Source organism: Lissotriton vulgaris, chromosome 5 (genome assembly GCF_964263255.1).
Source record: "Lissotriton vulgaris chromosome 5, aLisVul1.2, whole genome shotgun sequence".
NCBI lineage: Eukaryota > Metazoa > Chordata > Amphibia > Caudata > Salamandridae > Lissotriton > Lissotriton vulgaris.
Genome location: NC_141693.1, coordinates 1,208,711,343 through 1,208,830,269, shown reverse-complemented (window position 1 = coordinate 1,208,830,269; position 118,927 = coordinate 1,208,711,343). Strand labels below are relative to the sequence as shown.

Sequence of the window (118,927 nt, the reverse complement as noted above, 5' to 3'; positions counted from 1 at the left end):
AAGTCGCTTGATAAATTTCACTTTTAATCTCATTTTCTGCTTTTTCAGCTTCATTCTGAATGAGTGGATCATGGCACCATAACTTCTGCTCACACAAGGAATCTCTATCGCAGTTTAGGCAGCTATCTATTCTACATGGCATACTTATACTGCCAGTATTTTCAGGAATGTTTGAAACTTTGGACTCTGAACACCATTGTGCACTGCCACAAATGTTTCTTGATCTTTGAGAAGCTCTTTTTTTCTGTACACAAAGTTTCAAACAACTGCCGCAGGGCAACATAGTAATACTCCATCTTTTATTCTGTCTGGTATGGCAGTTAAAAATTACTAATTTCACTAAACAACCTTCAGATTCTCTTATTGAGAAGCGACCCGATTCTTCATCTGCAGCAACATCTTTATGGACCTGGAGAACATTTGACTTGCTGGACTTAACATTGGATACAAATTTGTCTAACATGTTAACCTGTTCAATCTCTGTACTGCTGAATTACTGTATGTTATGTTTCTACATGCCTTGGCAGTCTTTTTATATGAAGCATATCTTGGGTATAGCTGAATAAAATTCTCAGATCTTCATAAAATAGACATTGACAATGTTATAGCATTTTGGTTCCCAAACTGTAGTTTTCCAGACTATTTCTTTTTATGAAAAGATTTCTTCCTAGAAATCCTTCAGTTTGCTACTTTAACTTTCTCAAGTTAGCTATTGCATAGCGAGCAACAAAAGTTGAGCTGCTTACTACAAATCATCCATCTTATTGTTTAGAACTTTGCTAGATGTTGTTCTTCCTCTAGTTCAACACAAAGACTGCATGTACCTCACAATTCCACATGGTCATCCGACATCCACAGATTGGCCAATAGAGCAGCTAAGATTGATGATCCGTAGGAGTACATAAACAAACTAAAACACAAAGGAAAAAATAACATAGACAAAGGTAAGGCTACTACCTCTTAAGGCTCTGTTACAACTTTATCAAGAATACCTCATTTTGTTTCTGCTCCCAAAATAACTGATCCTGAGGACATCACAATCTTATGATGACAAAATAGTGCCGTATTCCGAGTTGTCTCCTGCTGGTGCCTAGAGAAATCAGGAACAAAGTGGGCTTTGGTTTGCCACACCTTGAACCCGTTGTGCTATTCCCAGTCACAAACCAGTCATAGGTTATTTGCACAGTAACTGGTTTGCAAATGGGAATACAGTTTCCGATGCATCCTATGTACTAATAGGTTACATTATCAATTGTACATTTGCAGGCGGTTTGAAAACGTCCTGCCTAATCAAAATTGGGCATCTTTGCAATTTGTGACACCATTGTGACTGGCTCCAACTGCAGAGAGGAAGGCCTGCAAAGACTGCAGACTTCAGTCGCTGCATTCCCTACATTTATATTCCAGGGCAGAAAACAATTTTTAAGCAACTTTTGCTATTAATGGGATCGTTACTGCTTTAAAAAAAAGTGTTTTCCATTTGGGAAGACACCTAGGGGAGCAGGCAGTGGTCCCGAGCTGCCTTCCCCCTCCGAGGGAATTGACGTGTTTCCCAAAGAGTAAGCTTCCCCTTTGCGAATCAGATACCCTCCCTATTGAGATGTCGGAATTTAATGAATGGTTTGCAACTTCAGTTTTTTGTGACAAACTATTGACACATCCCTTTCCAAGTCACAAAGAGGAGGGTATAACCCTTTCATGCCCCTTCTATTTGCAATTTGAGCAGGGTTGTAAAAGCCCTTTTACTTGTTGGAAAGTCTGTTCCAACTCATAAAAGTCCTTCTGTAAATAGTACAAAGGTATTTTGCAATCACACATTCTTTGATTTTGGTACTTCAGGCCCCCGAATCCGATGGAAATTATCCGTTTTGGAGTAATTTCCCACCTTGAAATTTTACCAGCTTTGAGCTGGGTCTGGTGTGGGGAGTGCAACGGCACAATTGTATTCCAGCATCTCCTGTGATTTCTAATAAAGGCTAAATCAGGAATTGCAGTACACTTGTTCATTCTTCTCTCTTTCACCAGCCAAACAGTAGTGAATTCAGTCTTGTTAGGTGATCCACATCGTAGCATATAAGCAGATCAGAAGTTAGGCTATGTGTCAAGAAACTACTTTAAAACAAAAGAAAACACTGTGAACCCACCATGTACAAAGCTCCAGTTTAGAGAGGCTGGCATTCTACCATACATACCTGCAACTGTAGTAAACGACCTCTTGATCATCATGCTTGCACAAAAGGAAACTTCCCATCGGTACAGCACACAAAAAAAGCTTACATGGTGCATTTGTGAGTCACTAACACTTCTTTCAGTGTAGCATTGTAGTGCATCACATATACCATTCCCTTGATCAGAACGTAGGAAATATCAACATGCAAGTCTTACATAGCAGGTGCACTTATGTGTTCTGCAGTGGCGCCTCTGATTTCGGTATCCTCCTCACATGTGGGCTGTCCTTAAATTCTCAGTCCAAAGCAGTGTGTACATTGCAAGGTGGGGTTTAATATCTGACTGTGTCCCAAGATCGCTGATGAGACTCTGGTATGTTGCTGAATCAAGCATATTCTTGTAAGAATAAGACTAAAGGTTGGAGTTGATGCTGCATTCCGGGTACGTGTTTCCACCAGCAGTACACAGCATCTAATGACGCAAAATAAGTGTTCTGCATGAATGGTGTAGTGCTCCTACTCTACTCCTATTTCTCCTGGCTCAATTATTTGAAATTGGTACTGTTTTTGTACTTTCATCATCAGTTGTTTTTCTTCGTTGACATGTATAGTACTCGTTATGAAGTTTTAAGGCTGAAGAGATTTATGGAAATTAACATGTTCCTGCCAGATTGTCATAACTTTTATGGTATATCATTCACAGATAGTACTAGCACCTTTTTGAAATACACTGGGTAACCCAAAATTTACTTTCAAATCTAAAGGCAGATGGAAAACCTTTTTTGACAGCCCTTGCAATTGCTCTGTTGAAGAATGCGTTTTATTCCTACAATTGTTTTGATAGATGTACTGGTTGATTATACTGATGTACATATTCAGTTGCTGCAGTTCTTTGGAACCAAAATGTATATCTCAGTTGTTGCAGAGACATAAAAACCATTGTACAATTCTCCAGTTTGTACACACGTTAAATGGAAAAAAATATTGTTCCATCGTATGACACCGATCCTCTTGCGCCAAGCATAATACCAAGCTGAGCTATTTTTTTGTTCTTTGCTACATTGTTTGTCAGCAGTTAACAGATTTTGTTAGGAGTCTATATTGAACTACTACAAATAAGACAGACTCTTTTGGTACTTATTCTGAAGATAATCAGGTGTCCGCAATTTCCTAATCTCTTCCATGAGAAGAATATTTCCCTCATCAGATTTAATATCAGGACTGGAGGCTAAGGTTATGCCTTTCTTTATTTCGTTATTTTTCACTCTGCAGCTTTACAAACATTAAAGCTATCACAAATCTGTCAAAGACTACATAACCTGTGAGTCTCAAAGCACCAAATAATCCTCCAATTATAAAACAGCAATTCATATGGACCCATCCTCAAGAAACAACACATGTTTCTTATCTGCTTAACAAACGAGTAACTGCCTTATTTTTCTTGAAGACTCATATATGTCGATGTCATTTGTGACTGGGATTTTTGTTATATACATGTTAGTAATTATTGTCTGTTCTATGCTCAAGGGTTAACTGTTCTTTCAGTTGCTAGGTTCGCATTTGCTAACTCCGGCAGGGACATCTTGTCTACTCACGCCAGAGCGCATTTGAAAGTTTTGTGTAAGATTCTGAGAGTATACACGTCTTGCTGAATCTTGCTTGCCTGACCCTTGCCTGAAGAAGTGACTGGTCAAGACACAGGAGCACCCACTGTCCTTGAGATGGGTGGGACAGGTGAAACTCACTCTCTCTTTTTCAATGGTCCTGATTTTAGCAGCAGACCCTCGGATGGGATTAGTGCAGCAAGCTGCGTTTGCATTGGCCTGGCATTCTTCACAAGTTAAAACAACTTATTGAGCACAGAAGTAAGTGAATTGTCTCTCCCCAACCACACACTCAGGACTCCTGTTCAGTGATGTGAAAACACATTGCCATAATGAATTAATTATTTTAAATTACGCATGAGTTTCCCAGAGTATCCCAAGGCAACTGTTTCTAGGTGTTGGGCCTACACTCTGTTGTCTGCAAACTGAGCACTGGGCATGAAGATAAATGACTATCTAATCTTGATTTCCTGTCTAAATTAATATTCATTTATTAAGAGCCTTAATTCTGATTTTCTTGCAGAGATTATTGAGAAGCAACCATTTCTCCCTATTGTAAGATGATCGGTGAAGGCAGTAGGTTTATCATTTAAAGGGCAGTTTCTTTTGCAACAGAGCCTCAAGGCAAGCCAATTGTTTTACTACTCCACTAAAGTAACGGGCAAGTTGATTTCACCAGCGATACCATGTGGGTGGAACGTAAAAGACAATTTCTTCTTTGGGAATGCTAACTGTGCTCTGTAACCCGAGATACACCGCTCTTTCCTGATAATTTATCACAAATTAGTGACTGCAGAGCTGGGCATTATCACCTTGTGTGGTCTCTTCACATATCTCTCTATTGAGGGGCTCAGTAAATGGATCACCACCTTTTCGGCCTTGGACAAAGTTCAACAATCTATGAAAAAGTTTTGGACAGAAGATTTTTGACAGGTCCAGTAGAGTCAGGCGATGCTCAGATGACTGCACCTTTTTCCAGTCTTACAAAGGAAAGCGAGGCAATGGCAGTATCAAAATACATTTGGAAGATTCTTCCCCACAAGTGGAACTGACCGAGGTGGCAGAGGAGTATTCCATGGTGCTACCAACACTCCAGGTAGTCTCCAGTAAGGATTACTTGTTTTCCCAACCATTAGCGGGAGAGAGGCTAAACTTGTTTCTCCAAAGGGGAAGCATTTAAATTGGGTGTTGGTGGAGCTCCTGCCACCAACACCCCCCCCCCCCCTGACCCCCCGCCCGACCCACCCACACCAGGGCCGGACTGACCGTAGCGGGCACCGGGCATTTCCCCGGTAGGCTGCCAGGGTTGGGGGCCGATTTTGTTACAGGGACGTTTTTGCAGCATAACTGCAATATTGGGCACTCTAACGAAATCGTACGAAACCGGCTGTGGCAAACAGCTTGGCCGCATCCCCAACCTCCCGGGGGGGGGGGTCGCCAGCCGAGCATTTTGCCAGGGCCGGCTATGGTTCTCAGTCCGGCCCTGCCGCCACAGTGCCCCAGGGAACACCACCTCCCCGGGGCACACTTTATCTGGAACTTCTATAGAACTCAAGTACAGGTAGAAATACTAGACTATTTTCTTTTTAAGAAATAAAGGCTGTCTTCACAGATCAGGAGGTGGAATCATTACTTCGCAGATGAGCAGCGTTTTTCACATCCCTGCACCCAATAAGCTTTGTAAGCAACCTTTTTCTACTTGAGAAAAAAAGACAAGGACCACTGTCCAGTGATCACCTCCAAGAATTCAGCAAATAGCTGATGTACCACAATTTGACGATGAAGGGGAATCGCCAATTCAGGAACATTCTTCTACCAAATGACTGGCTTGCAAGACTAGATTTGGCAGATGCCTGCAATTTAAATCTGTGCAACCCACTGAAGGTTCCTTCAGTTCACTTGAAGGGAACACACATATAAATTCATAGCCTTGCTATTTGGCCTATTCACAACGTCTGGGTGCTTCACCAGCTTTGAGAAACCAGCCATAGAATTGCTCTGTTCCAGAGGAATTCATCTGATAGCAAATCTTATTAACCAGAGTTTATTTTGACTAAATGAAAGGCCTGCAGATAATATTAGTCCTTTTGGAGGTATTAGGCTTCATCTCCAATGTGGAAAAGTCAGAGATCATTCCAGCCCAGAAGATTATCTTCCTCTTATTTGTAACAGACTCAGTCCAGCATACTTTCAAAGTTCCTCAGAAGAAAATGGGCAACATCAATAAGGACATGAGTGATACTATCATCCAGCTGGCCAAGTTGGTGAGATTATACAGAGCATTTCAGGGATTGAAAGTCTCTTCTCTCCAGAAAGAATTTGGTTATGTGGAGGAAACTGACCTCTCAAAAAAAGAGAAGACCTGTATCCAGTAGTTGTTAGATCACAGTGAGGACTGAAATAGTAGGGCTGGATTTGGGACTGCTCCAGACCTAGTAACAGAATTTGGATACAAGTTGCTCAGGATAGGGAGCTGACTGGAGATATTACCAGAGGAGGACAGTAGTCTGATCAAGGACTGTGAATGCACTTCAGTTGTCTGGTGGTGCTGGGGTGTGTCCTTTTTGTTGAAGTGGATGATAAAGGGCAAGGTATACTGATCTGTGCCCCTAAAAATGGGCAACGTATCAGCAGTCCAATACATCACCATAGTAGGGGCCACCAAGTCCAAAACACTGGTGGATGTGGCCAATAATGTGTGACCTCTGATTGCACAAGACACTTTCAGTCTTTGCTGACTATCTGGCAAGGTAACAATACTTGATAAAGAAATGGATTCCAGATGTAGGAAAATCTGTGTGGTTAACCCCATTTTATCTGGATTGGTGCTGATTGTTTTGTGACTGTACTCTCTCCACTCTTGTTGCCCATCATCCAAACATCCATAAGGATCAAGGCAAATCGCTCACGCTAATGCTGGAAGGATCTCTCCACCTGAGGCGTGAAAGGTCAGTGGATACACTAGAATTTCCCAGGACTTTAGGATCAGGCAATGTGATTCATCAAGAAATCTTGAGCAGAGACAGCAGTCAAACAGTACAGTTTGGCGTGGAGAAGGAAGCCCCGTTGGTATTTGGGATTGAATCTGGATCCCTTGGGGGCTAATGTAGTCAATTTATTGAACTTCCTCTCAAAAATGGCTGATGGACTTATATGTAGTAAGCCATATGGCACCATCGCTGCTTATACACTGGATTTGGGGGCAGGCCATATGCCACTCTATGAGGTTCCTGTGAGAGAACACCCATTAGTGTGGAAACTACTTCAAGGCATCAGATTACCTTTCCCCCAAAATCAAAGTACTGTCAACTCTAAGAGATGCATTTAATTTTGAACCTTATAGAGTAATGGCAAGATAACTAATATCTGTCATGGAGGCTGTTACTTAGTCTGATATCAGGTCTGTGGATGGTTCAGTTAGGATGGTTACTCTGGAAGGGGTGACCTTTACAGTTTCTTGGAGAACTAAATCCAATATTAGAGCTATCTCTTATTGCACTTTTCCAGGATAATCCTAATTTATCTTCGGTCACATGCATAAGAATATGTGTAGAAATGTATGCGGAGTAGTAGATTTCAACATTCTCTTCATTTCCTGAGGGTATTGGAACAAAAACAAAACTTTCAGATAAGAAAAAAAGGAGAGCCTATGAATGATGATCCAGGGAAGAAGAATGGCAATTTTCTTCAGGACTATTATTAAGGAATTGCTGTGTGATGATTAAAAGTTTATTGTACTTCTCTGACTCATGCCTGGAATATGCAGTTCTTAATTGATATGTGATACTTTTAATGTTCATGGGACTTCTTAATGAAAAAGAAATGCATAATCTTTGTACCCGTGATAGAATTTGTACTTTCTTTCACAATAGCTAAGATGAGAATAAAGTTATCTTTTTATGAAAAGTATGCTTTCTGATGACTACCTTATGAATACGTATATAAACAAAAAAGATAGTAAGGGATTTTATTCACATAGGTGAATGGAGAATACTCCCAGTCCCCTGGACGAAGTATCACAAAAACACAAGAGGAGTACCACCACGAAGAACTAAGCAAGAGTTTTGAGTGGGATGTCTATGAAAAAAGAAAAATATTCTTTTTATAAAAAAAGAAAAATATTCTTTTTATAAAAAAAGAAAAATATTCTTTTTATAAAAAACCCTCACTCACCAACCTAGTTGGTGACATGCTTCATCATTGGGGTCCACCCTGACAGCCGAGTGCCATCAGGGTGTGCTTCGACACCTGGACTACAGTGGAGCTGGTATTTGTGCAAGTGATGCGAAAAAGTGATGTTAAAAATTGTCCTGGTATGACTTGTGTGAAAATGATTTATTCAGAAGTTACTGGACAATATTAAAAAGATGTGTCGATACATAGAGATACACACGGTCATAAAAACCTCCTATGTGATTGGTCTACATTTTTCAACCTGTGGGTGGCAAATTCCAGGTTTTCGTCAGGACCAGAGGAAAGTGGGTGGTCTGCACACTCTAACGCGCAGCCAGTCCTAAATTCCTAGCACCTACTGTCAAAAATCTGTAGTAGGTAAAACCTCAAACCTGCACTGGGTGAGGAAAAAAGCAAAAGACCTGTGGGAGGAAGAGAAGAAAGCAGTCACTGATAAACCATTTACGTGCCTGTAACGTAGTGTAGTGCTGGCTCTCACGTGTCAGATCGCTCCGTGTCCATCCCATTCTGAACATATGCATACTAGCAATGTGCTAGAACAAAATCCATGCAAATGTACCGATTTTTAGTGGGCTAACATATACTAGGACATAGCCCTTCATGGCTCACTCAGGCACACAGATCAATCATCGGTAACAGTGCGCTTTACAAGTGTTAAAATCATGGTGTGCTCTGTGATGAATAATCGCATTTAGATCGGGCACTCACAATCCAACAGTATTGGTGCGTGACTAAATTTTTCTCACAGACAGCGTGAGTTGAAACCATGTGCAAAAATATTTCAACATTTAAAACACACAAAACAAACGCACATAAAAAGACCACAAAAAACTGAGCTTACTCCTATTCTGGGTCTTAAGGCTTCACATTGGCAGAGGGAAGGCTAGTCTCAGCCAGGGTACATAATCTAATGAAAAATAAAGAGTGAATCAGACTCGCGGTGTAACGAGCACGAAGGGGCTCGAATACGACTGCTAGCCGTTAGGGCGGAGGCCGCGTGTCTTGAGCAAAGCTCAAATGCTTACTAAGCTCCTTACTTACAGTTTGACTGAGTCTTGTGGGCCGTTCACCTACACGCCTCTCAATGCCGTCCCCGCTATGAGAAGGTCGTAACCGGCGAGCTGATAAAACAACGGCTGGCTTCCGGGGTGGGCAGGGTCATGTGCACGCGTGATGACGCGTTGCTGGGCAACCGTCTAGGACACCGCTACGGTGTTCAAAGGCGGACAAAAATCGGGTCCGTTTACGTGTAATTGCGCGTTGCTGGGCTACAAGCTAGGACACAGATAGGTGTTCTAAAATCGGACACAACACGAGTCCGTGTGGGAAAAAAGCCTCAGAGGCAGACCCGAGCAGAGATGAAGGGGCTGAACATAAATAGTATAACAGAGGCATTACATTCTGGGAAAAAAAACTAATAAGTCGGGTAATATTACGCTCGGCAAGAGGGTGTTAGACTTTAAACAGGACAGTGTCATTGATATAAAAAAAAACTTAATTGGGTTTAGCAGGGCAGACTATAAGCTACAGGACGCTAGCCCAAGGTATATTATCATTAAGTCCTGTTAAGTGCGTGGACAATCTATAGACCCATCTCTGTTCTTTCTCATACAGTCGCTTTTGTAGATTGGGTCCTGTTTTGATCTGTTCAATTACTGTCCACACCATATCATTCGGAGTATGGTGTACTTCAAGGAAATGGTCAGTAAGTCTTGTCGCACTTTTTTTTTGCAGCGAATGGTGCTGCGGTGTTCGCAAATGTGTTGCTTTACCTTTCTGGTTCTCATACCAACGTACAGTTTTTTACAGGTGCATTCAATTAAGTAGACCACATTGCAACTGTTGCAATTTGTATGGGATTGTTATCTCCAAACCTTGCCTGCTTCTAGGTCTAATGTTTTTGTGTTCCTTGTTAGATGGCAGACACTACAATTACCACAACGGTAGTGCCCAGTGATTTCTGGTAGTCCCCACGCTCTTGTGATTGATAGATCATCATTCTGAGTTATCATTTTTGGCCTGGTATTGACCAGTGTGTCTTTGAGGCTGTGAGATTTTTTAGAAGAGAATAAAGGTTTTTCCCAATGGAGGTTACCTGTATTCAAGATCGCCCAATGTTTATTCACACTCCTGGTCACTTGGTTGGGGATGTCATTAAATGTTGTCACACATGTCAGTGGTATAGTATTTCCCGTGGGAGTTTTGTTTTCCAGAAGGACTTCCCTTGGCTGGTTCCTGGCTCTCTTTTGGCATTTGTTGACAATTTTTGTTGGGTAGCCTCTAGCCACCAGTTTCTCAGTTAAGTCGGCAGCTTGTTTCCGGTAATCAGTGACCTTACTACAGTTATGCCGTAGTCTCAAAAATTGTCCATAAGGGAGATTCTCCCTGAGGGGGCGTGGGTGGAAGCTCTAGAATTTAAGCAAATTGTTTTTTGCAGTTGGCTTATAGTGTGTTTTAGTTTCCTGGTGGTTATTCTCTTTGGTGATGACGATGTCGAGGAATACTATCCTTTCTTTTTCAAAACAGTTGGTGAATTTGAGATTACGATCACATGTATTGATCCAGGTGATGAAATCCATTAGCATGTTAGTGGGTCCTTGCCAGATTGCAAGGACGTTGTCGATGTAACGTTTCCAGAACTTTATGTTCTCCAGGAAAGGGTTTTGGTCGCTCAAGATGAATTTCTGTTCAAAGTCAAACGCATATAAACCAGCCACGCTTGGAGCAAAAATGCTCCCCATTGAAGTACCGTTTGCAGGTAGAGAGAGCCTTCAAATTTGAAGTAGTTCCGTTTGAGTGCCAATTTTGCACACTCTAGTATGAATGCTCTGGGTGTATTGAAAGTCCAGTTAGTATTATTCACTGTATGTTCAAGTACTGTTATTGTGTCATCTTGCGGTATGCTGGTGTATAGGCTTTCTATGTCAAAGCTAAGCAGAAGGGCTATGTCCTAGTATATGTTAGCCCACTAAAAATCGGCACATTCGCATGGATTTTGTTCTAGCACATTGCTAGTACGCATATGTTCAAAATGGGATGGACACGGAGCGATCTGACACGTGAGAGCCAGCACTACACTACGTTACAGGCACGTAACTGGTTTATCTGTGACTGCTTTCTTCTCTTCCTCCCACAGGTCTTTTGCTTTTTTCCTCACCCAGTGCAGGTTTGAGGTTTTACCTACTACAGATTTATGACAGTAGGTGCTAGGAATTTAGGACTGGCTGCGCGTTAGAGTGTACAGACCACCCACTTTCCTCTGGTCCTGACAAAAACCTGGAATTTGCCACCCACAGGTTGAAACATGTAGACCAAGGGAGGCTAAGTCTAATTTAATCTGTGCTATCAAAACCCGAGATCCAACTGAGGTTCGCTTAGCTCGTGCCATGTATAGGCGCGCACTATTAGTGGCAAAGAGGGCTTGGGATGATTCCCACTAGGAGGAGTTAAAATTGGCTAGCCAGAATAGGAATGGGGAACGATGCTGGGCTCTAGTGAGAAATAACGATGATGGAACAGACCAATTACCCAACCACATTACGGATGGGGAATGGTACGACCATTTCAGGAAACTATGCAGGGGTAGGGGCCCCCGAGAATTTCGAAGCAACAGCTGAATACTCACCACTTCACCATGATATACCCCCATTCATGAACCGAATAGGGCAGAGGGAGGTAGAATCTGCAATCAGTAAAATCGTCCAAGGCAAGGCACCGGGCCAGGTTGGCATTCCTGCCGATCTGTTCCGTGCCAGCCCTAAGCAATGGTCCAAATTCTTCTCCTTTTTGACCAATGCCCTCCTCCTAGGGTCTCCAGTCCCAAACTCCTGGAAGGGAGCAGAAGTGATCCCTATATATAAGAAGGGGCCAAGGGGGTGACCCTGTCAACTATCGGCCGATTAGCTTGATCGACGCTGGTCAGAAGGTGGTTCGCAGAGTCCTCCTTGAAAGGATCCTATCCTGGGCAGAGGAGAATAACATTATCTCCCCCTTCCAGGCGGGGTTTAGGGCCTGTACAAGTACTGTTGACCAGGCTTTTAGACTGTTACTACTGCATTGGAAGACAGTCTCGATTAGCAAGGGTGGTCTGTACCTGGCCTTCATCGATTTAAAGACTGCGTTCGATCTGGTCCCCCGAGGGCGGCTATTGGCGGTCCTTCATGAGATGGGGTTCCCTCCGCCCATCCTGCACCTGCTGGCCCGCATGCACGATGGAACCTACGCACGCATTCGGTGGGGCACGAAGGAGCAGTTAAGAGAAAAAATTCCGGTGAACAGAGGTGTCCGCACAGGATGTGTTCTGGCGCCGACCCTCTTTTCCCTATTTGTTAATGGGGTGGTTTCTTTTTTAACTGACATCGATGCTGACGCCCCTAGTCTGGCTGGTGTGAAGGTCCCCGCCATTCTCTTTGCCGATGACACGTTATTAGTTTCCAAAACGCCCATGGGACTCCAAAAATTGCTAGACCGATTTTGTGACTTCTGTAAACTAAGGGGCTTGGTCATCAATACTTCCAAAACAAAGCTCCTTTATTTCAATCCCAGCAGAAAAGCTAATCGCACGCTCACTCTCAATGAAGAGCCGCTAGAGCGGGTCAAAACGTTCGATTGTCTTGGAATTAGGATATCTGACCAACTCAAGTGGAAACCCCACATTGAAAAAATGGCCTTAAACCACAAACGGGTGGTGGGCGCCATAAGCAGGGAGCATAGATCTTCAGTTTCTAGACCTATAGTCCCTGCCCTAGAGATCTATTCAGCAAAAGCAGTAGGCAGTGCACTGTACGGGGCAGAGCTCTGGGGTTTTAGTAATGTTGACCTGCTAGTAATGGCTGAAAAACAATTTTATGAAGAGCTGTTGTCCATCCCCAGGAAATCCTCTAGCAAGCCCATTCAATACGATCTTGGACGCAGATCTATCAAAGACCTTCTAATTCTGCGTCCGCTTCTTTATTGGGCTCGCCTGTGGCGTACACCAGAGCTAGAGAGCTACGCAGACAGCCTCAAAGAAATTATGAGCTTGCAGGGGTCACACAAAATAGCCTGGCTCTCCAAAATAAAAGAACTCCTGTTAGCCATCGGCCTTTGGGTGGCATGGGAGTCCGGTGCTTCATTGTCCAAACTAGAAGTTAAGCGGGCTTACTGGCGATGGGTCGATACACAGGAATCTAGAGCGGGTAACTTGGGCAGGCTCACCAATGAGTTCCGACTGCACAAAACTGTTCCCTTACTTGAACCCTTCTTGGACTTTATTAGAAAACCTAAAGATAGGGCACTGTATGTACAGTTTACGATATGAACCCTACCAGTCCGTGAACGCACCTCTAAATGGAAACCCCCTTACCGGACGCCTGCCACCTGCCCGCACTGCAGCACCGAACTGGAAACTATCCGACATGTTTTCTTTGTCTGCAGTGCCTACAATAAGCCCAGATCCAAGTGGTTAAAACCTGTTTGTCTCCTTCTTGAGACCAGATGTTATGCCCCAGCTTTAAGAATTTTGCAATCTTATCCTAACACAGTACTGGCGTGTGGGGTAGCCAAATTCCTTAGTTGGGCTTGGGTGATCAGATGTAAAGCTATGTGACGAACCCTCTTTCAGGCAATCCTTGGCTTCTTGTTTCTTTTAAACTCAAAGCTGTAAATTGTTTAATACTGTTTTAAACTGTTCTTTTAAATATTTGAGTGTTTTTTAATAATTTGAATTGTATTTTAACTGTCATGTGCTTTTAAGATATTATTATATCGAAATAAAGCTTTGTACCAATATAGACCTATCACATAGAGATACACACAGTCATAAAAACCTCCTATGTATCCACACATCTTTTTAATATTGTCCAGTAACTTCTGAATAAATCATTTTCACACAAGTCATACCAGGACAATTTTTAACATCACTTTTTCGCACCACTTGCACAAATAACAGCTCCACTGTAGTCCAGGTGTCGAAGCACACCCTGATGGCACTCGGCTGTCAGGGTGGACCCCAATGATGAAGCATGTCACTAACCAGGTTGGTGAGTAATGGATTTTTATAAAAAGAATATTTTTCTTTTTTATAAAAAGAATATTTTTCTTTTTTCATAGACATCCCACTCGGAACTCTTGCTTAGTTCTTAGTGGTGGTACTCCTCTTGTGTTTTTGTGATACCTTATGAATACGCCCAAGTGACTGAGATTGTTCTCAGCAATTCCCTCACACACTAGTAGGTGGCATTGTGTAGTTCCACGTCACACCTGTCTTGCCCTAGAAGTGACATCAGGGCCACAATATTACGCCCACCTCGGGCATCCGAAGAGGTGGCTTCTCTCAATCATGTCTGCAGCAAGAAGGGACCAGGGACAGTGTACTTCCTGTAAATAAAACAAAGCCCTCCAATCTCTTCGGCGACGCCAAAGGAGGGAAGGAAGCCAGGATTCAAAGAAGACGAGAAGAGAAATTAATATTACTTGCAAGTAATCGGGCATGACCATCTCATCCATCTTCTTTTTCCAAGACTTTACAAAATAAGGATGTTCCTAAGCAGACACCCCTGACCGCAAGCAAGCAGAAAAAATACTTAGGACAACCAACGCAATCTTCAGGGAATGATCAAATGAAACAGAATAAACCCCTACTGGATGTGAAGACCATCCCATGTGGGCTAACCCAAGTGAACTTGAAGCTATGGCAAAAAAAACTAAATGACTTATCAGGTTAGGTAGGCATGCACATGCCAAAGCGAGAGCAAGGAACTGGAATTGTGCTATCTCTATGCCTTCGAAAGGCAGCCATGTTTAGGGACCAGAGATATGTATTTTGCATTTTTGGAGGGGTTAGGGCAAGTAAAACGTGTCTGATGAATGAGGCAACCCTCCGTTTTAAAGACGGGGAGGACGAAGATCGACAAGGAAATAATGTTAATGTTGTATTTTCATGTCTATGCTGGCACAGGTGTTTCTTCAACTCTTCTTAGCTGCCATCTCTTTCTGTTAATACAAAATTATTACTAGCATAGCATAAAAATAGGTTTAAGGGGAATGTATAAGTATGTCAATAGTGATAATACATGTACTTGTTTACAGCTTTGGTTATAAGTACGCCTAGTTGTAAAGGTTGCTATATTCTTTAAGGTAGACTATGACTTACGTCACATAGGTGTATGTAGACATACAAAAACTGCATGTACGAGTTGGCAGCGGCATTTAGTAGAGGTTGGGGTTGGTATTGAAACAAATGAACAGACCGGTGTTCCTTGAACATCTACCCTTCATCTGCAGCATATCCGACTACAGCAATGCTCTCTGTGCCGGTGTCACCCAGAAACTCTTCAAAAATCTACAGAACGTTCAAAATGCAGCAGCCAGATTGGTCCTCAACCTCCCCCTCCACATCACATCACCAAACGCCTTCGAGAGCTCCACTGGCTTCCAGTCAACTAAAGAATCACTTTTATGCTCCTCACACTCCTACAAAGCCCTCTATGACGCAGGACCTGCATATCTGAACCACTGCTGTTCATTATGCGACCCACCAGACACCTCCGCTCTGCCCAACTGGCCCTGGCCACTGTCCCACAAATCCACAAGACCAGAACCGAAGGAAGAGCCTTCTACTACCTCGCCGCCAAGACCTTGAACAACCTGCCTCTCCACCTCAGGCAATCCCCGTCGCTGACCAAATACAGGAAGGATCTCATGACCTGGCTCTTCGACTGAACCCCAGCGCCCAGATGGATCAGCAAAACATCCCCCGCGCATTGAGACCCTCACAAGTGAGTAGCTGTGCTTTACAAACCCCCGATTGATTGACCCCAATACCATAGAAGGAAGGGTTCATAGTCTAGGGTCCAAGTGTATATATAGCTTTTAGATAACTATTAACATGGTACAGGTGAAGCTTGCTTTACAGGTATAAGCACACAACTATAGAATTTAGTTTAGAGGTTTACATAGATGAACAGATATGGACTGGCTGATTAATCGCACTTCTATAGCACACTAATACCTGCTGGCATCTCTAGGCATTGATGGTCTAACTAAAAATTAGGAGACTTGTCTTGAGTAGGCATTCAAAAGTGGTCAGGCTATTACTGACCGAAACTGGGTACTCTATTCCAAATCAGAGCATCTCGAATGGAAACTTGCCATTTACCTTGGCAGTAAGTCTAAATTTAGGAGTACAGATGTTCAAAAACTTTTATTCTAAATCACTCTCAGCTAAAGTATTCTATCATATTGACTTAGCCGTGTACCACAATTGAACTCCTGTAAGACATTTGTGGTCGAAATATGATGCCACTTGCTGCTTAAATAAATAAATACTGATAGATATGACCACTACGCCAATAACTGTGCACAGTGTATGATAAATGCAACAATAATACGAAAAACTAAATAACAAGAATCCAGGAGCCCTGCAAGATAATCTGCTGAGGGAAAGAGACCATTTAGCCCAAGCAAACGCTGAGACCCTTAGACGGCTTCTAGATGCTCAGAAGCAATACAGGGAACTAGTGACTGACGAAGCAAAGACCCAGTCCCTTGCTACCCTTCACAGGCTCTATGATGTGGGAGACAAGTCAGGGAAGCTCCTGGCGTGGCTCAGTAAGAAAGAACAGGCAGCGAGGTGGATCGACAGTGTTAAAACCAGCAAAGGGGATACTGTCAACACTGACACCGAAATTGCCGAGACTTTCGCCACGTATTTTGAGGCGTTCTATGCAGCTCGTGATCTCGCCACTCAAGAGGAGGCGCTACAGTATCTAGATACAACAGCCCTTCCGACTCTGGCACCCGAGTCCATGGCCACCCTGGAGGTGGACATTACGACCAATGAAATCAGAGGCCATTACAAGGTTAAGACCAGGCAAAACCCCGGGTCCTAACGGCTTCCCGGCGGAGTTTTTTAAGCGTACACCAGACCTACTGTCGCGTCACCTTAAGGGCCTCTTTGCGGGTGCCTTTAGGGAGGGAAGGCTACCCCCAGACCTGACCAGGGCCACGATCGTCCCAATATATAAGGAGGGCATACTGAATACGGAGGTGAAACTGTTAGCCACCATCCTGGCAGCCCGCCTGAGAACAGTTGTTACTGGTCTGGTTCATCTGGATCAGTCAGGCTTTCTACCTGACAGAGCCACTAAATTAAACCTCAGAAGGACCCATAACTGGCTGCAAGAAGTACGGGACTGCAGCGACCCCCATTGGTTCCTTTCCCTCGACGCCGAAAAGGCGTTCGACGCAGTGCACTGGCCCTTCCTCTTTGCAGTTTTATGCAAATTCGGTTTCGGACCAAAGTTCATCCAGTGGGTGCGGCTCCTCTATACTGACCCAAGAGCCAGGGTACGAGTGAACGGGACTCTGTCGCGTGAGTTCCAGATTCAGAGAGGCACTCGGCAGGGATGCCCGCTGTCCCCCCTCCTGTTCACGCTTACGATAGAGGTGCTCGCCACCAGGATCCGGCAAAACTATGACATTCGTGGATTCACGTGCAGCAACACCGATTCGATACCTGAAAAAATCTCGTTATATGCAGACGATGTTCTGCTCTATGTCACTGAGCCAGACACCTCGATTCCAGAGCTTCTCCGAGAAATAAAACGTTATGGCGAGATGGCGGGACATAAAATAAACTGGCACAAATCTGTACTCTACGACCCTGGGGGTGGCGACCGATGGGGGATTTTACCGGACGATCTATTGACAACCTCCGAGGGCTTTCAGTACCTCGGGATCTATATTACTGCGAGTGAGACTATCTCCTTCAGAAGAAACCTAGAACGGATCATACTTAACGCAGTGGCGGATATGAACCGATGGAGACAGCTCCCGCTGACACTCCTAGGAGGGGCGGCCATGTTTAAAATGGTCACATTACTGAAATTTCTATACGCGCTGCAAAATGAGTACTATCCGGTGCCGGCGTCGGTCTTTCGGAGGATCCATGCGGACCTACGGTCCTTCCTTTGGTTGGGCAAACATGCCAGGGTGGCTCTGTCTACGCTTCAGAGGCATCAATATAGTGGTGGGATCTCCCTCCCTAACTTGGAGGCCTATTACTGGGCAGAGCATTTAACGCCAATAAATGGCTGGCTCCACGCCCCAGCGGATCACCCAACATACGCTCTTGAACGAGCGAAAATGTCGCCCAGAAACTTACTATGCTTTCTTTATGGATCCTTTCGAAGGTCTTCCCTCCTACCGGCAACAATCGCAACACTATCCGCGTGGACGAAGGCCAACCGTCGCATGGGATGGGATAAGAAACCCACACGACAGACGCCACTGGCATTGCCAGTGGCTGACGGAACTCCACAAACTGCGAGGTTTCCAAAGGTGGGACGATATTGGCATCTCTACCATTGGGGATGTAATCGCCAAGGGGGTGCTCAAATCGTTCCAGGTCCTTCAGACAGACTTCGGGCTGCATGACACACAAAAGTTTAAATATATACAACTACGACACGCCTGGACGGCCCAAAACATCACACTTTTAGAAATCCCTGAATACGCACCTCTTGAGTGGAGGCTCCTTCAGGAGCAGATGTTGGGAAAGGCGGTCTCCCTGACGTACAAAACGCTAACTAACCACATGCTGGGGGACCTGGCGAAGCTCAGGGCTACCTGGGAGGCGGATGTAGGCGAGATGGAGGACCTGGACTGGGATATAGTACTGATGCATCCCCGGGATGTAGCAATCAAGTCCCGACTGCAACTAATACAGTTCAATGTACTTCATAGGACCTACTATGATAGACAGAGGCTATGTAGAATGGGAAAGGTGGAGGACCCAAGCTGCCTTAGATGCCATCAAGGGGTTGGGGATTTCTACCTAGGAGCCCCGCTACCACAAGATCCCAAGCTAGCACTATTGGGCATCACCAACGAGGTTGATCTAACAAGACCCCTGCTGATATTTTTGGTCCTAGCACTGGTAGTGGCAAAAAGGGACATTGCAAAGCACTGGGGGGCGCCGGAACCCCCAGTCCTGGAGGAATGGAGAACAGGGCTGGACCTCTACATGGCGGCCGAAAGGGTAACTTATAAGGCCAAGGGATGTCCCAAGAAATTCCGCAGAGTTTGGTCTAAATTGAGACGCTACCATGGGTTGGATGGGGGGCTGTGAGGGTGGGCTCCTCTTGATGGGCATGGTTTGGGCTGCCTGGTTGATTGGGACACTGACGTTGAGAGGATGTCGCTCATTACTGTATCAATGGACTATCATGGTATACCCGCGATCCGTGACTTAGAACTATGGTGTGTGTGTCCCTGGCATGGACGGGGGGAAGTGGTTGGGAAAGTGTGATCGCTGCAGTGGTTTTGTAAGTATTTTAATTGACGAAAATACCATATGTTTTACGGTTATGGAGGGGGGGTTCAACAAAAGAGAAAATGCAGGGACTTGGACTACCACCTGGACGCTCAGGACTGTATATTGGATATGCCTTATGCGCTCTACCAACACTTGCCGCCCAGCCTACGGGATGTGGGCTAAATGGCAGTGTATCCGTCTACTGATAGTGTGATGCGCCATTGGCGGCTCTTGTCTGAAGTATCTGAGTGTTTGTCACCGACCCGTTGTGAACCTGCAATAAAAATAATAAAAATAAAAAAAAAAAGAATCCAGGAGCCCTAAATTTAATGAAGCCAGCAATGTATTCCGTAACTAACATTGGTTTGAGATGGATCAGAGGAACATATTGTGTACCAACAGCCATTAGTGACGACCACCTGATGCCCCGTATGAAGATTAGTCAGTGGCTTTCATCCTAGGAGCACCTTTGCATACTACATATCCCTACTCCTGTCAGTGGTTAAATGAGGACAATGTCCTTCAGAACTAACTTGAGCATTTGTTTTTGTGAATGAAAAGATTTAAAAATAAATCTTCATTTGCCTGAATAACATTTAAACAGAAATTCTAACTGTGGGGTAGGGTCCATCAACACCCTTCTTTTTATGTTGCACTCTACACTGGTAGGGCACCATGCAGGAAATTAGAAAAGTGGGACTGCCACATGATACTGTGATGCCATTGAGACCTAATGTGCATTTGATGGTTCAAGGATCAACTTTCAACAATACGTGCTCAGAAGAGTTGTTCCATCTGCTTCAGCCGGCTAGGATACAGGTATGTTTGCCTTGGCTTGCACGCAATACTGGTGTGACACCAAGCTTACCTAGTATGGTCACAGCCAACCTCCTACAATACTGGCCCTGGTACTTGATCCACATCTGACCCAGATGTCGATATCTGGGACAGTGTGCTACCTCTTTGCTTGGCACTTACGGGCTCTGAGTGCCCATGTGTTTTTCATGGATCTGATGTCCACTATCTGTGACAAGATTCTACTATCCCTTGCCACAGAGTCTCAGATTTGTCTTAGTCCTGGCCTGCTGTAGCTTCTGCAATACTGATTCTGCAGACTGTACCATTGCTGACTGGCTTAAATGTCCTCCAAACACCTGGCACACCATGCCACATCTTGTCCACTGAATCGTTATCCAGGTTCAAATCTTTGCCAAAATAGACACTAACAAGCATTTGCAATGCAATAGGTCTCGCATTAGGAAAGTTTGAGCTATTGGTAATGTAAATGACAAATATTTTATTTATGTGTTGGTTTTGAAAATAGTGAAATTAATAACTTTGTCATTTAAAATGCCAATAGGTATAACTTTTGCAAATGTGACACCTATAGCATTTGTAATGCAAAATGTGTTGTATTTACGTGACTTAGATGTATTGATATTACAAATAACAATGACTTAATTTTTTAAATAATTAATACTTAAATAAAAGTTATTGTTATTTATAATTGCAATTTCTTAAATTTTTGTAAATGATTATGTTCAGTGTATTTTATTGAGACGAAAATCCAAGAACAGAAGTGAAATATTAACATCTTTTTGTGACATTTGTAATAAAGCTTGAAACATTGAGAAAACATATTTGAACGATTTGAATGGTTGCACAGATTGCTGTTGTGGTGGCGCTGAGTGATGTTGTGGCGACGAGTGATGCTGTGGCGTTCAGTGATGCTGTGGTAGCGCATAGTGATGTTGTGGTGCCCCTGAGTGATGCTGTGGTGATGCGATAGATAGAGTGAGTACAATAGATAGATAGAGGGAGGGCGATGGATAGATATAGGGAGGCCGATAGATAGATATAGGGAGGGGGATAGATAGAGTGAGGGTGATAGATAGAGGGAGTGTGATAGATAGAGTTAGGACGATAGATAGGTAGAGGGCGATACAGAGTGAGGGCGATAGAGTGAGGGCGATGGACAGATAGATAGGGGGTTGTGTGTGGGGTTGTGTGTGTGGGGGGTGTATGTGGGGTTGTGCGCAGGGGGGGTCTGGGTGTGTGTGGGATTGTGTGTGTGTGTGTAGGGTTGTGGGGGTCTGGGTGTGTGTGGCAATATTCCAAGTAAAACAAGTGTCCTTCCATCTTAAAGCTGTGTATTAACGATTAGCCCAACTTTTAAATTACGTAATTACTTTATTACCTAAAATCTATTTGATTTTATGTACCTTAATTTAAGGAGTAATTTGTGCCTAATGAAAACATTTTACGGGGTCTGCTCTGAAAAGTGAACATTGAGTCGGCGGGCAAAAAAATAATATGGTTCTTGCTTCAGACACGAGGCATCAGCCTTCTGAGCAGTAGATGTCTGGCGGTATCTGCCAAGCATTCAACTAAATGCAGATAGGTCTAGTTTCGTATCGAACACCTAGCTAGTAAATGGAGTAGTAGTAAAAAGTGTAATGCACAGCTTAGATATAAGAAGTGCTGTGGGAATATATACATTGCTTTGACCTTTACGTGCAAAATAAAGGCAAGCTTGGGGAGAAAGAAGAGCTGTCAACGGGCTATTGTAACAATATCATTTAAACAGAACGCCCCCCACCCTCATGTTCTAATTTTTGCGCTACATTAAATATTTGGTGTTCTTGTTGCTTAACTAACCTTTTTCATCGCTGGGCTTATTAATGGGGAGTCTTCTCTGGTTAAGATGGCAGGTATTAAGTCAATAAGTGCCCACAGATCTTGGTTGTAAACGCGCTATAGAACTTCAGTGTATTATTGCGACTGTTTTGCTCGCTGCTAGGTGTATTTTCTTAAGTCTTGCAATCGCATTGTAAACTCACAAGCCTACTTTTTTAGAACTGTGTCAACGATTTCAGAGCTTGATTAAGTGCTTAGGCACGCTAGTGGAGATTTGAGGTGAAACGCCAATATGTGTATAGACGATGGAGCTTTAATTCCATACGTATTCCAACTACATGGAAAAGATGCTTGCTTGTATCGTGGCAAGCAAGCAGTGTTGTAGGAGAGGGTTGCAAAGAGGGAGCAACGACCTTGGAGGAATGGGGGGGGGGACAGTCAAGCCGTGTTGTGGGAGGAGGTTGCGGAGATGGGTGGAAGAAAGAAACAATGAAAGGGTTTAAGTCAGGGAAAAAGGTCAACCCAGTGATGTAAATTTAGGCGGGGCAAACGGTACATGACATCCCTCGCTATCACCCGTGGTTTTTAGGTGAACCGGCACCCATGATTACGAATGAAAAAAAAGCACCCAGACGTTGGAGGATGTGAGGGATCTTTTAGAGATAATCACTGGTATGAAAGGACGGATGGTAGACAGCAACCACACTAACAGAGTGCTTAAAATAAAATTAAATGAGCAGCTGTGAGCAGCGCCGTACAAGCAGCGATGGGCAGGATGTGGTTCAAATAACAGAACAATGACTACAAATAAGCTGCAAGGGGCGGGAGATGTTGAACGGTATAGGGAGATTAGATTAAGTGGGAGCAGCACCGTGAGCCAGCAAGGAGGAAGCAGAAAGAACAAGCGATGCGCTCTGTTCTGGGGGAGGGGAGGGCCATTAGCCTGTGAGTACTTGCGGCGAGATCAAAGGAAGGGTGGGAGGGACATTGGCGAGCGAGGGGTGAGTGGGTGTGCAGCCTGGACAGGTGAAGTGGCAGCAGAGGCGGAGAGCAGTGCGCCCACACAAAGTGTCTGGTGGAAAATGGAAGCTGTGCACAATGCGTGCGCCCGGCACACATGCACTGTTCCCAATCCGCCTGCTTTGGGAGCATTTTTGAAAGCCCCACTAAATATCTCGCCAACAAGCATTGCTGAAGCAATGCCTTAGGCTCGACTTAAAAATGACAGGTGCACTGGATGCCATAATAAATGAGATCTCAGTTGGGTCAAATATCACCAAACTGGACTCTGCTGTTTCTTCAGAAGTGAAGTTAATACAGCAGGCAAGCATTTACCTGCTTCGGAAGCACAAATGCTAAACGTCCAGTACCTGGAGCTGCTTCCAGAGGGCCTATCGGATCAGGGCATGCATCTTTGAAGGCAGAGTGGCCTTAAAACCATCACTGTTTCTCTGCTAAGGCATCAACACACTAAAGCAATACTAAAGGTAAACAGCGAAAAATATGGGTATTCCTTCTTGATAAGGCATCTAGTTTGTATCTTAGCTGGTTACTCCTACATTATTTATGCAAAGAGAAAAAAGTTCCTCTTCATGCCCAAGCTGGCAATGTAAGATATTAAGTCACGCTCATTGGAATCTATGCCGATGAGCATCACGTTGGCTGAAAGCAAAAACTCTTACCAGACAATGGAGTACTCAGACCAGGAGACCTAGAAAACTTCCTGGACTCCGTGAACAATGCATCAGTTAGACTTTGGCTTAGACTCAGGCCTCCCCCAAGCACCAAGACACATTCATCACCAACCTCCAAAAGGCACTGCGACATAAATGTGAAAATATGTTGTAGACAGTCTGTCACAGGAGAGCTGCATTGAATTGTAGAAATGTGGGTAAAGGGCAAGTCCAGGGTGCCTTTCAAATGTGGCCCCAGGCAAAGTGACCCCTATGTGACACTATATCCTTTTCTCTCATGTTTGAGATACCGTAATAGGCAGCATTTAGTCTAATCTCCCTTGCAATCACCAGGTTCTTATGACTGCTGTGTTTATCTGCGGCTGCATGGTGAAATGTGGCAGGTTATTCATGAAAAATGTGATTTTTGCTCGCAACGCATTGCAGTCCTACTGTATATTGCTATTGTGAAGATAGTTCATTTCCCACCCTCATTACAAGTAACACCATCCCACGTTCTCCTACGCTTAGCCTGGGCAGAACTGCACATCCAGGAAACTCCAGGTCACCTCTCTGAATGTCAATGGCCTATCGCACTCAGTGAAGCGTAAAAAAATCCTTTCATAATTATATTCGAAACACATCAACATAATACTTTTACAAACCCCATGACTGCTATTTCAAACTGAAATTGGAAACAAAAGTGATTGAGATGGTAGGCAGCTCCTACATTGCAACAGGTCGTAAGACCCCAGCTAAGCATTTGGGGGACCGCATTTGCAGATTCCTGCCCCACACATTACTTTGGACCTGGACTGGCAGTGAAGACGTATATATGTTTGTGAAATTGAAAACCTATGACAACACATTAATGAAAGGTTCGATCTACAACCTTTCTCACTGCACAATCTAGATTGCTCCTTAAGAACACCCCAGTAGTGTTGATTGTCCTGGAATCTTGATCCTACCCCTATCCTAGCCATGATGGAGAACCCTGACCCTTGCAATAGGAACGATAAAGCTGTATTGCCTGACCTGATGGGTGACAATGGCCTGACCGTGATGTGGAGAATCAAACCCCACAGGCGTTGACACAGGTGTTGGTCCTCAACTACTGCAGTGTGTGTTCTGGAAGGCTCCAGGGACCAGAGCCTTGAGTCCAAAGCGAGGTTCTTAGAGATTGGTTAAAAGCTGGAGGGTCTCTGGGGTTTTGTGGAGGCCCTGCAGTGTTTCTGGAAGGGTAGCAGGTTCAGTTGACGTATCGGCTACAGATGGCGGGGGGGGGGTTCTTGCCGAGTTCAGTCTGCAGCGGTTCAGTTCCTAGTCCAGCAGTGTTTTTCTTCGTCTTTGGTCTGTCGAATCTGAGGAACAAGGTTCAGGGAGGCCCATAAATACTAAATTTAAGGGTGTACTGAAGTTGAGGGCAGTAGCCCTTGGCACTGTCTCGAAGGGTGACTACACCCTTTGGGTGCCCCCTCCCTTTGTGGAGAGGGGCACATCCCTTTTCCTATTGCCCTAAATCTCCAAAGCAAGATGGGACATTTTCAAGAGAGGGCTACACTTCAGCTCCTGGCGACCCTAGGGGTATCAATGTCAATTGTATCAAGTAGATATGTACCTGAATCCAGGTGCACACAGCAGAATGTATTTAACATACACTTCCAGTTTGAAATTCATGAACATTTAATCATTACATCTTGTGCCTTCATTTTTGCACAAAACATATGTTTTACCATTTAATCAGTATTGTGTTTTTCCAACATAAACCATACACAGATTATATTATTAGTATATTTCTTCTTGACATAAACTGTTATGCAGTCCTATAGTGATCCATTCATTCCATAATTTGAGGATGTTGCCCTGTGCATGTCAGGATATACACATCCCTTCTTCAAGGGCCTCTATAAGCAAAATAAACGAAAATATGTAAATAAATGTGATCGAAAACCAAAAACTTCTCCTCCAAAAATTGATTGATAGCATACTTTTAAAGTAACCTCTTTTCAGTACAAACCACTGAAATCTTTCCACCCATGTGAGAAAGCACCTGTCGTGTGATTTATCATTTCTATATTCATTAGTTTAGTGTTGAAATCTATCCACCTGTCATCTTACATGCATTTGTTACACACACTACTATCCGAATCCCTCTCACAGTAAATCGTGATCAAGTACGCAAAAATATTCACAAAAGAATGGAATATGTGATTATTTCTGTCAGGGAACACCTGCTCTGTCTATTTAAACAAATAAGCATAATCAATAGCAAGTATGTGCCAGAATACAAAAAATACGCCAAACGCTGAGTTTTTTTGTTGTTTTTTGTTGTTTTTTTTATGTATTTATTGCCATTTTAGAAAGTAGGACAAAAATAAAGTAACCATCAACAAATCAAGGCATAGGCATATACATATACATACAGATTATGAGATCAAGGGCAAGTAGCATAAAATGACACATCCATTAATACATTTAAGATGTAGTCCACCATTACATTGAGACAATGCTTTAAAATAATCTAATGTATGATGTTTCACCCTAGAGCCACCCGCTCCACGACAGATGGTGTGCCCAACCAGTGGGTATTCCCTCTATATCCCTGGTGTACTGTCTACCCTAAAGGTATGTGAGTCACAGGACCAAGTCCCGACAACAGAGTAATTGCATGTTAGTTGCTGTGTGTTCTACCCCCGGCGGCCGTGGCTACGTCCTCCTCGTCTGTTGTGTCCTGTGTAGGCCTCCTGCTCAGGGATAGGGAACAAAAGTTCTTAGGTCTGTTATGAGGGGGCATTAATTCACTATATAATTCTGTCTGTGTACTGCAGTATAACATTTCTCTAGTCCATTGTTCTAAAGTAGGCGTCTGGCCCCGCATCCAGGAAAGGGCAACACATCTCCTGGCCAGGAGGAACAACATGTCTACCATTCGTCTGAGGTCCTTAAGGAGGGGTTTAGAATATCCTAGGATAGCCAGAAACTGATCTGGAGTCAGTGTAAGATCAGTGACCTGATTCACCTCTGCGAACACATGGCACTAGAAGTGAGCAATCCCCGGGCAGGACCAAGCGACGTGCAGAAAATCGGCCACCATGACTCCGCACCTTTCGCATTGTGGGTTCTCACGCAGGCCATATCTATGAAGTCTTTTGGGGGTGTAGTACACCCTACTAAGAAATTTAAAATGGATCAGTCTACGGCGTCCATTAAGCGATATACGTTTGGTGCTCGAGCAGCAGTATAGCCACTTCTCTTTCGTTTCCACCTCGAGATCCCTCTGCCATTCCAGTTGCGACTTAGCGTAGCCAGCGTGTTTCTCAAAGAGGGCAATGCGATATAGCCGGGATACCAGTTTGGCGGGTGACTTCGCCTGAATAATGTAGGTTAGTGCCTTAACCTCCGGTGGTTCCATCATGTCCTCACCCAAGAGGTCCCTAATGGCATGCCGCACCCGATGGAACTGAAATCGCAACATTAGCGAAGTTGACTCTCCACCGCCACCTGATCCCATGAACGAGCAGTGCCATCAGCAAAGAGGTCCCCCATATTTTGTATTCCCAGCATTTTCAGCGCTGCTATTAACCCCTTGTCCCTGCATGGGGTGAGCCAGGAGCACCAATGGAAAGGAGCTAACCGAGCGTATAATAAGCTGCCGGCTAGAACGTCCAACATATGATGCCACACATGCGTGACTGTGTTCAGTGAGTCTATTATGCCTGTGCGACGATCACGGGGTGAAAATAGGAGTGCCGGTAGAGGAACTGGGTCAGCAACGATAGTTTCGATGCGGAGATGTGGAACCTCAGCAGGGCCGTGTATCCAGTGGTATACATGAGCGCACTGTGCCCCCCTATAATAGAGTTCCAGGTAAGGAGTGCCCAGGCCTCCCACCGCATACGGACGAGTAAGTATTTTCCAGGCCACCCTAGCTGCTTGCCCACCCAAGCTAATCGGATCATCAAGTGTAGCTGCTGAAAAAACGTTTTGGACAGTACCATGGGTATATTAGTAAATAGAAAGAGGAGACGTGGTAGTACAATCATTTTCATCAGGGAAACTCTCCCCATCTAGGACTGTGGTAGGGTTATCCCCCTTTTGATGTCGTCCTCCAGTTTGGAGACAGCAACCCCGTAGTTCTCCTTCAGCACTACTTCAGAATTCGTATGTAACCGGATCCCTAGGTATCGCACCAAGTCAGTGGTCCACTGCAATGGATACTCCGGGTCCACTTGTGACATAGCCGGCGTGAGTGGAAACATGATGGATTTATTCCAATTAACGTTAATGCCTGATAGAGAACTAAACAGCACCACTTCACTCAGTACTGGGTAGAGATGAATCTCGGGGTCCTGAACATATGGGAGGGTGTCGTCCGCATATGAGGCGATAGTTCGGGAACCGTATGCCCCTAAGTCCGTAGTATTCGTGCAAGGCAAAAGCAAGTGGCTCCGCTGCCAGCACATAAAGGTGGGGGGGGGGCCAGCCTTGTCTCGTGCCCCTACAGATTGTAATAGGGTCGGTGACCAAATTTCCAATCCGGATGCGAGCCGTGGGTGCGGAATATAACGTCGCCAGGAGTTGAAGGAAGAGCGTCCCAACCCCATTCTGCCAAGAACCTGGCGCAGAAAAGGTCACTCGACTGAGTCGAAGGCCTTCTCCATGTCAAGGAACGCGGCCACCGCAGGGACATCCGGGCGTGTGTGCTGCATGGCTGCAAACACCGTCCTAAGGTTGTAAGTGAGATTGCGACTAGGCACGAAGCCGGCCTGCTCCGGATTTACCAGCGTGGTTACGAAAGGGCTAAGACGGTTAGCTATAAGTTTCGCGAGTATCTTTGCATCAGAGATAAAGGCCTGTATGAGGCACATTCCCCTTGGGCCCTCCCAGGTTTAAGAATAGCTACCAATAATGCCTCGCGCATAGTAGGCGGCATCACCCCTGAGGGGAATGCCTTCAAACAATGTAAGTAGCTGCGGAATCAGCAGGTCAGAAAAGGACTGCTAAAAGGCGACAGTAAGGCCATCGCTACCCTGCGCGCTACTAGCCTTCATACCCGTCAGGGTCCAAACAATCTCCTCTCGCTCAATCAGTCGAGCAAAGAATTCCCGGTGCAGGTTCGTTAGCCATGGGTCAGATAGTCTAGGATGCATTCCTCCGGAGATGGACCTCGGGAGGCGTACAAAGCAGCATAGCACTCCCGGAACCTCTCCGCCACCTGAGCCGACGGCAAGCGGCGGATCCATCGACACAGCTCTCACATCCGGGATTATAGTTTTGTTCCACTGTTGTCTAACTAACTGAGCCATACCGTCCCCGACGTTCCCCCTCCCCAAAAGTTCTGGCAGTGGCATATTTCTCAAGATGTTTTATTTTCGCATCCGCCTCCTCGTGATATTCGCGCAGCATCTGTGCCAGCTCTTCTGTTAGCACTTCGCTCCAGTCGGTTAATCGCCGGGCCTCCAACTCTGTGAGCTTTGCCTCCAACCTCATTAACCGTGTTTCGAGAAGGTGATACCTCATGTACGCCTTAAAGGCTTCCCATACGGTTTGGAATGAGTCAACCAAACCCACGTTTGTTTAAAAAAACGACACTATGGACGTGGCCAATTCCTCCCTAAAGGCGCCATCCTTTAGGAAATAAGGATGAAAGCACCACATAAACGGAGGAATACGCTTCATGGGCGAATCTATAGTCAGTAGAAGCGGCGTGTGGTCAGATTAGGTACGTGGCAATATTGCGCAGGCATGAACATGCTGAAGCACATGGAGGCCAGCCAATAGTCAATTCTAGTATAGATATCATATGGAGTTGGGTAATGTGTACAGCCTCCCTGATTAGGGTGTCTGTGTCTCCACATGTCGCACAGATCCAGTCTCGCCATCGACGATTCAAGCACTCTAGCCGAGGCCGAGGGGCGTCAGGTCCATCCCATCTGTCAATCTCTGGACATCTGATCAATTTGAAATCCCCCGCTCCCCCCCAAACCCCCCCCCCTATCTAGAGGTGTCCGTGTCAATGAGGATTTCGGGTTCACCCACGTCAGTAACCCTCTAGCATGTGACGTAAGTCCTGCTGAGTCAGTTACCCAAGAGAGCCCTAGTGCGTAAGATTGGACCTTCTGGGCGGAGGTGGGTCTCTTGCAAAAGCGCAATGTCAACGTTATGTCTGGTGAGGTAGTGTAAGACCTTCCGGGCATTGCGGTGGTCGTTAAGACCCCGCACATTCCACGTTAACAAAACCAGCGAGTCTAGGGGTGCCCTATGTGGGTCCGTCGAGGGGTCAGCAGTAAGTACATGTGCCACTGTGTGTTAGCGCAAGTATAGTTGTCTAGTACATGCTTTGCCTTAGCAGTGCCATAATGCCAATAAAAACTGCAAGAATAAACAAAGAAACAATCCCCCCAATGTGACATGAATTCGCTTCCCCCCTTCCCTACCTTCCCAACACCAACTTTCCCCCGAACCCTCCCACACCTGCCCAGCCCCAATTTGGCCGCGGAAAACCTCCCCTCCCCAACAACGACCACCCCCGCCCCCCCACAACCCTCAGAAACAAAAAACAGTTCACCAGTGTAATTCACGCTGGAGTGGAGGTAGCTCGTTGTAAACAAAAACACTCTTCTTATCAATAAAGAGCATCCTCCCTGCCTCACCAAGCGTAGAAAATTTGAGCCGCGCTGCAGAGCTTAAGTGTTTCATCACCGGCATAAGTGTGAGAAAGGGCCATCTTTCTTGCATAGGTATGCCCCCACTTTTTTCTGAACTGCTGATGTGCTTTGACTGAGTGTGCCAACTAGGTACCCAGGGCCTGTGTTCCTTCCCTAAAACTAAGGTGCAACTAAAACTTAATTGCCATCTCTGGCCACCTGTCAGCCCCTAGTAAATGGTACCCAGGGCATGGTGACCAGAGAAGACCCCTGAGGGCTGCAGCACTTATTGTGCCACTCTCAGGGGCTCTGTACCCTGACGCCCACACACTGCCTTTGCAGGCTGAGTGTCTGAGTACAAAACCAAACAAAGAGTCGACATGGCACACATCCCTGTGTGCCATGCCCACAGAACCCACTGCCCTGGCATACCTCAGTCACCCCTCTAGCTGGGTGCCCTATGCCAGAGGTGTGGGCACAGGTGCATGAGCCCTGTGCCCCTACAGTACCCAGGGCCATTCCTGGGCACTGTAAGTGCAGTGATGCCATTAAGAGTATATGGTGCTGGGAGGTTGTCATTACGAACTCCACAGCACCATAATGGCTACACTGAAGACTGACAAGTTGTGTACCAAACTTCTCAGCACATTAAACTCGCACTGATGCCAGTGTGGGATTTAATGTAAAATACAGAAGAGGGCCTCTTATAGATGCCCCCTGAAAGCCTAACCTACAATCCACGTCTGGACTGAGTGTCTGCAGAGGCTGGCCCACAGCAGACATGTTGCTGGACCCCTGGGTAGGAGAACCCCCTCTCTCCTGGGCCTGCAACAATGCACATCCTGGGTGAGGTGCTAGATCTCCTCCCCCTGGATGGACAGGCATGCCGCCTCTGTGAGCTTCCCCAGACCATTTGCTATACCCAGCAACCATCCCCCACCAGTTGTAACCCCCACTCTGGCAGGAAAAAGTACGTCAGGAAGGGGGAGGGGCAACCTTTGCCAACTCCACCCCTCAGGTAGAGGAGGCGAGGTGAAGCACAACCCCGGGCTCCGGCCATCTTGTAGATGGGGAGCCCTGCCCAATCCCAGCTAGGCTCCTGCCCCCCTCTCACAGGAGAGAAGCAGGCTAGGGGGTGTACTCACCCCAGGACAGGGACCCATTGGCCCCTGACCTTGCCCTACCTGTAACGCCCCTAAATGTAGTATTTAGGGGCTCCCTGAACCTTCCTTCCTCAGATCCCGATACCAGAAAGAAGATATAGAAGAAGACCCGCTGTGCAGCTGCTAACAACAGGACAACAACAACTGACTTGGCCCCAGCCCTATTGGCCTGTTGATCCTGGAACCTTCTCCTGCCTAAACCCAGCGACCCCGCGGACAGCAACCTTGGGACACCCAGAGGACCTGCCTGCCTTGATGCTCTTGAAGATTGGGACTCCTATCAGCAGAGGCTCTGCTGCAACAACCCACCTGGTGCCCACCAGGAAGCTCAGGACCAGCCCACTCTGCACCAGCCGAGCCCGGGCCGGGCCAACCCGAACCAAGACCACGAGGACGCCCCCTGGCGACTGGTACTGAAGTCCGGTGCCCAAAGACCCTCCTCGACCAACCAGCCGACGCCTGCAGACTCAGAACCAGGGGCCACCCCAACCACGACCAGCAGAGGGTAAGCTTTTCCGACACCCAAAGACACCCCTGCACCCGAAGCCGTACAGCCCCCTGTGCCTCCCTTTGGGGTACCTACCTGTGCTCCAAGATCCTAACTTACCTCTTTAAGTGTTGTTTGCCCCTGGAGAGTCTCCGTCCCCGAGCCTGCAGCCTTTGTTTCCTCTTGAAGATCCTCATTGGATAACATTGAGCGCCCAATGGCTCAAAAGCACCCTGCATCCAGCCGCCCGAGTGCCGCTGGCTGTGACCCCTTTGTCCTATCCTACTTCCCCCCTTACCCTGAGCAAGTGACCAGGAGCCCAGCTCCCAGAGCTGCGTGGCCTGCTAGCCAGCAGCCACCAACCGAAGGTCCCCCTTTCCCTAATTGGATATCATTGGGCCTACCTACCTCTGCACCAGGCCGCCCCTGTGCCGCTGGGATTGAACTAACTGTACTTACCTGACCCTGGGGGACCCCTGAGTGTCTACCCAGAACAATAACTTCACCAACCAAGAACTCACCTGGAAACCGGTAATTCACTTACCTGCCATTGGATAACATTGACCCATTTTTGACTTGAAAATTTGAAGTGTGAAGTTTTGAAAACTGAAAACATTCCTATAAAATCAGCCAAAGTCCGAATTCCGAAGTACTCACCTGGGATCAGGGGAGAAACCAGTACTGTACCTTTCATCCCAGTACTGAACTGCAAAAGTAATCCATAGCGGGTTTACTAGTAATCTGTATTTTCTCTATGGGAACCCATTGTCTGCTGTTCTATGAAATTTCTTCTAAGTGTCTACTTTTGAAAACTGCAAATATTCTTTAAAAATCATACGAAATACTGAAACACAATTACCTACCTGTTTTGGGTTAAGCTCCCAGTGCTGGCCCTAGGAGACCAGTGCTGGGTTACAAAAGTAACACGATTGTACTTTACCTGCAACCTGAATTTCCTCCCATTGAATAACATTGTCAGATTTACATTGAAAAGTTTCTAAGTGTGAACTTTTAAAACAGCTTTATATTCATGAAAATTCACTACAGTAACTAAAACGCTTTTGTAAATCTGGTTTCAGCTTAGATCCCAGGACTGAATCTAAGATCTAGTCCTGGAACTACCAAAGTAATCCATAAAGTAATCAACTGTACTTATATGTATAAAAACCATTGAGCTCAATGCTAAAGTGTGTTGTAGGATTGTGTTGCTTACTTCCAATACTGTAATCATTGTGTGCACAAACTTTTTTGCTCCTTTGCAAAGTATTTACATCAGAGTACTCATAACCAGAAAAGTATATTTTTTATAACTGTTGGTTCTAAAAATAAAACAACTATATCTATGGATATAAAAACAATTGGCCTGGAGTTCAGTCATTGAGTGTGTGAAACCTTTTGTTGACTGAGTGTGTACAACAAATGCTTTACACTGTCCTCTGGTACTGCCTTACTGCTCAACCAAGCTACCACTTTGAAGAGTAAGGTCAGTTCTGAGTTTAACCTCGGTTAAACCTCTGGGGTTGGTGAACTCTATACACGCTGTACTTCATTCTAGTCTAGTATATATAGAGCCACTTTCTCACAATAAGTGATTCCCAATAGGTCGTCACATCCTGGAGGGCCCACCTCCCCGCTCCAGAGACCGCCCCTCCACCTCCCGGGCCCCAGCAGGGGGTTACATTTGCCCACCACTCCACTCCACTCCACTATGGGGCACACTTCCAAACATGATAGAAACAAATATATCAGCTGTATGTGCTGAGATAAACCATTTCCAATCCCTCACTCCAGCCCTACCAAGATCCCGCCCATATTCACATCAATCAAGTCACGAAGGAAAATGAAGATAGGCCCCAGGGGGGAAGAAACCCATCCTCCAGTAGCTATGCAATTGCACTCAGAATGACTGTCACAGTCGGTACTTAGCCATCAGGGGACAGGCAACAAGCCTAGTCCTGCTCATCTAGAGCACCTCCCGCTGCCTCATCCAGTAGCTCCTTTTCGGGGGATGACCGTTGTTCCTTCCGCTGTCCTTAAGGGCCTTCTGGAGTACCTTAGGGTCAGTAAAAATCAATGAACACCCCTGACGGTTGACACGCAGTTTCGCAGGATACAGCATCGCGTATTCAGCCCCCATGTCGCGTAGTTGCCGTCTCGCCTCCTGCACCCTGGCCGTGAAGTCCGGGAATAGAGAAATCGTCGATCCCTCGTATTGTAGCGGCTGTTTCTCTCTGGCGAGTCTGAGCGCTGTGTCCCGGTCCCTGTAGTTTAACAATTATTGGTCAGGGAGGCTCACCCAGTTTCGGTCTCGGGCCCAGGGAATGGTGACCCCTCTCAACCACGAACATTCCAGAGGAGGCGGTGTCCCCCAAAAAGGTCTTCAAAAGCTGTTCAATGAAGAGCTCCATATTCCCCGTTTGGGTAGTTTCCGGAAGGCCGGTGATACGGAGATTGCATTCCCTGAGAGCGGGCCTCCAAGTCCTCTATCTTGTCCTGGATGACCTGAAGGACCCTACCCAACTGCTTGTGTTCTGAGTCCAGGGTGGTATGGGACTCCTCAACCTCAGTCAACCTCCTTTCGGACATGTCAATGCGTTCCGCATGCTTGTCTAATCTCTCAGCCATGCGGTCCATCCGGTAGGTGAGCGCGTCCATCTTGGTTCCCAAGGAGGCTATTCCTCCCTGCAGACTCTTCTCCATAGCAATCAATAGCCCGCGGATGTCTTGTTGTTGATTCTCTCCAGCCTGGTCCAACACACTGGCCCCATCCCCCAGGGAAGTCTCAGTGGACTTAGACCTCTTCGGGTCAAATGATCGCTTCGATTGGCTCCTGTCCACACACCCATAGCGGTAGCGCAAGCAGCTTCCTGGCCAGAGACGTGGTCCGACAGATCAGGAGGGGGGGCCTCAAGCAGCAGCACTCCAGAATAAGGGGCTCACACACCCGAACCTCTACTGGATCAACGCCTCAGAGATGCCAAGATTGTAAACAGCACTCACCATTGGGAAGCCAGCCCTAAGACTCCTCCAGGCGCTAAACGCAGACATCAAGACCATCCCCCGTTATTTCTTAGGATAGCCAGAGCGGGGCAAAGTCTGGAATGCCAACTATCCCTCAGGGGTAGGTGTCTCACCTTTCATCCAGGTCAGCACGGGCCTAGCTCCTCCACTCCCCGCGCCTCTTGTCGCCACGCAGCTTGTCACTCCCAACCGGCAAGGATATTCACAAACAGGGCTGTATGTAGAAGGGAGGGCGCCCAGCGCCACTCCTCTGTAATCTGCCAGTCAGCAACAGTAGCACAGGCCTATTTAGATGATCGCGGGGGCCCACTACCACTCCTATGGCCCCCAGGACAGTCGCAGTCCTCAGACTTTATCTTATTGGGAGTCCCCCTTCTTTATAGTTGTTGCCTTTATCTTATTGGGGTCCCCCTTCTTTATAGTTATTCGGGTGTTAATGCATGTACTTTAGGATCCTCTCCTAGGGCCTCATTTAAATGTACCTGGCAGGTATTTCCTCCTTTCTGGCAGTCCTCAGCCGTGAAGTGGCACTCTCCGCCACACCAGATCGTCCAGCACCCCTCTGCTGTATTTTCGGCTGCTCGGCCACACTCCCGAGGGGCGCCGCTAAACACCGTTGGGAGGGGAGGGGGGCAAGGCCACCCCCTGCAGGACAGAAAGGCATTGGGCACTGGGCCGCCGCTTGACTCTCCCAGGCGCTCCGTGCAGCCGCTCCCGCAGCAGGCGGGTCAGTGCTCACAAGGCAGGCCGCAGTCGTCACTCGAGCCCGCCCCCGGGCCTTGTCTGGGCCGCGCGCCTCGCCTCCCGGCGCTCGTTCCGCTAGACGGCCGCTGCAGACTCCTTCACCACGGCGGGGCACCCAGCTAGACGCAGCTTAGAGGGCGACCCCCCCCGTCACACACCTCAGTGCACCGCGCCCTACTTCAAGCAGCCCCAGAGGCCCCACGAGGCAGCCAGAGTCCCGTCACCCTCGCCGCCTCGACCCGCACAGCCAGCAGAAGGCAGGTAGGCGATCCGTGTTTTGTAAGGTTAGGTTCCGCTATAGTCTGGCGACATAATCCGCGGGTGCAGGGCAGGATAGCAGTGCGCAACACACAGGATTAGTGTAGGATAGTGTGGGGAAGCTAGGGAGCCCTCGGCTCAAGCGGCCATCACGGTCGCAAGCTAGCTCCGCCCCCTCCCCAAACGCTGATTGTTAACCAAATCTCAACCTTCCATTTCCAATACCATGCAACTAGTGAACGGCATCAAGCTGTTTTCTCTATGTGATAAACCCAATCCTTTGAAAAACAAACGAAAGGATGTGAGAGCAACTATCTTTACAGCCAAACTTCGAAACAATTCTCAGCTTTAAAACAGTTTATTACCCGTCCGGATGGTGAAATGACGTCCTCCGAGTCTGAACGGTTCCCGCTCTGCCGCGTTCAATCCATTAACCGACACTAGTCTCAGAAGTATAAGAGCTACACGAAACGTGGCAACCCATCGGCATCTTCTGTGTTTCAACAAAAACGAAGGACCACAAACTCCCACCTCGTTAATAATGCAACAACATGGCGACCATATATGAAGGTCTACTTGATGCCAATTCCATAACTCACGGATACCTCTGCATTACGATAACTAGGAATATATTTCCCTGTTATTTAGTTCTACGTTCTTAATCTTCCACATATATTATCAGACCACTCTCACAGGTGTTTATGCAAATGTTAGTACTGCCATGCATTGTGATTGATAGTTAATCCCATGTACTTGACCGTTATTGTGCACTAGTAATGAGCACTGTTCATGTAATACATTTCTAAACTGATACATTCATAACCTGCAATCAACCTGATACACACTGGTACAGATATTGTTTGTTATCCAGACGTTCATACTTTTGCAGGCATGTCAAGGCCTATTTTTGCAGTTTGGAAATACTATTCGGCCATATGGTTTTGGCCAGAGACTGTTCTGTGAATGCTTATGACATTCCATCTCCTAGGACTTACGGCTTTCTGGACTTGCGATTACAACGCCAGACCTAGTATTTTTCAGGAGTTCCTATAGAGACGCATTCGCCGATATGGTCAGCTCAAGCGTATTATTACTGTTTTGGGCTGCTGTATTGAAACTGCCAACGAACACGGTTTTACATTGCTCTGACAAGACTATCTAACCTTGAAAAAGTCGAAAGGACGAAACACGTGTCAGTTGCTCCTGTTGTCTGTATGTATCAAGATTTGGAAATATCTCAAGGATAAAACTACGTACAAAAGAGAAATAAAGAAGCTTGAATACGTACTATACACCTTCATTTATGTTATAATACTAATATGTGTACAAATTGATCTCTACTTACGGACTACTATTGTGTGCTTTGGTACTAATTTGTTTGATAGTTTTGGCCTAGAGGTTTGCTCCTACTGGCTGTGCAACCTGGGTGGCAGGGTGGCTAGAACCATAATCGCACCACCAGCTCAGACTATTGTTTGGTAAGCCCTTACTATTCCCGTATTGTAATATACAGATGTGAAAATTTCTTGCTTGGCAGAGCCACCAAATGGGTTTTGGTGCCACGTTTTCTGGTATCAATCAGAATTGTTGCATTTGGATGCTATGTTTATATATGATGTAAACGTCAGTAGAGGGAAGGGCGCGAATGTTTTTTTTTTTATTACAAAGAGGGAACAAGTGGTAAAAAATGTGTAATGTTTGTGCATGGAGAACAGCCCTGCCAGTAGCAAATGGTTGATCAACATTAGAATTGGTGATGAAGGGGTTCACAAAGTCAGATCAAGAGTGGTTTTCTAAACAACGTAAGCTTAAGGTTTACTTGGCATTCTATGATGAGGAGTATTTAAATAATATGCATAATAACGAATCACACAGTAATTGTGAAATGTTTTATTTGTCACTTGTAGTGATAAGCCCAGTAATAATGAGTCACACGGTAACTGTTAAATGTTTTATTTATCATTTGTAGTGACCCCTGACGAAGGGCTCCTGTAGCCTGAAATGCATTGGGTTTTCAATAAACACTGCCTGCGACGAATTTTGCATCAGTTTGTGTTGTGGTTTATAGGCCCAGAGGGGCACATCTTGAGCATGGGAAACTTTTGGAAATAGCAGTACATTCCGCGTGTGGATTAAAAGAGGAATTTGAAGAAAAAACATAAAGAGTAAAGGGAATACACTAAGTAAAAAGGAGGAAAACACAAGCAGCGGTGCAATGTCGCATTTCAGCTGTGCGATTGGTTTGGGGCGAGATGACTCCCCACACTAAGTTGATTTCATTGAGGTAACTATGGGCTTGTTACCTAACCAGTGAGCACGCATTCTTGGAGGAGTTTCATTAAAGATGGTTAACATACGAACTAAAAAAGGTGTGCATCTCAGCACTATAACAGATGATCATGAATATTGCCCAAACTTGGGATAGCACCTGGCAAACAAAAAGGACGAAGAAGGAAAATCAGATAACAGAGCAATACTCCACACATTTGGTGAACATCACGGTTCGTCAAGCAAGTCGGTGTTGAAGTTGGTGTGAAATGGCCTTTTATAACATTTAAATCCGAAAGGTGAACATGATAATGAGTTCAGAGTGTTTATACTAGTTTTATACCATGTGATTAATTTCAGAAAAGTGGACACTGTGCATTTTGCTTAAGATGTTTTTTCAGGATGAGGTCGGATTAACATACTGCATTATGGGAAATGTAGTGTTTCTAGTTTGCAAGTAACTTCATGGTGGGAAAAGTCTGACTTACAGGCCAATTAGGTGGAAGGAATAAGGGAGGGACTTGTGTGGGTGGATTTGGTTTAAGTTTGGAGGGAGGAGGTTGTAATTAATCACCCTTTGGTTTGGAGACAGGAACGGATGGGTTTGAATTTTTGCAGAAGGTATGTGTAATGATGTGAAGGTGATTGCGGGTGTGGGTTGAATGTTGTGTTGGTGCGGTGACAGCATCAGTTAATGGTAGAATGGTTAAAGGGTATTGGGTAGTTAAGTGAGTGAGGATGAGTTAGAAGAAAGGTAATGTGAGTCGTATGGGATTCAGTATAAATGGGAGGTGGAGCAGAGAGTTTGAGGTAGATGACAAGTACACGGGTAGCAGGGAACAAGCATAGAGGGGGACAGTTGAATTTATGGGTTAAGAGAGGAGGTAGATTGTTATAGGTGAGAGAGCAGGTGAGGGGGGTATATAAGGACGAGGAATGATGTAAACGTCAGTAGAGGGAAGGGGGCAAATGTTTTTTTTTATTACAAAGAGGGAAGAAGTGGTAAAAAATGTGGAACGTTTGTGAATGGAGAACAGCCCTGCCAGGAGAGGATGGTTGATCAACATTAGAATTGGTGATGAAGGGGTTCACAAAGTCAGATCAAGAGTGGTTTTATAAACAACGTAAGCTTAAGGTTTACTTGGCATTCTAAGATGACCTCAGAGAACACAAAAACTCTCAACCCATGAGATCAGAAACCTGTTGGGTGGTGGCTGACTGGCAGGGACCAGCCAGCCAGTACACTATAAGTAGGTCGTTTGGCAGGGACCCAGGGCACACTCAACCCAAGTGCATCAGAAATTTGGCAAAAATTGGAGGGTTACTACATAGCCGCTCTGTCATATATAGCTTTTAAGATGGCCAAGACTTTCAGCATCCTGTGTCCCATTTCAAACAAAGCCATCATTTCCATACTTACCAAGGAGGAGAAGGATCCCCTTGTATGATTTAGTTATGATCTGCTATCCCTTATCAATGTTGTAGTTAAAATTCTCACATGGTGCTACCATACAGGTTGCAAAAGTTGATACTCCTAGTAATACACACTTCCCGGATGGTATACGTACTGGGGTGATTGTCCGTTGGAACACCTAAGCACACTCCCAACTTTCATGGCTGATGAGGAACAGTCCATTGGACACTTTGGCCTGCCTCTGGATGCCAGAAAGGCCTTAGACCAGGTAGAATGGAGATTACGTTTTCCACACACTCAAAAGGGCTAGACTTGGTGACCATTTCATATCCAAGGTAAGTTGACTATATCATAGCCCCATTGCCAATATCAAATGTTATGGTTTTATGTCAGGTCGATTACCATTGCATTTGTTACATACCAGGGAGGCCTACAGTCATCCCTCCTGCTCTGCCTACAACTGGAACCACTGTTCGCCGGAGCACAACAATCGGCTGATATACACAGGATCCAAACAATGGCTGCTCAAATAAATTTACCCTGATTTGTAGATGATATTCTGCTTACTCTTCTCATACCTGACTCATCGATCCTCGTGGCGAAGTCTTTAATTTATTCAGTCTGTGTTCTGTGGCCTCAAAATTAACTGGAGTAAATGTGGGTCATGCTTATGTCCCGAATCACCATGAATTCGTGCTTGTGGGACCTGCATATGCAAATCCAAGTGACCTGATGTACCTGGGGGATCTGTAGTAAGCGAGGGCTGGAGAAGATGGTTGAAGATCAACTGATGGACTCAGTTCAACCTGTTGATGTGAAGGAGAGTGCAAACTTTCCAGATGACTGTGGAACCCAGTTGCAGTTATATCTTTGGTATGTTACCATTACCGGGCTGCAGATCTTGGCTGGCCTGGATAAAAACAGACACTTAGCTATACATTTGCAGGGGAGTTGGGGGTTAAGCCTAGGTTGCAACCCTGGAAACTCTGGACTCATACAGTGTTTGGAGGCCTTAGATTGCCTAATATAGCATATGGCTTATCTAATAGTCACAAATATCCTACTTCCTGCCATGCACAAAAGAAAACCCACAGTGAACAACCATTGGGAGAGAGCTTCATGGCTCACAGCCATGCCACAGTGGTGTAACAATAGCACCCGCAGTGCAGGAGGCCTGAGCTCCAGGAGGCCTCCTCCGGCACTTGAACGACGGGCACCTGAGAGCTCTTGAATGGTTCCGGAGCATGTGGGGGCTCCCTCTATGTACTTTGCGGGGTGGGCCCCCTCAAGTTTCTTTATGCCACTGTCATGCTGTTACGGACACACCATGATGCAGATTCAACCTCTAAGGCAACCCGATCATACATTCCATCTTTAGTACCTGAAAACACAAACACAAACTGGCCTCCCACTGAACAATACTTGTAGATGTCATTAGTCTAAGGAATAATAGTTCTATCCCCAGGCATCACTACATCAAACAACAACTCGGAGATATAGGACTGAGTGTATGCTGGTCAAATAAATCTCTAATAAATAATAGTACTAAGGAGAAATACTGGGCCCCCTTACATAATGCATACACTTGACCTTGGAGCACCCCGTTTTCCCCCCCGTAGGCACGTAAAGGAGAAACAACCCCCCCCCTCCTCTGTAACTAACTTTAAACCACGGTAGCATCACCTTTCATAGCCATTCAAACACCTACGGTGCGGTGAAGGGAAAACTTAATCCTTGGATTTTTGTTTGACCTCAATTCTCACGGCACCTTCTGTACTTTCTTTCCTCTCCTATGAGGCTCCGGGGAGACCATCAGGGTCCTGAGGATAAGGAGAAGACAACACCACTTCCCGTTTCCCCATCCAGATCATCATCAGAGACATCAGAAGAAGAATCTACCGAGGGACCATCCGCCAAGCCCATCACCTCTTCCTTTGTTTTCAATAAACCACCTTCTTTTAAACCACTACTCCAGCCTCCACGCCTGTGTATAAAACCCGCCCTCCCACAGGTGGTGTCAGAAGTGGGATCCCAAGGCAAATTGGAGGCTGCACTAGCAAAGATGGCCGAAAATCAAGAACACCTTGGTAAAATATGGAACGGTTTCTGAATGTCGTAGAGGAAGATCGAGACAAAATGCAGAAAGTTCTCACGGGGCAAGGACAATCTCATGGAGCAGCCATGGACAAACTCGCTGAAGCCCTAGGACAACAAAGGGGCCCCACCACTTTGCCATCTGTAGTGTTGCAACAATATGTGGCGGGAGAGGACCCTGAATTTTTCTTTAACAATTTCGAGAGAATTGCAACAGCCGCATCATGGCCTGCAGAAAAATGGGGGCAATATCTGGCACCCCTGTTATCAGGTGTCCTACAAGCAGCCTACCAGGCAGCGACCCTTCAAGGAGCTGTCCCTTATGCGGATATAAAGAAATGTATCCTAGAAAGATTAGGGATAGACGACGAAACATACAGAGTAAAGTTAAGGCAAATGAAGGAAGGACCTCAAGAAACTCCACGTGCCTTATACTTTAGAGTAAAGGATATGGCAGATGAGTGGCTTAAACCTGCAACTACTGATAAGGACGGGATCATGGCCAAGATCTATCTAGAACAATATCTAACGTCTCTCCACCCTCCGATTCAACGCTGGGTCCGACAACAGGCAAACCTTACTTTGGAAACAGCTGTAGAGATAGCTAGTGCGTACAATAGAGCTCAGGATTTGCAAAAAGGAAAAGAAGAGTCAACAGGGAAGACAGGGGACACGCCATTCATCAACCTCCTCATCCTCCTTTAGTTAAGAAGCCTGAACCTCTTGCATTTCTACTCAACATACCATCCCCTACAGCTCTTCTTATTCGTTCACCACAGGAGGAGGAATCGCTATCGTCCATAAGAAATCCATCCGCATCTCAACCAGCTCTGACGCCAACCTCGCCAACTCCGAACACCTTCACTTCCAGATCCACATCGACCCCAAGACCACACTCAGAGGCACCCTCCTCTACAGACCACCAGGACCCCGCGCAAAATTCAGTGAAGACATCACGGACTTCATCACCCCACACGCGCTCCCCTCCAAAGAATACATCCTTCTGGGAGACCTCCACTTTCACCTTGAAAATATCTACGACCTCGTGGACAACCTCGCCAACCTCGGACTTAAACAACTAGTCACTTCCCCCACCCACATCGCAGGTCACACACTCGACCCCATCTTCACATCCAGCAATCATGTCTCCTTCGGCCACACCACGGACCTCCTCTGGACTGACCACAGCTGCGTTCACTTCACCTACAACAAACCAAAACCCAACATCCACCTCCAACCTACCCTGCAAAGAAACTGGAACAAAATCACCACGGACCAAATCTCCGCATCGCTCCTTCAAAACTCCCCAGCCCCCTCTTCTAACGCCAACGAAGCCGCCGCTAACCTCACCCTATGGTTATCCAACACCGCCGACACCTTAGCACCACTGAAAAAACGGCAAAGCAAACCTGGCAGCAAGAAGGCCTCATGGTTCAACGATGATCTCAAGAAGTCCAAGAAACTCTGCCGCTCCCTTGAAAAAGCCTGGAAAAAAGACCCAACCACCAGCACCAAGGTCGCCTTCAAAAACGCCACCCGCACTCACCACCAACTGATCCGAAAAGCCAAGAAAACAGCATTCAAGGATCGACTTGACAACAACGCCCACAATAGCAAGGAACTTTTCAACATCGTCAAGGAATTTTCCAATCCCTCGGCCAACTCCAACGACATCACCCCCTCTCAAACCCTCTGCGACTCCCTAGCATCATTTTTCCACAACAAGATTGCAGACATCCACAACAGCTTTGACAACCAACCCGGAAATCAACCCACCCTACCATTTGCTGATCATCTTCCCCCTGTGAACATTCTCAACGACTGGAACCCAATCTCCGCTGAGGACACCATCCGCCTGATGAATTCAATCCACTCAGGATCCCCCACAGACCCATGCCCTCACCACATCTTCAACAAAGCAGACTCCGTCATAGCTCCGCACCTCAGAGACGTCATCAACTGCTCCTTCAACTCCGCCACCTTCCCGGAAGACTGGAAACACGCTGAACTCACCGCCCTTCTGAAAAAACCAACAGCGGACCCCACCGAACTCAAAAATTACCGCCCCATCTCGCTTCTCCCATTCCCGGCCAAAGTCATCGAGAAAGCTGTCAACAACCAGCTCGCCACCTTCCTCGAAGCCAACAAATCCCTCGACCCCTCACAATCTGGCTTCCGAGCAAAACACAGCACTGAGACCGCCCTCATCGCAGCAACAGACGACATTCGAACGCTACTAGACAATGGAGACACAGTCGCCCTCATCCTCCTCGACCTCTCCGCAGCCTTTGACACAGTCTGCCACAGCACCCTCCTACAACGCCTCTATAACATCGGAATCCAAGGAAAAGCACTTGAATGGATCACCTCGTTCCTCACCGGAAGAACCCAGAGAGTCCGCCTCCCTCCATTCAAGTCCGAGGCCTCTGAAGTCATCTGCGGCGTACCACAAGGATCCTCACTCAGTCCCACCCTCTTCAACGTATACATGAGCCCCCTCGCGGCCATCGCACGCCAACACAACCTCAACATCATCTCTTACGCGGACGACACTCAACTGATCCTCTCTCTCACCAATGACCCCAGCACCGCCAAAACTAACCTACACGAAGGAATGAAAGAAGTTGCCGAAAGGATGAAACAAAGCCGTCTGAAACTGAACTCAGACAAAACAGAAGTCCTCATCTTAGGTACATCCCCCTCTGCATGGGACGACTCCTGGTGGCCGGAAGCCCTCGGAAAAGCACCCATCCCAACAGACCACGCACGGAACCTAGGCGTCATCCTGGATTCTTCACTCTCAATGAACAGACAAGTCAGCGCCGTATCCTCTTCCTGCTTCAACATTCTTCGCATGCTCAGAAAAACATTTCGCTGGATCCCCTCCGATACAAGGAAAACAGTCACCCACGCTCTGGTCACGAGCCGACTGGACTACGGAAACACCCTCTACGCGGGCACTACCGCAAAACTCCAGAAGAAACTCCAACGAATCCAAAACGCCTCAGCCAGGCTCATACTAGACCTCCCACGCAACGAACACATCTCTGGTCACCTTAAAGACCTCCACTGGCTACCCGTCAATAAGAGGATCACTTTCCGACTGCTTACCCACTCACACAAATCACTCTACGACATCGGACCAGACTGCCTCAACTCACGACTGTCCTTCTACACCCCCTCCCGCCAACTACGTTCTTCCAACCAAGCCCTCGCCATTGTACCTCGCATCAACAAGACCACCATGGGAGGCAGATCCTTTTCATACCTGGCTGCTAAAACATGGAACTCACTCCCCGCTTACCTTCGCCTTACCCAGAACCACCTAGCATTCAGAAAGCAACTTAAAACGTGGATATTTGACAAGTAATCATCCTCCCCTTCCTAAGCGCCTTGAAACCCTCTGGGTATGTAGTGCGCTATACAAAATCCTATGACTTGACTTGACTTGACAAAAAGAGGAACCAATGGAGATAGGGATGGCCCGCAATTATTACTGTTCAACAACAGAAAGAAGGCCACCCCCATATAGGTGCACTGTCGCTGTAAACGGCCAGCCCTTAACCGCCTTAGCTGACACCGGATGTTTACATAGCGTAGTCAGACCCCAAGACCTTGGTAATAACCTAGGACCCATAGACGGAGTGGTAGCCATTAGGTGTGTACATGGGGACACAAAGCCATACCCCACTGCTCAAGTTCAGATCCAACACCCTCAAGATACTGGAACATCCTTAACAGTAGGCCTCATTCCCCGATTGCCCGAACAAGTAATCTTAGGAAACGATTATCCCAAGCTAACACAGTTGTTACAGAAGGCACCTGTAGCTGATAACGAATGGCTAGCTACCGCTCCTTTTTCAATTGATACCGGAAAAGAATGGCCATCTTCCAAACCCCGGAAGAGTCGAAGGCAAAGAAGGGCGGAGAAAGGGAGAGAACCCTTGGTGATGCTCATTATACCCGAAGAGAACCCATGGGAAACAGACAGGAATTTCCATGTTGCTCAACGGGAGGACCCTCTCCTTCAAGAAGCATGGAACAAGGCACTTGAGGGCGAAGATCCACATCATGTAGGTCCTTATTTCTTTGTCAAACATGGTTTATTGTATAGAAAAGGTAGTCTTAATCAGAAAGCCCAGTTGCTAGTCCCCGAGCCGTTCAGAGAAAAGGTGTTATACCTAGCTCATAGCCATCTACTAGGGGGACATTTTGGGGCTGATAAAATAGAGAAAACCATACTGGAGAATTTCTACTGGCCAGGGATATACCATCAGGTGAAACAATACTGTAGGGAATGCCGAATCTGCCAGAGAGACAGCCGTTACCAACCCCCGAGGGTGCCCATGCTTCCCCTCCCTATAATTGATGTTCCATTTAGTTGAGTTGGTATGGACATTAGAGGACCCTTGCTACCATGACGAAGTGGGTGTCGTTATGTCCTTGTTATTGTAGATTATGCTACACGGTTCCCCGAAGTGATACCTCTCCGCCATCCAGACACTACTAATATTGCCAAAGCTATGATTGGTGTTTTCTCTAGGGTAGGGTTCCCGAAAGAAATATTGACAGATCAAGTAACACCTTTTGTTTCCAAAATGATGCGAGACATTTGTACTCAGTTAGGGGTGAAACAAATAAAGACGGCAGCCTATCACCCACAAACTGCCGGGCTGGTTGAAAGATATAATGCCACCATTAAGACCACCTTAAAAAAAACTACTGGCATTAGAAGCACGGAAATGGGAAGATATTCTCCTGTTGGCCCTATTTGCCATTAGATGTAAAGAGCAGAAAAGTACTGGGTATTCCCCGTTGGAATTGTTGTATGGTCATAAACCCCGCACTTTACTTGACATGGCCCAGGAGCTATGGGAAAGAGAACCAGACAATACGAAACCTCTCTTGGAATATGTATCAAACCTAAAGACACATTTGAGACAAATCCGGGATACTGTTCGCAATTACCTGGAAAATGCACAGATTGCCCAAAAAGGTCATTATGACAAAGGGACTAGGAAGAGATCTTTTCAAGTAGGAGACCTCGTCTTGCTTATGATGGCTTCCTCAGACCAAAATCTTTTGGGGCAATGGCAGGGACCATACAAAGTCATCGCTCAAGTGACCCCGGTAACATATCGCATTGAAACCGATTCCACCAAGCATATATCCCAGATTTACCACAATAATTTGCTTAAAAAATGGGAGGGCCCTTTACCTGTGACGGTGAACGTGGTAGAACCCCAAACCCCTCGGTTCCACCAGAGCATTGATATGGAGTTACCGTCTTCCCGGAGAACCGAATTGATCACAACTTTACATCCATGGTCCCATATCTTTTCCACCTCTCCCGGGAGGGTTACTGTCATTGAACATACCATTAAAACTCCACCGGGTAAACGGGTCAGATTAAGACCATACCGTATACCCGAATCTCGCCGTCTGGTAATAAGAGAGGAGATACAAAAGATGCTTCAAATGGATATCATCGAACCATCCAGGAGCGAATGGAATTCGCCCATTGTCCTTGTGCCAAAGCCGGATGGCTCAGTCAGATTTTGTATTGATTTTCGCGAGGTAAACAAAATATATGAATTTGACACCTACCACCTTCCACGGGTGGATGAAATGGTGGAGAGATAGGGAGAGCTAGGTATATAAGTACCCTTGATCTGTGTAAGGGGTACTGGCGATACCCCTCAAAAAGGAAGACAGAGAAAAAACAGCCTTCTCCACCCCTGATGGGTTATACCACTTTAAGATGATGCCATTCGGCCTACATGGGGCCCGGCAACCTTTCAGAGAGCCATGAACTTGATACTGAGAGCCCATGACGACTATGCCGGGGCTTATATTGATGATATTGTGATATAGCGATACATGGGACCAACATCTGTCACACCTTTCTCAAGTAATTCAGATGTTAGGATCATACGGGTTGAGAATAAATCCGGCCAAAAATCACTTGGCTGCTCAGACAGTCAAATACTTAGGTTATCTGTTAGGGGAAGGAGTTATAAGACCTCAATCGTCCAAATTGACAGCCATATCACAGATCCCAGAACCAAAAAAGACTTAAGAGCTTTTCTTGGGTTATTAGGTTACTACCGACGGTTCATACCTATGTTTTCCCAAGTAGCAGCTCCGCTAACCGACCTCCTTCAAAAGAATAGCAGAACAGAAGAGATCTTGAGATTCCCTCCGGCAGAGGTAATACACTCTTTTGAAGCCCTTAAAAACTGCCTGACTTCGGATACTGTTCTGATAAGCCCATATTATGACCGCCCCTTCATCTTACAAACAGATGCCTCTGATCAGGGTCTAAGAGCAGTTTTATCACAGGAAACCCCACAAGGTGAGAGACCTATACTCTACATTAGTCGCAAACTCTTTCCCCGAGAAAAAAACTATGTGACTATTGAAAAAGAGGCACTGGCAATCAAATGGGCCATTGACTCTTACAATATTATCTGGAAGGAAGGGAGTTCACCCTTTTTACTGACCATGCACCCCTAGAATGGCTAGCTAGAAATAAGGGACACACGAAAGGGTACTCAGATGGTTTCTATCTCTACAGCCCTATAGGTTCCATACTAGACACAGGAAAGGGAAAGAACAAGGCAATGCAGACTATCTGTCCAGATATCCCCAAAGTACAGACCCTAGAAGAAGGACAGCAAGGGAAAGGGGATGCGAGACGGACCCCGGAATACATGAGAGCTGTACCGATTTAACCTCGGGAGGGACTATACTCAGGCGGGTCACGCATCGCGGCCATCCTACCGGACTTCCGCAACCATCATCCTCTGCTGTTTTTCCCCAGGGCGCGATGACAGGAAGAACCCGGAAATGACCCGGACAGAACCCAGAAGCAATAGGAATGAACCAATGAAAGGCGACGTCATTCAAGGGTCAGGGAGAGAGAGAGTTGGCGCGCAAGACGAAGAGGAAAGCAGGAAAAAGGAAACTGATACAGCAGACGCGGGACCGAGTGAAGACGCGGGACCCGTGGAAGAAGACGCGGGACCCGTGGAAGAAGACGCGGGACCCGAGGAGACCAAGACGCCAGTGAACCAGGAGGTGGAAGAAGACAACTGGAGCGAGGACTGGTGGTGTCCGGAGGAGGCTGGAGAGCGGCCGTGACTCGGGAGAAGAGTTGCGGCGGGGCCGGTGAGTGACACTGCTCGAGGGAATTGGGAAGTGGGAGGGAGAGTAGGGTGGGACCCGTAATAACCTGGAGGGCTTTGCCGGACAGCACATTGTGTTTTGATTTCTCTAGTCACCTGCTGTAGAAAAGCACTCGCGATTTGATATTTGGCACTTGACCCTGGAGCACCCCGTTCCCCCCCCCCCTCTAGGCACGTAAAGGAGAAACAACCCCCCCCTCCTCCACTGTAACTAACTTTAAACCACGGTAGTGTCACCTTTCATGGCCATTCAAACACCTACGGTGCGGTGAAGGGAAAATTAATCCTTGGATTTTTTTTTACCTCAATTCTCACAGCACCTTCTGCACTTTCTTCCCTCTCCTATGAGCCTCCGGGGAGACCATCAGGGTCCTGAGGATAAGGAGAAGACAGCACCACTTCCCGTTTCCCCATCCAGCTCATCATCTGAGACATCAGAAGAAGAATCTACCGAGGGACCATCCGCCAAACCATCACCTCTTCCTTTGTTTTCAATAAACCACCTTCTTTTAAACCACTACTCCAGCCTCCACACCTGTTTATAAAACCCGCCCTCCCACAATGAGTTTAACATTCAAACGTATTCCATATAAGAGCCCTCATAAGGGTGCACGTGCATCAATATATATGCCAGTGGTTCCCAAATGTGTACGCCAATAAGGTAATATGAATTTTATGATCAATTGTGTCCCCTAACGTAGACCCCAACGGCTCCATGTACGTGCTTCAAGTACATGTATGTTCCCTCTACTTCCAGCTATGAAGACGCAAATACATTTGCGTTCAACGTTAACATGTCCTCTTTCAGACCCACCATGAATGGGTCGGATATTCGGTTCCTAAGTGTGCCTTGCCAACGTCTTTATATGGTGCACTTTCATGTTTTACTAGCTTTGGTGAGTTAGGCCCTGATTCCTGCCATCGAGCCCTTTCTGCCTTCTGTTTCTGAAACCTACAGTCTGATACTTCCTGACCTCTGCCTTACTCCCTGTGCGGCGAGCGGTGCCTGGCTCGGCCTGCTTGCCTGCCAAGACTGTATTCAGCCTTCAAGTTATCTGCTCCGCTCCTCGAAAATACATTCCTGTCTAGTAGTTTAGGTAAACATCCTTCCCAGCTGCAGAGCAAAGGGCCCGGCCTCACTGTCTCCATGCAAGTAATTCATAGCTCCTGTTACCATGGTAGGCCCATGCCCCCTTGCTTTACACGTAGACACGTAGCCGCATATGCACGCACTAGCAGTCAGTATAGAATAGCCTCTGCCCGAGAGACCTTTCCTTCTAGATAATACAGTTCCTCAAACACAAGATATTAGATATGATTTGGGATTAGGTTGTTCTGACACCCCAGACTTCTGTCTCCTCATGTAGGGCTAAATGTCAAGTCCCCTTCACCCTCCAGTTCCACCTCATTCCCACGTCATGCTGCTGCGCGCGCATCTCTGCCATGTATTTCTGCTGACACTGCAGGATTCTTCTATGGATCCACCCACCTGTGATACGTTCCATGTGACGTTGTATAGCACACACCTCCGTGTACGCCCTCATACACGCCTTCTGTTACGTACATGTGTTCTTATCTCGTTTATCTCAGCTGTTACGCCTTCTGCATCAATCTCTACTGTAATGCATTGACTATATATATGATGTTCCGTTAATAAATCATTGTACATGTCCATGTCCATTCCCTTCCTGAACCCTTGTGGTGATGGAACATGATACCTGGTTCGAACCAATTTCTTTTTAAGGAATAAAACCCCTTTTAAAACCTCAAATACCACGGATTCTGTCTCTTATTTTTGACTGAGTTATTCTTATTGAACTTTACCGCATAAATTAAGTATAGGTAATTTAAATTTACCACATAATTGGCGCCCGAACAGGGACCCCTCCCCCACCTTACGCGCCGGCGGTGCGTTGCAGGCCCGGCCCCCTGCCACAGCCGGACGGACAACTACGCGTATCCGCAGGATTTCCTGTATCTCCCTCAGGCCAACGGAGGTGACTGAGGCTGCGATCGACACCCAGACGAGGCGGTGAGGAGTGCGGAGGATCCCGACCAGAGCCTAGCTGAGAGAGCAAAGTCCGAGGTATTCGGAGGCCCACCAGTTCCGAAGTACCTACGTCACGAGTCCAGTCCAGTCGAGTCCAGGGTCCAGTCCAGTATCGAGTTTCCGAGGCCTTCAGTTTCCGTGCTTCCCGGTGAGTACCGTTGCTGGGGACGCATCTGGACGGGTGCATTGATTTGTGCCCGGTCAAGACGGGTTTGGGTACACAGACCCGGTCTGCACTGTTTAGCAGTGTATCTGTACTGTTTAGCAGTATATCGAGTATGCAGGTAGCTAGTTTTATTTTAATTATTGTTGTTCGTTTTCAAAATGTTTAAATGTGTTTTAATGTCGTGGTATGAGTGATTGTTCAACCTTCATTATCGTGTATATTGTATTAATTGTGTCCAAGTCCGAGTAAGTATCAAGTACCAAGTAGTACGGCTGAAACATGCCGCTGTTCTCTAAACTAAGACAGATAGGAACCAGAAAAGGGATACTAGAGGAAGCTGTTCCCATTCCACCCAGGGACACTCCAGGGTATTTTATGTACCACAAACACGGCTTAGATGCTGTATTATATCTCGATTTGTGGGTGGATTACACCAAAGATCTAGCAGAGAATCAGAGATGGCCCGCTACTGGGACATGGGATGCCGAGTGCATCATGAGAGTAGAAGAAGCATTATGGAAAAAGAAAGCCAGACAGTCACAGAAAGATGCCATTGAATTATGGCGTAAAGAATCACACAGACGGACAGAAAAAGCACTCAGAAAAGCAGAGAAAAGTAGAGAGGATTCAGACAAAGCCCGAGAAAACGTATTAGTTGAAGAGGGGATACGAGTTAAAGCAGAACAAGTAGACCGACAACGAAACACTCTTATGAATGATATGTATCCTCTTCTGGCCGAGGGTTTACCTAAGGCCACTCCGGAAATACCGAAGGATCTGCCCCCTCCATTGCTCCCGACTAAAGTACGTCACAAGACCACAAAAGACATATTCCTTTCTTCCTATTTAGACGACGTAGCTCCCGCATATACAAATCCACGTGTCCCTGCGCCACCCGATGATAGCACCCCACCCCGAGATAATCTTCACCCACTTCCGCAACAACAAACTCCTCCTCCCGTTCCACATCCTGCGCCTATTCTCCCAGCCCTTCCGGCACCTATTCTCCCTACCATTAACCCAATAAATCCTTTTGGACCTGGCACTTCGGGAGGTGCAGCAGGAGGTTTCCAAACACCGCCACAAACACACCGATTGACTTATAGGGATTTAGCACAACAACGTACACCTCAAACAGCGAGTTACGACATACTTAAAGAGCCTCTTACAGATTGTAGATATGATCCTGTACCCGGTAAAGACGACAGAATGATGCTAGCATCAGTACGTCTACGACGAGTTGCAAACTATTTAATGTTACTACCTGGAATGATTGATCATCTAGACAGAATATATCATTTTGTCCAAACAGGGGAAGGTCCTGAAAGTATTGGCGAGGCCATGGCATACCAGAAAGTTGACACTCAAGGCATGATATTACGTTTCTTCATAAACTGCTTGATAAGAGACCAAGATAGGCCTGGTGTAGACAAGGAAGAAATGAAAGCACTTAACAAATGGGGTCAGAATATAGCGGACGGAAAACATGATAAACAGAGTTGTATAGAAAATATGTACCGAAGGATCCGAAAAGCAGTAGAACAAATACATGAAAGAAGACAGCCTGAAAGAGAAATAGATACAGACAAAAATGAATCCTCGGAGGAGGAGGAACAACCAGAAACGACAACAGGAACATTGCAATTACCAGTTAGAGAAATGATAGCATATGTAGGTAAGGGAAGACCATTTAATAATTCCATACGTCCGGTACGTCCAGAAAGTAAGAGACTTTTTCAAGCTGCCATGTCAAACCCGAAGACCCCGGAACATCTATTTCAGGCTACCGATAGAATACTTCAAGAACGAATGGGGTACCATGTACTCGATTCCATGGATGAACAAGAACTAGCCAGGTCAGCAGTACAATGGGCTGACAGTTCTGATAAATATAGTGATGACGGCTTAGCGCAGACCTTTTTGAACCTTTCTCCTGATGAACAGAAATTAGCTGGAATATACATGATCCAGCATCTCATTACGTTGTTTAAAGGCCAACATTCTGATCCAGGTCCCCTACCTGATATTTTAATGGAGCTACTCTCGAATAGATGGAGAGGTCTAGGTACCGACTTAATTAAAGTAATTCTAGAACATCGACACAGGTATAGTGTTTTTCTGAATACACAGTTTGTCCCAGCTCCACCTCCAGAAAGAAAAATGTATTACATAGACAGACAGAATCCCTTGCGCGAAGTGCATCCAGTTAGGAATGATGATAATACCTTCAGACGTGTGTTTGTGTACACGCCCATAACAAAAATGGAACTATTAGAAATGAAGAAATTAGTGCCCAGTCACGACAAAGACCCAGCAGGTTTCCACCGTGAAATAAAAGACATGTTACTTATGGGTGATTATACCTATCCTGACATCATGAAAATATTGAAAGTGTTACTACCTGCCGGTATTTACGAGAAACTCAAAGAAAAAGAATGGGAGGTGGGAGAGCAAAAGATTGATTGGGCTGCATTAGAGAACGAAGAAAATACTAGAACCCCAGGTTTAGGTCTTGGGGACAAAACTAAAGCATTACCAGGATTGTTAGTACAAGTATTGCCACGTTTGTTAGCAACGAAAAAGGAGGACTGGGATGCAATCTCGGCCTGCAAACAGAAACCCGATGAAGACACTAGTGATTTTTATTCCCGATTTGAGAAATGTTTTGTTATTAATAGTGGCCTGAAACCGAGTAGCGAGTCATATCCACATCTTTTTGTATCCAAATTGGTCGAAAATTCTCTGCCCCAAGTTAAGAATCGTGTTCTGAAAGTCGAGAGCACATGGCAAGCTAATACGCCTTCACAAATGTTACAAATGTTACAGTACCACCAGAACAGAATTAGGGAAGAACATGATCACGAACAAAGACGTATGAAAGACACGAAAATGAAAATGTTAGTTGCTCAGTCAGTTCCAGCTGATGGTCAGAAAAAGGGTATGGCACAGTCCAATAATTCAGCAGCTCCTGTTAAGGGGATATGCAACTATTGTATACAGCCAGGTCACTATATCAACGATTGTGCAGTTTTGAAACATAATATAGCTACAGGCAAAACTAAAGAAAGACCGCGCCCTCCTAGACAGGACCAGGTCCAACAACAAGTATCACCGAATATCCAGCCTATGCAAGCTTCAGAACAGACAGTACAGACCGTGGCAGTGCCACAGGCACAGCCCATTGCCGCCACACAACATGCAACACAACAGATGTACCAGTATGCACAAACAGATTATCCTGATTATCAGCGATACACATGAAACAGCCTAGAGAGGGAAGTTGGCTTGCCTCTTATTGAGGTTCCTGTAGATCAAGAGGGTCCTTACGTACATAGCCAAGTATTAGGGAAAGATAGAAAGTTTTTGATTGATACAGGGGCAAGCCGAACAACGATAAGTCATGATGAGGTTCCAGGGGCACCCCTCTCAGGCTCCCAGAATGTTTCCCTTGGATTTTCAGGCAAACCTATTGTAAATGAAGTATCAAAACCAGTACCACTTTTAGTTGGTCCATTGTCTCGCACTACAGATTTGTTATTAACAAAATCATGTCCAGAAAACTTGTTAGGTATCAAGACACTGAAAGCTCTAGGAGCTGTTATATGCTGTTCTCCGGAAGGAGTAAGATTGTTCTTACGTGACTTTAAGGGTCACTATGTGTTGAGAGATATTGATCCCAGGTTACAGAATGTTCCTGCACATTTATGGGCACAAGGCCCCACTGATGTAGGTTGTATGCACATTACACCATATCGAGTCACACTCAGACCAGGAGTAGTCTTACCACGAATCCGACAATACAAGTTACCTCCAGATGCTGTAGCGGCTTTACTGAAAATCATTGACGAGCTCATTGCACAAGGAGTGGTTGTAGAAACCGACTCGAATCTCTGTAACTCCCCTATCATTCCAATTCTTAAACGTACTGATCCAAATGCACCCCCAGTTTATCGATTAGTTATCGATTTGCGCGAATTGAATAAATGCATTGTACCACAGTACCCCGTGGTCCCAGATATCTCGTCCCTATTGACTGCCATTGATTCCGAAGCAACGTTCTTTACTGTAATTGATCTGAAGAACGCCTTCTTTAGTGTCCCAATTGATCCGGAAAGCCAATATCTCTTCGGATTCTGTATAAATGGTCGAAGCTTCAAATTTGCACGCGCACCTCAAGGATTCACAGAAAGCCCCAGCATCTATAGCCAAGCACTGAAAAGACAACTAGACAGTATACATATGCCTGACAACACTGCCCTGTTACAGTATGTCGATGATCTGCTGATCACCGCCCGCAGCGAACCTGAATGTGAGCAAGCATCACTGACGGTTTTGCATTTCCTGGCTGACAAGGGACACAAGGTGTCCCCTTCGAAGCTGCAATTCTGTGTTCAGCAAGTTGTTTACCTTGGGCACTTGCTGTCCAAAGGGGGGAGACAGCTAACACCTGACCGCATTCAGTTAATTGTAAACATGTCACAACCCAAGACACAAAAGGAGGTACGAGCCTTTATAGGCCTCACTTCTTACTGTAGACAATGGATCCCTCAGTATGCATTTCTAGCCAAACCACTCATACAGTTGACAACCCAGGAGGCAGCGACATCGACTGCCCTCCCTTGGACTCAGGAACACACACAAGCTGTTGAGGACTTAAAGAAAGCCTTATGTCAAGCACCAGTCTTAGCGACACCATGTTACAGCAAGCCTTTTACACTTTTTGTCACAGAACGTGAAGGTACCGCATTGTCAGTACTCACTCAAGATCAAGCAGGTTCACACAAACCGTGTGCTTATTTTTCTAGTACATTGGATCCAGTAGCCCAGGCTCTGCCTGCGTGCTTGAAATCAGTAGCAGCAACAGCTCTAGCGATCAGACAAAGTGATTCCATAGTGTTAGGACATCAATTGACAGTACAAGTTCCACACTCCGTGGAAGTTCTTTTAAACCGAACACAGACCCAGCACTTGACTATAGCAAGACTGACAGGTTATGAATTGACATTGTTTCAGCCACACATAGAAATCAGACGTTGCAACACATTGAACCCTGCTACACTTTTGCCATTAAGTGAGACAGACCCATTGGCACATGATTGTATTGAAGTCATTACCATTACGACGAAACCCAGACAAGACTTGACAGACACCGCATTACCAGATCCAGACCTGACACTTTATGTGGATGGTTCATGCATGAGAACAAGTACAGGAGAATTAGTGGCCGCCTATGCAGTCAAGACAGAAACTGAAGTCATAGAAACGAATTGTATTGACACCCTGTCAGCTCAAGCAGCAGAGCTCATTGCTCTGACTCAAGCCTGTATTCAAGCCAAGAACAAAAGAGTTAACATATACACAGATTCACGTTATGCATTCGGAGTCGTACACGACTTCGGTGTATTGTGGCGAGAGAGAGGTTTCTTGACCTCTCACGGGGCCAAAATTCAACACGGTCCTCTCATTCAAACTCTGTTAGATGCAATACATCTGCCTACAGCAATATCCATCATGAAGTGCAAGGCACATACGAAAGTCACAGATTCAATTTCCCAGGGTAACGACCTGGCAGACCGAACAGCAAAGCATACAGCCCAGACTCAGACTCACGCAACTGATCTGACAAAGACAATAGTCCTGACACCGACACACTGCATGACAGTTAAGGATCCCGCCCTAGATGTAATTGATATACAGACACATGCTACACCAGACGAAATCAAGAAATGGACTGAACTAGGAGGGGTCCAGACGGAACAGGGATGGATGACGAAGGGAAAATCTACATGGTTTCTCCCTGACTCTATGGTCCAAGTAATCATTAATACAGTACACAGTCCTGCACATTTAGGAGAAAAAGCCATGTTAGACAGTATTCAAAACCTCTGGTTCAATAAACATTTACGAGCAGCAGTAAAACAGAAAGTGCGTACTTGCATGATCTGTTGTCAGTTCAACCCAGGTAAAAGCATTCCCGTAGAACAAGGTGGATTTCATCCTCCCGATCACCCTTTTGAAGTCCTTCAGATGGATTATATCCAGATGGAACGTTGTCGAGGATTCAAGTATGTCCTCGTAGTTGTATGTGCACTCTCCCGTTGGACAGAGGCATATCCAGTCCCAGATTATACTGCTCCGACCACTGCCAAGCAGCTGGTTCGTGAATTCTTCCCCAGATATGGTTTGCCCCGCATCGTATACTCCGATAACGGTCTGCCATTCTCGTCTGAGCTTATGAAGCAGGTATCTCTCCTGCTCGGCTTTCAATGGAAGTTCCACTGTGTCCGACATCCCGAGGCAGCAGGCCTCGTGGAGCGTCATAATCAGACTCTGAAAATTCGTCTTGCCAAGATCTGTAGAGAGAAAGGTGTCGACTGGATAGTAGCTTTACCAATCGCACTCTTTTACATGAGAATGGTCGCACACTCTAGAACAGGGCTATCCCCGTACGAGGTGGTCTTTGGTAGGCCACCGAATATGTGGGGGACGCCTCTGCCTCGCAAAATCACTGATGTTGACTGTAATATGCTGACAGATTACCTTGCTTCCTTGATGTCTGCACTACAATCATGTCGTTCACAGGTTGCTGCAGCTTTTCCCGACATCACCGAGGTGAAGCCGCATGAAGTGGTTCCGGGAGACCTCGTCTTTATAAGGAACTTCGACAGGAGGAGTCCGCTGGAGCCCCGCTGGCAAGCACCGAAACTAGTACTTCTGACCACAAGGACAGCGATAAAAGTCGAGGGCCGCAAGGGCTGGCTTCATTCGAGTCATATAAAGAAATTCCATGGACTACAGCCAGATCTAGCCTCCCAGCCCTGCCCTCCTCCACAGACTGACTCAAAACTCCCCTTGACCGAGAAAACTTCTTCTCAAGACTATAAATTAAAATTGAGGTCTAGCAAGTCAGACAGTTTAATTGTTTAAGTCCTCCCCTAGGTGAATCGGTTAGACGAGTTTCTGACATGTATCCCCTAGACCCCAACAGAGAGAGAGATAGACAGAAACAGCTCAAGAAACGTGAATATTGTAAATCACTGCGCAGCCATTGTATAGTGACACTTTTGATTTTTTCTAAGTCTTATGATTATTGCTGCAAGTATACTGCTTCATGTATATCACCCTATTTTCAAACGTGCACATTCTTCTTCAAATGACACTGTCGAGCATACTTTCAGTGAACTGCCCCCGCACGAGTTATCTTACCGACTTGCGCTGCGCAACAATACATTCATCAGTATGTTACATCATTCCCATCAGACCAGTCAGAATGCTACCAATTGTTGGATATGTGGCCGACTCCCTCCCTATCAGAAATACAAGGGAGTTCTGCCCCTCTTTCCGTACCCGTTCACACACAATGGTTCCTGTGGTGCATGGTTTAGTTTAATGAACTCACTAGATTCCAATTCCGTAGTTTACCAGGGCAATTGGGTATGGGGAAATCTGAACACAGTTCTGCATAAAATATGTTTCCCTGACAAGGAGGGTCTTCCAAAAAGGACAGGGACTGATCTAGAAAATGAAGTATATGGATTAGGTAACTTTACACTTAACCTCATGATTCTGAATGTTGAATCCGAAGCCGAACCAGTCTTACCCGCTATGTCAGTGTTACCAGTCAAAGGTGAACTATGTGTCAGAAAGAATGGTTCAGTACACCTAGGTCATAGCACATGTACTACTGTGATTGAATTCAGGGATAAGGGCAAGTCTACATTCAAGGCTTCCCGTCATTCCTATTTCGTTTGTGGTCATACAGCATATATACGTTTACCTTTAGATTGGGATGGCACCTGTTACATTGCATTCCTTCTGCCACCTGTCTTCCTAGCCCCTCCTGATTATCATAGGGACACCCATCTAGTACACAATAGACCACAGAGAGATCTCCCGATTGTCGACTATACTGAAACGGCATGGGAGCAGTATACAGATTTCAATAAAGGTTTCTTTCCCTACTTAGGTGCTGTCTTTAATAGTAAACTGATACGAAAATTAACTAGAACCCTTGAAGCAGTAGTGAATGAAACTACTTCCGCCCTAGGTAACTTAACAGAGGAGCAGTCTGCTATGCGGATTGTTGTTCTTCAAAATCGTCTCGTCCTTGACGTCATCCTGGCCGATAGGGGCGGAGCTTGTAGAGTCATCGGATCGAGCTGCTGTGTTTTCATTCCAGAAAACGCGCCATCAGTATATAGAGCCATAACCCGTCTTCATAAGATTGCAAGTCAGATACACCAGAATCCAGGCACCTGGACTTGGTCCGGTTGGTTCTGGAGCGTGTTGTCAGCCTGGGGATGGAAGGTCCTATCCTTCCTAGGTATTGCCCTTCTCATAGTATTCAGTTGTTGCCTATGTCTGCAATGTGGGCCAGCGATTTGCGGCTTGTGCGCCACATCATGTATTCCTCATTCAAGTCCTCATTCAAAACACCGTAAGAAGAAAGAAGAGCAAATGATGTTACATGAACAGATTGATAGATTAATGAGGATTGATATATCGTGAAGGGTCCGTAGGGGACTGGGAGGGAATGAGGTAATATTAATTTTATGATCAATTGTGTCCCCTTAAGTAGACCCCAACGGCTCCATGTACGTGCTTCAAGTACATGTATGTTCCCTCCACTTCCAGCTATGAAGACGCAAATACATTTGCGTCCAACGTTAACATGTCCTCTTTCAGACCCACCATGAATGGGTCGGATATTCGGTTCCTAAGTGTGCCTTGCCAACGTCTTTATATGGTGCACTTTCATGTTTTACTAGCTTTGGTGAGTTAGGCCCTGATTCCTGCCATCGAGCCCTTTCTGCCTTCTGTTTCTGAAACCTACAGTCTGATACTTCCTGACCTCTGCCTTACTCCCTGTGCGGCGAGCGGTGCCTGGCTCGGCCTGCTTGCCTGCCAAGACTGTATTCAGCCTTCAAGTTATCTGCTCCGCTCCTCGAAAATACATTCCTGTCTAGTAGTTTAGGTAAACATCCTTCCCAGCTGCAGATCAAAGGGCCCGGCCTCACTGTCTCCATGCAAGTAATTCATAGCTCCTGTTACCATGGTAGGCCCATGCCCCCTTGCTTTACACGTAGACACGTAGCCGCATATGCACGCACTAGCAGTCAGTATAGAATAGCCTCTGCCCGAGAGACCTTTCCTTCTAGATAATACAGTTCCTCAAACACAAGATATTAGATATGATTTGGGATTAGGTTGTTCTGACACCCCAGACTTCTGTCTCCTCATGTAGGGCTAAATGTCAAGTCCCCTTCACCCTCCAGTTCCACGTCATTCCCACGTCATGCTGCTGCGCGCGCATCTCTGCCATGTATTTCTGCTGACACTGCAGGATTCTTCTATGGATCCACCCACCTGTGATACGTTCCATGTGACGTTGTATAGCACACACCTCCGTGTACGCCCTCATACACGCCTTCTGTTACGTACATGTGTTCTTATCTCGTTTCTCTCAGCTGTCACGCCTTCTGCATCAATCTCTACTGTAATGCATTGACTATATATATGATGTTCCGTTAATAAATCATTGTACATGTCCATGTCCATTCCCTTCCTGAACCCTTGTGGTGATGGAACATGATACCTGGTTCAAACCAATTCCTTTTTAAGGAATAAAACCCCTTTTAAAACCTCAAATACCACGGATTCTGTCTCTTATTTTTGACTGAGTTATTCTTATTGAACTTTACCGCGTAAATTAAGTATAGGTAATTTAAATTTACCACACCGCGGTACCCCAGTGCACCGCTATGAGTAGTCGGGGGCGCCGCACCAGACTATGTGGGAAATTGCAGCCACAGCGCAACATGCGGGAGGAGGGGGGGGGGGGGGGGGGTTTGAAATGCCACCTTCAAAATCAGCGCATTGCAGCCATATGCATACGTGCGTATGTGCTTTCAAGAGGCGGTGTCTTCGCATTGGCAAATACGCATACGTGCGTACATACACGACGTACATGCTTTCAGAGGCATAGTCTCCACACTGGCATACGCAGCTCTGAGCGTTTGAGGCGCTTTGTTGCTGACCCTCTTCACTAGGAAAACGGGTAAGTGAAGTTATTGTGGCAAGCACTTTATTGAGGTGTTCGTGTAGTTGTGTGTTCCATAAAGATGTTTATTGCTCGACAGGAATCATTCCAGGCGCTCAGTGTTTCTGGGTGCTCTCTGACTGGCCAGCTCCCATCACCTGGTAATGGGGACCAGGTGCAGCGATGCACCAGGAACCCCCCTTTTTGATGCACTTAGCTTTTTAATCTGGCCCAAACAAGACCTGAGTTATAGAAACCTCACAGTGGACAAATGTCTGCCTTTCCAGTCGCCTGTCCCATTGGATAAACACCAGGTAGCGCCGTATCCTGGGACCAAGGCCAGCTGTGCCCTAGTGTAAGCCCAGAACCGAAGGGGTTGTAGGCCAGGGCCTCACAATAAATCACGCTCCAGCTAGTAGTAGAGAAATCTAGAGCCTAACGGGTCTGAACCCCCCTTCCGAAGTGTTGACAGCGCTATACTTCCAGGAAACAGAAGCTGGCTTTTTTCGCATGTCCCCCTCAGAACCCGTGTGCAGGCCCTGACCATGTACAGCGTGGCGCCCCGGCTCTGCTCGGCTGGAATTGGAGCAGGCTTCAGTTCTGTCACCTCTCACAGCTGTAAAACGGAAAGTCTAATTAATATCCAGATGTGAGCGAGGTGGCTCTGCTTTAAGTTAAAAGGTTGGGCAGACAACTGTAGGCAAGGTGGTATCGGTCCTGCAACCACAAGGGTGATTTTAGAAAGGACAGCTGTAGGATCAGGGCCCTCAGTTTCCCATTCGGGGGTTGGGGGACAGTTCCTCAGCGTCATGTGACACCCCATCTGTTTGGTCCTTGGCCCCCCATAACCGTGGTTGTTATCCCCCCTACCAGGAAGCATGATCTCCTGATTGATGGGTGCTGAGGTTGTGGGTCTCGGGTGAAAGCATTACCTGGCTTGGGTGGTCTGGACTGTGTGCTCCATTTCACCTTCCAGAGATGGAGAAGACTGGGGAAGTCTGGCCTGGTCGATTGAGCAGAACTTTACACTCTCTTGTGAGGTGATCAAAGCTCTTTGCTCATTTAGCGCGTTGTGGTTACCGTAGTAGCGCTCTAGGCCAGAGTGATCTTTGACCAGCGACCACTGCAAAGATAGCTGATTTGAGTTTTGTTCACAATGAGCCACAGTGTCTGGTGCCTAGCACTGTAGAGCGCTTCTGGGATGTCGGGTAAACAGTGACGTGCTAGTTCTCCATGCTGGGCAGGGAAGCTCTCGTGGTGTCAATTGGGCTGTCTCAGTGTTCAGGACAAACCAGTGCCCCTATGGCAGTGTGGTACAGCTGCCATGCTCACCCAATCCCCCGTAGCAGTGTTCCATGTCCCAGTAACCAGGTTCATGAGAGCCCAGTTGGGGGGCCACTCAAACAGGCAGGCTCTGTGTGGAGGGGCAGAAGCCACGAGTGCCTCAGAGCTCCCCAACCTTCTCCTGCCCACCAAAGGCAAAGCCACCCGAAGCAGCACCTAACTGTGGTGGCAGGCGTGGTCAGTCTATCTATCCCACACATCTATTCACTCAATTTCGGTGGGGGAGGCATGGGCCCTCTCAACCAGTAGTAAGGCCCACCAGGATGTTGCAGATAGCTCAAGCCCCCTCCAGGAGTGAGAGGGAGGGTGGGAAATAAAGCGTAAATGCGGTGGTGGTATTCACAGACTGTCGTCATGCCATTCCCCAATCTCGGGCCAAGCAGTTTCTCATGTCTTATGGCCCTCCTCACCCGTCGTGTCCTCCAGCAGTCAGTGGGCCCCTGATGCTTCCACGAAGGCTGGAACTTTCCAAAGGAGATAGCCATTTTAATGTTTTTTGGCACACAAAGCTCTGACTTTGTGTTTAGAAACAAAATGGCGCCAATCAAGACTAGTTCAAGTAAAAAACTGAGGTTGGGCAGAAGATCGGCATGGCATTTTAAATAATAATAGTATCACCAGCATTATTTTTCCACCAAAAAGGCGGGCTCCACGGAGCTCGTTAAAGAAATCCTAAGCTTTATTACCACAATTTCTTTAATTTAACGAGCTCCGTGGAGTCCGCCTTTTTAGTGTACAAATAATGCTGGTGATACTGATTACAACTGACAAACTCAATGTTCCATTTTCTCAGAGTGGGTCTCAGTACCAAAAGCTACTGAAAGCAGCAGCTGGCATAAATAAGGGTTTGGAACCAGGGATACAGTTTGCATAACTGGAGCATGTGTGTGCTCTCTGTTGCATCTGCTGCCTTTTCATCGACTTACATGTGCTCCACTGCATTTTTGCAGCGGTGTGTGTGCTCCACAGCATTTGCTGAATTGGTGTGGGTGTTGTTACATTTGCTGCAATGGTGTGTATATGTGTATGTGTGTACAGGACTGTATTTTCAGCATTTCCATGAGTTTGTGTGCATCTATGTGTGCTGTCTTGTGTTTGCTTCGATGACTTGAATGTGCTCTGCTGCATTTGCTATTAAGCTACTTAGATGCGTGTGTAGCCTTTGCAGAAATTATTCGTGCTTTGCTGCATTTGCCGCTACACCTTATCTCTGTTGGGAAAAAAACAATGGATTGGGAAGCAGCAAAGTGATTGCCAGTGGATGAGATTAATAATTCATGCATTCCAACCATCACGTTGTTCGTTAAACGTCACTTCTTTAGGAACGGATAATAATTAATGAGGCTCTGAATAAATGTAAAAGTAATTTCAAATTATATTTGCCATTTGAGGCATGTACAGATCAATATTTATTTAGATGGCATGCTGCATTAAAAACAATTATAGCTTTGGTTGGTAAAAGAAAACTAGAGTAATAATACTAATAATTTGTCTCATTGCTTTAAAATCCTGGTTGTAGGGAAGAAGCACCCTGCGGAGGGAAAGCCGATCTCACGAGCTGAACCCACTGAACCAGTTCCTCCAGGCAGAACAGCCATTGTTGAAGAACGAGCAGGTACGTGAAGTGGTTTCTACCCAGCTTATGTGAACTATTTCAGAGTTGCTCATGTTTTCTATTGTTGGTTGCAACTGTTGCACTAAAATGCAGATAACCTCCCATTTGCCATTTTATTGTTCTGTATATTCTTACTCTCGGGGGCCCGGGACTTGTAAAATTAACAGGCTAATTTTTCTGTAAATGTTGCTCTACCTTTCGCTGCTGACACGTTTATGCCAAAACATTGACCCAAAACCATCGCAATGAGCACAAACAGCAAATGGCATGCACCCGTACATTTTTTATTTGCCTTGATTGCAAAATACACAACAGATATTGGTTGGTAATGTCAGAGAATGGGACTGATTATCAAACTACTGCCATGATTTTGATGAAAAACCATATGTCCGTGCTGTAGCGTACTCTGTACTACTGTGATAGGTCCTTGGCTGGACCCAGGAAATGTTGGAGTGTGCTATTTGCTGTTACAAATCACAGTCTGATGTAGACATTAGCTGAAATTTGGCTTTCTTCATTGTTTGCAAAAATGTGCAATCTTAGATTTCATTAAAAAACTGAATGCTCTTTCTGTGCGGGGTACCAATAAGAATAATAAGTCCAAATGGTCACCAGAATCATGGCCTACTATAGGCAAATAACAGAAATAATAGATCCATCATTAGAAGGAGAATAACTTTAGTTCTTCTTATACTTGTCTTACCTGGATGTTTTGTATTTCTGGCTTATTATTCAGCGGAGACTGGATGAGACCCAGAAGAAACCTGAAAATACTTGAGTAAAAGAAAAGAAAAGAAGGCCATGAACTTTACAGATAAAGACCTTTCCTATATATTTGCGTAAATTCTTCTCTTCTCCATCTAAATAATTAATTCAAGTGGAACTGATTTCCATCTTTCTGACAATGAAGAGATTTCTAAAGCCAAGTTCAAGTTCGTCTGAGCAAAGTGAAGTTGCTGGTTCTTCTGACAAAAAAGAGGATGGGAAACGAAAAGCCAAGTACAGAAAGTATGATGACAGGTATCTGGATTATGGTTTCACGTGTGTTCAGGTTAATAATGAGGAGCATCCTCAAAATGCATTCTGTTTAAAAGTTTTGGCTGTGGAATCTATGCTTCCAAGTAAACTTAAGCAGCATCTTGAAAGTCTTCACCCAAATGTGGTCGGAAAGCCAAGGGAATTTTTTGTAAGAAAAGTTGCAGAAGCCCAACTACAAAAGTCCACTTTCTCAAAACAAGCCAAAATTAATAGTAACATCCTCCTGTCTTCATATAAAGTGGCCTATATAGTTGCAGAGTAAAAAAAAACACAGTTGCAGAAGAGCTGATTTTTCCTGCTGCTGTTGATATGGTAACAATCATGCTCGGCGAAGATGCGGGTAAACAGCTGCTGAAAGTGCCTCTTCCTAATAATACTATCAGCCGGAGGATAAATTATATGGCTGAAGATATTAACAATCAGCTCATCTGTAATCTAAGAGGCAATGAAAAAGAAATTGCTGAGGATTTGTTGTTCTTTAAAGAAATCAAAGGTGGAACTGCATGTCAAGACTTGTATGCGGTTGTGGATGATTTTGTGCAACAGAATCAAATTGTCTGTGAGAGATGTGTTGGAGCTTGTACAGATGGAGGTCGTTCAATGGCAGGATGCTACCAAGGACTTCAAGCTTGCATACGTTCAAAAGCGCCTAATTCTGTTTGGACACACTGTATAATACACAGAGAAGCACTGGCAGCAGAAAACCTCAGTCAAGAAATGCATGATATTCTAAAAAAGGTAATCAAGTTGGTAAATTATATTAAAACAAGACCAAAAAAGCAAGATTTTTTGCTAAACTCTGTGAGGACATGGGTGCCGAACACTCATGCCTCTTGTTCTACAGCAGTTCTTAGTGGCTGTCTCCTGGTAACTCCCTGCTTAGAGTGTAGAAGCTGAGGAATGAAATATACTCATATCTACACGATGACGAACATTGTTTTGCTGACAAATTTATTGATGCAGACTTTCTACTACAAAAGGCTTTTTTCTGATCTATTTGAAAAACTAAATGCACTGAAGAAGTCCTTGCAAGGCAATAATACTGACATCTTGCAACTGTCAGACAAAGTTTCAGGCTTTAAAAAGAAAATGCTGCTTTGGAAAAGCAGTGTAAGCAAAGGTGACTATAAATGTTTTCCTTCATTGGACCAGTTTCTGCAGGACAATGAGATGGCGTTAAAGGAGGAACTGAGGACAGTTTTTGTTCAATATTTGTCTCAACTGCATTTTTACCTTGACAAATATTTTCCAGAGGATGAAGTAGAGCCAATAAAATGGGTGGGAGACCCCTTCAATGCTGAGATACCTCAGCATTTCAACAATGAGGAAGCAGAACAGCTTATTGATGTTTCAAGTGACTCAGCATTGAAAGTAAGGTTCCAGTCTCAGTCACTGCTTGAGTTCTGGTGCCAGATGAATACCCAATGATAAGCAAGAGAGCCCTGCATGTTTCGATCCCGTTTGCTACTTCGTACCTTTGTAAAGCTGGTTTCCCAGCAGTTGCAGTCATAAAGTCAAAATATAGGGCAAAAATGAACCTTGAAAAAGAAATGCGTGTTGCGAACTCAAACATAATTCCAAGATTTCAGGAGCTATGTAAGGAAAAACAAGCACATTCATCTCACTAGGATTTTTAAGGTGAATTTGGACTCCGTTGTTTTTCTTGGTCATTGAAAGAGATATTTTATTAAACAGACGTTTAGTTTAACTATTGTTGTGTGGTTAAAAAAGTTGCATGGAAACATATGGCTATTAATCTTGTAGTACCATTTCTCACTTAACAAGTTTTTCTTAAACAACTGTTATCTTTTTATTTTGTTACAAATATGATTACAATACCTTAATTGCATCCCAATTAATTGGATGTATGTCGTTACAACGCATGCTTTTTCCACGCATGCCTTTACAATAAAGGTTTTACAACGCAAGTCGTTACAACTACAATTTGCGATTCCCTAAATGCAATCACAATTTAAGTAATCGCAAAATTTTGAGATTACTTAAATAGCTATTTTTGCATTTGGGATGATGCATCACAAATGCAAAAATTGCGATTGCAAAAAGCAATGATGCATGTGCCCCAATATGTCTTGCCAGGGCCGCAAAAAAACCTGGAGATGACATTGACCGCACATCACTCTTTACATATATCCTTCAGCTACATATTTTTTTTTAAAAACTTTGTTTATTGGCATTAACTGATTTTTGTTTCTTCTTAGTCATATTAGTACTATCATAACAATACATCATATGTTCATCGACCAAGCAAATGCACCTGCCTAGTTGTAGTTAGCAGAGGTGCAGGTGAGTGTGTATGTGTGATAGTTCTCCATGTGGTGGCGCAGCTCTCACAGTACATTTATCTGGTTTCCGGGTTTCCAGTATTCTAAAGTCCATTTATCTATGTTGGTGTTGCTGGAAGCGGTTGACCCACTCATGAAAGACAGACATCGATTGTTGCAGTCAGTCTATGAACAATTCAACCTGTAACTAAAATTCAACCTCAGGCATATAGTATGGGGACATCCAGCGGATCAGTGTTGAACGTGTCATAGTGCTTTTTTCCCTATAAGCCATATTGCACAGAGCCTGTGCTGCTGTGCAACATGTACAGAAAAATACCAGCAGCATGGGGGAGTAGGAGGATGACAAGCAACACCAGGAAAGGGGTGTGGTAGTGTGGGACAAGGGACAGTAGGGGGAAAGGGTTTTGGGAAAAGGGACAGGGTGGGGCATTAAGGACAGCAGGAAGAGGGCAGGGGATGGGGGACAAAAGTAGATCCAGTGTTGAAAGCAGCAGATGAATCCCCCAAAAGGAAGAGGTTCCAGAGAAAACACAAACAAATGAAGGTAAACAGGAAACTAAGAAGAAATCACACACTGTAACCAAACCAAAGTAAGGAAATGAGAGTGCAAAGAAAAGCAAGAAATAAGCAATAGGCAGGCTGTAATACCTTTTCCCCAAAATATTTTTTTACAAGTAATTTTGCAAGCTTTGTGCTCGCGAAACGTAAAAATACTACAGCACTATTAACATAATTTGGAAGTAAATATTTAAATAATTTAAATATAATAAATGCATTTTCTGTAGTTTTAAATAAACTGTAAATGAATGAATGAATGATTGGAGACCAGAGCCAGAAAGGATTTACATTAATCTTCACCTATGCATACATATCTCAATCTATCCCTCCACCAACCCACATACGCACACTCATTAGGTCGAGCCTAGAGCAGCGCGCATGCGCTGCTCTATGGGGAAGCCTCTTGTTGGAATCACTCCGGACTTTCTCAAAACTTGTCTGTGTGGTTTTTCAACTTCCACACATTCTATTGGCCTTTGCGTTTGGCTTTCAAAAATGAAAGCACGCAATTGGCCTAAGGCTGGTGCATGTCCCACCTTTTCTGTAAATGTTCACTCCCACGGCTTCCCGCTGTCGGGAGCGAGCAGCGGCACTCAGGGTGCCAGCTGCATTCCTCGTTGTGGATCATAAACAAAGCGCAGTCGATTTCAGTTTAGCGGCTGCGCTTGTTTTTTTCACTTCCCCCCTCCTCTGTGACTATGCCTCCCTCCTCTCCTTCCACCCCACAGCCTATTGACCTTCTCCAGCTGTTTCACATCGAGATTCTCTCACTTCCACCTCTTTTCTTGGTTTGATTTCCCTTTACATCTTCAATTAATGCCCCCATATGCCTTCCCCTCACCCTCATTCCCCCTGCCCACTCATTTTAACTCAGTCTTTACTTTCGCTCACAAATTCCTACCTCAGCTCTGGCTTGCCCCCCCCCCCCCCCCCCCCCCCCCCCCTTGGCTTCCCTCTATCCCCTCAAGTTCTCTCTCACCACCACAGCCATAGATGCTTTCCTCGCAAACTTACAACCCCTAACTTTCCCTCTGACATTGCTTCTACAAAACCACTCCGCACTACCCTTTTACCCCTCACCCTGAAAATGTATTCTAACTCCCTTCCACACATTCCCTCCCACACTCCCTTTCGCTGCCCTCCCTGTAGGAAGGTTGATATCTGACTATGGTTACCCCCAAACTTTTTGCCTGGTGTTTAGCTGGTTTTTGACTTAGTTGGCCTGAGATCCTGCTATTCAGGGCCCCAGGCTGATTGCTCTCTCCTTAAAATGGACTCCATGTACCTTAGGTGCATAACACAATTGGAATTGGTTCACCTTATAGGCCCCTGTAACAGTGTACCATAGGTACCCAGGGCATAGGTGTAGCCAAGGCCTACCAGGGGCTGCAGCATGTATTGTGCCACCCCTGGCCTGGCCTCCATATTTGACACAACTGGCTGATCACTCAGCTGGGGTAAGTTGGTGTAATCACCTCTTGCTTAGATATAGTATCCCTATATCTAACCCTAAACTGGACACATATGTTCCTAGTTCCTAGTTACAAGTCCAGCACATTTATCAGCCACTCCTATGGAAGGCCTCATCAATCCTGGAGACAGAGTGCTTGGAAATATGTGAGATGGTGCTCTAGCGTGAGCTGAGCCTGTCTGCAGCTGTCAGGAACCACTCCCTAAGCTGTTCCGGGATATTGCCATACCATATACTCTTAAGTGCATTATAATCCTCGCGGTTATATGCTATCTTTGGTTTGGCTTTATCAAAACATGTCGAGTAAGGTGTCATACGAATTGGAATACTATCCCCTCGACAGTTCTGTCGATGGGGATAGCATTCCACCCTTATAGAGGGACACGACATGTGTGTAGCCTGAACCCCGGTTAAAGTTAACCAGAGCCTCAGCATCACAAAATGGATGCTGCCACCACAGACACATGTCTGACCTCCTGCTGCTGGGAGTCCTTCCAGCGAGGAGGGCCTGGACAAAGGGTTTCCTGCCTGGGGAGGTGCGAGCACCACCCCAGACAGGGTTTTGTGTATTGGGTAGGACAGGGCTGAATAGATTAAGACATGCCTGGGGCACACAAGGTGTCCCTGTGCATAAGCCAGCCCAAACCGGTTCTGGGGCTTTCCAGCCCCAGTCCTGGCGAGGAGCTGGACAAAGGAGAGGGGGTGTAACCACTCCCTGGTCCCACCCAGAGGAGGGACCTAGTAGGTGATCCACCCCTCAGATTGGGAATAAGAGTGGGAGCAGTGCCATTGCACAGCAGATCATCCTGAAATCAACTTTAAACAAGAAGAAGACTGGACTTCGACATTCTGCTGCACAGAAGACTGAAGAGAATCTCCCTTGTGGCCTAGGAGGGGCCACCCTGTGAACACAGGTATCACCCAGCACCTCGACGTCTGCTTTGCCGCCGCCTCCAGCCGGAGCCCGAGTGCAGAGCCTGACAAGACCCAGCTTCCCAGATTTCTCACAGCCCGATCCACAGTCCCTGCAAAGAAGGGACCCGTGGAGGCACCGAGAGACGTGGGAGCGGACATCTTGAAAGACCCCCGAGACGCTGACTGCGCAGCACCCGAGGCACCCTTGACTCTGTGCTTTGGGGTTTAAGAAGCCCTACAACCGAGCAGCATTTATTATATTATTATTATTATTCCGAGTTTTGTATAGCGCCTGGTTACCAATAGGCATCCCCGCGCTTATCAGAACATAACACAGCTACAAGAATGCAAGGATTAAACAGAGAACAAAAAAGTTTTTAAAAGTTTACGAAACCTGAAGAGACTGGCTTCGGAGCGCAGTTGTAGGGGCAGTGAGTTCCACAAGGAGGCCACATTTATTGAAAACCTTCTGCCCCCAGTTTTTGCCTTTTTCACCCTGCCAACCTGAAGGAGATGTTGGTGGTCAGAGCGGAGGGAACGAGAGGCCTTATAGGGCTGGACCATCTCCTCAAGAATAGGTGGACCCACCCCGTGCAGGACTTTGTGGGCGATGCAGAGTGACTTGAATTTCACCCGGTCCTTCACAGGGAGCCAGTGCAGTGCCCTCAACGCCGGGCGGGCAGATTGCCGCCTAGGGAGACCCGTCAAAAGCCTGGCAGCCGCGTTCTGCACTTGCTGCAGTCTGTTCAGGGTAGATTCGGGTGCGCCCAGGAAAAGCGCATTGCTGAAATCCAGCCGCGAGATGATAAGTCCCTGGATGAGAAGCCTTCGAGTGGCCACTGGGAGCAAGGGCAGAATCTTCTGGGCTGAACGGAGCAGGCCAAAGCACACGCCAGCAGTCTTTTTGGCATGGGTTTTAAATGATAGGTCCTGCTCCAGCCATACCCCCAAGCTCTTGATCTCCTGCTTGGGGGGGGCATAGGTCCCAAACAGTCTGGCCAGCTGCTGGGGGGCAAAGATGGAGAGGAGTTCCCCAGCAGCATCAGTTCCGTTTTGGAGCCATTTAACTTTAGGGCTGAGCTGCACATCCACGTGTAGATCTTTTCAAGACACGTGTGCAGCCGGTCGGGATGGTACGCCGACTGGGAGAGGCCTACCACCAGCTGAGTATCATCAGCGTAATTGATGATTTTGATACCCAGCGGCCGTACCACATTCTCCAGGGGGGCCATGTAAACGTTGAATAGGGTAGGGCTCAATGAAGAGCCCTGTGGCACACCACACTGGAGAGGGGTAGAAGATGATTTTTCCTGGCCTTCCCACACCTCAAATGTACGACCTTCCAGAAAGGAGGCGAACCATTTGAGGGCCAAACCCGTGACCCCCACCCCTGACAGCCGTTGGAGAAGCACCTGATGGTCCACGGTGTCAAAAGCAGCGCTGAGGTCCAGGAGGATCACTGCCACTGATCCCCCCGAATCCAGCATGCTCCTCGCATTCTCCACGACCGCCAGCAGGGCGGTGTCGGTCCCCTGACCGGGGCGAAAACCCGTTTGGGAGTCGCCCAGGAGGGAATTGGCTTCCAAGAAGTTGGAGAGGCGGCTATTCACCAGCTTCTCAGCCACCTTACTGATACCCGGCAGCAAAGAGATAGGCCGAAAGTTGGCGAGATCGGCGGGATCGAGGTTAGGCTTTTTCAAAAGAGCCTTAACCACCGCCCCTTTCCAACTGGGGGGGACCACCCTATGGGCGAGAGACAGGTTTATCAAGTCCGTAGCAGGGCCAACAATAGTAGATGACACCTGTTTAAGATATTTAATAGGTGCTGGGTCTTTCGGGGAGCCGCTCTTCATAGATCTCAGCACCGACAAGACTTCCTCCTTAGTAACTGGACCGAGGGAAGCCAACTCCGCCAATGGTGACTCAGGTTGGGAGCTTTTGCAACAAAGATCAGCCCTCCAGCATCTCCACGATCTGCGTGGGGCCCTTTTGCTTTGTGCCACTTGACTCGCCATCCCGGCCGCTTGTCACGTGATCAGCGGCCATCTTGGCGACGAAACCTACAATTTACACTGTGGGTCTGGTTGCTCCAGACCTGCTCTCGCTTCTGTAGAAAGGAGTACCCGCTCTGACCTTGCTGGTCCGAGTAATAAGCCTTTTTCACTTTCCCCGTGGCTTGCATTAGCCAAGGCTTGTTTGCTTCAATCGAGTTGCCGACACCGCCATCAGCTAGAGCCTTCGAGGGACAGCTCGTGATCGACTCCTGGACGTCCTTGACCTCTTCGTGTCCACGTGGCTGCAGAGAGAAGCAACACCTCATCACCTGTTTGCACCCGACTTTGCCTGGTTCCAATCTGGTTCCACGGTGGTCACTGGTCAGTGACTTTGAACATTGTCCCCTCTGCTTTCAGGTCTTCACCACTTCAGATCCACCCTTGGATCCACCGGACACTTCTCCTTCACATCGCCTGCAGCATCTTCAGCTTCAAGCGCCAAGAACCTGCGTGTCAAAACCCGACGCCACTTCGACCCTGTGCACCCACTTCCTGTGGGTGAGGTAACATTGCAACGCCGGTGTCCCTACACTGGTACACACCTCTAGGGTCTGTGTCTTAAGTTTTGTTCCTCTAGGTTCAGCGGAAGTGCCCTTAAACTAACTTTGTGTAACTTTTACGCACCATAGACTTTACATTGGAAAGTGCGTGCACTTTGAACACTGCACCCGAGTTCCGCGGGCCTTTCCCGACTTAATCACTGCTAGTCTCGAATAGCTCCAGTGATTCCCAAGGCCCTAGGCCTGTTCCCTTTCCATTTGGTATCTCTTATACCACTTTCTTAGTATATGGTTTAGGTGGCCCCTAGGGCTCATCCATATTGTGCAACTTTTGTGTATTTTAAACCGTCTTGTGATTTAACGCTTGTGCTTCTGTGCTCATAAAGAGTCCAGGGGATTTTATAGTTAATAAATCAATATATATTTTCAATATATATCTGTGTGGTGTCCCTTTCATTTGGTATTCAAGGGGGTTGTGTATGGTATTACAGCTGGCTTCACATGCCTTTCAGAGTTTAGCCTAAGACTGCTTTGTCCACGTTACCACTACGATAACTGGTCTACAAGGTTGAATTACAACCATCATCATAAGGGTTGCTTGGCATGGTACAAAGTGATCACTAAGAATTAGTGAGCATTATATACCAGGCCAACTTCTCACATTGGTGAGCAGCGGATTGGGATCTGAGCTTGCTGTTGTTTTACCATTACAATCTTTGAGATTATCAATTGAAAGATCATACAGGTACCTGCTAGGTACATATAAAACGAGACTAGTATACTTAAGTTCTACTGAACTAAGTTGTTGTAGAGCAAAGGGAGTAGCACACCCTAGCTACAACTACTAGATAGGTTTAGTAGGTAAACACCAGTGTAGGTAGATTGCAACACATCCACCCACACTAGAGCAATGTCTGGAGCAGAGGGTTCCACTGGGAACATCCCTGTTGAGAGTGACCCTCCAAGGGCACCATCCAAATTTGCTATTTTTTCCTTTAAGGAATTAAGACAGCTTTGTGTCTTAAGGGGTCTGAGGACAGGGCCTTCCCCTACCACAGACCACCTAAGAGAGCTCTTAGACCAGTCTGAGACTCTAAAGCCCTCTAAGGCAAACCCCACAGGGAATGCTGAAGGAGGCCATCCTTCAGAGGATGACACTGTAGACCCCCCTGCCCCTATCATCCTGGTAGATGAGGAAGCCTCCACCACTGGAGCTCCTCAGGTAGATGAGGAAGAAGAGGAAGAGGAAGAAGAGGAGGAGGTGGAAAGCAGTGAGTCAGATGATGACAGAAATAGTCAGGTGCTGGTCAGTAGACTGAACCAGGCTAACTTAAGCCTATTTGGGACTGAATCAGGTAACAACCCATTCAGACCCCCAGGTGGACTTAACCAGAAGCCTAGGAGGAGAAGGAATCACTCAGGTGACTCTAACAACTCCCATGCTTCTAGAGGCTCTCATGGTCACTCCAGGAAGGAGATGACTAGCCCTCAGAGAAGGGAACATGAGGCCAAGATGAGAGAGGCTGAGCTTAGGATTCAGAGGCAGGAATTAGAGGTTGCCCTGGCCCAAGAGAAACTTGCTAAAGCAAGACAGCCTAGAGAGAGTGGGGTAATAGAACCCACTGGTGGCAGCAATATCCACAAGGATAAAGACAGGTCTTTTGATAACAGAAACCTGAGTAAGATTGTGCCCCCCTACAAAGCTGGGGATGATATCCACAAATGGATAACTGCAATGCAGAGAGCCTGCATGGTACAGCAGATCCCTCAGGAGCAGTGGGCAGCAATCTTGTGGCTCTCCTTTGAAGGTAGAGGCCGAGACAGACTCCTCACAGTTAGTGATGGGGATTCTAGAAACTACCTGGTCCTGAAGAGTGCTCTGATTGATGGGTTAGGCTTAACCACTGAACAGTACAGGTTAATGTTCAGAGATACCCAGAAGACACAGACTCAGGACTGGTCTGAATTTGTTGAATGTGCCACTAAGGCTCTGGAGGGCCGGTTGCTGGGAAGTAAGGTTACTGACTATACAGGATTGTATAATTTAATTATGAGAGAGCAAATCTTAAGTAATTGTCAAAATCAGCTTCTACATCAGCACCTGGTTGACTCTGATCTGACCTCCCCACAAGAATTGGGTAGGAGGGCAGACAAATGGGTCAGAACCAGGATCAGGCCTAAGAACCATGGTGGTGACCAAAAGAAAGAGACTACCAAGCCTCAAGAGAAGGGTGGGGATAAAAGTAAGGAAAAGACTTCCCCAAAACTCCAAGAATGGGGGTGGGTCCCAAGACACTTCTACAACCCAGAAAAAGCCTTATTGTCATACCTGTAAACAGGTGGGGCATTACAAAACAGATAGCTGTTGTCCCAAGAATGGCAATAAGGAGAATATACCTCCAGGTAAGGCTCCAACACCTCCTGTCACTGTTAGCAGTGGTCCCCCAGGTGGTGGGAGCACCCCCAAGAATTTGGGTGGGTTTACTTTTGGAGGACAGGTGGACTCTGGCCTATCCAGGTCCCCTAACTCAGATACTCTTGTCTATGAGACTGGCATGGGGTTTGCCAATTTCACAGCTTGCCCAAACACTTTGAGCAAGTATAGACAGGAGCCCCTCATCAATGGCTTGAAAGTTGAGGCCTTCAGAGACACAGGGGATAGCATCACCATGGTGGCTGAATGTCTAGTCCCCTCAAGGCAACTTTTACCTGATGCCAGATATCAGGTGACAAACATTGATGGCATAGAAACCAATCATCCCATGGCAGTAGTCAATCTTAGCTGGGGAGGTGTCACTGGCCCAAAGAGAGTGGCAGTGTCCGCAAACTTGCCTGTAGATTGCCTACTGGGTAATGATTTGGAAATCTCAGCCTGAGCTGAGGTTGAACAGCAAACCCATTCTAGAATGGTAAATCTCCATGGAAAGGTTAGTGGGGCTGTGATGGCTACAGCCCCAATCCAAGATGTCCTTCCTGAAAAGGTTGGGAGGGCTGAGCAAACCTCAGCCCCATCTTTAGATAACCTCCCTCCTGAAAAGAGTAGCAGGGCTGTACTAGTAACAGCCCATACCCAAACTGAGTCTCCTCCTGAAAAGGTTGGTGGGGCTGTGATGGCCACAGCCCAAACTCAAACTGATACATGGGTAGTGAAGCCTGAAATGATGGATCACTCCACTCAAACAGAGAGCATTGAGGAGGAAGAGAAATCTCCCTCCCACCAGACTTTAGGAAAGGATCAGCCTCCTCAGGGAACTGATCTTACACCTGATGAAGGAACTGTCCCAGAGGTTGTTAGGCCTGGCCTGACAGAGCCTCTGATGGCAGTGGACCCTTCTCAGGAGGGACCCAGTCTGGAGCAGGTAACCTGCCCCTCTCTACCTTGCCTTACTCAGCCCAGGGCTGCAGAGGACAAGAAGGACAGTGAGACCCAAAGGGCCCCCGGTCAAATAAAGCACCCCCATCAACAGATTAGGGGCACCGAAACTAGTAGCCCTAGTGAGGTGAAAACTTTAAAAACTCCTGAGGGAAGATGGCGATGGGAACGGACGTGTAGTCTCTCGGCTCCCCGATCCTTTGTTCCTCTCGCCGAAATCCTGACCTTTATCCTGCCACGGAATGCTAGCGAGGGGACGGGGACAGAGCGCTGAATTGACTGGTGCTCTCCTGATGTTCCTGCCTGCCTGGAACCCACTGTACTGCCGAGTGAACTGCGGCGTTCGTCTCTACCCCTGAGACCGAGACCCAGGCGGGGATGCTGGCATGGCGGCTGCCGGAGCTACCGAGGTTACGGAGGCGGAGTGAACCTAGCGCCCTGACTGGCGCCTCTAACTGCTACTATCTGCGCCTGCCCTTCACTTGTGCACGGTGTGCCTGCCGACCGGGAGTTCTCACGGGCGCCTCCGCTGCCGGGATCTACAAGTGAGGTACGCTGCGTCACCCTCATGATGGCGGACATTTGAACACCGCAGCTCCCCCTCAAGCCTGCTCCCGACCCGTCGTGATCACCGTGGGGCTTCCATTACGGGTCGCCCACTGCTTGTGGGTCCGCGCTAGGACAGCGACCTGAGTCCCTGTGGTCTTGGTGGTACTTGCGCCCACGCGCCCCTGTGCTTCCCCCGGTGGGGCTACTGCGATGGCTGATCCGGCTGCACTTATTGCCAACGCTGCCTCGGATAAGACCTGGACTGTGCTGAGGTCCCCTGGGCACTGTCCTGCCTTGGGAACCGCGCCTGTGATCGTGGCGAAGATGAAACCCCCGGCCGCCCCAACTTATGGCTCCATTCTCGATGCAATTCACGACTTGCGGGCAGGGATGCGTGTGGGCTTTCTATCGCTGTACGAGAAGCTTGAGGCTGCTACGCCCGGGGTGGATTGTACACCGCCGATTTGCCTCTCTCATTGGGACGCTTTGTCTGTCCTTACTCCTGACCAGGCTACATTGTTGCCGCACGAGTGCTTTACACTTCAGCTCCCCGGCAGTGTTGGCGGACGCGATTTGATGCCCGTTTACTTCACCAGCGCTACAATGTTTCTGCCTCTACCAGTGCTCATGGTTTCCTTCGAGGCTTTGCTACCTTTGGTAATGGCGCCACAGACGCAGCAACTATTTAGCCTGCTTGGCCGCGCTCATTTAGCCCTGCCTCTGACTTTCATTCTTTCGCTGAACTGGGAGCAACTGCTGGCGCTATCTAGCAGGGTACATGGAACTGGTCGAGGACGGACCCATCCATTTTGTTTTGGAACAACATCTCCCTGCCGAGGGCGGCCATCTTGTCCCTTTGTTCAGCCCGTGGGGGTTGCCCTACGAGGGTTTTGGCTGGGGGGGCGAGTACGGACTGGCCAGGGTTAGCGGACTTCTTTTGGTGGACTGTGCATTCCTGGCTGGCGAAATCTCAGATTGAAATGCTTCCCTACATTGTGCGAGTGTAACTCTCCTTGCGTTGTACGATGTTCGCAGCTCATTGTTTTTGCTGGTACACATGAGGGGATGTGATGAATAGACTTGATAGGCGGGTGGGATCTCGGGACGGGACACTCTTTATGTGCGTGCTGATATGATACGTGTGATCTCTCCCTATTTTACTTCATACTGCATATTCTATACTCTTTATGTGGCAAATAGGGTGGGTGTTGCTGCATGGATGGGGTGTCCGAGAGACTTAGTGTTTGGTGGGCTCCTCCCCTCATTTCTTCTTTATTGGGAGTTATAGATTAGAATTTTCTGTTCTTCCTCCCTATATTTCAGAAGTTACATTTACTATTTCTTTCTCTTCTTTCTTAGGGATTTCCCTTTCTTTTCTCTTTTCCTTTGTCTATATTTCGGGTTCTTTAGCGGGCGACAGACACACTGCGGGGGGGGGTAGGCCATAGCCTCTGCAATGATGTAGGGTGGGGGGAAGGTTTTAGTTCTCTATATTGGTTTCTATGGGCCTTATTTCTATTATTTCTCTGCGCTTTTCTTACCTTATTTCTGTTCTGGGTCCGGGATAGGGACTAGTAGGGAGTGGGCTGCTCTGTACATGGCGCGTAATTGCTAACTGACGATCTTGTTGTTCTACTCTGACCCGCCATACTGCCTGGGAATGGCTTTCACGTTTGGCTTCATGTGATGCTCTTGCCTGCTCATGCTGTGAAGTAATTGTACGGACTCAGTTCTCCTTGGTTTCTACTCTTCACTGTTATATATTTTAAGACCAAAAAACATCAAAATTAACCTTCAATGCTCCTGTTTCTCGGCGACACGAATCTGTCTAGTGTACTGTTAATTGATTGCTGCTCTTTAACCTGGTGCCGCTGAGGAATTATATTGTTTGCACTTGTGCTCAAAGTACCGTGGCCGGCCTGACGGTTGTGGGCCCGTATTTGTTATATTTTCATGCACAATAAAGGTTTACAAAAAAAAAAAAACTCCTGAGGGATCCCCCTTAAAAGTAGTTAGGGACCTCCCCCAGATGGATATTGTTGGGCACAGCCAAACCTGGGAACAAAAGGCCCCAAACCTGACCTGTCCCTCCACGAAGCCAAACAGAGGGACCCAGCCTCCAGCTTTAGGTAGCCAGAGGTTGACCCTGAGAGCACAGTGCAACTCAGTCAGAGAAAGAAAGGCACACATGGTGGAGAGTGATTGGAGGAAGCTGAGCCCTACAGAGGAAACTCACTTCAGTACTCCATCTCAACACCAGCCTTTGACTTTGCAAAGACACACCACAGGTAGAGATTCCCTATGGTGGAGACCCTCAGATACCCTTAGGGTGAGGGATTGCGTAGTGGACCATGAGACAGGGGGTTACCAAGCCAGAGCTGGTACTTCCTTATATGGCCACATAGGCAATATAGGCTTACCTGGTCAAGGATAGCCTTATCTCCTTGCGTTTGGGGGGGGGGGGGGGGGTTATGTAGGAAGGTGGATATCTGACTATGGTTACCCCCAAACTTTTTGCCTGGTGTTTAGCTGGTTTTTGACTTAGTTGGCCTGGGATCCTGCTATTCAGGGCCCCAGGCTGATTGCTCTCTCCTTAAAATGGACTCCATGTACCTTAGGTGCATAACACAATTGGAATTGGTTCACCTTATAGGCCCCTGTAACTGTGTACCATAGGTACCCAGGGCATAGGTGTAGCCAAGGCCTACCAGGGGCTGCAGCATGTATTGGGCCACCCCTGGCCTGGCCTCCATATTTGACACAACTGGCTGATCCCTCAGTTGGGGTAAGTTGGTGGAATCACCTCTTGCTTAGATATAGTATCCCTATATCTAACCCTAAACTGGACACATATGTTCCTATCAGCCACTCCTATGGAAGGCCTCATCAATCCTGGAGGCAGAGTGCTTGGAAATATGTGAGATGGTGCTCTAGCGTGAGCTGAGCCTGTCTGCAGCTGTCGGGAACCACTCCCTAAGCTGTTCCGGGATATTGCCATACCATATACTCTTAAGTGCATTATAATCCTCGCGGTTATATGCTATCTTTGGTTTGGCTTTATCAAAACATGTCGAGTAAGGTGTCATACGAATTGGAATACTATCCCCTCAACAGTTCTGTCGATGGGGATAGCATTCCACCCTTCTAGAGGGACACGACATGTGTGTAGCCTTAACCCCGGTTAAAGTTAACCAGAGCCTCAGCATCACAAAATGGATGCTGCCACCACAGACACATGTCTGACCTCCTGCTGCTGGGAGTCCTTCCAGCGAGGAGGGCCTGGACAAAGGGTTTCCTGCCTGGGGAGGTGCGAGCACCACCCCAGACAGGGTTTTGTGTATTGGGTAGGACAGGGCTGAATAGATTGAGACATGCCTGGGGCACACAAGGTGTCCCTGTGCATAAGCCAGCCCAAACCGGTTCTGGGGCTTTCCAGCCCCAGTCCTGGCGAGGAGCTGGACAAAGGAGAGAGGGTGTAACCACTCCCTGGTCCCACCCAGATGAGGGACCTAGTAGGTGATCCACCCCTCAGATTGGGAATAAGAGTGGGAGCAGTGCCATTGCACAGCAGATCATCCTGAAATCAACTTTAAACAAGAAGAAGACTGGACTTCGACATTCTTCTGCACAGAAGACTGAAGAGAATCTCCCTTGTGGCCTAGGAGGGGCCACCCTGTGAACACAGGTATCACCCAGCACCTCAACGTCTGCTTTGCCGCCGCCTCCCGCCGGAGCCCGAGTGCAGAGCCTGACAAGACCCAGCTTCCCAGACTTCTCACAGCCCGATCCACAGTCCCTGCAAAGAAGGGACCCGTGGAGGCACCGAGAGACGTGGGAGCAGACATCTCGAAAGACCCCCGAGACGCTGACTGCGCAGCACCCGAGGCACCCTCGACTCTGTGCTTTGGGGTTTAAAAAGCCCTACAACCGAGCAGCATTTGCACCAAAGATCAGCCCTCCAGCATCTCCACGATCTGCGTGGGGCCCTTTTGCTTTGTGCCACTCGACTCGCCATCCCGGCCGCTTGTCACGGGATCAGCGGCCATCTTGGCGACAAAACCTACAATTTACACTGTGGGTCTGGTTGCTCCAGACCTGCTCTCGCTTCTGTAGAAAGGAGTACCCGCTCTGACCTTGCTGGTCCGAGTAATAAGCCTTTTTCACTTTCCCCGTGGCTTGCATTAGCCAAGGCTTGTTTGCTTCAATCGAGTTGCCGACACCGCCATCAGCTAGAGCCTTCGAGGGACAGCTCGTGATCGACTCCTGGACGTCCTTGACCTCTTCGTGTCCACGTGGCTGCAGAGAGAAGCAACACCTCATCACCTGTTTGCACCCGACTTTGCCTGGTTCCAATCTGGTTCCACGGTGGTCACTGGTCAGTGACTTTGAACATTGTCCCCTCTGCTTTCAGGTCTTCACCACTTCAGATCCACCCTTGGATCCACCGGACACTTCTCCTTCACATCGCCTGCAGCATCTTCAGCTTCAAGCGCCAAGAACCTGCGTGTCAAAACCCGACGCCACTTCGACCCTGTGCACCCACTTCCTGTGGGTGAGGTAACATTGCAACGCCGGTGTCCCTACACTGGTACACACCTCTAGGGTCTGTGTCTTAAGTTTTGTTCCTCTAGGTTCAGCGGAAGTGCCCTTAAACTAACTTTGTGTAACTTTTACGCACCATAGACTTTACATTGGAAAGTGCGTGCACTTTGAACACTGCACCCGAGTCCCGCGGGCCTTTCCCGACTTAATCACTGCTAGTCTCAAATCGCTCCAGCGATTCCCAAGGCCCTAGGCCCGTTCCCTTTCCATTTGGTATCTCTTATACCACTTTCTTAGTATATGGTTTAGGTGGCCCCTAGGGCTCATCCATATTGTGCAACTTTTGTGTATTTTAAACTGTCTTGTGATTTAACGCTTGTGCTTCTGTGCTCATAAAGAGTCCAGGGGATTTTATAGTTAATAAATCAATATATATTTTCAATATATATCTGTGTGGTGTCCCTTTCATTTGGTATTCAAGGGGGTTGTGTATGGTATTACAGCTGGCTTCACATGCCTTTCAGAGTTTAGCCTAAGACTGCTTTGTCCACGTTACCACTAGGATAACTGGTCTACAAGGTTGAATTACAACCATCATCATAAGGGTTGCTTGGCATGGTACAAAGTGATCACTAAGAATTAGTGAGCATTATATACCAGGCCAACTTCTCACACTCCCGTACTCATTTGCTCCGACACTCCAATTCTTTGCTTGAGTCCTATTTTACCTCCACAACCCTCACTGGGTCCCTATCTCACGTCCACAGCCGTCCCTCCTGCATTTACCCCCTCCTTTTACTACCCGCCCTGTCCTCACCGCCCTCCTTCACCTCCCTCATTCCTCATCTCTTTTACCACCTCCCCCACATCCTTCATAGCCACACCCATTCCTTCACCCTCTTCACTCTCCATTCCATTCGCTGTTCCACCAGCCATCAATCACCCCTTCTTGCCCTCGTTCATCCCCAGCTCTCTTCCACTAAGAGCCAGTCATCCCTTTCTCCCTCATCACACTAACCTACTCCACGCCCACTCATTCCTTCACCCATACTGTGTCCTCTGTGTTGTACGTGTAGCACTTGCTCCTGGTTTACCTTGTATTGTATGCTTAACTCTGTGTACTCTTGTCGACTGGTTCTTGATTTACATGTACTCTGATGTTTCTATGTATTTTCACTCTTTTTAAAAGTGCTACCACCAACTGAATTACTTCCATATCGACCTTGCATGCTGTACGTGTACTCTGTGCCGCGTGGCAGTCGTGTGCGAGTGCTTTGCGCTCGGCATGTTTTCTGTGCAATATACTACTACCTTGTGTTTCATGGCCTGCCTTGTTTTGTGATCTCGGTGCTGTACATCTACCGACCTCTTACCTGTGTTTTACATGCACCCTTTTTACCCCACGTTTTGCGTATACTAAGCTCTAAGTATGTATTGCCACAACAGGGCCCCACTGTGAACTCTGCTGTGCATATATTTTACAACATATTGCCATATGCTCCATGTGTGGTATATATTCTGTGTTCTACACTTACTCTGTTCTATACACACATGGACTCTGCTCAACTTACACCATGTTTCCCCGGTTTTACATGTATTTGTGCTCACTGCAGGGGACTGTGTTCGACCTCATGGTCACATGTCCAAATCCCGGCAAATTCACTCAGCCTTTCATCCTTTCTAAGGTCGAGAAAATTAGTACTATTGAGTTGGGTAACCAATAGACGTCTGTTATGCAGCACCAAGATTCTATTATATTATGTTACTATGATGAACTGCCCCCACCTAACAATAAAAACTATACCAAAAAAGCATTAGAACAGGCAGGGAAAAATTGACAGCATTGCATAAACACAAAAACTAGAACACATTTTTGGTGTTAATTCTGATTTTTAATAGGGTACTTCAGTTGTATTTAATGTTTTCTAGGTTATATATAAGATGACAAAAATGGTTTTAACACTTTTTATTATAGCATATAACTTTTAAACATGCTGCAAAACATTTACAATTATCTACAACACATATTACAAACGTTAACAAAGCCAATACCGCTGTCTAAACACTTTAAGACCCCAAAGGCGTGACCTATTGGCTATGCCATTGCTTGTTTTTTTCATGGTTCCACACTGTCAGCACCAAGCACCTGAATTCTAGTTTCCACAGGAGCAGAATAACTATTCCTCAATACCAAACTCCACTGCCAGCAAACTAGGAATGGCTCACTCTCCAGTAAAGAGGGAGAAAGGGGATTGGGATGACAAAAGAGACTGCCACTGATGTGCCTCTTCCTCACTGAATTTGAGCAAAGGTCTTCTAGGGCACCTGCATCATAAAACACCACATAACTACTTCTAATACAACTATAATTACTTTTCTCAGTATTTTTTACTTTGTACCCTGTTACCTGTATTTCCTCAGTAGTCTAGCTGCTCTCCTAGCGGAGAGAGGTGTGGCGCCGCGGCCAGGGCAACAGATGCTGGAATCTGGGGTCCACGGTTCGATCCCTGGTTCCAGCAGCAGATTAGCCCAGCACCATGTGACTCTGGGCAATAGCTTGCTTAATCTTCCCGACGACCCCAGCGCCTAGAGACATTTACGGGTGATTGTTCGCGATTTACAAATGTGGATTATTATTATTATTATTATTATTATTATTATTATTATTATTATTATTATTATTATTATTATAATGTGATAAATAAAATCTTAGAATAAGGTTCACAAAAATAACAGTATTGTTCTTTCTCTTTTTTCTTTTAACATATGCAGAACGGTGGAGTCTATTGTTGGTAAGTATAAATATACATATATATTTGTATCTACAGAAAATTGGCTCTTTCTATTGTGGGTATAGATTCTTGGTAGCAGTCTTAAGCTGAAAGAGCAGAATTATGCTAAACTCCAGGTTAAACGTAGAACATTCTTTCTTCAATTCAGTAAGTCTTTATTCCAGCTGAAACACTGGTACAACTCCTCACAAATTAGTCAGCAAACAGAAGGAGCAGGATTACTTGCGGTTGCTGAGAAATAATAAAACGTGGTGACTTACTTGGACTTTCTTCTCAATCTTCCTGAGTCTTTAAACAGAACAAACTAAAACAACTGAGGTACTCATGAAGGATACAGAGACTAAATAAGAAACCTGTCAAAATAAAACTGGAACCAAATGTATTTCACCAGAATGCACTAATGAAGGACACTCTGAAGTGTCAGACGATGGATTGCAGGGACAAATGCTAATCCTCAGAAATGTTTCTGTCATGCGCAGAAACAAGAAAAGCTGTTTCTCCCCAGGAGATTAAGTTGAAGTGCGCAGAGCGCGTGTAAAGTGCGAGCGCGAAGGCAGCAACACTCCTCTTGGTGCCAGAACACTAGATCGGCTACCGTCCTGAATATCAGTGCAGCCGCCATCTTCGATTTCTGAGACTGAGGGCTATGGATCATTTTGAGAAGTACTAACAGGAGTTTCATAGAGATGGAACAATGGCGTTTCCTATATGGGTATGTATAATCTCTTATCCATTTCTGACAGTACCCCCACCAAGACCCACTCGCCTCCTTCCTTGGGCTTATTGGGATGTGTCTTGTGACACTCTCTAATTAACCTGGTGCATGTACATTAGCTTTTGGTTCCCATGACCTCTCCTTAGGGCTATACCCCTTCCAATCCACCAAATAAAATAGCTAAAATTCTTCTTCTGACTGAACTAGAACAGGGGCTGGTGGAGTTTCTTTTCTCAGGTCATGTGGATTTCTTTCAATCAAGGATACATGAAACTCTGGATGGATCTTTAACATAGAAGGGAGTCTTATTTTAACGCTCACTGGGTTTACCATTCTTTCTACTTGAAAAGGCCCCACAATACGAGGTTGAAATTTTCTGTTTAGCTTAAGGCGCATATTTCGAGTGGAAATCCACACCCTGTAACCTTGCTCATAAGTTGGATTATCTCTTCTCTTGTCTGCCTGCTTCTTGTAAGAACTCTTGGCCTTTAATAAATAACTAGTGGCTACCTGATAAGCTCTTTGCAGATCATCTATAACTGCCTCTACTGCGGGGCAGTGGCGTAACAAAACTTGAGGGGGCCCCCCTGCAAAGCACATGGAGGGCCCCCCCACCCACCAGGTGGCCTGGCCCACCACCTACCAATTTGATTTCTGAGACTGAGGGCTATGGATCATTTTGAGAAGTACTAACAGGAGTTTCATAGAGATGGAACAATGGCGTTTCCTATATGGGTATGTATAATCTCTTATTCATTTCTGACAGTACCCCCACCAAGACCCACTCGCCTCCTTCCTTGGGCTTATTGGGATGTGTCTTGTGACACTCTCTAATCAACCTGGTTGCATGTACATTAGCTTTTGGTTCCCATGACCTCTCCTTAGGGCTATACCCCTTCCAATCCACCAAATAAAATAGCTAAAATTATTCTTCTGACTGAACTAGGACAGGGGCTGGTGGAGTTTCTTTTCTCAGGTCATGTGGATTTCTTTCAATCAAGGATACATGAAACTCTGGATGGATCTTTAACATAGAAGGGAGTCTTATTTTAACGCTCACTGGGTTTACCATTCTTTCTACTTGAAAAGGCCCCACAATACGAGGTTGAAATTTTCTGTTTAGCTTAAGGCGCATATTTCGAGTGGAAATCCACACCCTGTAACCTTGCTCATAAGTTGGATTATCTCTTCTCTTGTCTGCCTGCTTCTTGTAAGAACTCTTGGCCTTTAATAAATAACTAGTGGCTACCTGATAAGCTCTTTGCGGATCATCTATAACTGCCTCTACTGCGGGGCAGTGGCGTAACAAAACTTGAGGGGCCCCCCCTGCAAAGCACATGGAGGGCCCCCACCAGGCGGCCTGGCCCACCACCTACCAATTTGCCCTACCACGCAGAAATCTAGTATATTTTGATTTGAAACCTTCAACAATGAAATACTTCTATGTTATCTCTCTACTTTCTAATTAGAAGTGGGAAACACTCTTAACATACAAGCTATGCCATTTGTAACAATACTGTCAAAAGCAGATTATTTATCTGAGGCAGCAATCAGAACAATGCCAGGGAGCGATCCTAATGTCTCAGGAACACTATGACTGAAGAACAAAGAACAACTATGAAGGGTCTGAAATAGAATTGACATTAATGGACAATAACTTGAAACTTTGAAAGACAAACCGAAACCTGCAATTCCATAAAAACTCGACTGACAATATACATGAGAAGTACACAAGATATAACTCAGTATAGTGAAAAAGTCAAGAGAAATAGACTGGCATTTTTCTTTTGGCAACCCTACTTTATATTCCTTTTGATGAAATACTGTCACACTATAGTTGTAAATGTAAATTTCAAATGTAAGGAATACGCAGAGTGGGGGACCAAGGGGTACTGGAACCAGAACAAAACTAAGACTCAGGTAGCCAGTTTATAAAGGTATGTAAATGTATGTAAATATGCAAATGGTCTCTGGCCTCGAGGGAGCTGCCTTCAACCCCCTTGCTGCTGGGCCTGGAAGCTCAGGTCACCTGCACTCATCGCACGCGGCATGCACTGTTTAATTTATGAGGTAGTACTGTTATGAGGCAACTCACTGCTGCAACCAATGCTGGCGAGAGAGTGTAGTGCTGCCTGTGTGCGCTACAGCGCTGATGGGGCCCCTAGAGACTGGAAAATGGGGACTGCTGGGGGCATAGCTGCCAAGGTTTCAGATTGCCACGTTGTTGATGTATGTTGCATCCTCTGTCAGTAATCTCTGACATACAGAGATAATTAATTTTTCCAATAAAAACTTTACAGACTTAATCGAAATGTGAAACTGAGTTTTCTTTGCCAGGAGGCAGTCAGAGGAGCTATGTTAGTTTCTGCAGTCCCCTTTCTCAGAATACTGGGAATATATTGGGACCTCATTTCCACTGCAACACTGAGAACCTTCGCATTTTACCACAGTCCCAGCTCTGATTGGGTCTCCCTTGGTGGCCAAAGGCAGAGCCTTTTCCTTCTCAAGTAAAATGGCCACCACATCTTTCATACTCTTAACAAAGATGATTCCCATTTCACCTTTCTGGAGAATGGGTGTAGTCAAAAAATCTTTAATTCATGGAACGATGCTACAAATTCTCCCTTCTTACTCCATCAATGTGTTGTCAATACAAAAATCCAAGATCTGGCAGTTGCAAAGTCTTGAAGTTTACTTAAAGGGAGAGGATAATCAGCATACATTTCTCACCAGTGTTTCAAGGGTCGTCTTACAGCGCCAACGTGTTTTACACAAGTCCTCACAGCGCACACAACATTGGACCACCACAGCCTTCATCGTCTACTGAAGATGACCCACTGTGCAGATTAATTAAATACTGATTAAGTTCTGCTAATTGAATCATCTGAGGCAATAACTACAGCCTTCTAAGTAGCAGTAAAAGATGTCATTCCAGATTTTCCTTTCGGACACAAGTTCCTCAACCTAAACCATTCTTCATATAATATATTTTACAGCCTAGTAATAAAGGGGAGCACTGTGCCTCAATCATCAGTCGAATTACTGCTAAAAAGAATCCAGCTGTACCAATGCCATGAGACGAGAAATGATCACCTCGTCAATTTATGCCAGATCACCAATGAAGGACAAGACGTCACCAGACAATCCTCGTGAGGCCCATAGAGGGGGGCCAGGAACAGTTCACAGAAAGACCCCACACTTGACACCACAGGAAATATCTTCATCCAGAAGCAGCTTCACAAAACAATAGCGGAACCTGCAAATGAGGACACAATGTCCTACTGGCCCTGGCCCCAGGCAGGGCTGAGAGCTCCAGAGGAGACCTTCCCGTCTACTGGAGAATGACTCCATGCACCTCAGTACGTCACTAGTGTAGCCACTAAAAAACACAGGGCGCATCCCTCTGCGGAAGCGCCTACTGTGTGATCTACGACTGTAGGTAAGGTCCTGTCTTCATTGTAGCCCCGAAAACAGCTGTCCTCCGCAGAATGACCAGAGAAGAGGGACTGGCTGAGTGCTCCGGACTGGCCTCATGAACTGTCGAACTCAATGTATTGTTCTTAGAAGGAGCAGGGAGTTGTGTGTGTTGCTTTGACTCCTCTTGGACTGAAAAGCATGGACATATCTTACAGCTTGCCTGGGGTAGCTTCTGCGACACCTGGCTAGCCCCTTGCGACCCTTGGCACTGCCTTTGCGACCTCTGACCCCAAAGGTGACTACACAGTGCCAGGAACTGAGGGGCAACTAATCCTTATAGAGATTGGCTGGTTGGCACTCTGCTTTCTTTGTTTTGTGTCAATTTTATATTGCACTAATCGTGAATAATATAAATGAAGTAGAATTAGCTTGAATATGACTCTCCATGGCAATGGAGGTAAATAAAAAATGCTTTTAAATGTATGTTGTGTGTGTGTTTGTGGGTGAAAGTGTTTATGTGAGAGACAGTGTGTGTTTGTGTGAATGTGTGTATATGTGTAGGTGTGAGTGAAAGTAAAGGTCAAATGGTGTGTGACTTTGCTTGTGATGTCGTTTCTGATATGCCTGTCATTCTGGTGAATTTATGTCCATGCTGAAAAGCTACCTTTCTCTAGATGGGTTGCGCCTGCCGTCAGTCATCCCTGAGGAGAAAGGAAGATCTTGCCGCAGAAGTATCTCAGTGCCCTCATTGTGGTTCCATCATTGAACTGGCCCTTGAGCCTCAAGCACACAGAGAAGAAACAGTGGCCTAACGCAAAATGATAGCCCCCCTGCAGAATGTGGTAACAGACACTAGTCTAAGATATCTCCCAAAAATTCATAAGCTCTGGGCTGAATAGGGTTCCCCTGAAGGATGGGGTGAGAGCGCACCACTAAGGTAACAGGAGCTGCAGGGGCCTGTGTTACGCCCCAGAGAGGAAATATTCTTAACTCAGAAAGTTGAGCTACCTTTGCCATGCTAGGCTGTTATCTACATCAAATGCTCCCCATTGTTATTAAAAAAGGGCTATCTTTATCTTAGAAGTGGAACCTGAACCTCGCTGTGTTCATTCTTTTTCTACAGTGCCTCAGTGTGGAAAGGCCTGCAAGACAAGACCAGACCAGGCCTGTTTGCCGCACATGCAGTGCTCACTATTCTTGTGAAGTCCCACCAGGGAACACTGTATCCAATCTCAGACTGGGCATATACCTAGGCACCTGTACTCTTCTCTGTGCTAGGACTGCAGAAGCCACTGATCCTTCATTTTTTTATGCGAGCCATCAGTACTGGCTGAAGCAGCAGCTTTCAGCCGAGGCCTAATGCTGTAGCATACTGTACATGTAAGGTTCTCTTCTCCCCACTTGCTTCAGCCTCACCTCCTGCTGTCCTCGCCACTCATCAGATGCTGAGACCCAGACCTTCAAACATTCCTCATTCCATTTTTAGGCATGCCTGCCTTACATTCTGCAACAATCCGCCTCCCTGGCTCCCTCCTCACTCAATAGACTCCCCCATTTCTGGTGGCCCCAAACTGAATATCATAACTTAAGGTCACTTTTTTTATTCAATTGACACTCCAGGTCTCTGTAAGTGCCCGAACCATGAAGACCAATGTGCATGAAAGAAAGGAGTGTCTGCATGGAGAAGGAACTCGGGAACCCTAATGGGCTTGTATATAGTTTAGAACATAGCATAGTTTAGAATATTCCGTTGAATGTTGCCTATATTTGGGTGTTAAACTGGTACTAAAGAGGTGCAACTAAAGCCCAGACAGTGATAACAAGTTAAAAATTGACAAAATGAAGTAATACTATCATAAAATGTACCACATAATGCCACATAATTTGCCTTTTCTTGCGGCATAATTTACTTAACCCTGCCCCATAATTTGGCCCACCAATGCCGCATAAATCCAGTGGCCCTTACTACAGCTATACACTACAAAAGCCCATGCCTAGGCACTTTCTATAACATTCCCCACATCGTATGTGCGCTGTACTATGCAGCAGCGCCATGTGTAAAATGGAGAAATGAAAGCATTTTTCTAACTTTGTGCAAGGAAGTGATCGTTTTTTATGCAAAACCCAGTCTGACTATTATGGTAGACGGCCTTTGCATCAAAAACTATGGATGGCTGCACTGATAGCTCCAAGTAACGTCACCATCACGCGAAATTGTACAAAGAGCAATTCCCACTCAGAAGGGAAGCATCATTGGCTCTGGAAAGTAAATACCCTTCCACAACTTTACCACACTTTGCGTCAGCACAAAGTCTTGTGTTATCAGCCCCCAGATTTTTTTTTAAAGAATTAGGAACACTAGATTGCCAGATAGCTGGGCTGTTCTGCCAGAACTTAACAGCATATTATTATTTTAGCATGTATGTTTGTCATGCTATATCTGTCAGGTGGAAGTACATCACTGGTACTAAAGCGCTTTTTTTCAACCAATATACGGAAATAGCTCGGTGGGTTATTGCGCCTACTGCGGAGACGTGCATATCGCTAGAACAATGATTCAGACTCCCTCGGAACTGGCTAGAAGAGGCATTCTTCAGGTTTGGGGCTGTGTACCTGCTTCAAACAGACTCGCATTGCTCCATGAGAATATGCTCTGAATCGCCAGGTCACAGACTCCCTGACCCTCCTGCCGCTCAACCCACACCATCAAACTGCAATATGACGTCATATGACCAAAAACCCATCCTTTAGGTATTCATTTTCACTGCTATTATTCCCTGCCATCCTAAGATTTCTCTACGAACCTCTTCCCGCGTCTGAATGTCTCGTCCTGGGCGAAAGTGTCTATTAAGCACCAACACAACACAGCAAAAGCATAACCAACATGTATTGTCTACTGTAACCATCTACCCCTTATCTTCTTTCACACACATTGCCTACTTATGCTTTGAAACAATTCTGTTTCCTTCTCCTATACCTTCAACTTGACCGCCACCCGCGCTCCTCTTTTCCCACTTCTCACGCCTTTTTGGTATACTTTTGTTATGTGTGCTTGCAAATGCATGATTCGAAATGGCGGACAGATGTTCATGCCTATACAATTCCCAAGAATGCCAACGTGCGTAATTTTTGGAAGACGGATGGAATAAAACGGCTCTGCGCTTTTTTAATATCCTCCTCTCTCCCTGCCCCTCTCAACACAGGCTGTCCTTATCTTACTCTTCCAAAAACCATCACGCCCTTACCCCACGCTCTCAGTCTTAAAGTTTACCCTTTCTCTTTTGCTCCTTCTGCCCTCCTCTGTCTTCTGAGATGTGCACTGAAGCTGAGAAAAGCATCATAGTGTGCTATATCACAAGCCAACCATAAATTGACTCATACGTTGGATACATGCATGTTTGACAATTTGTAACCCACTAGCGCCAACCCAGATCTTTTGAAGGTGGGCTAGTGCGCAGCAATACACTGAGTAGGTTGCGGTGTGTGCTATGTAGGTGCTCCATGGTTAATTCTGTTAGAGTGGGTTGGCTGGGACCGAGTGTCTGTGTACCCACCTTCCATCTGCGGGGTTCGCTGCTCCCCTCCCCTTTCCCAGACCCAGTGAAATGCGAAGGAAAGCTTTCTTCATCCTGCATTCTGCCTAATGATGGCTCTGGGGCAAACTGCCTGTTGCAGTTGTAGCAGGTGGGGGAGGGACTTTCTGTGCAGCTGTATGCTGAAAATGTGTCTTTAATGACCAGACCTGGATGGGCCGCGATGCCTCTAATGCTTACTAAGTGCACTTACAGAGCTCACACAGGCACCACAGCCAGGTCTGCAGTAAGCCAGAAGCCTGTAATCCCCACCCCAGACCAGGCCAGTCTGAATCTAATGAGAGAGCACTAAAATCCTCGACCTTTGATATCTGGGCCTGGAATGGCCTGTCCCCGGTAACCCTGAGTTTGGCGCTCCCCGTACTAGTAATTACCAGGACAAAACTCTACCGTGACCTGGACTCTGTGGTCTAACCCGACCTACCGAGCCGGAGCCAGCCTGGCTCTAGTCACCAGGTGCTCGCGCTCTCCCTGCGTTAATATCCAGGATAGTCCAAGCCTGCCACTTGGGATCCGGAGCTCAGTGCAACCCTCGTACCTTCAATGTCGTCGACTGGCCCAGCCTGCCTGTAGGCCTTTGTGGCACCGCTCGAAGCACCGAGGTCTGACCCTGCATGTCTCTAGCGACCGGGAGCTCTGCACTCCTTACTTTAACATCCAGGACTAACGCAGCAAGGCCCGAGGCTCCTGTGACCTGGAACTCGCTGCCTCTCTTGCATTTAATATCAAAGATTAGCACCAAAGCGTAGTCTCATGGCTCACTTCGTTCTATCCATGGGGCTGTGCAGCTCTAGCGGGCGCAGCAGCAGGAACTCTGGCTGCACACAATTCACCACAGCTGCTGCGCCCACAGTCGCTTTCGGACGCGTGCATGCACCGGCGTTGCCCGCTTTTCTTACCTGCTGCTGCGGTGGGCAGTGCTGCTGTCCTCGTAACTGCTGCTGCTGAGACAGCGCCTGCCCCACCCTGAAAACGCGCAATCGCGGAGCCATCTGCGCGCGCCATAATAAAGAGCTTGCCATTTAAACGGCTAACAGTTTAATAAATTAGGAGGCCGGGCGTCCAGTGCCCCACCATTTTATTAGTGAGGGGCCGCCTGGAGCACGGCCCCCCTGCAACACGGCCTGGGGCTTCGGGGCCTCCTGTGTTAAACCCCTGGCCTTGCGTGCACCACGGCCCTTCGCACCATTAATTTCCTCTGCTGAGTGAAGGGGCTGGCGCTCTGGAGCGATGGGGCCCCCTGGAGCATGTGGCCCCCCGCAACGCGGTGGCTGCGGGGGCATGTGTTACGCCCCTGCTGCGGGGACATCGCTTTTTTGCTTCCCTGGTAACATGTTGGGATGTCTACCTGAGTTCAAAAAGAATGAGGAAAATCCAGTGGAGGAGTGCACTGCATTGTTATAGGCAAATTCTGATGCCCAGATTAAGCTTGGCCATTCGCCCTCTTGATCCATCAAGTACAGGCGCAAATATTGCTCCAGCTTGTGGTTCACTCTCTAAGTCTGTCCCTCAGTCTCCGGATGGAAACTAGTAGACAAACAGGAATCGATTCCCAATCTCTTTAAGAAATGTGAAACAAAGTGAGGGCCCCAGTCGGAGATTACCACTTTAGGGATTCTGAGTGCTTTTACTATATGCAAAGTGAAAAGAGTAGCGCACTGTGAAGAATTGGGGATGGATTTCATGGGGACAAAATGACTCATCTTAGAGAAATGATTGACTACCACCCAAATAGTTGAGTACCCCTGACTAGAGGGGAGGTCCCCAATAAAATCCATGGTAATTGCATGCCACGGATTTGGAGCAATGGGCAAAGGAAGCAAAAACCCCTGTGTAGCCTGTCTAGTGACCTTCCCCTTAATACACTGCTCACAAGATGCCACATATTGTCTCACCTGAGCCTCCATTGCTGGCCACCAAAATTCTCATTTTATAAGGTCTAATGTCTTCTTCACTCCCTTGTGTCCTGCAAGCAGGTTATCATAAAAGTGTTGTATAACCAGATTACGAAGATCATTGCTGGGAACATAAAGATGTCCTTTGTGATAAGGTTTTCTGTTCTTCATTTCTCTTCCAGAACCTCAGTTGATCCATTCACACGTTTCTTCTTAGAATAGAAGTTGTTAAGCTTGGTTTCCAGATCTGAGTACTGTATGGATCCTACTATCTTTTCTTCTGGGATAATCAATTATTTTTCAGCAATTCTTTCATCTTCTCCAGTATTTAAACAGGGCAAGGCGTCTGCCTTGTCGTTTGCAGACGCAGGCTTGTAAGTCAGAACAAAGTTCAAATCTGCAAAGAAAAGTTACCACCTCAATTGCCTTGGGGTAAGAGTTTGAGCAGAATTCAGAAATTGCAGATTTCTGTGATCAGTGAAAACTGTCACCTCATGCTTGGCTCCCAACAAGTAATACCTCCATTCCTGAAAGGTGTCTTTTTCCGCCAATAACTCCTTATCCACAATTGAATAATATATCTCAGCAGCAGTCAGTTTTCGAGATCGATATGTCACTGAATGAAGTTGGCCAATTCTCATATGTCTGCGACAGGATTCCGCCAACAGCCAGATTAGAAGCATCAGCTTCTCCATAAAAGGGTTCTTCCGGATCCGGATGTAGCAGAACTGGAGATGTAGTAAACATTTCTTTCAATTCATTGAAAGCTCTCTCAGTTTCTGAACTCCACTCAAACTTTGCCTTTTTCTTCAATAAACGAGTAAGAAGTAAGACCTTTTCATAAAAACTGAGAATAAAACGGCTGTAAAAATTGGAGAAGCCAATTAAACTTTTTTTACTTCTTTTACGTTTCGTGGGGAAGGCCAATCCCTGATTGCTTTTACCTTAGCGTCGTCTTCGGATACTCCTTCAAGAGACAATAGAAAGCCCAAAAACTCCACCTGAGTAGTGTGAAAAATGCATTTTTCCAACTTGACAAAAAGCTGATTATCAAGGAATTTCCTTAGAATTACTTGCACATGCTGGACATGTTCCCTCATGTTCACTGAGAAGATGAGAATATCATCAATGTATACCACAGCGAAGCGATCCAAATACTCTCTTAGGATGTCATTGACAAAATATTGGAACGCAGCAGGAGCATTACACAGGCTGAATGGCATGACCTGATACTCAAACAATCCCAGTTGTGTTCGGAAAGCTGTCTTCCATTTGTCACCCTCCTCAGTGCGCACTAAGTGGTATGCCCCTCTTAGATCCAATTTTGTGTAGACTCGAGCCTCCTTCACCTGATCCGAAAGTTCCGAAATTAGTGGCAAAGGGTACTGGTTCTTCTTGGTAACTTGGTTTAAGGCTCGATAGTCAATGCACGGTCCAGGTTTCCCATACTTCTCAGGGATAACAAACAGCAGAGACGAGACAGGAGACTGGGAAGGGTAAATAAAACCATTGGCTAGATATTTGTCCAAATATTCCTTCAGAAGGTGATTCTCCGCTTCCGAGAGAGCATCAATTCTGCTGCAAGGCAACGATGCTCCTGGCTCCAACTCGATCTTGCAATCATATTACCGATGCGGGGGTAATCTCTGAGCCTCTTGTATGTCAAAGACAGATGCCAAGTTGTGGTACTTGTGAGAAGTTGGCCTGGTATATAATGCTCACTAATTCTAGTGATCACTTTGTACCATGCCAAGCAACCCTTATGATGATTGGTTGTAAGTCAACCTTATAGACCAGTTATCCTAGTGGTAACGTGGACAAAGCAGTCTTAGGCTAAACTGTGAAAGGCATGTGAAGCCAGCTGTATTACCATACACAACCCCCTTGAATACCAAATGAAAGAACACCACACAGATATATATTGAAAATATATATTGATTTATTAACTAAAAGTATCCCCTGGACTCTTTATGAGCACAGAAGCACAAGCGTTAAACACAAGACAGTTTAAAATACACAAAAGTTGCACAATATGGATGAGCCCTAGGGGCCACCTAAACCATATACTAAGAAAGTGGTATAAGAGATACCAATCAGAACGGAAACAGGCCTAGGGCCTTGGGAATCGCTGGAGCTATTCGAGACTAGCAGTGACTAAGTCGGGAAAGGCCCGCGGGACTCGGGTGCAGTGCGTAAAGTGCGACTTGCACCAATGCAATGTCAATGGTGCGTAAAAGTTACACAAAGTTAGTTTAAAGATACTTCCGCTGAACCTAGAGGAACAAAACTTAAGACACAGACCCTAGAGGTGTGTACCAGTGTAAGAACACCGGCGTTGCAATGTTACCTCACCCACAGGAAGTGGGTGCACAGGGTCGAAGTGGCGTCAGGTTTTGACACGCAGGTTCTTGGCGCTTGGAGCTGAAGATGCTGCAGGCGATGGGAAGCAGAAGTGTCCGGTGGATCCAAGGGTGGATCTGAAGTGGTGAAGACCTGAAAGCAGAGGGGACAATGTTCAAAGTCACTGACCAGTGACCACTGTGGAACCAGATTGGAACCAGGCAAAGTCGGGTGCAAACAGGTGATGAGGTGTTGCTTCTCTCTGCAGCCACGTGGAGTCGATCACGAGCTGTCCCACGAAGGTTCTAGCTGATGGTGGTGTCGGCAACTCGATTGAAGCAAGGCAAGGTAGAGAGGGGCAGGTTACCTGCTCCAGACTGGGTCCGACCTGAGAAGGGTCCACTGCCATCAGAGGCTCTGTCAGGCCAGGCCTAACAACCTCTGGGACAGTTCCTTCATCAGGGGTAAGGTCAGTTCCCTGAGGAGGCTGATCCTTTCCTAAAGTCTGGTGGGAGGGAGATTTCTCTTCCTCCTCAATGCTCTCTGTTTGGGTTGAGTGATCCATCATTTCAGGCTTCACTACCCATGTATCAGTTTGAGTTTGGGCTGTGGCCATCACAGCCCCACCAACCTTTTCAGGAGGAGACTCAGTTTGGGTATGGGCTGTTACCATCACAGCCCTGCTACTCTTTTCAGGAGGGAAGTTAGTTAAAGATGGGGCTGAGGTTTGCTCAGCCCTCCCAACCTTTTCAGGAAGGACATCTTGGATTGGGGCTGTAGCCATCACAGCCCTACTAACCTTTCCATGGAGATTTACCATTCTAGAATGGGTTTGCTGTTCAACCTCAGCCCAGGCTGAGATTTCCAAATCATTACCCAGTAGGCAATCTACAGGCAAGTTTGCTGACACTGCCACTCTCTTTGGGCCAGTGACACCTCCCCAGCTAAGATTGACTACTGCCATGGGATGATTGGTTTCTATGCCATCAATGTTTGTCACCTGATATCTGGCATCAGGTAAAAGTTGCCTTGAGGGGACTAGACATTCAGCCACCATGGTGATGCTAGCCCCTGTGTCTCTGAAGGCCTCAACTTTCAAGCCATTGATGAGGGGCTCCTGTCTATACTTGCTCAAAGTGTTTGGGCAAGCAGTGAAATTGGCAAACCCCATGCCAGTCTCATAGACAAGAGTATCTGAGTTAGGGGACCTGGATAGGCCAGAGTCCACCTGTCCTCCAAAAGTAAACCCACCCAAATTCTTGGGTGTGCTCCCACCACCTGGGGGACCACTGCTAACAGTGACAGGAGGTGTTGGAGCCTTACCTGGAGGTGTATTCTTCTTATTGCCATTCTTGGGACAACAGCTGTCTGTTTTGTAATGCCCAACCTGTTTACAGGTATGACAATAAGGCTTTTTCTGGGTTGAAGAAGTGTTGTGGGACCCACCCCCATTCTTGGAGTTTTGGGGCCCTGGGGAAGTCTTTTCCTTGCTTTTATCCCCACCCTTCTCTTGAGGCTTGGTAGTCTCTTTCTTTTGGTCACCACCCTGGTTCTTAGGCCTGATCCTGGTTCTGACCCACTTGTCTGCCCTCCTACCCAATTCTTGTGGGGAGGTCAGATCAGAGTCAACCAGGTGCTGATGTAGAAGCTGATTTTGACAATTACATAAGATTTGTTCTCTCATAATTAAATTATACAATCCTGTATAGTCAGTAACCTTACTTCCCAGCAACCAGCCCTCCAGAGCCTTAGTGGCACATTCAACAAATTCAGACCAGTCCTGAGTCTGTGTCTTCTGGGTATCTCTGAACATTAACCTGTACTGTTCAGTGGTTAAGCCTAACCCATCAATCAGAGCACTCTTCAGGACCAGGTAGTTTCTAGAATCCCCATCACTAACTGTGAGGAGTCTGTCTCGGCCTCTACCTTCAAAGGAGAGCCACACGATTGCTGCCCACTGCTCCTGAGGGATCTGCTGTACTCTGCAGGCTCTCTCCATTGCAGTTATCCATTTGTGGATATCATCCCCAGCTTTGTAGGGGGCACAATCTTACTCAGGTTTCTTGTATCAAAAGACCTGTCTTTATCCTTAGGGATAGTGCTGCCACCAGTGGATCCTAATCCACTCTCTCTAGGCTGTCTTGCTCTAGCAAGTTTCTCTTGGGCCAGGGCAACCTCTAACTCTTGTCTCTGGATCTTCAATTCAGCCTCTCTCATTTTGGCCTCATGTTCCCTTCTCTGAGGGCTAGTCATCTCCCTTCTGGAGTGACCATGAGAACCTCTAGAAGCATGGGAGGTGTCAGAGTCACCTGAGTGAGCCCTTCTCCTCCTAGGCTTCTGGTTAAGTCCACCTGGGGGTCTGAATGGGTTGTTGCCAGATTCAGTCCCAAATAGGCTTAAGTTAGCCTGGTTCAGTCTACTGACCAGCACCTGACTATTTCTGTCATCATCTGACCCACTGCTCCCCCCTTCTGTCTCTTCTTCCTCTTCTTCCTCCTCATCTACCTGAGGAGCTCCAGTGATGGGGGCTTCCTCATCTACCAGGATTATAGGGACAGGGGCTTCTGCAGTGTCATCCTCAGAAGGATGGCCTCCTTCAGCATTCCCTGTGGGGTCTGCATTAGAGGTCTTTAGAGTCTCAGGTTGGTCTAAGAGCTCTCTAAGGTGGTCTGTAGTAGGGGAAGGCCCTGTCTTCAGACCCCTCAAGACACAAAGCTGTCTTAATTCCTTAAAGGAAAAAATAGCAAATTTGGATGGTGCCCTTGGAGGGTCACTCTCAACAGAGACATTCCCAGTGGAACCCTCTGCTCCAGACATTGCTCTAGTGTGGGTGGATATGTTGCAATCTACCTACACTGGTGTTTACCTACTAAACCTATCTAGTAGTTATAGTCAGGGTGTGCTACTCCCTTTCCTCTACAACAACTAAGTTCAGTAGAAGTTAAGTATACTAGTCTTGTTTTATATGTACCTAGCAGGTACCTGTATGATCTTTCAAATGATAATCTCAAAGATTGTAATGGTAGAACAACAGCAAGCTCAGATCCCAATCCGCTGCTCACCAATGTGAGAAGTTGGCCTGGTATATAATGCTCACTAATTCTAGTGATCACTTTGTACCATGCCAAGCAACCCTTATGATGATTGGTTGTAAGTCAACCTTATAGACCAGTTATCCTAGTGGTAACGCGGACCAAGCAGTCTTAGGCTAAACTCTGAAAGGTATGTGAAGCCAGCTGTATTACCATACACAACCCCCTTGAATACCAAATGCAAGGACACCACACAGATATATATTGAAAATATATATTGATTTATTAACTAAAAGTATCCCCTGGACTCTTTATGAGCACAGAAGCACAAGCGTTAAACACAAGACAGTTTAAAATACACAAAAGTTGTGCAATATGGATGAGCCCTACGGGCCACCTAAGCCATATACTAAGAAAGTGGTATAAGAGATACCAATCAGATGGGAAACAGGCCCAGGGCCTTGGGAATCGCTGGAGCTATTCGAGACTAGCAGTGACTACGTCGGGAAAGGCCCGCGGGACTCGGGTGCAGTGCGTAAAGTGCGGCTTGCACCAATGCAATGTCAATGGTGCGCAAAAGTTACACAAAGTTAGTTTAAAGATACTTCCGCTGAACCTAGAGGAACAAAACTTAAGACACAGACCCTAGAGGTGTGTACCAGTGTAAGAACACCGGCGTTGCAATGTTACCTCATCCACAGGAAGTGGGTGCACAGGGTCGAAGTGGCGTTGGGTTTTGACACGCAGGTTCTTGGCGCTTGGAGCTGAAGATGCTGCAGGCGATGGGAAGCAGAAGTGTCCGGTGGATCCAAGGGTGGATCTGAAGTGGTGAAGACCTGAAAGCAGAGGGGACAATGTTCAAAGTCACTGACCAGTGACCACTGTGGAACCAGATTGGAACCAGGCAAAGTCGGGTGCAAACAGGTGATGAGGTGTTGCTTCTCTCTGCAGCCACGTGGACACGAAGAGGTCAAGGACGTCCAGGAGTCGATCACGAGCTGTCCCACAAAGTTTCTAGCTGATGGCGGTGTCGGCAACTCGATTGAAGCAAACAAGCCTTGGCTAATGCGAGCCACGGGGAAAGTGAAAAAGGCTTATTACTCGGACCAGCAAAATCAGAGCGGGTACTCCTTTCTACAGGAGTGAGGGCAGGTCTGGAGCAACCAGACCCACAGTGTAAATTGTAGGTTTCCTTGCCAAGATGGCCGCTGACCACGTGGCAAGCGGCCGGGATGGCGAGTCGAGTGGCACAAAGCAAAAGGGCCCCACGTAGATCGTGGAGATGCTGGAGGGCTGATCTTTGGTGCAAATGCTGCTTGGTTGTGGGGCTTCTCAAACCCCAAAGCACAGAGTCGAGGGTGCCTCGGGTGCTGCGCAGTCAGCGTCTCGGGGGTCTTCCAAGATGTCCGCTCTCACGTCTCTCGGTGCGTCCACGGGTCCCTTCTTTGCAGGGACTGTGGATCGGGCTGTGAGAAGTTGGGGAAGCTGGGTCTTGTCAGGCTCTGCACTCGGGCTCCGGCGGGAGGAGGCGGCAAAGCAGACGTCGAGGTGCTGGGTGGTGCCTGTGTTCACAGGGTGGCCCCTCCTAGGCCACAAGGGAGATGCTCTTCAGTCTTCTATTCATCAGAAAGTCGAAGTCCAGTCGTCTTCTTAGTTTAAAGTTGATTTCAGGATGATCTGCTGTGCAATGGCACTGCTCCCACTCTTATTCCCAATCTGAGGGGTGGATCACCTACTAGGTCCCTCCTCTGGGTGGGACCAGGAAGGGGGGCGGTTACACCCCCTTTCCTTTGTCCAGCTCCTCGCCAGGCCTGGGTCTGGAAAGTCCCAGGACCGGTTTGGACTGGCTTATGCACGGGGACACCTTGTGTGCCCCGGGCATGTCTCAATCTATTCAGCCCTGTCCTACCCAATACACAAAACCCTGTCTGGGGTGGTGCTCGCACCTCCCAAGGCAGGAAACCCTTTGTCCAAGCCTCCCTCGCTGGAAGGACTCCCAGCAGCAGGAGGTCAGACTTGTGTCTGTGGTGGCAGCATCCATTTTGTGATGCTGAGGCTCTGGTTACCTTTAACCGGGGTTAAGGCTACACACATGTCATGTCCCTCTAGAAGGGTGGAATGCTATCCCTGTCGACAGAACTGTCGAGGGGATAGTATTCCAATTCGTATGACCCCTTACTCGACATGTTTTGATAAAGCCAAACCAAACATAGCATATAACCGCGAGGATTATAATGCACTTAAGAGTATATGGTATGGCAATATCCCGGAACAGCTTAGGGAGTGGTTCCCGACAGCTGCAGACAGACTCGGCTCATGCTAGAGCACCATCTCACATATTTCCAAGCACTCTGCCTCCAGGATTGATGAGGCCTTCCATAGGAGTGGCTGATAGGAACATATGTGTCCAGTTTAAGGTTAGATATAGGGATACTATATCTAAGTAAGAGGTGATTACACCAACTTACCCCTGCTGAGTGATCAGCCAGTTGTGTCAAATATGGAGGCCAGGCCAGGGGTGGCACAATACATGCTGCAGCCCCTGGTAGGCCTTGGATGCACCTATGCCCTGGGTACCTAGGGTACACTGTTACAGGGGCCAATAAGGTGAACCAGTTCCAATTGTGTATGCACCTAAGGTACATGGAGCCCATTTTAAGGAGAGAGCAATTAGCCTGGGGCCCTGAATAGCAGGATCCCAGGCCAACTATGTCAAAAACCAGCTAAACACCAGGCAAAAAGTTTGGGGGTAACCATAGTCAGATATCCACCTTCCTACAGTACTCTTGAATTTCCATAGCGCAAATCAACCTGGTCTGTCTGGCCAACATAGACTGAGGTGATGTCTGGTGTGCAGTCAAACACAAATTGTGGCACTGTTCCTTACAGTAGTATGGATTCATCTCAATAATTCATCTAGCCCAATCTGTCTTCGGATTATGCTCCATGAGCCAAGGTAATCCCAGTATGAGCTGAAATTGAAGGGGATGGATCAGACTGAACTTCAATGTGCTTAAATATTGGCCTGGTTGATTCCATCAACGGCTCGAAAAGGTTCTGGCTTCTCGTTCTTGAGAAATCTAATTCCTAACGACCTAGTACATTTTATACCACAGAAATTACCGGTAGCTCCGTGGTCTATCATTACTGACACCTTATCTACTTCTGAAGTTCCAAATTTGATCAGACTGGAAATATTTAGATGAGATGCGGAAAATTGCAATGTATCGGCGACTAGTTGAGAATCTGGAGTTGTCTCGTCAAAAGCACCCACCAGAGCAACTCCTCTTACTGATGGGGCCTATCTTTTACCAAAGCATTATTCTTACGTGTCTTAGGACACTCTTTGAAAAAGTGTCCAGAATTTCAGCAATACATACATAGTTTTCCAACTCGTCATTTCTCTCTTTATTCCTTGGTGAACGGCACTCAAACTGAGTCAATTTACATGGGTTCTTCTTTCGAAATGACTTTACTGGATTTCGCAGTGTCGGACTTAATCCTATCAAATTGAGGGGGAAAATGTCTGACGTATTTTCGACGTTCAAATCGTCTTTGGCTTTGATGTTGATCAATCTGCAATACCAGATCAATTATTTCAGAGATGTCAGTGGGTCTCTTAGGTATTTGCACTAACCCATTTTTAAGCTCCTCTTTGAGACCTCTGTAGAAGATAGCTGCACTTTTCACTTCTGGCCAATTGATTTCAACGATCAACTTATTAAATTGCTCCAAGTATGCAATTAATTGTTGGTTCTCCCCTGCTTCAGGTCTAAGAGTTCATTATCTGTGGATTGTGGGATGGTTCATCTGTCAAAAATACGTAAGAACTCTATCTTACATTCCTCAAAATGGTGGAGAAGTGTGGCTCACTGGTTAGAGCAGGCAGACCCTGAAGCAGAGGTCAGACCCGGGACCAGGGTTCAATTCCCGACGCGGCAGGGTCTTGAGCTCAAATGTCCACGGACTCGATAATTCTCGCTTCGGTGCCTGACCTAATCATGGGTTCACACTCTGCAACTCTGGGCATTAAGCTTGCTTAATCTCCACAACGGCCCCCTGCGGCGGGATGCCTGGCTTTCACCTTGGGGATGCCCGTTAGGGGCTATCTCACAGGGAAAAGCCAGGACGGGTTCCCAAGGCAAGCGCCGAGATGCCTCCGGGTAGTCGAGCGCTATATAAGAACATACAAAAAAAAAAAAAAAAATCATACAAAATATAATCATTGTTATTTACTAGTGGCATCAACCAGACTGCAGCAACTCCACTCAGGTAGGACAATATGAAAGCCACCTTGGATTAATTTTCTTTGAAAATAATAGGTCTATACAAGAAATGCAATGCATGGTGCATGAGAAAAATGTGGGCCTTAGGGGGGTCCCCACTAAATCTCTGTGGTGCCCCCAAAGGAATTATTGGGGAAATAGCATTTATTACTTGAAGGGGACGGAGAAAATTGTTGGGACCTATTTTCCTTGGACATGGGGTTAGACCCTACCAAAAACTCATCAAATATCTGATAGAGATAAATGGCTTCCTGACTCGACTTCTTAACCTCTTCTCGAAGGATCTTGTTTTCTTGCATAGTTTCACTCAACTCTTTTTGTAACCCCTCCAAAACTGTTGCTAAGGCCTTAGCATCTTTCCCTTCAGCCATTCCGCCCAGGTGGAAATTTGGTAAATGGCACTTCAATCTGTCAGCTCCAAGCACCTGAACTCTAGTTTCCAAAGGAACAGAAGAACTATACCTCAACCCCCAACTCCACTGCCAGCGAACTTGGAATGGTTCACTCACAGTAAAGAGGGGGAAAGGGGATTGGGATGACAAGAGAGGCTGCTCATTATGTGCCTCTTCCTCACTAGATTCGAGTGAAGGTCTTCTAGGGCACCTGCAACATAAAACACGACATAACTACTTCAATACAACTATAATTACTTTTCTCAATATTTTCTACTTTGCACCCTGTTACCTGTATTTCCTCGGTGGTTTAGCTGCTCTCCTAGTTATATCATGTGATGAATAAAATATTCGAATAAGGTTCACAAAAATAACAGTATTGTTCTTTCTCTTTTTTCTTTTAACAGATGCAGAACAGTGGAGTCTATTGTTGATAAGTACAAATATATCTATATATATTTATATCTACAGAGAATTGGCTCTTTCAATTGTGGGTATAGATTCTTGGTAGTAGTCTTAAGCTGAAAGAGCAGAAGTATGCTAAACTCCAGGTTAAACGTTGAGCACTCTTTCTTTAGTTAATTCTGTAAGTCTTTATTCCAGCAGAAACACTTGTACAACTCCTCACAAATTAGTCAGCAAATGGTTAGAGCAGGATTACTTTCGGTTGAGGAGAAATAATAAAACGCGGTGACTTACTTGGACTTCTTCTCCATTTTCCTGAGTCTCTAAACAGAACAAAATAGAACAACTGAAGAACTCACGTAGGATACTGAGACTGAATAAGAAACCTGTCACCATAAAACTGAAACCTAATGAATTTCACCAGAAAGCACTAATGAAGGACACTCTGAAGTGTCAGACGATGGATTGCAGTGACAAACGCTAACCCTCAGAAAGGTTTCTGTCACAGTCATGCGCAGAAACAAGAAAGCGTGAGCACGAAGGCAGCAACACTCCTCTTGGTGCCAGAACACTAGACCTGCTACCATCACGAATATCAGCGGTGGTCGCCATCTTGGATTTCTGAGACTGAGGGCTATGGATCATTTTGAGAAGTACTAACTGGAGTTTCACAGAGATGGAACGATGGCGTTTCCCATATGGGTACTTAGGCAATCTCTTAAATGTAACTTTGGGATGGAGATGGATTGGAGTAGATTGTGTCACAATTTGGCCAGTCCTGACACACACACTCTTCTAGCTAGTCTTCCTTCCACCCATGTAACTCACTTATGGTGTATCTAAGCATGCATATATCAACCATGTATATATTATGCATTAATAGTTATGAAAAGGAATGTAACTAATGAATTATAAGTAATTTCATTATTTTTTGTAATTGATGTTGCATTAATTTATAAATTCAAAAAAGGTTAAAATATTTATTATTAAATAACTAGCAGCCCGTCCCGACGTTGTCCGGGTATGAATTGCTGCCGGCCAGTAGTATATTGTTTTGTAGGATTTCGTTTTGATAGCATTTCTTATCTGTGACAGGCCTGTGAAACGTTCCGATTCACAGTGCACTGCTGATGCACTTAAGACTGCACGTTCAGTAGTGTGTGAACTCGAGTTTCCCTACTTTATTTTTCCTTGCAATATTATACAGCGCGAACTCGACAACATGGCATGAGCACAATTTACATTACAGAAGAACACATTCATTTGTGGTAGGCATGGGGAGACAAAGCGATTTGCCTGGAATCACAGGATGTTGAGCTGATGCAGAGATTCGAACGTAGCTCCCCAGCTCTAAAGTTCGCAATTCTAGAACTTGTGGCGGGATGTGTGTCTAAAAGTGTATGTCGTGCTGGCCATCAATGAGAGAGACCTGTGCATTTTTCAAATGGGTGGTGAAAAAATATGAGTAATGTGCTGGAGATGTGGGCCGCCGTGCCACCAATGTACTTATTCCTCAACTTTCTTTCCGCATACCATCACTCCGCATACTTTCATTACGAAAGTACCATGACTCCGCAATGCCATTATAACGCATTGCATTACATTTTATATGCTTTTACCACGCATACATGGTAAAAGCATGTTTTTTAAAATGTTTGGATAAGGTAAGTATGGGTATAGGGGTATATGTTTTGGGGTACTGAGGTATATGTTTTGGGGTGTTTGGGTATTTTAAGGGTTCAGATATAGTTTTGGGTTATGGGGGACAGGGGTAATTTTAGGGTTTAGGGATAGGTATGGGTTTTGGGGTACAGGGGTATTTTTAGGGTTCAAGACTAGGTTTGGGTTTTGGGGGATAGGGGTATTTTTAGGGTTCAGGGGTAGGTTTGGGTTTTGGGGAACATGGTTATTTTAAGGTTTCAGGGCCAGGTTTGGGTTTTAGGGTACAGGGTTATTTTTAGGGTTCATGGCTAGGTTTGGGTTTTGGGGTACAGGGTTTATTTTTAGGGTTCAGGGTTCAGAGCTAGGTTTGGATTTTGGTGTACAGGGGTATTTTTAGGGTTCAGGGGTCGGTTTGGGTTTTGGGGTACAGGGGTATTTTTAGGGTTCAGGGCTAAGTTTGGGTTTTGGGGTACAGGAGTATTTTAAGGATTCAGGCTAGGATTGGGTTTTGGGGTACAGTGGTATTTTTAGGGTTCAGGGCTAGGTTTGGGTTTTGGGGTACAGGGGTATTTTTAGTGTTCAGAGGTAGGTTTGGGTTTTAGGTTTAAAGTATTTTATTTAGCACAACATACAAGGACAAACATACATCATCAAGGAGCGACTAAGTAGGGCGGGCAAAGCCTCAGCCCCGGCGAAGAACTATCAGGTGCAATTATTTATAGGGTTCAGGGCTAGGTTTGGGTTTTGGGGTACAGGGGTATTTATAGGGTTCAGGGCTAGGTTTGGGTTTTGGGGTACAGGGGTATGTTTAGGGTTTAGGGATAGGTTTGGGTTTTGGGGTACAGGGTATATTTATAGGGTTAAGATGGGTTAGTGTTTAAGGGTGTTGGGGTATTTTAAGGAGTAAGGGTGGGTTATGATTATGGGGTGCAGGGTGGGATTAGCACACGATATGAGACATGGCATGAAGGGCGGAAAGTACCACACGCCCCCAGCGTTTGTCACGCCCCCAGCACACGCCCACAGCACAACGCAGACACGCCCACAAGGGACTACTTTGCTGGCACGGTTCTTTTACCTTTTAAATGTATATGGTGGATGTCTGCATAGCCTATGTTCTTCTGCTGCAACTGCCCTTTCCAACGCTGTATTGGGTGTTGTGATTGGTGCTGTGGTTCCTGAGATTACCCGCCTCAAAGGTTTGGGCTCTCTCTTTATTATATTAGTATAGATGCATGTTTTATTTGTATATATTGTATTAACATTAAATCAAATATAATTTTGAAATGTTTTATTTCCTATGGGGTTTTATTTTGATTCCCTTTCTCCATTATTTTCTACGGGATGGTGTTGCAGTAGCGGTGGTTGGCCATGTGTGGTGCTAGACATACTTCAGCTCTGAAATGGAGTAATTTACTACTGTTTTGGGCTCCTTTGTTGATGTACTAAAATTAGGAGTTCAGTTTGTGAACAGCAATGGGCTTACTGATTTGTGGATGGGTGCATAACACTTCCTAAACCCTCACTAACCCTCTCTAATATCCACCTTACTCCTCCACAACCTCCTCCCATGTAATAGTATGTATGCACCTTTCTCCTGCCACTCTTCGATCCCTCTCATATTTACCACTAAGGGCCTGATTCTGATGCAATGAGGAAGGCCTAACAGCATTTGCTCCATCCAAATCTGATCAAGAAAGTGTCTTTCCAACAGACTCAGAAATGTTTCAGACCGAATGAGTATGAAGCGAGTTAGGCATTAGCAATATCCCAATCGGAACCCGACGGCATTTGGAATGACCAAGCCATAAGGAGCAGAATCGCACGTCTCTATGGGCCGCTTTTCCGAACGACCAAGTACGATGCTGGATTTGGACAGCTTTTCCAAATAGTGCCGTCCAACTCGAATCAGCAGTCTGAATTCGACTTTGGGGGCCGTAGTGGCTCCCCCTGCATCCGGAGCCTTCCCACTCAGGCCCGTGGGGGAACCCATGGGTCCCGCCTTACCAGCCATGCCCAGTGTGGCAGGCACCAGTGGGTGCCCGCCACAGGGTGCCCGATTTTCCCCAGCCACATTTTTCTTCAATGAGAGCATTTGGTCAGAAGAAAGGCTCCCATTGAAGTCAATGGGAGTCCAACCAAATTGTATCTGGAAGCATCGTACTCGGTCGGTTGGACTCTCCCGATCAGATTGGGTCAGAAGCCATTTCCAAAATCATTTGGTCTGGAAGTTTTCCCAACCGCATTCAAATCGGGCCCTAAGTAGTAAACCTATGTGTGAGGATGTCCCTATAGAAAAGATAAAAAAAGGTGGAGGTGAGACTCACTGTTGTTGGGCCTCATTCACAAAGATAACTTGCCCTTTTAAGTACTTTCTACTTTAGAGTAAGCTTACTACTTTAGGCTATTGACAACATCTGAGTATGTCCAGCACCACACATAGCCAACCACTGGTATTGCAAAACCCCCTCATATAAAGTAATGGAGGTAGGGCATTTAAATAAAACCCCATCATAAATAATGGTAAATTAAATTATTTAGAATAGTTAAAATATAAATAAATATCATTGAATGTTAATATATTTAAAATAGTACATATTTATTGTTTATTTCTAAATATGGTATTGGGGTGTATTGGTAGGTCCAATGAGTTATAACATTGTAATTGTATTTATATATCGCTTACTACCCCATACAAGGTGTTGAATTACTTTTCGGGAAGTAGCACGCTACTCGGAAACCCAAAAAGGATTAGGGGGTGTTTGAATTGGGAAATATGTATTAATTTGAGCAGGGAGTCAGTTAGTTGGACAGAATAGGATAATGAAGGGATAAAAGAGGAAAGAATCTAGAAGGTTTTTTGTGTGAGAACATAGTAGTCAGACCCCTGACGAGGCATCAATCGCTTCTAGGTATGGTAAGTGATGTGTCATGTTAATTGAGTTCTGGTGGAGGTGGTAAAAATAGGGCGCAGCAGCTTTGCTGTAGTGTAATGTAAATGAGTGTTAACTTATTTTTGGTGTGATTTAATGCCCTGGAATGCTTTTTTGGTTTTGGTGTGGAAAGGTGACGTTGTGGAGTTTTTAGGATCCAAGTGTGACCTGTGTTGTTGGACTAATAGGATCGGTGAATTGTGTGTATGCTTGAGCAGTCCCAGCATGTTTCTTTGCATTATGGTATGAGGTGTGAGTGTCTGTACAGTGATTATAGGGTGATTAGTAAGTCTCTTGTCTTGCCAGTGAGATGGGTTCATTGTTGAGATGTTATGTGAAAATATTGTGAGGAAATATCTTGAACGGTGAAAGTGTGTGTTATGTTTTCGTTTGAACATGTGATACTTGTTTGATTTATGTTGGCATGATCAGTTGTATTGTGCGGCAGAGTATGTTGCAGATATTTTATTGTATTGCAAGATGGAGTGTAGTGTGATCTGGTATATTGTGATATGAAGTGAGAGTATTTGGTTTGGTAACCACATGACTGAAACAAAATACTATAATTCTCACCACACTTCAACCCAACCAGCATCAACACCATTCACAAGCATATCTCCTCACCCGTACCATCTAAACAACTGCATGACTTTATTTTATTTATTTTTATTTTAAGGGTTTTATATAGCGCTAGTCAGACCCGAAGGTATCGGAGCGCTTAGCGCTTGCGTGCTCTCTATTCCTGCACCTGCTGTGTCCGTGGTTCTTCGGCTCCGCTTGTGGAGTGCTCATGGTTTACAAGGGAACAGGCTTCCGGGATCCCTTCACAGTAGATTGTTGACGGCTGTGACTTTGGGGAAATCTTCCAGCATGGCATTACGAAAGGAAAATCAGACGCATTACCGAGGAATCAAGAGTTTGATTATGTTTAACTTCGAGATTGGCCTAAATGTCGGGCAATAAGGGCGCTTTCAGCGCTAAGACACTCTTGCGCATTTATGTTACACAAAAACAATTTTTGGAAATACTTTCTCATAGATGTTTGTGCTAGGCTGGTCCTGTGCATCCCGCAAGAAGGTTATTGACTGTTCGAAGAGAAAAAAGATTACATGAACACTGCATGATTTACCAAGAGTTATTTCTCAGTAATGGTTAATTTATACTGGCATTTCGTTCTTTCAATTTCCCCAGAAGGTCAAAACCATCTACAGTATTAGACCTGGTAGGTTTAAGAGAAGTTCATAATACTAATTGTTACAAATAAAATATTGCTAATATGATAAAGATCATTGTGTATTATTTCTTCAGGGGGAAAACTTGATAAAACAACAGTGATCTTCATACTTCATCCCAAATTCCCTTCACTGCAAAGGAGGTTCAGGTAAATCCCTAAGGTAGACATTCAACAGTAGACTGGCACCATAGTGGTTAGTGACAGTAGGGTTAACCTGTGGTGCTTTCCTTCTAGGTCTCCCTCCCAGCAGTTCCCTTCCCAACACGCTTTCCCTCACCTGGCCACTTCAATAGTCTGTGCTATCACAGGATACCGACTTGAAGCTGCCTGGAGGTGGTACATTCTGGCAACAAAGTGATCCCGAAGAATTGAGCTGCAACAAAAGCCAGCAAGACGGCACTCCAGCCTTGGGTTTTCTGTCACAAGTGCAGTAAAGATGGCCAAGCAAGATTTTGCAAGAATGCTGAAAACTACCAGGAAGTATCCGAATTTTGTGTAGAATGAGAAGTCATTCTACAAACAAGAAGTCAGAAAATGCCAGAGACGTTCAGGTCAGGATCACCTTCAATCGATGTGTGAGAAAAATGAAAAGTGCATCAAGACACCCAAATCTTCTCCAAAGTAGCAGACAGAGTGAAATGGAAAAAGCTGGTAATGAGTGGAGGGGCAACATAAGATTGAAGTGATAGATTTTGAAAGCCAGATCACCCTCACATATGAGCTCTGCCACATAATGCAATGGAAACATCTTTCCTGACTGCTGGAATGTTTGTCTCGACTAGGTGTTGGAGAAACTGCCTGCAAATACATTGACTCTATAAAGGAGAAGATTTGTCTAACCTAACAGGTCACTGGAGTGAACACTTACCCTCATGGTAAACGCCACTGATAATGAAAAGAGAATCCGCTGTTATTCAAGAGCAGTTTGATGTGTGTTATGCAAGGAAGAAAATGATGTAAATTTCCTGGATCTAAATATTACACCGCACAATGTTAGATCCACATTGTCAGCACATGTTTAAGAAGTCAGTCCCAATGAAGGACCAGTGACAAACTCCCAAACTTGCCACCTAGGAAATGATCCTCGAAGATTCATTTGATGGTGTAGGGAAACCAAAACAACATTGATCAAGGCTGCTAGTCATGGAATCTCATGAAAGAGACTTTGTACCCTAATGATTCCTATTACATAACAAAAAGAAGATGACTGTACAAGTTCTGATGATCACAGACAATTAAATTACTCTTATTAGAGGAAGAAAGATTTACAAATTCCATCTGATGTCCACAATTGTGTAAGTGCCCAGAGTACAAAGAAACATCCAAACTGGATCCTACTGGATTGAACTTTGAAGCTTCCATATTGCCAATGGGAGAAGGGCACACTGAGAGATAAACTGATGCAGAGATAAGGAATATTCTAAAAATGAGTGTGATGTGGGTAGGACCTTGGTTTTGGACTTTGCATCTGCCTGTCTTGCCGCTCTACATTTGTCACCTGTTAATGTTGAATAAGTACAAGAACATCTTGTTACATTACTTTTAGCCAGAATATTTAAAGACTCAAGAAGTCTGTATGCCTCCCCAATCATAATTTGCAGGAAGAGAGTAAATTGCCGTCAGGAATAAAAATCAGGAACAAAATCAAACATTGCATAACATTGTTCAGAGTGACCACCTACTCCCTATGGGAGAAGACATTGAGCTAACATATCAGCTACCTATTTTTCAGAATATCCTACAATTTGCCTCTGCCCACAGGATGAAAGAATCTGAAATAATTCAGTAGGGACAAAAAGTCTGATAGACTCACCCTGGAATCAAGGCCCAAATAACCAAATCAGAAACACACACAGAAATATATTGAATGAAATGATACTGATGGCCAAGGTTTCCTACATAAAGAAACTTGCTCTGACGCAATCCTCTTGAAATAACATGTAATAAATTAACCAACATCATCTAGGGGAAGCTTACTTATGTGCTTTACTAACAAGTAACTCGAGTGTCTTAATAAGGCTGCCGAAAACGCGGGAACTAATTTGCGCATGTGCTTACTACATCTACGTAGTATGACGTCTTTGCTTTTGGTGGGAATTCTATGCAGCTGCGCAGTAGTATTAAAATGACCGATTTGAACTTCACATGGTAATGCTCATTGCTATGCTCAAACTAAAGTTTGCTAATGCAATAGTTAAAATGAATTAAAGGGATTAGAGTAGGAATAAGTGGTGTACAGTGCATTCATTTATTCAGTTCGTATTTGGGCCTGGAGGGTGACTGAAATCCCCATCTTGAATGATTATACACATGTGCCTGTGACACAGTCAAACGACGAGCGGTGACATTGAAGCACTGCCAAATCACATCTTACCAGCGAAGCGCCTGAGAACTTCACCTCTTGACCCGGAGAGGGGAAAAAGAAATGGACAATTTTTATATACATTGTACATGAAGTAATATGAATGTGGCTGGGAGGAATAAAGCATGGGAAAGTATAATTAAGGGCGGGAACATAGAACAATGAACCTTACAAAAAGACATGAAATTAGTATGGTGTGATGACCTCTCTCCATCCCACTGACCAATTGAATGAAGGGAATTCACAAATTCTGAAACATTGAGGGGTGGTACATACACCGAGAATAGTATAACTAAGGTAGGCTCAGTCGGTTAGATTGTCTGCCTTGTCACAGACCTGTCATAGACCCAACACTGTATCAGAAGAAGGTGAATGCCAAGGAGGACAGAGGGCTAATCGACCACTCTGAGAGAAGAATCGAGAGAGGCGGAGGGAGAAGAATCTTAGATTGCTGAAGATGAATCGATCTATCTAGAAGGGGAAATCAATGAGAGTAGCACCAGAGAGGGGGGTGAGGCTGGCGTTGCACTTAGAAGAGGTTACCTGTCCTGTCCTGCACCTGATCTGATCCTTAGACTCCTACTAGCTGGAGTCCGTCTTTCAACCCTTGGCCAGGGGTTGGTCCTCTCACCATTCTAGGTAAATATACATCTGTGTGGTATGTTCTTGTACGGTTTCCTTTTTCCACCCTTCCTAGGTACCATTGCTTAGAGATTTTACCAAGTCTTTAAACATTTTTGTTTTGATCATTATTTTCCTTCTTGAGAAGTTGGTGATTGACAAGTATTGGTATTTGACTCACAAAATATTGCATAGATAAAGGTTTTAAAACTCTAGAGTCTGTGGTCATTTAAAGAAATAGGAGTAAATGTTATTTTATGCCTATTATGCTAACAATCTGATCTATCGACCAGAGGAAATTAAGCACTAAGGAGTTAAGGTTTGTTAAGAAAAAGGTGTATAGGTAAATATATTTCAAGGTAGACTAAGTCCTGATCACCAGCGGAGGATTGCCAGCCTATTGTATGAATGCTGATGGGCCCAGGTGAGTATGGTATTTTTGAAATACCCCAAGCTGGTAATCTCGCTGCATCAGTATTTCTTGGTAGCAGAGCTATGGTTAGGTTTTAGTTAAAATAGGTAGTTAAATGTGTATTGGAATATTGATTTATTTATTGACCAAAACCCGTTTGTGTTGTTTTTTGTTGTCTAGAATTCCGCGGGGATACTGAATAGCGGGTGGTAAGTGGAAACCACACTGGGGTGAGGTTACTGGCCTTGATGAAGAAAGTGTGGAAAGTTAGGTGAAACTAGAAGCTCTAGTTAGGGATTATTTTCGTATAAAAGTGAGTGACTGGTAGCAAAGGGGTTCGCTGGTGAAACTTTTGTCTTATATCACCTGGAAAGGGTAAAACTGAAGGGGTAGCAGGTTCTTTGATGCTTAAGTGAAGAGTAAACAGAAGAAGTTTTACTCATGGTGTGTGAAAAGTAAACGGAAAAGGTTTACTTGTAGCGGAAGAAATGGACTTTTCTTTAGAATTAGTAAATCAGGCACAGTAGTGAATGTTTTTATGTTGTTAATTAATGAAATGTGTAATTAAAATTGAAAGAAATTAAGTTTTCGTATTACCTTACAAAGGAGGGGTCAGTTGCGGGTGCTGCGCTGATGTCACTGATAGCCACGCTGGGATTGGTTGAGACAGCAGGTGTGCAGCTGAGGTAATATTGTAAAGGAGGGGATGAGTGCAGAGAGTGAAACTCACATCACAGGAAAACCGCGCAAGCATTGGTTAAAGTAGTTCAGTAAAGCAAATGCTGATTGGTTATAAGAATAAAAGACGCACTGGTATTGGAGAAGCATTTAAGTGAAGTAAACAATTGATTAAATTGCGAAATAGAATTTTCAGTGTTAATAGACCGTGGAGATTATATGTGGAACCCCGATTGAACTATAATAGGGTACCGTCCAGATAGAAGATTTATAGGGGTTGCCCACAAGCCGTACATCAGAGGGGAACCTAGAACCATGTACGGAGAAAAAAGGAAAATGTCATTTATGCAGAAGGTTAAACATTATTTTAAATAGGATAAACCCATTAAGACTAGAGAAGGTATTATTATTCCTCCCCCGCAAATACCTGCATCATTCATGATGATAGAAAGAAGTTACCATACTTGTGTCTGATTAGAAAACTGCATAGAATATACAAAAGATGATGGAATATTAGCATTTCCTGCACATGGAATCTTTAATGGGAGAATTTGACATAATTTGAGAACTGGCATGAATGAGTTAGAACCAAGGCCTAGATTAACTCAGTACGAAGCATTAGAAGAATGGGAGACTGAGGATTTTGAACGAGACAGACCCCGATGTGACAGGAACTTGAGTACATTTTATCCTAAATTTCCCTGAGAAACTCGAGATAAACAGATGAAACAATGGGCACAGGCTATGGTAGTAGAAGGATTATATCCTATATTTACCACAGAAGAACCGACAGGAAGTAAATATGCAGAGAAAACAAAAATTTAGTGACTGGTAGTGGGATTCTGAAGATGATTATTTTGAAGACTTATTAATGAAAAATCCTCCACCTTATTGGGAAGAAATAAATAGAATAACCCCTAGTGCGCAATTTCTGAAAACACCCTTAGTTCTGCAGGTTATACATGAGAATACATTGGAAAGGATACTTCAAGAAAAGGAAAGAGAAGCAATAAATAAAAATAGAAGTGAGTTAATCTAGAAAATAACCCAATTAAATACAAATCCTGAAGCACTAACGATACCAGTGAATATAGGTCCCGTTGTTCCCTTATATGGGGGTAAGCAAGCATGTCTAAAAACTCCTGTTTTGCTACTCCAATTGCACTACCCAGAAAAAAATATATAATAGTTGATGAGCAGGCAAGTGAGTGTGAGTCAATTATTTCATTAATGGATTTACCCATAAGAGAGCCAATAAATGATTTGTTCAGGAAAGTTACCCCTGGGTTCTCAAGAGAGGTACAGATTGAAACATCCAAGGAACGAAAAGTGCCACTGTAGTAACCCCAGAAGAAATAGAAAGGTGGACACAAGAATAGAAAAGCCAAAATCACAGCCAAAGGTATTGGATATTTTTAAATTAAGAATAGACGTGGAAGAAATGATAGCTGGAAATGTAGGAATAGAGTTATTAAATACTTTCTGCAAAGAAGAATTATTATTTATATGCAGAAGCATTACTCGAAAATAAAAACATTTCATGAGAAACTACTGAATTTGGCCTCAGAAATGGGAATTGAGAAAGGTTTATGTTTATTTGATTTGTATTGCACACAAATACCCGAAGGTGTCTCGGCGCATAGGATTATCAAGGTGACATATATCATGCTGAAGGAGATCGTTGGTCAAAGAGCCAGGTTTTCAATTGTTTCCGGAAAATTAAAAGTGTGGGACTAATCTTGATGGTGAAAGGGAGAGTGTTCCAGAGCCTCGCGGTGGCCACTAGGAAGCGTCTATCTCCTCAGGCGACTGTTCTGGTGCGAGGGACTGGTAGGAGACATGTTGATGCTGAACGAAGAGACCTGTTGGGGGTATAGATCGCGAAAGCCTTTCTGAGAAATCGTGGTCCAGAATTGTGAATAGCCTTGTAGGTAATGCAAAGGGCCTTACATTTTATGCGGCTTCTGACTCGCAACCAATGGAGTTGACGTATGGCTGCTGAGACAGAATGGTGTTTAGTAATGGAGAGTAATACTCTAGATGCTGCATTTTGGATAGACTGCAATTTGTTTAAAACCTGTTCCTGAATATTCCGCAAGAGGGCATTGCAGTAATCCAATTTGGAAAAAATTAAGGTAGTTATGAGAGTTTTTCCTGCCGCAGCAGGTAGGTATGGGAGTAGCTTTTTAATTTTCCTAAGGATGAAAAAAGAGGAAGAAATCACTGTGTTGACATGATGGTGGAATGTCAGTTTGGTGTCAAACATGACCCCAAGGTTTCTGACCTTGGCAACCGGTTCTGGCGGGAGGGTCCATTTCATTTGGCCACCAGTTGTCCGGCCATCCCGGGGAAAGGTTGCCAAAAATCATGACCTCGGTCTTGTCTGAGTTTAATTTTAAACAGTTCCTTGACATCCAGGAGCCTATGGCTAGCATGCCCTCCTGGAACCTCAATGCAACCGCTATCCAATCCTTATGCACGGCCAACACCAGTTGGGTGTCGTCTGCGTAGGTCGTTAAACTCGGCCAATGTGATTTTATGACCCTCGCCAAGTTAGCGATGATCCCTGGGGCACTCCGCACGGCAAGGTGGAGGTGGGCGAGTAGAATGTGCCTAGTTTCACAAATGAGTGCGGTTAGCCAGGAAAGAAGCCACAAGATCTCTGGCTAGGTGATTGACCACCAATGTTGAGACACGGTCGATCAAGATGGAATGATCGACCGTGTCAAAGGCGGCGGAGAGATCTAACAATATGAGGGCCGCCGCCCCGCCATGGTCTAGGATTGTCCTGATCTGGTCAGACGCCTTTATCAATGCGGTTTCTATGCCATGGCCTTGCCTGAACCCAAACTGTGTATCATCCAGCAGGTGGTGTTGATTGATATATTCCGAAAGCTGATGGTTCATGAGGGATTTGAATATCTTTGCTGGGAAAGGAAGGCAGGCTATGGGTCTGTAGCTAGCTAATTCTGAGGGGGTCCTAGGATGTTTTTTTTAAAAGAGGCTTAATTACTGCTCTTTTCCATATCTCCGGATAGTCACCTGAGAGGAACATTGAATTGCAGATGTCCACCATAAGTGGAGGGTTAATGGTTTCAGAGAGCAGATTGAATACCGAAGGTGGACAAGGATCCAAAGGGGAGCCTAAGCTAATGGTGGCCACGTATTTACTGATTGTTTCAGCCGAGACGGGGTGAAAGAGTGAAAAGGTCGGGACAGCCGATGTAGGCCCAGGTCGAGAGACCGAGCCTTCAGGGTGGGTTAATGAGGAGAATGCTGAGTATATATTGGTGACCTTGGTAGCAAAGTAATCGGCTAAGGAATTACATGGGTCTTGAGATGGCTCAATAGCGGGACCTGATGGGGGGATAGAGAGGGTATTGACTATTTGAAACAGCTTCTTGGACGAGTTTTGGGCGGACTCGATTTGAGATAGAAAAAAGGCACTCTTATGAGAGAATATAGAACGTTTATATATGGCTACGGCGTCTTTATAACATTGTTTGTCCTGAGGGCTATAATATTTGCGCCAGTGTCTCTAGAGGTTTCTGCAGTGCTGCCTCTGCAGTCTAAGGTCCTCTGAAAACCATCGCGCAGACGGGGTGGATCAATTTGGGAAAATTGATTTGGTAGGGACTGCCAAGCTAAGGGCGTCCAGGAGCCAGTCTTGGTATCTATTGGAAGCCTGAGTGGGATTTGAGGAAGCCTCATAAGGGGAGGTGGTAAGAATCTGAGTAGGAAGAGGGGCGTCTAGGTATTTCCAATCTCGGATACTTTGCGCAATTTGCGCTTTAGACTGAGGTGGGTTGGGATTGTGAGCCTTTAGGCTAAAGATAACTACTTCATGGTCTGACCAGGTCAGGGGGAGCACCTTAAGCAGGGATATATCCAGGCTGTTAGTGAACAACCCGTCGAGAGTGTGACCAGCTTGATGAGTCGGGACTGAAACTAACTGATGTAAACCTACCGCTGCCAGGTCGGTGGTGAGTTGGGCCGTATCTTTGTCAGTAGGGGATTCTAGGTAGAAATTGAAATCTCCTAAAATAGTGTAGTCCGATGGTCCTATCAGAGGTTCTATCATCTCATCGAGGGTTGAAAAAAACGTTTGCGTGAACCTGGGGGTCGATAGAGAAGAGTACCTTTGAACACTTGGTTGTTGTTCAGTGAAATAGAATACCTAAGTGCTTCACAGTACAGACTGGGAATGGGTTCGGTTTTTATAGGATATATAACTTTATGAATGATGGCGAGTTCACCGCCCTTGCCTGAGGGCCTATCTAATCTTGACACACAGAAACCCTCAGGTATAGCTGAGCAGAAGTCTGGCCCTGATGCCGCATCACCCCAAGTTTCCGTAATAAACAGAATGTCCAGCTCTTGGTTCGTGATCAGCTCCAGGATTTCAAGGTTGTGCTTGGGTAGGGAGCATGCATTAATGAGGGCGGCGCGATAAGGGGACTGTAGCTTAAGTGGGGGGGGGCTGAATAAGGGGGCGAGGAACAGGAAGTATGAAAGGGCATATGGAATGAGGTGTGGGTGAGGATATATGACAAAAAACAAGTGGCAAAGGATAACAATGAGGTGAGGGAGCCCCTACTTTGATCGCCTTTAACTGTTCAGAGGTGTAACAGATGCAAGGGACATGAAGCGAGGAGATGTTTCGCACAGGGGGAGAGGCCCTAGGCCCGGTCACGGCACGGACGGGCGCAGACGGGCTTGCCTTAAGGGCGCCTTCGGCGTGCTCTCGGCGCGCCCGCTGCGCTTCCGGGAGGGCATGAGGATT

The 118,927-nt window shown here is 45.9% G+C and overlaps 1 long non-coding RNA gene across 1 annotated transcript; it reads left to right on the top strand.

Annotated features, from left to right (window-relative positions):
* Nucleotides 1-35,728: 35,728 nt before the first annotated feature.
* LOC147712289 (uncharacterized) lies at nucleotides 35,729-105,243 on the top strand. Its single transcript, XR_015295744.1, has 4 exons — nucleotides 35,729-35,895; nucleotides 63,974-64,069; nucleotides 84,148-84,167; nucleotides 104,245-105,243. It is a non-coding gene; the product is annotated as an uncharacterized LOC147712289 (long non-coding RNA).
* The last annotated feature ends 13,684 nt before the right edge of the window (nucleotides 105,244-118,927 follow it).